At 44.5% G+C, this 134,809-nt stretch overlaps 18 protein-coding genes, 1 long non-coding RNA gene, 1 other non-coding gene and 1 pseudogene across 35 annotated transcripts; 8 read left to right on the top strand and 13 right to left on the bottom strand.

Annotated features, from left to right (window-relative positions):
* Positions 1-3,610: 3,610 nt before the first annotated feature.
* LOC117843727 (uncharacterized) lies at positions 3,611-11,103 on the bottom strand. 5 transcript variants are annotated; one of them, XM_034724409.2, is made up of 9 exons: positions 10,924-11,101; positions 9,859-10,001; positions 9,671-9,728; positions 9,423-9,538; positions 7,782-8,664; positions 7,378-7,697; positions 4,411-4,451; positions 4,142-4,331; positions 3,611-3,925 (listed from the first exon to the last, which is right to left on the bottom strand). In XM_034724409.2, the coding sequence occupies exons 2-9, from the start codon at positions 9,991-9,993 to the stop codon at positions 3,923-3,925; spliced, it is 1,746 nt and encodes a 581-aa protein (XP_034580300.1). In that variant the 5' UTR covers positions 9,994-10,001; positions 10,924-11,101; the 3' UTR covers positions 3,611-3,922. The 5 variants fall into 5 exon arrangements, 4 of the variants coding, with proteins under 4 accessions (XP_034580300.1, XP_034580301.1, XP_034580298.1 ...); XM_034724410.2 differs by having other exon boundaries at positions 7,782-8,661; positions 10,924-11,100; XM_034724407.2 differs by having other exon boundaries at positions 7,378-8,664; positions 10,924-11,102.
* An 8,464-nt stretch (positions 11,104-19,567) lies between these two features.
* On the top strand, positions 19,568-20,435 carry LOC117845299 (uncharacterized). Its single transcript, XM_034726289.2, has one exon. The coding sequence runs from the start codon at positions 19,693-19,695 to the stop codon at positions 20,179-20,181; it is 489 nt and encodes a 162-aa protein (XP_034582180.1). The 5' UTR covers positions 19,568-19,692; the 3' UTR covers positions 20,182-20,435.
* Positions 20,436-22,335: 1,900 nt separating this feature from the next.
* Positions 22,336-27,338, bottom strand: LOC117845298 (uncharacterized). Its single transcript, XM_034726288.2, has 12 exons — positions 27,012-27,338; positions 26,012-26,510; positions 25,288-25,438; positions 25,037-25,144; positions 24,523-24,932; positions 24,368-24,438; positions 24,235-24,307; positions 24,058-24,131; positions 23,876-23,945; positions 23,309-23,472; positions 23,160-23,232; positions 22,336-22,729 (listed from the first exon to the last, which is right to left on the bottom strand). Exons 1-12 carry the CDS (start codon positions 27,162-27,164, stop codon positions 22,584-22,586), a joined length of 1,992 nt encoding a protein of 663 aa, XP_034582179.1. The 5' UTR covers positions 27,165-27,338; the 3' UTR covers positions 22,336-22,583.
* Positions 27,339-31,088: 3,750 nt separating this feature from the next.
* Positions 31,089-34,253, bottom strand: LOC117845435 (protein farnesyltransferase/geranylgeranyltransferase type-1 subunit alpha). The gene is made up of 6 exons (XM_034726482.2): positions 33,986-34,253; positions 33,655-33,899; positions 32,893-33,002; positions 32,582-32,702; positions 32,327-32,422; positions 31,089-31,834 (listed from the first exon to the last, which is right to left on the bottom strand). Exons 2-6 carry the CDS (start codon positions 33,874-33,876, stop codon positions 31,400-31,402), a joined length of 984 nt encoding a protein of 327 aa, XP_034582373.1. The 5' UTR covers positions 33,877-33,899; positions 33,986-34,253; the 3' UTR covers positions 31,089-31,399.
* Positions 34,254-34,627: 374 nt separating this feature from the next.
* On the bottom strand, positions 34,628-38,467 carry LOC117845434 (uncharacterized). Of its 2 annotated transcripts, none has more exons than XM_034726481.2 (8): positions 38,066-38,467; positions 37,550-37,697; positions 37,335-37,397; positions 37,025-37,091; positions 36,840-36,940; positions 36,233-36,277; positions 35,560-36,030; positions 34,628-35,090 (listed from the first exon to the last, which is right to left on the bottom strand). In XM_034726481.2, exons 2-8 carry the CDS (start codon positions 37,685-37,687, stop codon positions 34,920-34,922), a joined length of 1,056 nt encoding a protein of 351 aa, XP_034582372.1. In that variant the 5' UTR covers positions 37,688-37,697; positions 38,066-38,467; the 3' UTR covers positions 34,628-34,919. The 2 variants fall into 2 exon arrangements, with proteins under 2 accessions (XP_034582372.1, XP_034582371.1); XM_034726480.2 differs by having other exon boundaries at positions 37,550-37,702; positions 38,066-38,462.
* A 43-nt stretch (positions 38,468-38,510) lies between these two features.
* On the top strand, positions 38,511-41,687 carry LOC117845436 (calcium-dependent protein kinase 22). The gene is made up of 8 exons (XM_034726483.2): positions 38,511-39,273; positions 39,364-39,487; positions 39,564-39,707; positions 39,842-39,994; positions 40,176-40,291; positions 40,381-40,548; positions 40,801-41,031; positions 41,312-41,687. Exons 1-8 carry the CDS (start codon positions 38,680-38,682, stop codon positions 41,441-41,443), a joined length of 1,662 nt encoding a protein of 553 aa, XP_034582374.1. The 5' UTR covers positions 38,511-38,679; the 3' UTR covers positions 41,444-41,687.
* On the bottom strand, positions 40,030-45,835 carry LOC117845432 (uncharacterized). 2 transcript variants are annotated; one of them, XM_034726477.2, is made up of 10 exons: positions 45,287-45,770; positions 45,029-45,181; positions 44,386-44,600; positions 44,224-44,294; positions 43,904-44,063; positions 43,229-43,421; positions 42,913-43,068; positions 42,711-42,799; positions 42,190-42,283; positions 40,030-40,510 (listed from the first exon to the last, which is right to left on the bottom strand). In XM_034726477.2, exons 1-10 carry the CDS (start codon positions 45,753-45,755, stop codon positions 40,506-40,508), a joined length of 1,605 nt encoding a protein of 534 aa, XP_034582368.1. In that variant the 5' UTR covers positions 45,756-45,770; the 3' UTR covers positions 40,030-40,505. The 2 variants fall into 2 exon arrangements, 1 of the variants encoding a protein (XP_034582368.1); XR_004638066.2 differs by lacking the exons at positions 40,030-40,510; positions 42,190-42,283 and having other exon boundaries at positions 42,913-43,081; positions 45,287-45,835.
* Positions 45,836-45,857: 22 nt separating this feature from the next.
* On the bottom strand, positions 45,858-48,588 carry LOC117845433 (U11/U12 small nuclear ribonucleoprotein 35 kDa protein). Its single transcript, XM_034726479.2, has 8 exons — positions 48,328-48,588; positions 48,139-48,236; positions 47,952-48,003; positions 47,641-47,711; positions 47,460-47,550; positions 47,154-47,229; positions 46,941-47,028; positions 45,858-46,442 (listed from the first exon to the last, which is right to left on the bottom strand). The coding sequence occupies exons 1-8, from the start codon at positions 48,464-48,466 to the stop codon at positions 45,942-45,944; spliced, it is 1,116 nt and encodes a 371-aa protein (XP_034582370.1). The 5' UTR covers positions 48,467-48,588; the 3' UTR covers positions 45,858-45,941.
* A 2,039-nt stretch (positions 48,589-50,627) lies between these two features.
* Positions 50,628-55,024, top strand: LOC140221927 (receptor-like protein EIX2; annotated as a pseudogene).
* Positions 55,025-55,692: 668 nt separating this feature from the next.
* LOC117845865 (PTI1-like tyrosine-protein kinase 3) lies at positions 55,693-59,558 on the bottom strand. Its single transcript, XM_034726945.2, has 8 exons — positions 59,380-59,558; positions 58,406-58,523; positions 57,992-58,227; positions 57,750-57,876; positions 57,303-57,576; positions 57,081-57,213; positions 56,402-56,488; positions 55,693-56,274 (listed from the first exon to the last, which is right to left on the bottom strand). The coding sequence occupies exons 2-8, from the start codon at positions 58,491-58,493 to the stop codon at positions 56,122-56,124; spliced, it is 1,098 nt and encodes a 365-aa protein (XP_034582836.1). The 5' UTR covers positions 58,494-58,523; positions 59,380-59,558; the 3' UTR covers positions 55,693-56,121.
* A 5,683-nt stretch (positions 59,559-65,241) lies between these two features.
* On the bottom strand, positions 65,242-73,950 carry LOC117844212 (uncharacterized). Its single transcript, XR_004637877.2, has 2 exons — positions 73,464-73,950; positions 65,242-73,387 (listed from the first exon to the last, which is right to left on the bottom strand). It is a non-coding gene; the product is annotated as an uncharacterized lncRNA (long non-coding RNA).
* Positions 66,291-72,486, top strand: LOC117844211 (protein FLOWERING LOCUS T). Of its 6 annotated transcripts, none has more exons than XR_011897378.1 (5): positions 66,291-66,841; positions 67,791-67,852; positions 69,243-69,283; positions 71,572-71,711; positions 72,272-72,486. XR_011897378.1 is itself a non-coding variant. In XM_034724966.2 (5 exons), exons 1-5 carry the CDS (start codon positions 66,644-66,646, stop codon positions 72,288-72,290), a joined length of 537 nt encoding a protein of 178 aa, XP_034580857.1. In that variant the 5' UTR covers positions 66,313-66,643; the 3' UTR covers positions 72,291-72,486. The 6 variants fall into 6 exon arrangements, 5 of the variants coding, with proteins under 5 accessions (XP_072147591.1, XP_034580857.1, XP_072147589.1 ...); XM_034724966.2 differs by having other exon boundaries at positions 66,313-66,841; positions 71,495-71,711; XM_072291490.1 differs by lacking the exon at positions 72,272-72,486 and having other exon boundaries at positions 70,062-71,632.
* A 1,796-nt stretch (positions 73,951-75,746) lies between the features above and the next one.
* Positions 75,747-79,580, top strand: LOC117844210 (uncharacterized). The gene is made up of 11 exons (XM_034724965.2): positions 75,747-75,979; positions 76,398-76,492; positions 77,072-77,129; positions 77,241-77,435; positions 77,684-77,760; positions 78,030-78,112; positions 78,554-78,605; positions 78,719-78,787; positions 78,873-78,959; positions 79,050-79,114; positions 79,227-79,580. The coding sequence occupies exons 1-11, from the start codon at positions 75,862-75,864 to the stop codon at positions 79,381-79,383; spliced, it is 1,056 nt and encodes a 351-aa protein (XP_034580856.1). The 5' UTR covers positions 75,747-75,861; the 3' UTR covers positions 79,384-79,580.
* A 730-nt stretch (positions 79,581-80,310) lies between these two features.
* On the bottom strand, positions 80,311-84,421 carry LOC117844208 (phospholipase A(1) LCAT3). Of its 2 annotated transcripts, none has more exons than XM_034724964.2 (11): positions 84,049-84,421; positions 83,820-83,911; positions 82,883-83,010; positions 82,690-82,759; positions 82,498-82,549; positions 82,307-82,407; positions 82,062-82,238; positions 81,699-81,856; positions 81,234-81,288; positions 81,085-81,138; positions 80,311-80,761 (listed from the first exon to the last, which is right to left on the bottom strand). In XM_034724964.2, the coding sequence occupies exons 1-11, from the start codon at positions 84,317-84,319 to the stop codon at positions 80,597-80,599; spliced, it is 1,323 nt and encodes a 440-aa protein (XP_034580855.1). In that variant the 5' UTR covers positions 84,320-84,421; the 3' UTR covers positions 80,311-80,596. The 2 variants fall into 2 exon arrangements, with proteins under 2 accessions (XP_034580855.1, XP_034580854.1); XM_034724963.2 differs by having other exon boundaries at positions 82,624-82,759; positions 84,049-84,415.
* A 3,093-nt stretch (positions 84,422-87,514) lies between these two features.
* On the bottom strand, positions 87,515-90,959 carry LOC117842927 (ankyrin repeat domain-containing protein 2A). 2 transcript variants are annotated; one of them, XM_034723452.2, is made up of 8 exons: positions 90,800-90,958; positions 89,950-90,047; positions 89,604-89,813; positions 89,372-89,520; positions 89,121-89,292; positions 88,523-88,615; positions 87,943-88,082; positions 87,515-87,856 (listed from the first exon to the last, which is right to left on the bottom strand). In XM_034723452.2, the coding sequence occupies exons 1-8, from the start codon at positions 90,807-90,809 to the stop codon at positions 87,757-87,759; spliced, it is 972 nt and encodes a 323-aa protein (XP_034579343.1). In that variant the 5' UTR covers positions 90,810-90,958; the 3' UTR covers positions 87,515-87,756. The 2 variants fall into 2 exon arrangements, with proteins under 2 accessions (XP_034579343.1, XP_034579345.1); XM_034723454.2 differs by lacking the exons at positions 87,515-87,856; positions 87,943-88,082 and adding an exon at positions 88,184-88,371 and having other exon boundaries at positions 90,800-90,959.
* A 473-nt stretch (positions 90,960-91,432) lies between these two features.
* LOC117842928 (UPF0664 stress-induced protein C29B12.11c) lies at positions 91,433-94,870 on the bottom strand. Its single transcript, XM_034723455.2, has 5 exons — positions 94,509-94,870; positions 93,360-93,471; positions 92,194-92,265; positions 91,896-92,116; positions 91,433-91,807 (listed from the first exon to the last, which is right to left on the bottom strand). Exons 1-5 carry the CDS (start codon positions 94,616-94,618, stop codon positions 91,705-91,707), a joined length of 618 nt encoding a protein of 205 aa, XP_034579346.1. The 5' UTR covers positions 94,619-94,870; the 3' UTR covers positions 91,433-91,704.
* A 933-nt stretch (positions 94,871-95,803) lies between these two features.
* On the bottom strand, positions 95,804-99,354 carry LOC117842929 (DNA repair RAD52-like protein 2, chloroplastic). Its single transcript, XM_034723456.2, has 4 exons — positions 98,747-99,354; positions 97,175-97,212; positions 96,585-96,676; positions 95,804-96,372 (listed from the first exon to the last, which is right to left on the bottom strand). Exons 1-4 carry the CDS (start codon positions 99,043-99,045, stop codon positions 96,208-96,210), a joined length of 594 nt encoding a protein of 197 aa, XP_034579347.1. The 5' UTR covers positions 99,046-99,354; the 3' UTR covers positions 95,804-96,207.
* A 1,399-nt stretch (positions 99,355-100,753) lies between these two features.
* LOC117846212 (hsp70 nucleotide exchange factor FES1) lies at positions 100,754-104,930 on the bottom strand. Its single transcript, XM_034727338.2, has 8 exons — positions 104,538-104,930; positions 104,235-104,326; positions 103,467-103,617; positions 102,923-103,050; positions 102,173-102,331; positions 101,919-102,101; positions 101,185-101,385; positions 100,754-101,106 (listed from the first exon to the last, which is right to left on the bottom strand). The coding sequence occupies exons 1-8, from the start codon at positions 104,824-104,826 to the stop codon at positions 101,086-101,088; spliced, it is 1,224 nt and encodes a 407-aa protein (XP_034583229.1). The 5' UTR covers positions 104,827-104,930; the 3' UTR covers positions 100,754-101,085.
* A 462-nt stretch (positions 104,931-105,392) lies between these two features.
* LOC117846211 (probable inactive beta-glucosidase 33) lies at positions 105,393-109,990 on the top strand. 3 transcript variants are annotated; one of them, XR_004638252.2, is made up of 13 exons: positions 105,393-105,830; positions 106,667-106,730; positions 106,847-106,905; positions 106,990-107,065; positions 107,165-107,236; positions 107,417-107,504; positions 107,671-107,926; positions 108,285-108,404; positions 108,530-108,738; positions 108,846-108,868; positions 109,001-109,094; positions 109,197-109,299; positions 109,417-109,453. XR_004638252.2 is itself a non-coding variant. In XM_034727337.2 (13 exons), the coding sequence occupies exons 1-13, from the start codon at positions 105,408-105,410 to the stop codon at positions 109,634-109,636; spliced, it is 1,794 nt and encodes a 597-aa protein (XP_034583228.1). In that variant the 5' UTR covers positions 105,393-105,407; the 3' UTR covers positions 109,637-109,990. The 3 variants fall into 3 exon arrangements, 2 of the variants coding, with proteins under 2 accessions (XP_034583228.1, XP_034583227.1); XM_034727337.2 differs by having other exon boundaries at positions 108,294-108,400; positions 109,417-109,990; XM_034727336.2 differs by having other exon boundaries at positions 108,285-108,400; positions 109,417-109,990.
* A 545-nt stretch (positions 109,991-110,535) lies between these two features.
* Positions 110,536-110,674, top strand: LOC117846713 (small nucleolar RNA Z247). Its single transcript, XR_004638441.1, has one exon. It is a non-coding gene; the product is annotated as a small nucleolar RNA Z247 (small nucleolar RNA).
* A 3,315-nt stretch (positions 110,675-113,989) lies between these two features.
* Positions 113,990-120,962, top strand: LOC117845572 (beta-glucosidase 31). Its single transcript, XM_034726638.2, has 12 exons — positions 113,990-114,208; positions 118,111-118,174; positions 118,268-118,326; positions 118,432-118,507; positions 118,673-118,744; positions 118,837-118,924; positions 119,053-119,311; positions 119,422-119,537; positions 119,619-119,839; positions 119,922-120,062; positions 120,158-120,260; positions 120,396-120,962. Exons 1-12 carry the CDS (start codon positions 114,071-114,073, stop codon positions 120,610-120,612), a joined length of 1,554 nt encoding a protein of 517 aa, XP_034582529.1. The 5' UTR covers positions 113,990-114,070; the 3' UTR covers positions 120,613-120,962.
* Positions 120,963-134,809: the final 13,847 nt, after the last annotated feature.

Below are 134,809 nucleotides of genomic sequence, written 5' to 3'. Positions count from 1 at the left end.
CTTACTTTCTCTGTGGTCTGTACAATATTGCATCCTTTTTCCTAATTCTGTTCATCTTCGTTGTCATGGTTCATTCAATGCCTCAAGGTTGTTGGATGCAATCATGTTCTGTACTGAAATTTTCCATGAAACCTTTTTGGAGCTTTATGGACTGTCATAGTATGATGTGATAGAATTGTGGTGATTGTTTGAAATTCCAATTGTCAGATAGACCGGTTGTATCAACATCGAATGCACTTTTCTTGTTTTGGATAGTTCTATGGCCACTCTGGGTGTTCAAGATCACTTGTTACAATATGCATTTGAGTCAGCCAGCCAGTCAGATAACATGTGGTATTAATTATTGGTGCAAGTTTAGATCAATTCGTACTTTGTAGGCTCATTTCTACAGCGATGAATAATGCATGCATGCTTTCTTCAAATCTTTTGTATTTGCATCGTAACCGAAGCAATGCTGCAATCTGTTCTCTTGTAGTCTATGAGTTGCTTGGTGATAACTGATGAACCTTTGATTATAGTGTAGAAAGTAAGCTAAAAAAAATATATGAATGATACCAGTACCCTGATTTCTGGAACATTCTTGGCATTGCAGTGTTCATTGGTTGCTGGACGCTTGACTTCTGGATTTCATTCAGCAACATTTATAGTGTCGATGGGAGCTATTCTTCAAGTAATTGTCCTATTCTAGTTACTTCTTTTCTACAAGTATGATATATGTAAATTATACCTCAGTTGTGCATGTGACTCTACTTCAGGTATGGCAATTATACTCTATTCTTCCAGCCATTGTCCTATTCTGACTTTTCTTTTTTTCTACACAATATGCATTTGAGTGATATAGTTTACTTGGTCAACTACACACACACACACACACACACACACACACACACACACACACACACACACACACACACACACACACACACACACATATATATATATATATATATATATATATATATATATATATATATATATATATAAGAACAGGATGACGAGCTATTCCTAGTTATGGTCCCTGCGCTTCAGCAGTGTCTATATGAGGAGAAAAGGCCAGAGCACACCTCAACTATGCTTGCTGAAAAGGTCAGACAGATCTTGGAAGGCCACGAGAATTGGTGCAAAGTGGATTTCAGGATGGAGCTTGGGTTATTTAGAGTTAAAGAAAATTATTTTAGAGTGGAGTACTTGTTACGTGACACACGTGATGTTAGAGTTGAGGAGCAGCTGGGAATGTTTATGTTAATGCTCTCTTATAATGCAAGCACCAATAGGCTAAAAAAGGAATTCCAACATAGTGGTGAGACAATTCATAGGAAAATAATAGAGTTCTTCGATATAATTCGAGCACTGACTCATAGATTCTTGAAGCTCCCAAATATGAGCTATACACATGTGAAGATTGCATCAGACCCTCGATTTATGCCTTTCTTCCAAAACTGCATTGTGGCCATTGATGGCACTCATGTCCCGATCACCATTGCACAAGAAAGAGCCGCTCCCTACAACAATAGAAAAGGAACCTTGTCACGTGATGTGTGCATGTGACTTTGATTTAAATTTCCTTTATATAACAGCTTGGAATTATTGTACGAAGGTAATGCTTTCATCTTGCTCCTATTTACATTAATGGTCACAACTTCTATTTGAAAAGCTAGTTCTTCCTGTTTACATTAATGGCAACAACTTACATCAATTGAGCCTCCACATCAAAGAACTGATCTACGAGTTGACCCATACCCCAAAGAACTGAGACAAGAGTGGAATGTACACCACAAAGGACCACCTTAGAGCAAAGCACACATAGCAGAGCACCCAATCATAACTCAGAGAAGAGCAGGTGCCTTCTCTTGGTAGAAATCTATTCAGCTCTGGTCTTGATGGTGTAGAAAGCACTAAAGTTCAGTCTGCTCCAACCAGTCGTAATTTAGAGGACCAAGATGTTACTGGTGGGAAGAAATGCAAGCAAAGTCAGATTGCAGCAAAACTTGGAGACTTCATTGACTTTAGAAAAGACCAGATGGAAAAAACTCTAGAAAAGTTAGAAGATAAGAAGATACGTGAAGAAGAGTACTCGATGGAGAAATGCAATGATATGGTGGACGCCGTGGAAGAGCTATCGAATGAACAGAAAGGCGATGAGCTATCGAATGAACAGAAAGGCGATGCAATCGAGCTTTTCTAAAGTGAAACGAACAGAAAAATACTAGTGAGCACCAAAAACCCAAGAGTCCGGCTGATTTGGTTGAAGAGCAAGATTGCTCGGGTATGTTCACTTTCTCAATTTTGTACCCTTACTCAGTTGTCATAATTGATCTTAATTTCTGCAATGTGTTATCTGTGTTTGTCGGTTGAATCCTCTATTTCTATATATAAAACGGAAAATTATGTCCATGGTGTCACTGATGTTACATGTTTTTATACTGCAGCTTTCTTCCTCTAGTGCTGCTACAAATGAAAACTAAGAAGCCCCTTGTGTCCACCTCCAATGGTGATATAAGGTATGTTATGTTTGAAGCATTTTTGTTTCAATTATCATTTCAGTATTTCAGTAGGATGTGAAGATATATGAATATTATCCAATCTTTTCATTGACCACCAATGTTGCATTAATTCGCACCACTTGAGAAACTCTAATTGGGTTGAATCTTTATCTCCATTTTCCGGTGTTGTATTATATGTATCTAGTCTCAAAATAATTGTCAATGTCACTATTGCCTTTCGGAAGTAATAGATATATTAGATATATTGTATTTCACTGCAGTTTGCTGCTGGTGGTTCTTTCTATTACCAAGTAAAAAATTGTATCCTAAGCCTAATGATGCTTCCATTGCAGATTGAGCAGGAGTTGTAATTTGGGATGTGGTATGCGAACTTGTAGCTCCAAGTGAGCAGGAGTCCTAATTTGGGAGCTGTGCAGAGTACTTGTGAGCAAGAGTCTGGATTTGGAAGCTGACATGTTAACTTGTAGTTTGGGAGTCTGGATTTGAGAGCTGACATGTTAACTTGTAGTTTGCACTAGTTTGGGAGTGCAAAGTACGGTTATAAATTAAACCTGTCTTATTTTCTAGGATATGATACGTTCTACCATATGTGCTGGTCTAAATTTCTGGAAAACATCAGGCACCTTTCTTTTGTCACAATGAGCTGAAACATGTTACTACAAGCGAAAAGAGATGCATCACAATGAGCTGAAACATGTTACTACAAGAGAAAAGAGATGTTACCTTAGTACAATGAGCTGAAATATGTTACTACAAGAGAAAAGAGATGTTGTTACCTTAGTACCTTAGAACTACTACTGCATGCCATGTATTCTGGGTTAGCACTTTTTTTTTAAAAAAAAGAAGCGTGCAAGAAGACACAGGCAGCCGGAGGCGCACACACAGCTGGACAGGGCAAAAACCCTCCTGCTAGGCTGCCCCCTCGCGTCAGGACCCCAAAGAGCAGCGGGGTAGAGGGGGAAGCACTGCCCTGCGGTGGAGAGGATTCCAAAATCCAATAATATCCCCGTGGGATCATTTCTTCCCAGGATTAATTAACCCTGTGCTGCCAAATGAAGCCTTAGTTACACACGACATCATCCAACTAGCTGCAGACGAAACAGCAGTGAGTCGCAATGTGGCAGGTCCAGAATTTCTGTAAAAGTATGCATTGTTTGTACACTGATATATGAAAGCTCGACAGTACACCAACTGTAACATATGCTGAAAAACAGAAGGGAAATCAAATGTCTGGCAGCAGTGCTAACCTCCCAAAACCAATCTACTCAGTTGCTAGGACGAAAGAATTAACCAGAATAGACAAGTTTAGAATCTAACATGTTAACAACTGTATTCTATCCCTCCAGCCTCACGGAATCTGACTAAACTGGTAGTGAAGCTACTCTCACAATGGGTCTCATCTGTATCATTTAGAGCGGTTACTGCATGTCAAGAAAACAAAATGTTAGTGTAAACTCCTGAAAATGTTAATTTATTTACAAAGAGATAAGACCATGCAGCAAACATAGGCCAAAATATAATTGCATGGTTCAGAACACATTTTTACATGCCTAATCAATCGACCTTCCTTTCAAAGAATATGAATTGTTCGGGTTCATACTTTACAGTGATTATAGTCAATGAAAATGTACACAAACCTTAGGAATAAGCCTTGCTGACCGTCTTGGTAGTGTAGAAGGCTTCTTTTTAGCAGAAGCACTTCGTAAGCTAAGTTGTATATTTCTGGGAGGTTCACTATAGACTGCCGGTGTCATACTCTCTAACTCCTCAAGCACCTCAGCACCACACACTCTATTTTTGTCAGTAGAACCATGACTTTGTGCTGACCTACAGAAGAAAGGAGGTCTTTTAATATGTAACTAGTTGCTGAAAACAGAAGTACTAAAATTGCTTATAGAGAACATACTCTGCACCATACTTTGAAGTCAGGGAATTAATAGCATTATCCTGCAGGAGGATGGAAGTTGGTTAATAACAAATTGCTCCAGGGACACAAGTTCTATATGTCAATATATGCACAATCAACCAAAACACCATAAAGCACAACGAAGCATTCTGATAATTAAGCACCTTGCATTACGCACAGAGAGCATCATAACATCATATAAAGAACAGGGAGTCACATAGATGGAATGCTATTTCATAACATACGGAGTTTTTTTTTTAAAAAAACATAGTCAGCACAAGACAGTGTAATAAAAAAAATGCGGCACTGGAGTTCACAAAATTTACTTTCTTAATTTGTTCCTGGTTTTCGGAATGTATAATGTGCAGTAAGTTTTTCCAGTCAGAGTACACGAAGGCATTGGTAATTAATACCAAAAATGCCAGCTAAGGAGGTCAGCGGAATATCAATTACCAAATAAGAAGCTTTGCAGTTGCAGAGCTAAAAGTGGAACATGTAGACTTTGCCATGGACCAAAAATACATATTTATCAGCTTTCCTTCTCTTCCCCTTTTACTACAAAGTGCAAACCAGTAAAATTAGTCAGTCATGCATTTACTATTTTCGTGAGACCCTCGCGTCAATGTCTACAGATAGTAGGCAAAAGCGTCTTAAGAATTAGTTGAATATAGGAAAGCAAGCATAAAGTAACTTATTTGTTTCTAAAAGGTATAGGGAAAAGGTGACTTAGATAAACCAGAGAAACTGACCACTTCAAGGAGTGCTTGAATGACTATAGGCCTTCTAACAAGTGAAACCAAAGCCAAATAACAAAGATTACTGCTTAAAAGAAGGCTCACTGAAGGTCAATGTCATATAAGGAAATTTAATCATGGAGCTCCACTCTTTCACATAATTCAAGTCCATCCATTTGATTTTCGAGTTCATATTTTATTTAGAAATTTTGCATCCAAACCTATAATTCCAAAATAAGTCCACTCACTTTGAGTAATAATATGCATAAAAATATATTGTTTCAAATAGAAAGAGTTACATATTATGAAAGTATTTTTCATCATGAATATAGTAGCATATCCTACTTTCTGATTAAGCAGACATGCGAGGCGTTGGAAGAGAGTGGATGTCCAAAGTCCATGGTCAGGAAGCACAGGACCTATCTACACACTACACCTTTTTTAGGGAAATACACTTTTAGAAGCTAAGATACTAAGAAGACTGGTTCTTGTGCAGAACTTGGAGGTAGTCTTAATGCATAAAGGTATTAAGGAACCAAATCATCATGGGGGATCATGGCGCTTGGGTGACATCAACATTCGCTGGTTCAAGAGCAAGTCTGCAAACTCCATCTTATTTATTCACACCTTCAGGATGTTACAAAATTGCGGACTGGTTGAAATATGTTTTAGCAGGTCATGACTCCTATAATGTGCCTATGAGGTGGTGCTTTTGCATCCCACTCATCTAATGAAGAAGCTGGCAACATTGTTGTCACAGTTAACTTCCATGATGTGATTAAGTCTATCAGCATCTCATCATAAATAGTGGCTCAATTTCAAGTCATAGATCACAACTATCAGATAAGCACAGGGAACTCAGGAATGAGTTTGGAACTGCTTGAGCTCTTCTGGCCCAGAGAAAATAGTGCGTGCAAAATGCAAAGCTTACGGGTATAATGATAAAAGCTCAACTACGATGCACAGAAAAAAATAAACGCTTGCCTGGCCATATAAGCCTGTCTCTGTACCAGAAAAATGAAAAGATGGCATAAGAAACAGAGACAGAGAATCCAAGATGACAGAGAAGGGACCATGCAAGACTGACATAAAAAATGTCACTAATTAAGGAGTCCATGTTATTTAGTACTTTATAACTCACTTTTTTTGGGAAATTGGAACTTTGAGCTTATCAAGATCGTGCCTCCTGTAATGTTACACTATTGTTTTATTAATTAGACCATCCAGATGCTGTGGACTTGGGTTGCATCTGCCCAACCAACCCAGTACTGCCTGGCCACACAGTCAGGAGGTTGCGCGCACTGTAGGAGCAGCGGCAGCACTTCCTTTATCCTTTCACGCCGTGTCCACAGGTCGATTTGGAAATTAGAAAGAGCTCTAGTTTGCTCTGGAAAGATCCTTTCTATAACTATAAGGTTCCATCTACAGGTTTGCTAAGTGATGCCCTCTCACCAACTTCAACCACAACTACCGCAATCCTCCACCAATAAACCACTCCCCTGACACCTATAATCTTCAGTCTGATGTAATCCTTCACCACACAATCGCATAGTTCGGTCATGTCTGAGAGGATCCAGCACGAAGGATGGCATTTGATTCAAGCATAATAAGCAATGGCATAGGGCTATTTGTCCAAAACAGCTTTCAACAATACAAACAGGAGCTTGAACTGAAATCACTAGGTAGAACCATGAAGTTTGCACCAACCATATATACTGTGAAAATATGACGGCTGAACCTTAACTAGTAAAAAGCAATATAAAAAATTGCCAACTTGACCACTTGCTGAGCACCAGTGGAAAGGACTGAAGGAATAGAGAGTATAGGATGAACTGAAAAGGCAAGCATGGTATACATCCAAGACCATGTGAAGATCGAAAACACAGAAAGCAAGCGCACATGATACGTGCATAAAGAACTGATAAGCAGAATAGAGGACCTAGAAGCCATAAATATATGCAACATACATAGCAGGTTCCGAGGCATCATTTGCTGCTACAAATAAAAAAGTTTTTCAAATATTGATCTTATCTAGGGCAGAAGACTGATTGTAACATCATGTCATAAAGCTGAAGACATACGATCATGCTCCAAAAAACCATGGGAAAAGGCAAAAAAGTGGCTAGTTAAGAAACACACAGCATAGCATTTTTAGCATTTTCAATATGAAATACCTTAGGAAGTATCAACGCATATCAAATTATTTAGCTAATATCAAGTACAACAAAATTACCGAGGCAGCAGATGATGATGTTGGATGTGCTTGGTCAAAACTTCCAGCAACACAATGATCTGCAGAGCTAGCATGTGACTGGGCATCTGTAACTGGCAGTTTTGCTACTGTCTGACCGGCTAGTTGACAGGAAATGGACAAACTGTCACCACAACCTATATCTTCTTCCACTGCCACTGCCTCCACTGGTCCATTTTCCATTAGGGTTTCATGGACGTCATCATTGTGAGAAAGCTGAACCCTTGCAGGAACATCTGCAGTTTGTTTTCCCGACGATTTTGGACAGGAGTCTTCATTGGAGACACTTCTAACCACACCCCCTGATGAAAAGGTAGATAAATTGTCGGTATCAGCAACTGAAACATTTTGATTGCAACAAATTTTGCCAAAAACTTTGGTTTTACCAGGTATCATCGTGACTTTATTGCCAGTTGGTTGCATGGAAGCATCATCCAAGGGTACAGTGATTCTTTCAGGCTGCATAAAGACATTAGCAGATTCTGGAGGAAGCACCTCATTATCCAAAGCACTGGGCTCAGATGTCACATTGTTCCGAACATCAGCTGTTAAACATGAAGAAGAAACCACTGGAGCACCTTCCTGATACCCAGAAAGTTCAACTGGAGCACCAGCTAATGTAGATGTGGATGACACTGAGTTCACAGTAATTGTGTCAGCTGGATAGGGAACTGAACGAGAGTTCTCACCAACATCTGAAGCACGTGACGAATTAGTGGAAGGAATGATATTCACAGCTCCCTTGCTCTGGATGTCAACAATGATATTCCCTGACGGTGAGACAGTGCTATGATCATCCTTAGTTGCCAAGCTGCTAATAAAGCTGGAGAAATTCCCATGTTCAGGAGGTGCAATGCACATTTCTGCCATGAAGGTCTTGGCCCAACTTGCTGGAGTGGAGTTCAGATCAACAACAAGATCAATGCCCTCGTCTGACATTACAGAAAATTGAACAGCAGGAGCATTTGCTGACATCTTATCAGATGGCCCACAACCTTTAACTGCGGTATCTTCTGTATGGCTGAAAGGAGTGGAAGCCTCAGGATATTTTTCGACAATAGGGGGACAAATTTGATCGATGATGTTATCAGGTGAACGATGATGTTTGCTAACAAGTCCTGGATTTGCTGACTTAGATGCAATACCCACATCCCTTTGAGATTGCAAATTATGATCAGTACCCCGTTCAGAAGATGAATGACCATGACAATCTGGCCTTCCATGGTTGATAGAAACTGGAGAAATACTTGTACCAGTGTCAATCCCCTGCTACAGTATAGAGAAAAAGAATTAGAACAAAATCCATTTACACAATACACATGCAAATGTGCAAAGTATATCATAGATACATGGTGAACAGACTTACATTTCAAGTGAAATTACCAATAAAATTGCTAGTTCAAAACTCAAATGCAATCCTATACCAACAATAAAGCAGCACAAAATAGAGTCCAAATAGAGAATCTGAACATAAATTCCAATCCAGGAACAGATCTCTTTCTCCCAATATCAATGTTACATCTCTTCACAAACATAAAAAGCACTATAGAAGAAGTGCCACTTTTGTATTTAGGATGGTCAGTTATTAAAAGTGCAGGTTTAACAGGAAGAGCGTAAACCAATCCTAAATAGTTCTGGGCAATTTGCATTTTCCTTTCCTTCTTTTTTTTGGGTTTGGAGGAGGGGTTTGTGTTAGTTATACTTTTATGCTTCTCTAAACTCTTAAAGTTATCGAAAAAAATCCTAAGTCAAAGTGGCATAATAATCTGATTATTGGACAACTTGTGTGAAAAAGAAGAAATTGATAATGCAAAAGAATAGCTGCAGGGGTCAAGCAAAAGATATGGAACATGGATGAACCCATTCATTATACAACAGCAACAAAGCCTTTTGGAGTAGGCAAGAGCTGAAACCCAACACGAGCCACCACCAAAAGGGGAAAATAAAGAGAAAAGTCATCCGATATTCAGAATTTTTATGGTTCAGGTATGTGGAAAACAATTATTACAGTTATAACAGCTTCTTACCCCTTTAGTTGTTTCATCGACTGGTGTTTGAGATCCTTTTTGATGCTTCACCTGCGCAGGTGGTCTACCATCATCTCTGCCATTGTATGGGCCTCTTTTGTTGCTAACATGGTCGCCTGCAGTTTATTAAGCTGTCAATTATTCATACAGCATCATCTTTCAGAGAGAAAAAACTGGCACAATAAAACATTGTGCAAACGTAAGCAATCCGCCATCTAAGTTTAACATAAAGAAGTTTCTGTACATACACGTGGCTGTTTCTTTCACAGTTGCTAATGGGATAGTCAAAGCAGCAGGAGGAGATGCCTGTATAGAAGAAAACAATTACTTCCTTTCAAACTTTGAATTTAAATGAACAATTGAGCTCATACATTGTGGCAAACTCTGATGTAAAACTAATAAATTTCAAACATAACATATTAACATATACGCTTACCTCAAGCAGCGATGCAAGCAAGCTTGCTAACTGAGTGTGGGTCTTCTTAGCAGGAAGGTTATACCTTTTGCACAAACATTGGAGCTCCTGGTAACTGAGACTCAGAAGATGATTTTTGCTCTCCTCATACCCCATTGGATTGGCTATTGACACGAAAAAGACACTACATCATGAGCCCACTTCATTTTTCATCCATACAAATCACGAACTTATTTATTACAACAGGAAGGTGGAGGGGCTACAGGGTTTGTTAGTATTTGTGAGGAACCAGGCATCAGGCAAAGACCAACAGTTGTGTAACCAGAAACAAATGCTAGGGTCTCTGTCCTACTGAAACACAACAATCACAGACAAGACAAACTAAAGTTCAGCATTCTACTCATACAAAACACAGTACACCAGCAGATGGCACCCAAAAAAAAAAACAAGCAGCTTCCTGATGTGCTCATTGTAGTACCGACCCCTAAGGATAGAAACCAAGACTTAATCAACTACAAAACACAGCACACCACAACATTACAAGCAACATCCTGATTTGCTCATCACACTACCCACACTGATAGAATAGAAGACAACTGGGCATAACATACGAAACACTACCGCATCAAATTCCACGACCAGGGCTAATCGTCCTAATTATAAGTGATCCCACATGCCGCATGGTTCAATGGCAAACAAGCAAGCTTGACTCATGCTAACATCATGAAATCGGCCAAGGTTTACAAATTCCAAAACGGATCAGAAAAAAGCAGCAGAAAACCAGATCTAAGCCAGAGGAGAAACCCCTAGAGGCCACGCAAGTATCCACCAGAAGTCCAGAGCCGGCGGAACCAACCAGGCAGCCAACGGCACCACGCACAAGTGGAAGCAGCGCGAGCGCGGGCCCGCTTACCGCGGCGCCGTCCTGCCCTCCCGCCCGCTGACGAGAGCTGCGAAGGGGAGCCGACGCCGGGAGAGCCCAGCGGAGACAGCGAGCGGCGGGCTCATCGCGGCGGCGGCGGCAAATCCATACGAGAGAAAACGCGAGAAAGCGACGAGAGGAGGGGCGGGTACGGGGATACTCACGGCGGAGGCGGCCGGCGAGCGGCGGGCGGCGCGGGAGGAGGGAGGTCCTGGGCAGGGTTTGGAATTCGGTCGGTGGATTGGAGAATGGAGGCGGCCAGGGTCAGGCGGCTGTGGGGATCGGGACAGGGACAGACAGCGTTCCCACGCGGCTGCCACCCGACCTGGCCGCCTGCCTGCTGCCTGGAGGAGGGAGCAGGAGCGTTGGGTTTCCTCTCCGTGGTGGGCGCGGGCGCGCGGGTGGGCCTGGGCCCGTGAGTCTGCGGGCCGTTTGGGTGGGCCACACTTGGGCTTTGGACTCGAACGAGCAAGCCCGATCACGCCATCGACTCAGGCCAGTCTGGCAATTTTACTGACTTGGAAAATATCATTATGATAAAAGAGAAATGGAAACGTTTCATCACATAAAAGAGAAATTTCATCCCTATGACACCCAACAGGCAATGACACTCTGCACTGAAACTGATCTCATCACCATCGATTGTGTCGGTGTCAGGAAGCCTTCACACGTTTGAGTTTGAATTCCAATAGTGATTTCTCCCCTGGCTTTGGAATTTGGATGGACTATATAAATAGGTGGTAACGTTGACTATGGATGTTCCCGATAAATCAACATTACCTTGGTTCGGTAAAATAATACTTTTACCACTTTGGCTACAACAATTTAGGAGGGACACCTATTAGTGATTGCTAGCTAGTGGGCCGATACTTTTTTAGCATTTCTTGCGCGACATGATTTTTGTATTGTAATGATATGCGTAATCTTTTTAGGATTAATGATGTGTGCAATTGATTAAAAAAGAGGAGCGCGGAACTTTTTAATCATGCCAGTATGCCCCCTGGAGCGTGAAACTTTTGGTACACGCCGTCCTGGGGAGAAAGAAAATGTTGTTTGAAGAATCTTGACATGATATTTGATGGCTTTTGTAACTGCTTGATACACCACATCATCCATATAGATATAGTTATCTTGAACATATGCCAGGTAGAATCTATGATAAGCATTGTACAAGTGGTAAAAAAAAATAACATGCGGGTATATTTAATTAATGAAAGAGTCGTACTGTCATGGATATGTTATGCTTGAAGAGACTAGAGATGATACCTTTTGTATCGTGGGATGGTGGAACATTTTGTCACTTTTGGTGTTGAAGTTTAATGACTACTATGAATCTCTTTACATAGGAAACTTGGGTTCTCTTGATGACAAAGCAAAAGTTTTAACTTTATTGTCCTTAAAACAGACTATAATTTGATTAGAATTGTCCTGAAAAGCGTGTTTTCTGAATTGTCATTGATTTCTAACAAAATTAATGATTTCAGAGAGATTACCATTGTATCTAAGAGTACACATCACTATTTTTTGGTAAATTAGTACCAATCTCAGCACTAAGGGAACGGGGATCCAAGAAGATCCTTACAAGCGGGGCCCGCCCACAGTAAGGGGCTCCCTCCATATAAGGCCCAGACAAGAAGACGGGCCTAGAAACTTAAGGGTAAAAAAACAAGGAAAATATCCCCCGGGAAGACCTCCCGGGGAGGCCCCTGTGAGAGTTCGTGTGGTGGAACCGCCCAACTTAGACTGGTTTAAATGCGCCTAATTGCTGCCGACGCAACAATTATCCGAAACGCACTTAAAACAGTATAAGTCCGGTCGTCCGTCGAGTGTCCCTAGGACTCCTCGAAAGATCCACGTTATATTTCATAGCCATACATCAGGATAGTATCCGCGATGGGATAACATCAACAAATATTACATTTTTTGTACATACATAAAAAGTTGCGAATTATTACAGAACTTAGATTGAAACAAACTTAACAGTGCAGTGTTAGATGGAGTTCTAAGACTTAAAACGGTTCAGGAAGAGATGAGCATTTAAAACTTCTTCTTAATGGTATTGTGAGACTCATAACAATACCCTAGGGCTTTGGGGCTTCCTCCTCAGTAGACTCCTGCGGAGCTTCTGAAAGATAACCATAAGGGATAACCCTGAGTACGGGGTACTCAGCAAGTCTTACCCGACTAACCAATATAATAGCTTTCTTTGGGTGTATATGATAGCTTTTGGTGTACTTGGCTGATACAACTTTTGCTGAAAAGCTTACTACAAGTGATACCTTAGTTTTATCTTTTATTTGGGTTAAGTTATTACCTAACCATTCTAAATGATGAGCAGAAAGTAAAAGCAACAATAGATATTAAGTCATACATCAAACATTATCAGAAAGGTATATTATTCATGAATTTATACTACGATGCTCAACAGTGATCAAGTGCATTCATAACCGAGAATTGCGGCGATTCGGATCCATTTACATCCTGCTGGAGAGTACCCTGATCACCAGCTTCATACGACTGTCCAGGTCGTACATAACAACCTCTCGATTAGCAAAATCAATGATTGGGAATACGACTACCCGGACCCAGGGACGCACCCCCACATGGGACCCCACGTCTGGCCCGATCACCATGTGAGTTTCAAGCTACGCCCCTGCCAATCTCCAGCACGTCAAGCGCGGGTACGAAGTATTCCTGATCAGAGAGTTCGCTAACCTACTGGGCTTTACTGGTCCCATATCCAGTAAGTGATCAGAAGCTTATCACTTGATCAAAGGTTAAGATAACGAATCGGGCCTTAACCAAATTAATCTAGCAGACAGAACTACAATTCTAGCTTCTGTCCGCTTCCCAATTTCCAAGTTATCTCCTCATAAAAAGCATGTATGACTCAATAGTTTTCCTTAAGGTTGGTAAACCAAGCATGTAAGCGGGTAAGCAATTCTAGACTTGGGTTATCTACTAAATGGTTGAACAAGTGGCAAAGATGTCCTTAAAGCAAGGCATGATCATACACAAGAATAGGTTTCAAGCAACTCCTAAACTTAGTGCATACAAATAGCAAATAACCAATAATTGGACACATGCGATAATGACTCCAAAATAGATAGGTATAAATGCACCGGGGCTTGCCTTGTTCGCTTAAAAAGTTATTATTGTCCGACGGGTTGGCCTCGTAGGGGACCAATTCAAAGACTTCTTCGAGTTCCGAGTATCCTTCTGAAAATTCCAAATAATCTGCTTCTGGTGCTTCGGGATCTATAGCACAACACATGCAGGGGTTAGGAATGCAAAAAAAAATTTGAATAAAAGACTATACAACTTTCTTTCATGATAAAGTTGCAAGCCAACAAGGACTATACAATTTATCATGATAAAATTGCAAGTCAACACACAAAAACCCAAAAAGATTAGCCCTCAGTTTTATTTTCATACTTAACCCTACTTAAGGCTTTTTCTTTTATTTTTAGAAAAAAGTTATAATTAATTTCTAACTTGAAAACCTAATTTCCTATGAGTTAAGAATAATTTGTGATTAAGAAAATGTTATTCCATATTTTATACATTTTATAAATATTAAGTATTTATTTAATTACCTTAAAAAGGAAGGCATTAAATAAATACCCAAATTTTTATTATTTTTCTAGGGTTTAAAAATTTTAATGCATAAAGGAAAATAAAACAAACCTAACACAATTGGTTTCACTAATTTTGGACATTCCTAGAAATTTCTGTGATTTAAATGGTGAAAACGGATTTAAACTAATTATTCTATAAAGGAAATCTAATTTTTCCCGAAAAACACCCGGAAAAACTTTTCTTACGCGGCTCCAACCTACCCTCTCTCGCGCGCGCTGGGCCCCACGGCGCGGACCCACTCTTCCCTGTTCCACGTACCCGCCGGCCTCTTTCTCTTCCTAACGGGCCCTTTGGGCCGCTTTCTTTTTCCTTTCCCTTCTCCGGTCCGACACCGGTCCACGGCCCTCTTTCTTTTTCTCTTTTCTTTCGCGAGCGCGGCCTGCTCCCCACTGGGCCTCCGGCCCTTTTCCTTTCTTCGGTTAACCGCGCGCGCGTTCCTGGCTTCAAGGCCGCGGCCCACTGGCCTCCGCGCCCCGCCGACCGACCCCTTTCTCCCTCTCTTCCTCACTGACGCGCGGGCCCAAGGCTCCAGCACCTTCTTCTTCCTCCCGCCAAAATGTGCGCGCGACAGGGGGCGGCGCGACTCGCCGGCCGGTGCCCCACCGGCGGCGAAGCTAGGTCAGGACAACACCTCTACACCTTCACGCACCCGTGCGCGGCAATAGCTCCTCGGGAGATGGCCGGAGCCATTCCCTCCACGGCGGCGGGCGGCGACACCTTCGGCCGGTCGCGACTACTCACGACGACGGCACAAACTACTCGAACAACTACTCTTACACCATCCTGGCATCCGAGGGACTTGCCTACGACTACTTAAGAAAGAAGAGAACCGGCGCAAGGTGGTGCTCACCGTGAGCGGGAGGCGCGGCTACGGCGGACAGAAGCGGCGGCGGTTCAAGGCGTGCCGGCGAAGAAGCTAGGCAACAAGCTGCTAGGGTTGCTGGTGGGATGTGGGCGGAGGTGTGGACGGAGGGAATCGACGGGAGGTGCGGTGTGGCGGTGGAATTTTACTCGGCGGCGGTGTTTGACAGAGAAGGCAGCGGCGGTAAGAAAAAGACGGCGGTGAAACGGCGGCGCGGGAGCGGTGAATATACAAACGACTTACCGAGCGCATGGGCGACACCGTGGCCTACTCGTAGGCTTGCGTGGTGAGGAGGTGGCCTAGCCGTCGCGCTGGCGAGCGACCGAGAGCGGCGGCGGCGACACGTCGAGTTCGCTCTGTCACAGCTCCCCTTTCTTCTCTCCGACGCCCGTGACTTCAGATCCAAATTGCGGTTGATTTCCAATCCAACGGTCCCCAAGTGTTTTAACCGAAGTTGGAGATAAACTTGAACCCTTCACTTTTTATTTTGGTTCTGACCCGAGATAAGCATCAAACCTAGCTGAATTTTGAATTGTTTCTCGTGTTTGTCTGAATTTTACTGAATCCGATATTCAGTTCGTCAGTTAACTGACAGTGACATCGATCTCACTTGGTGAATCAATTTAGTGATCCAATTCCTTTTCTTCCAGTCCAACTTCTCTCCATTTGTGTTCTACAACATCCCAAGTTTCCATTTTGCTCAAGAACGACTACTCCTTTGGATCTACATTGCTCTGAAATCAACTCCAAAGTAGACCAGATGCTGCTATTTTCAGACTTAGCCATTTTCAGTGTGACAGTCATCTGTGACAATGTGCTGACTTTGAGCTCAATTTCGAAATTGTTCCCTTCCATGTTCCTGGCCAACAACACCCAATTCTAGGAGTCCAAAGTCCATACTTTGATATGGTGTAGTTGTTCTGATTCACTTATTTGAAAAATTCATCAGAAATCAATTTTAAAAACAGACTCTGCTGCTGTTTTTCTGAACTTCTATTTTCGAACGGTGAACAGTAAGTGCATTTTCATTTTCTTTCTTCAATTCCTTTGAGATATTTTGGACCAGTTCTGCTCCAATTTCTTGATCCTTAAGTTCTAGTCACTCTTACACTTGTATTCCATATTTTTGCCGAATTTTTCTGAATTTCAAATTCAAAATTCAAATTTTGGCCAAATTTGACCCGAATTTGATTTTCGGCCAATTTCTTTTTCTTTTCTTCTCAAATTGCTTTAATTCTTCAAAGTCACTTGGATGACTAAAATGACAGCTATTACAGTTCGCTTTGAGGTAAAGCGAACGGTGGCGTGTCCAGGCGTGGATGGGCACAATAGTTGAGGTAAGTAGGCCACCGGTCGCCCCATCCCCGTATAACACCATCGTCACAGTTGATGAGACACGCTTGAGCACCTTGGAGATTGGCGACCTCACCCGTCCCGTCCGACAGGCAACGGCCGCTGCCCTCGTGTCAGGAGCGCTCGCCTGGCTCCTGGCCGAGAAGGACAAGCGCTGCCAGGTTACACTACTAGAAATATGAGCATTCATCCTCAACCTTAGTATCGGTTGCATTTTGACCTGGTATAGTACCGGGTCATAACATTACCTGGTACTAAAAGTGACCCCTTAGTACCGGGTGGTGTTATGACTCGGTACTAAAAGTCTCTTCATGGGTTACTTCAACTTCAAAAGGAAAGCATATCTACCTCCATCACATGTGATGTTTAGGTGAGATGGTAAGGAAGCCTCACGCGAAGCTTGAGGTCGTGAGTTCGAATCCCATGGACCGCGCACGCCCATATTATGCGTGAAAATCCACGGAGCGCGATGCGCGTGTGCGGGCACCTCCCGGCTGTTCGTCAGATTTTTTTTTCTTTACTTTTTTATGCAAAAAACACATTAGTACCGGTTGAACCGGTACTAAAGGGGGTTAAGTACCAGTACAAATGGTCGTTTCCCGATAATGATAAAATGGTAAAAGGAGGAGATTGACATGCAGAGTCAAGCGTCGTAAAGCCATGCGCATTACGGCGAGGGGCGTCAGGGCAAGCGGTCGGTGTGTTAGGAGCACTGTAGCAAGGAGGACGGTCATTGGGCCGCTGCATTCACACACAAAAGGTGGAGGGAAAGATTGGGGCGCAAGGTTTTCCTCGATCAATCCAGCCATGGGCCTAGCCTATAAAAGGTTGAGCCTTGAACTATTAAAGACAAGCAAGATAACACACAGATGTAGGGTATTACACTTATGAGCGGCCTGAACATGTCTAAAAATTTATCATGACCATCTACTAACTCCCCTCACTACCTCTCAAAACCCTGTGTACGAACTAACCTCTAGACTGGATCTCGACGGACCACCGTCGCAAACCATAGCGAAAACTTTGTTAATCTCAAATTCTTACGGTTTAATCACTTTAAAAGTGGATTTAGACTGTGTACCTACGTTCATACTTCGTATAGGTGAGACCATGAGGCTAAGGCCCTGTTTGTTTGGACTTTCAGCCACTAGAAGCTGAAAGTCCAAACAAACAGCCAGCTTTCGAGCCTAGCTTTTTGTGGGCCAGAAGCTGTGGAAAGCCACGTTACAACGGAAAGCTGGAAAGGAGCAAAAAATGAGCTTCTCACGAGCTTTCAGCCGTAATTACTCGCCTGCCATCGGTAAAGGGCCCGAAACGGTACGCTTCTTTTTTTCTTTCCCCGTCCGCCTCCTCCTCCCCAAACCCTATCCTCGGACCGCGCTGTCCTCCCCATCCCGCGGCGCTGTCCGCATCCCGCGCCGCCCTCCCCATCCCATCACACCGCGCTCCCCATCCCCATCCCCACGCGTCTGTCGCGCCACCCTCCCTCTGGCCCTCGCCCCTGCACGCGCCGCCCGCTTCCTCCGCCCCTGCACGCGCCGCCCATCCTCCGCCCGTGCTCGCGCCGCCCATCCTCCGCCCGTGCTCGCGCCGCCCTTCGCCCCTGCTCGCGCCGTCATTCCTCCGCCCCTCATCGGTCGGTCCCTGTTCGCCCCTCACGCCCGGACCCTGCTCGCCCAGCTCCTGCTCATGGACGTCACCCGGCTCCTGGTCGTGGACGTCGCCCGATCTGCAGCAAGGTGAGCACCACATCCCCTAGAATCATGGTAGCCTAGAATCATGGTTTAGGAGATTTGAATCATGGATTAGGATTTGGAATCGCCAATCCGTTAAATGATATCTTTGTATGCAATCATGAACAAAAACTCTCTGTCTAGATGGAGAACAAAGGAAAGGGTAAGGGAAAGAGCAACGAAATATGCTGATACAAGGGTTTTTAATGAAGCATTGCAGAAATATGCTGATAAATTTCCTTTATCCGCCAGAAGGTACAAAAATATGGCACCTATAATTTTTTTTATTAAATGGACCATATATTATTACTAACATCTTGGAAATATATGTAGGAAAGTACTACCTTGTTGACTCGGGTTATCCTAACCGGAAGGGTTTTCTTTCACCATACAAAGGAGAGAATTATCATTTACCAGAGTTTCGACAAGGTCCAGAGCCAAGAGGTAAAAAAGACTTGTTCGATCACTTACATTCATCGCAAGTGTTCAATCGCTTACATTCATCGCTACGGAATGTGATTGGTATTCTCAAAATAAAGTGGAGCATATTAAAAAAATATCGAGCTATCCAATGAAAAAGCAAACAAGGATTATAATTGCATGTATGGCCCTACGCAACTTTATTAGAGAAAGTGCTTTGCCTGATGAACTTTTTGACATGTGTGATCAAAATGAAGACTTTATTCCAAGTGTTGGTCAAGCAACATCATCTCAACCGCAAGCACATGGACATGAAAAGAGCGATATGAATGCTTTTCGTAATAGTATTGCCGATACTTTGATGGCCATGAGAGAATAGTGTAATGTCGCTTGAACATGTTTGTGACTTATAAATACATGGATAATGACCCATTAAATTTATTATAATTATATTGCCAACAAAGTCTATGAATAATTGTGCATGAAACAAATAGAATTAGTACGTACACATAGGGGTAATAGAGATATTGTACATCTCTTCTAGCCACTATCATCGTCGAAGAAGTTGGGTTGCCAAACGGATCCCAGCTTTCAGAAAGCCAGCGTTCCGGGATGGAAAGCTAGAAGCCAGCTTTCGAAAAGCAGCTGAAATCAAACAGTGCCTAACTGTGCTTCGGAAAAAAGAAGCCGCACAACTATCAAATATTCAAATAATGAAGGACGACGGACGCCGACAGCTGGGCCCAACTAAATTTTATCCTCAAAGCTCTTACGGCCCACTGGTCAGTGACCCAGCACCCCTCCCTCGGACCTCAGGCCTCAGTCCCCCTCCGGCTCTGCCTCCACCCCTCTTCCGAGTCCCAGGTCCCCATCGACCTCCTTCCTCTTCCCAGATCTCCCATCCGAACCCTACCCAAGCAGCGGCCATGGCGATCGCGGCGCGCGCCCTGCGCCGCCTCCCTCTCCACCTCTCCCCTTCGCTCTCTCGCTCCTTCTGTGCCGTCTCCCCGGCCGCCGCATCGGCCACCCCGGCCCCCGCCGCCGCATCCGCCAAGGTCGCCGACCGCATCGTGCGCGTCCTCGCCATCGACCCCGACGGCGCGCGCCGCGAGGTCGTCGGCCTCTCCGGGCAGACCCTCCTCCGCGCGCTCGCAAACTCGGGGCTCATCGAGCCGGCCTCCCACCGCCTCGAGGATATCGACGCGTGCTCCGCCGAGTGCGAGGTCCACATCGCGCAGGAGTGGCTCGAGAAGCTGCCGCCGCCGTCCTACGAGGAGCGGTACGTGCTCACCCGCGCGTCCAGGAACCGAGAGCTCAACAAGCACGCGCGCCTGGGCTGCCAGGTCGTCCTCGCGCCCGAGCTGCAGGGGATGGTCGTCGCCGTCCCCGAGCCCAAGCCGTGGGACATCCCGTAATGACGTGCCTTGACGATAGGCAAGGCAGAAAGGTGCGGCTTTTGACGCTGTGAGCCTTCCTTCATTCCCCAGGCTCTGTGCAGCTGTGCCATCCCTTTTATGTTACGGATTTGATGAAGAATAATGATTTGATGAGCAAAACTTGGTGCTGTTGGTTAACTTTTGTTCCTTTGAATGTGGAATATAAGGATGATGTAATGTGGGATCCCCTTGCAATTACCTCAGTTTAATGTTTCATGGTTTGAAGTTTTGCACATTGTGATGTATATGGTTGATGTTGCATCTTGGCCTTTGCATTTCCATTTGATAATCACTGTTTATACCAGTGCAACTACACTTGATTTTAAGGTGAGGAGATAGCCAATCTTCACAAGGAAATGTTGAACAATAGTAGAATTCCAGAATTATTCTCTCAGAGCTATTGATATACCTGCAAAATACTGTATGAACTAGAGCAAGTTCATAGTTCCAAAGCTGTAAAATCTTTTGGTGTCATGTCTTTGGTGCTAGTTCATCTGTGATCTGAACTCTATTGGTAGTTGATTAAATGCATTGGAAATTTTTGTCAACCGAAACTGAAATGTGATGCAATAACCATAAGTTAATTGAAATTTCAAAATGATTAATCTACAGTACCCAGCAGATTGGTCAGATTTAACAGGATTGCACAGGCATTATGTTTAACATATTGTGTAATTTGCTAATTGGATGTGCTTAAATTAATAGACCACAAACTAAAAACTATAATGTTTGTTTGCTTGTGAGCGATTAAGAATTGCAAATAATAGATCCAAAACTCTTTTTGATAGCTGTGAACAGTTGGTGAAAGAACTTGCTTCTGGCAATTGACCATGGTTTTTTAGATGTTCAAGGTTGGGCTGTTGTTTACTGCTATATTCAGGATTACACTTTAGTCTCATCTACTTCACTCCAATGGCATGTTATCATGCATTTTCTGTTAGGGAGGTCAGATTTACAGGATCATACTTTTACATCTTTTTTTGCCTTTGTTTGTTTCGACAGCCTGCCTTCTTGTGATTGTCGCAGGCATAACTAAAACATCAATCCTCCGTTTGTACTTAGAGTTCAGAGCTTCAGATGCTGTAATTTGTGGTGCCCTGATGCTGCTCAGACTGCAGAACCTGAAATGGGTGGCGCTGAGTGTATTTTGCTTGCTATTTTAATTGAAATCAGTCAGGTAGCCATGTTCCTTCAGTGTCGAAAAAACGATAAGCTTCAGAGGCTGGAATTTGTGGTGCCCTGATATTGTTCGGACTGCAAAACTTGAAATGGTTTATGCTGACTGTATTTTGCTTGCTATTTTAATTGAAATCAATCTGGTAGCTATGCTCGTTCAGTTTCGAGAAACGATAAGCTTCAGAGGCTGGAATTTGTGATGTCCTGATGTTGTTCGGACTACAGAACTTGAAACGGTTAGTGCTGAGTGTATTTTTCTTGCTATTTTAATTGGAATCAGTCAGGTGTCGGAGAACCAGCTATCGCTTTTCGTAGAGCTCGGTATCCATCCGAAACAAGGTCATTGAGTACCTGGAGGTTGGAGATGGCAAATAAAATCACAGGTTACGAGTGTATGGTTTCCTAAAGAGCAACGCACCAGCGCCATTCTATGCTGTGTTAATTTCATGCTTTTTGAGTCAGTTCAGGCTATCTCTTTAACCTGTGGCCACTTAGGTAAATGGAGAGGTATCTCTTTGCGCACATGGACAGGGGTTGGCAGTCTAAAATCATTTTGGATGGAGTAGCAGATTTGATTGAACGTGTACCACCTAAAACAATTGCAACGGTCATCGAGTCATTCGATGCTCGAGGCTATTTCTAACGTTCTCAGTTCACCCGAATACGACATTCCTCTCACAATTTGAGACTCCCGGGAATAGCTGGTGACAACCAGTCAACCACAGCCCACACACAGCTTATAGACCAAGGGACCTTTCCTGGCACTGATGCCTATCAAGGCTACCATTCGCATCAGAGGATGAACAGGAGGCAGCCAAAAAGAACCATGACCGGGCCAACTGCCAAGGTAACAAGTGAAACCAGGAGCGTCCAGCAAAACAACACAGCTGACATGATTGCAGACCGAACCACGCCTACTAGTTTGTGAGCAAACACCATCTACCAACCAGAACAAAGTTAAGTTCACAAACATTTTTCATTTACTTAAATCGAATAATCCATCCTGCAGCTAGAAATTTAAAACACAGTGCCAGACACCAGTAACCTCTGGATGTTACAACAGCAAAACTACATAACAAGACGACATTTCTCATTGGATGTTTCAGTTCTGAGCTGTGGTGGCTGTTCTTTCCAGCCTGAAACCCGGTAATGCTGCAGCATCAGGGGGTGCTGTGACCTGTGAAGACCTGCTGGTCTTCTGACTTCTAGCTTTCCATTGCCTTCTGCTGAAGCTGGTACAGCATGTTGGACGCCGCAGAGTCCCGTGCCTCATGGGGGGTGACCTTGTTGTCACCATCGGCACTCAAATTGAAATCTGGGCCCGTAAGGTAGACACTGGCCTGGTACATATCTGTGAAGATAGGAATATAAACTGTTAACAATGCTCCAACAGCATGTAGGAACTAAGAGCTGTGAGAAAGATTGCCCCAGTTGGAGCAAAATAATTTCCGGTTATAGTTACAAGAGGACATCCGACTAATTCAAACTATGATTAGGATGTCTAGGTTCTAAGCTCATGCATTTAGGATGGTATAAAGTCATAAAGACAACTTGGGTAAGCACTGATCAAAGACTGACTCTAAACTAAAGGTAACAAACAGAACTAATCTCGGTTCGTACATGATAATGCAGTATGTGTGCCAGCTTTACTATGCAATAAGAGCAGACTCCACAGCCTAAATCTGATTGTTACATTCTGAGTTCTGACGCCTATATGGTCCAAGGACTTCATACTAAGCCATGAAGGAACTTGAAAAAGACAGTGATTATCATTCACTTACCACCTGTAACTGAAGGAAGTACTTTGTATCTTGGAAGAATCCAGTTGCTGTCACGGCATATATCATCCAGTTCCTGCAAGGCCTCCTTTCAGACAGGATCGGAGAAGTGGTCATATAACAATTTATTCCATCAGATGGAAGTTTCTTGCCTGGCATTTGCTGCGTAGAAGGATGGCTTCTTTCAGTTTCTTCCTCTTTATGTTCATGGTTTGGCATCCTTCTCCAGAGCAAGTTGGATTGGCAGCTTCCATCATGTTCCAGCTATTCTCATATTTCTTTAGGATTGATGCCACTTTAGGTGTCATCTCCCCTTCTGCACATGGTTTGAAAATGACAAGTATGTGCTTGATAGAATTTGGAGGTAAAAAGATTGAAGTTGATAAGCAATAATCACACCCTAGCAACATACATTGATAGATACATAGGTCTACAATTATTCCAGATGAATGTAAATTAAGCTGCTAGTTGTCCTTGGGAGGCTAAACAGTGTTGATGCATTTCTATGCTGCAGCCTTGTTTTGATGGGATGGTGATGCCCAGCTCCATCCATTGGGCCAAAGGCCCCACATAGACAGGTTTGAAATACCACCAATCAGAGCCTAAAAGTAGTGGTACATTTTAGTTGCCTTGTGGAAGGACAAGTTGTTTACGGACCATGTGATTTTACACTGTTACTGTCCATTTTAGCCAGATTTAGTTGTGAAGAGGTAGAATACCTGTCAAGATTGTTTGAATTTCCATTTCATACTGAGCACTTCGATCTCCAAGCATGCAAAGCTCACGGAGCTGAAACATAGATAGATTAAGACGAATACACATCAGCTTATCAAGGAAAAGAAGAATTATAATCAACAAGCACCGTTGTAACTTCTGAAATGAAATACAATATGTAACATACAGTATCATCCCGCATCTTCCGAAGTAACTGCAGTGTCGCATACTTTTGAACATTCATGCTACCTGTGATGCCACCTTGGTTGCAGTTTGAAGTATACAGATTAAGATTTGGGAGCACCAATATGGAAGTAATCAATAATAGGAAAAACTAGTTTCCGTCGGATAGGATTGTCCTTACCAGACTTTTCTGAGACTTTCTCCTTTTGGCTCTCCAAAGCATGATTCTTAGTTACAGGATCAACATCTAGCGCCTGAAAATGATAATTAGTCTTAAGCTCATTTAGTCAAACTGCAATTTAGCTCATCTTTACCGGAAAGATATCTTGGGGCATGTTTCTACTCTTAGAGTGCTCCTCTGTTCTGTCCTTGTCCATCTGGACTCCTGAAATTGAGTGATTTTATCACTATGAGGAGAAACAACAACGGATCAGTAAAAATCAAAGTACTGTAAGACTGAAAGACTTACTCGCTTGTAAGTCTACAGACCCTCCATTTGTTGATTTTGTGGGTTTTGCACTCACGAATTTTAAATTTTCCACATCTGGAGCAGCAAGTGAATCAGTTTCTTTTGTGGGGCTCTCACCATCCCCATGCTCCGTGTAGGTAGCAAGTGTAGACCTGAAGGTTTCAGGTTTTCTTTTGCTGTTCGTGTTGCTGTTTTTTTTATTTTTGCTGTTGCCACTATCACCAACTGCTTTTACTACCTGTTTATTTTTCTTTGGAGTTGAAATGTTTGTGGCTATTTTCTTCATTTTAGACCTGCTATTGGCTTCTTGTTCCTTCAAACTTTCATCTATTTCAGAGTGGGATGAAGGGTTTCTATTTTGAAATAATCGTTCCTTTGGCACACTCAGTGAACAATCCAAAGGCCATTCCCTGCAACATGTCAAGAGTAATCTTTAGCCATTAATCGAAACAGCTGTAGCACGACACAATATAATATTACCGCTTCCACACATAATTAGCTGAAATATGTATACCTGTTCCGGACGTTTAACAGAACCTCCTTATATGGCAGTAAATGATAACACTCAACAACATATGTCGTTGCAAGATACGGATCACGTCTAAATATAGGACCACTCATCCTGTCGAAGGAAAGAAGAGAGAGCAACACAAAAACATTAAGAAGTTATTATCATTGAAAAATAGCATATTAACAATGTTAATGAACAAAAAACGTGAGTTATGGAGGGCACCAAATCTAACTCGAGATATGATATATATTAACCTGTCGACCAGAACTTCTAAAGGCCTTTCCTTAAGCTTGCTATTGACATTTTGCTCATACTGCAGAACGAACAACATCGTAGCTGTCCCCTTTTTACTCAGTGAGTACACACGATGTTCTTCGAGAAAACGCAAGCTTGTGCGCTTGATACCTGTTAAGACATTAGTGCGTAAGACATACCTATTAAGACATAATTGCGTAAGACATACCTATTAAAGACATGAGTGATAGGTGCACAAACATAAAATTTGCTGAGTCCATAAAATCAAGCACATGATTCCACTTCCTACGCCACTTGTGTATGTATCAAGCACACAAATAGGAACATGTGTATCAAGCACACAGATAGGAACAATTTCAACACGAACGTTCGTTGCCAACTTGCCATCAGCTCACAATCTATCTTACTCCAATGTGCCAGACAAGCATGATCATATTAAATAATGTTTCAATAGCAAACAGCTTCTATAAAACCAAACCAAATGAGAGGACCAAGCCACACCAGCTAGTATAATTCTGCAAAGTGACCATATTTGTAAAGCTGTGCTTGTTGGTGAACCACAATTCTACGGATTAAGGCATGGACCTGTAGCCACAAGGCTGCATCTAATTGCTCTACGAGAAAATAACGAACTAAAGGTGCATCCAAGCATACATGCAACACATTGTAAGTTCAAGAAAGTAACTCTTGTATAATAAACTGTAAAGGGGAATAGTAACAGACCTGTTTTGAGCTCCACCTCTGAATATGCAATCTGCTGGAGCACGTATGGCTCTGAAGGAAGTGCTACGGATTTATTAGTTGACTCCTGCACAGACAAGTCACTGCTACGCGAGCCACCTAATGCAGACTTGATATCTTTCTCCAAGAGCGAAAAGACGCCCTTGGTTTCAGATCCATGCTCGAGCAAGCACATCTTCTTTGCCCGATCGAGAAGCAGAACAGCGACCTTGGAGATTGGCCACATAGTCATCTCGGGGGAGTCCTTCGTGGCGTCGAGTGCCTCGGCAATGTCGCAGGCGTCGACGACTGCCTTGTCGGTGACCGAGAGCCCGGCCCCCGCGCCGTTGCCGCGCTGGTCGTGGACCTGGTTCAGGTACACGAGCAGAGCGTCCCCGGCGGTGAGGGAGGCGGTCATGCAGAACCGCTCGGGGTCGGCGAATTCGAGCTGCGGGAACTGCTTCCGGTGGTAATAGTTGTACAAGAGAACCGTCGCGTGCATCTGCGCAACCACAAAAAAACACATCGTCGTGAGGTAAGTTGTAGCTAAGCGACTGCCAAAAAAAAAAAGTGTGTGGATGTTGCTTCGAAAATAAAAAGTGGGTGATCAACACAAAGCGGTACAACAGGTCAGCACGTAGAAGCTGTGAATTCCGAAAGTCCCAAGCACGCAGCACCCGCGCCAGCCACATCCACCCAAAATGAATCGCACGGAGAGGAGCCGCAAGCTCCATGGCTGCCTAGTGAGGTAAGTTGAAATTAAAGGAATGTGATCAACAACGAAGCGGAACAACGGATCAGTGTGTTACCCGCGAGTTCCGAGTGCCCCAAGCACGCGGCACCCCAAACCCACCCCGAAACGGAAACGAATCTCACGGGGAGAAACCGCAATCCATGCTCTGTTCCCCAACCCCTCCCCTCCCGCAAAACCCCACTGCCAACCGCGTCACTACCCACAAACGGCAACAATGGCACAAACCGCTACAAACAAAATTCTCCTCACCTGACGCGCCACGGTCTCCTGATTCTCCGGCTTCAGGGCCTCCTCCCGCCGGAGCAGAGCTGGCAGCACGAGGTGCTCCACCAGCAGCTTCACCGCGTCCTCCAGCTCCACCACCTCCTCCCCGCCGCCGGCACCGCCGCCTTCTACCTCCATCGCGGAACCCGAGACGTGCGCCGCGCCGCCGCTTCTAGGGTTTTGCGCCGCGGGTTGGGATTTCGTTGGGAGGGGGTGGCCGCCGTTCCGACGAGACGGGACTGGAATGGCAGGAAAATGGAAGGCGAGGCGCGATCGCCCAGGTGCCGGGGGAGGAAATGCAGAGAGGGTGGGTGGGCCGTGGGCGGAGAGCCGGGCGGGGGCGAGATCCGCCGTCCGATGCGGAGCCTGGTGGATCGGGGCCGTACGACCTGGCATCACGAGGAGCTGGCCGCGGGGAAAGGCTGGCTGTTTTTTTTTTGGGGGGGCTTTGATGAGCATGAGCTTGCATCGGTTACTACTCGCGTCGCGGTGCTGACTGGATTTGACTGGAGCAGACTTCTCACAGGTTGGAACGGCACGGGATCAAGCAGTCTTTTCACCAATTTCGCGTGATTTTTTTGTGCGTTTTTTTTTACTTTGGACCTCGAGGTCTCGCGACCAAGATGCTAATTAGGCGTGGCCACATGGGTGAGTTATCCTGATACGATAGTGCTAGTAGTTAATTAGTTGGTGATCATGGATGAAATTTATGTATTATAAACTTGACACTAACATATTTTTCCTTCCCGATAATCCGATCCATTTGTTCTCTGTGCTAATATCATCATTCCCCATCCCGATGATCCGATCCCTTTATTCTTATTGTCCTTCCCCCACAACCGACCAATCATTTTGTCCTCCATCCCCTAGCACTAACATCATCCATCCTTCTTCCGATAATCCGATCCCTTTGTCCTCCGTATCCATAGCACTAACATCACCCTCCTCACGTGATGCCAATTCCTTAGTCCTCGTGTTAGTAACACTAACATCATCCTTCCCCCTCCTGATGACTTGATCCTTTTGTCCTCTACGTCAATAACACTAATATCATCCTTTTGCTCCCGATGACCGGCCCGATCCTTTTGTCCTTCGTGTCCGTAACAACACTAATATCATCCTTTTGCTCCCGATGACCGGCCCGATCCTTTTGTCCTTCGTGTCCGTAACACTGACATACTTCCCCTCCCGATGATCCAATAACATTGTCCTTCGTGTCCACAACACTACAGGAAGTTATATTGAATTTAAGTGTTTCTTCTCCTGTCTACTCCTGTTTTCCCACTTTCCCTCCTCTTTCTCTAAATCTAAGATGCTTGAGGGCTCCGACGAGAAAGAACCACCTTCTCTAATGATAGGCTCCTCCGGTGAGCTATTCCAGTTAGGAGATCGGGGTTGGAGGTTTGGGGTTAGGAACTGGCTAGCTTCTCACCATTGTCGGGCTAGAGGGAGGTGTGAGGAAGAAGGCCGGATTGATGGTGGAGGTGGTTGGTGAGCGCGCACTGCTGGGTGGGGGTGGTGGAGGACAACTGGTAGGAAGGGTTGGGACGGGGCATCAAATCGGCATCCCGACTAAAACTAGGTTTAGTATGGTGGTGGGAGGAAGAGGCAGACTCGGTGACGGGGAGCCGCTAGGGACGAAGCATGAGGGCAGGGCAAGGGTGTCACATAGATGGGATGCGAAGCAATCTATGAAGCAATCTATGCAACGATCTACAATTTTGTGTGAATTTTTTTTGCAATGTTTTTCTCTTTCTTAGGAATGTGAAGTTTTGCCACAAGATGTTTATTTAGACATGGGTGGCTTAACTTGGCAATTGTGTTCCTATGCCAATTCCTCCATCAATTAGTTGGTGGCCATTGACAAAATTTACTTTTTATAGACTTAACACAATCACTATCCCTCACCCTCCCGATGACCCAATTCCTTTGTCGTTTGTGTCAGTAACACTAGCATTATCCTTCCCATCCTGATGATCCAATCCCTTTGTCCCTCCGTGCCCGTAACACTAAGGAGAAGTTATATTGAATTCAAGTGTTTCTTCACCTCCCTATGATCGGTTCCTTCCTTTTATCTAAATCTGAGTTGTTTAGGGGTTTCGATGAGAAACAACCATCTTCTCCGATGATAGGCTCATCCTGCAAGCTATTTCAGTTAGGAGATTTGAATTGGAGGGTGGGGTTTGGGTTCTAGTTTGCTTCTCTCCATTGCTGGGTTTAGTGGGAAGGCCATTGAAGAAGGATAGACCAACGGTGGAGGCGGTTGGTGAGTAGGCACCACCGACCGGGGTGGTGGAGGACAACGTGGGAATGATCGGGATGGGGGTGCCAAATTGACATCCTAGGATTTCTACAAAATGACTATTTCGAGGCCTAAGAAGGGTACATGATTTCTACGCAGTGCTTTTTCCTCCTCCCACTCGACCGCGCTATCTATGTCTCCACTGCATGACTGTACTCATGCAGATGACATGCCTTTGCCGGCTATCCCCTCTCCACCAGCAGCCGATAACGCTAATGCCGCCTCACCGTGCTGTCTAAGTCATCAACTCGTTGCGACGACACCCCTACCCTCCGCTAATCACAATGACAGCCCTGCCCAGACCTAGCCCGTTCGCTCGAGGCCACCATCGATGTTGAACAGTGCTTTGCCACCTCACCGCTCGCCCGTCAACATCCGACCACTACCAGGCTTCTCTTATATCAGGAATTCAATGTCCGAGGGAGAGAGCAACCTTAGAGAGAGGAATCTAAACCCTCGAACCCCTCTGGTTCAAATGATGGTGGCCTCCATCGTCATTGGCGGCGACACCGATGGTGGCCGCGACTTGCTTCCCTTTCTCCTTTATTTTTTCTTTTCTTGCAAAACTAGTTGCAACCACTAGTGACATAATATAAATTATATAAATTATGTTTCATCTGATTTGCGGCTCTTTTAGACTATTCGAGTTTTTTTCCTCCAAATCTCTTCAAACTAGTACAATATATATTATTATTTTTAAAATATACCCCCTCAAACTAAATAGTAAATGATTCCACATGCAAGTAAATAAGAAATTATAATATTAGGATTGGCCAATTGGAGAAGAAAGAAACAGGAAGAAAGGTAGCTGGCTGCTGCCGCCAATTGGAGAAGAAAGGAGGAAGAGCTGCTCGTGGAGGAGATTGATGCCTAGGGACTACTCTACGGTGACTTGCTGGATGCCTAGATTGGAGAGGGAGAACCTGTTGTTGTTGGTTGGATTTGGAGCGGAAACGAGAGATGGATGGGATTAGATCTAATGTTAACTCTATATTTTTTTTAGTTAGAGTTGGTGAAGCCGGACGTGTTTGGCAAAGTTGGTGGAGTGGAGTACTGCCAAACACCTCCTTAGTCAGATGCTGTTGGATCCCATGAATGGCAAGCGGGTCCATGGTAACAGTAGCTAACGGAGATGTTCTCTCATGCATCCTTGTCTCTCCAACCAAATAAACCAATAAAACTGTTCTATCTCCCCGACCAAATACAGAGCTGGAACCATCTCATCCATAAAATTAAAAATGAATTAATTCCATCCTACTTCGTCCTCCAACCAAACGCTACCCAAGAGCCTAATATGACAATATGTATCTTCTAGCTTATGTTACAATGGATTAGGACATACACAATTCTTTATAAGAAAACTTGTGACAAATAACAGACACTCATTTTTCTATCTCATGGCTGGTTCAATTCTTTTGCTAAGCTGGTTGCATTTCTAGCGGATCTTGCAAACTCATTTTTGTTTCTCCAATTGCTCGTTCAATTCCTTTAATCAGCTGGTTGCGTTTCTAGTGGATCTTCATCAGGTGTTGTTTTCAGTCTATGTATTTTCCTACAATTTAGTAATTGGATGTTACATATACGGTGATGGTCTGATTGTGTGCCTTTGGCCACTATGCCCGTTGACTTCTACATTAAATCCAGTAAGTCCAAACAGCATCCGACCGCCAGGATCAAAGCAGTGGAAAATTAGCTGTTAACAGACGATATTACCAGAGCAATTTCCTTCCTAGTCAAACAAAAACGAAGCAAAAGACTCGAAAGGTAAAACATGCTCACGTAGGCTCTCATGCCAACCAATGTATTCAAGCTTACATATACGAAATAAAATTTGTTGCAAAAAGTGTTATTTGGAACAATAACATTAACAAATTCTGCCAAGCAAAATCCAGTTTACAAGTGTTGCTGTCCGACCACAGTGAAGGTAGCCACACACTCTGTCCTCTTTGGTTGGCTTTGCATCATGCAGATCCGGTGAACCATTTTAACCCAAGGCACCTAAATTATGTCTAGCTGTCTACCTCACAGAGTCCGGCCCAATGAGGATATCAAGGGGTGAGCCCATGTAATGTCAGGAGATCTGAGAAGAAAGGGTGGTCTTGTACCAAGACCAATAATTTACCCGGAGGGGATCACATTTCTGCAGGATACAGCAAACAGTGGTTGCAAGATCAGCATCTGCCACTTCAGGATCAGAGTTCCTTATTGGTTCAAGAGTGGCTTTAAGTTCATCTGAAGGCTGCAAACCCGAGCGAAGAAGATCAAGCAGCAAGCTCAAAGCAAATACACAACTCCAATCGTTCTTCAAGACCTTGAGACAAACATCAGAGATGCGCTCGTCACATACTAGCAAGTTATTCTCGCCCTTGTATAGACCCTTGAGGTATCTCCAAGGGCTTTCATTCTGAGGGTTTGCTACAATAGCTTCAATTGTGTAATCTACTTCTGAATCACGCATCGCTTTAAGGCCACCAAGAAGTGGTGATCTTGTTATTACAAGATATCTCTGTTGCAAAACAAAATCAACATACTTCAGTGCAAGCTAAATAGGTGATCCCAATTAATCAGAAGAAAAAAAAGGCACTGGGAGGCAGGACAAGCAGACATGACACAATGTAACAGGCAATAGAAAGTCAAGAATAGTCACACAATAAATTTGTATGCGACAGCAGTATGCTGTTATCCACTTTGTCCAGCTTTGACCACTAATTACATGAAGCTACCTCTGCTGGCCATATGAACATGGTACCCAACACTCTAGTTTTATAATAGTTTTTTTACAATGAAAAGGTTTACATAGGTCAGCATGCAAAATTTTACAATGCCATACATTTATAAACAGAGGAAGTAAATCAGAAAAAAGTGTACAGTTCTGCAGACTCATAGGATGAAATCGACATGAAATGATCTATGAAGCTCAAATGATAAGATAACCTAAGGGTGAAATTGCACCCGAAACTAGACAAAAGTTTAAGAGACAAATAGCACAGAGCATGACCTGATTCCAAGCTGAATTATTGAAGACATCTTCCTCAAGTAGCTGGTTGCAGTACTGCAGTTCACTCTCCCATCCACCCAATGCTTGAAGAACCCACTGCAACAGTTGTAATAAAGCAATATTGTTAGTAGAACAAAGCTTGTACTGGTACTCTTTTTTTAGTAATCTTGTACCGGTACTCATAGCTTAGCTTAGTGCAGTACCCAAGTGTGGAATACTTATTATATAGTAAAATGGGATGTGCATTGTGCATACCTGCCTATGAGACCAAGCATGGTAATTTTTGGCATCAATAGCAAGTATTTTCATTGTGAATTCATGCTCTTTATTTGCAACACCAGGCCCTAATTTCTCAGCAAGCCATCTCTTATGATGCCTGAAAATTATAATTGGACCCTGCAGGGTTAATCATGATTTCCATAGCAATGAAAGATGAATAAAATTTATAATTACGGAAGTCGAGAAATTGGCAATTGTTTACACAACATCCACACCCACAAAACAGGATATTAGTTTCCATGAAATACTAAATGTGCTATAAGATTTTTTTTAATAATGGAACTCACCAGATTTGGTAGTTTTTTGGATTACATAAGGCAATTTTTTCGACAAAATTCATCTCTTCCAGTAAATCAGAATCCAATGCTTCCAGAATAAGGCGCCTGAAATGCCAGACCTATCAAGTAAACAATTAAGTCTGTAAGTCAAAAAGGTAACTACCAAAAGGGTTGATTGATATCAAAATGGAATACATGACAATACTTAAAAAGCAGGGTTTGTACTAGCAATAGAACAAACAACAATTCTGTGATAGTAAACAACACCATTGCTGTTCAAGAATAACATGGCATACTGCATTAAGAAACATAACACAGGGAGAAAAGTATGGCCAGGAAGCATGCTATGGCCTTCTACAGATACCATAGACGATGAAAAAGCATGCTGCATGAATGATAGATGGTGTCAATATCAGAGTACAGACTATCTAAAGCTGCAAACAGGTACCTATTTGTCCACTTTACATGGAAATTCCAACTCTCTAAAACTGGCTCTACCACACTGCTTGTTTCTACCTTCTGTAGCATTGTTGCATGCTCATAACTGGACCATAATAGTAATGGTTCAGAAATTTTATCCATTGTAGCCAGTGAAGCTCATGACCACAGTACTACATGGTTTCAAGTCAAAACTATAACTAAATGGCTCAACCTCTATACTAGAAAATTATTCTTTCCCTTAAAAAATTCTCACCTAACCATAGAAACTTTAATTTTCAATAACCTCATGAAAATAAAGTAGAGAAAAAGAGAGAAGAGCGCAATTCTCACAGTATAGTTGCCGGGGTTGAGCTCGATGGCCTCGGCAGTGAGGCGGAGGGCGCGGGGACTGCGCTCGCCAGCGAAGTACAGGGCGCGGAAGTAGTCCATGACCTCGCGGAAGTCGTCGCGATAGGCGATGGGGACCACGGGGCTGGGCCCATCGTCCTGCGGCACTGGCACCACGTCGGCCAGCTCCGGCCAACTGCTGGGGCCGGACTTAGCGTGCTCCATCGGCACTGGGGAAGAAGACGAACCTGCTCGAGCAAGGGAGGATGGATTAGAAACGCACCACGAAGGACGCGAATCAATCCAGGAATCGGAAAAGGTTAGGGCTACGTACCAACAGAAGAGATCGATCCCAATTCGGCAATTTCCCGGATGGATCTCCGCTTCACGCCAATCCGAGACTGGTCGGTAGCGGGGTCGAGGAGGACGCCGCCGCCGCCGTTGGTCGCTGATGAAGCCGACTGGTTGCCACCAGCCTCTAGGCTACCCGATGCAGGGGAAGGCGAGCAGGCCAGCTTCAGTTCAGAGGAGAGGCGGCCGGGATGGAAGGGGGCGCCCGCTATGCTCTGCTCCTGGAAGCGCTGGGTTCAGGTGGGAGCGGGACCCATAGGTCAGTGAAACAGAACACGACGTCCTCCTCAAACTTTCGACTTTCGAGTCTTTGATCACCTGCGACCTTTAAAATATTTTGTTTTATTGGGAAACATAGAAATCGTGCACAGATCTTTCTTCAAAATGCTTTGGGTAATATCATATTCGTTGAATTTTATAAATTTATATTCCAATAAAAACAGTAACCACAATTATACTGAAGAATTGTAATTCTTTAAAAAAAAGTACATTGAAGACTATGTTACTGTTCAAAACAAGTAATTTCTTATTAGAGAAATTAACAGCAAACGGGGAGTGAAGAAAACAGTCTTTTTCTGCTGTACTCCATATACTTCTGCTGTACTCCATATATCAGATCTGACAGTTTAAATCGCAATGGAATATCTTTTTTTTAAGTAAACCGCAATGGAATATCATCCATACCATTTGAGTCAGCTATCACGCATCTGACTGTTCAAGCGCCGTACACTCAGCAGAATTAACAGCACGCTCTAGAAGGAAAATGAAAAGGAAGGGGAACGAGATCCAGAAAAATCGCCAGAAACTGATCTGGAACAGCTAATATTTACAAAACTGGAGTTTCATGATCCTCTGCGATTTGAGCAGGCACATTGAACTTTTCTCTCTTCTGAGACAAGCCGCATTGACCATTTGAGCTATTTGAAGAAGAATTTCCAGATCTCCCTCTCAGGGGGCTCAGAGACAAGGTGCACGCCGAATATGCCTTCTTCATCCACCAATGCTCGCAGCTGCCGCACCGCACTGCTTGAACCGATGTAGTTCTTCCTGGCAGCAAGATAAAGCACTCCATATGGTGGCCGCAGGCACTGCAGAACACCAACAGTAGGATGCGGCATGTAAGTAAAGGTGATATTTTCAGGGCAGATGGCAAATCTGCATAATGCATCCAGTATCCATGAGAAGTACAAGATGCAAGGTATCCCAGCACAGCTGACTCAAGTCTAAAATCTAGCATGATAACACCTTAACAACATAGCCTCCTAGTGTTTAGAACGAAAACACAGAGAAACCTGAGCAGCAAGAGGAACATCTCATTTGTATGTGCTACTGATCTTGAAGCCTATCATTTGTGAATTTTTTATGCTAATTGATAAAAATTCTTATTGCAACATGCAACCACAGTCTATACTAAAAATCAAGGCCAAGTCACTAGACGCACACTTTTTTTCAGGCAATATTATATTCCACTTCCTGCCTGGCTGATATGATGTCACATGGTAAGAATTTCCCAAAAAAAATTGCATGGACAACAATAGTAGGAATTCCTGAGCTAACCTTTTTTATGAGCAAATAGAGGTTTTGAAGAGAACTTGCAGAGTAAGGGATCTCATTGACTAACACTATGTCATATCCACCATCTCCTGTGCTGGTCTCATTTCCCCTCTCCCAGGCACGACTGCTCGATAGTTTTCTTGATCTTCTTGATGAAGTTTCATGGCAAATATTGTTTCCATCCTGACTGTTGTACCCATCCAAAAGGTCATCTTCACAGAACCCTAGCCCTATACCTGAGGATGCATCCACATCATCTTCCTGAATTATTGACAGAACTGTGTGCAGCTCCTCCCACTCCCCAGCATAGAAATGAATATCTTGAGGTAGTTGTTGCCGTGATGGAGTAAGGGGGCTTCCTTGATGGTGATTCTGCTTGTCTTGAGCCTGTTCAAGGTTAGCAAGCACATTCGGTATTGTTTTGCACCTTACTACTTCTGCACTAGGATCCTGAAAATGAACTGTTGTAGCTCCCTAAGAATGTTTAAAAGGAAGATATTAGTTACTATACCATGATAGATTGCTAAATAAATAGATATTAATAGTACATTCGCCAAACACGGAATGATGGAAGTGGAACACTACAGGCAATTTGTTGATGGAATGATAGCTCTGAAATAGAAACTGACATCATGTTAATAGAAAGTAAGAAAAAGAACTACGGATAAATGTGTACCTTCAGGCAAGCAAATATGCCAGGAAGCCCGTATCCACAACCAAGCTGCATAAGGAAAAAGAACTCTTGGAAGATGTTTAAGGCAATACCACATCCTTGGAAGAAACATGTGTGCATTGCTGAGGCACAACTCATTCTAAACCGCATTTCATGTCAGCGAGAAGCTTATTTTACATGTACAACTATAGTCCTATGCCCATGAGATTAGATAGCAATGATGGTGTCTATGGAAGATAAAAGAAGGAAAAAACCATCAGTCAAATGGATACTAATAAATGCTGATGACACCATTCATCCTTTGTTGGACAAATTCACATCAGCTCCATTTTTTTGTTTTACTTTACTGGATTGCAGCATTTGAACTGCTGCATAAATAAATCAATTTTAGCCAGAAGTATGATATTTTAACAAATGCATGAGTTTTTTTATAGGTAACTTCACCAAATATGAACTGTTGTTGCATGTGAACATCTATTTAAGCAAGGAAAATTTTGTATAAAAAAAACAAATAAACATGAAATGCTATTGAAGAAAACCATAGATTTATTTTAAGGCCTACAGAATCTGATGTGAAGAATGAATATATGAAGCAGCTACATAGTTGTACCTCTAAAACTTGTTTGCTTCTGAATGTCAATAGGCCATCACGGATCTCATCTTTAAGTACATTTACTAGATCAATTGAACTCTCCCAGCATTTTAAAGGTCCTACAGTAGAGAATAATTATTTGCAGCTGTTAGCTGTATCATGTAGCAAGTAAAGTCATAGAACTAGTGAGGGTACTACATTACCTTCACCTTTTGATGTTACAATATCAGATTTAGATAGTCCAATAATATCAACTACACTGATCTTTCCCTGAAACCAGTTAAACACAAGATCAACCCAAACTAGTGAAGCAGGGAAGAATAAGACATGGAGCAGTTTTAGCATACAGAGTGGAAAAAAATATATCGTTTCAGTAATTAGCCTGTGAGCAGCTCCCATACAGGCAATGAACATAGATAACTTCAATCACACTCCTTCCCCCGATAAACTATAAACTGGAATTTATTTAAGAAACTAGTAGGAATATGCAAGCAACCAGGGAAAAGCAAGCACCTTGAATATATTCATGCCGTGCAATTCAATATTTTCGCCTGCATACTTGTATGGATGCACATTCTACAGACCAATGTAATGAAAGTCAGATTAGTCAGCGCACGATAGATAACAAATGATCCTTATTTCTGTTGGGATAGCTCTCAACGTGCAGGAAGGAAAAGCAAAAGGCAGTGTAGTTTGCCATGAGCAAACAAGAGGCGAAAAGGTTGCACCTTTGATGGGACGATCTCAACTGCTAGGGAAGGTAGGTGCGGCTCCCTCTCTGGCACAATGTTGACGCAGTGGGCTGCAGTCCTGTCGTGAGATAGTAAGCCAGCCAGGCACTGCGAGAGCAGCGATGGTGACCGCATTGTGTTGTTTCTGATCTGATTGAAACAGGCGGTCAGAAATCAGGGTGGAACAAATTGCAACAGCATCAAGTTGAAATAGTTTCCCATTTCTGTGCCATTCTACATTTGCACTCAGGATTTATAAATGATAGTATCATGTTTTCCCATCACCATCTAAGATTAAGATAATAATCTACAAATCTTAGCAGCTGCATCCAACATCAGCACAGCAGTCCCCAATAGAGGGGTGAAATTAGAAATGTATTATTTTTCCCGCAGCACCAAGAGAGAATATTCAAAATCCATATCATCGAGTGACAAAAAAGAAATCTAAAAGACAGCAAAGTTCTCAACGCAGAAGAAACCAAAAAATAGACCGACGAGGAAGCCTTTACTCACTTGGAACTGTTGGAGCAAGATCTGACCTCCAGAGACCGCAGGAAGACAGCGAGGGATCACAAAATTGAACACGGAAGCCTGAAGCCTTGTTCTTTGAGATTACCAAGTGGGAAGAGGAAGAGAGGCGACGAGCAACTAATCAAAAGAAGGATGGGGCAAGAAAAAAGTTGGAGCGTTGGGGACGAACGACGACGAGAGTGAGAAGTGTGAGCTGCTGCCGAGTGCGGAACCGGAATGCAAATGCAACTATGCCATGCCGATTTGACACCGGACTGGGGCGAGCTGAAAGAAGGGCCATCGATTTGAGAGAAAACTACTAGAGTGCCACCGCTTGTTTGAACAAGGCCTGAAAATGAGATGAGCTTGGCGGCCGGGTTAGAGGGCGACAACAGGCCGCGGGTATCCGGCCCGGCTCATCTCGGCCCACTGCAGCCGTGAGCGGACGTGGGGTGGCGACGCCGAGGCCGACGGGCAGCCAGACAACCCGCGAGCGCATCCCCCGAGCGCGCGCGCAAGCGCCGCGCCGGAATTAGGCCGGGGAGGAGAGGGTAAGTGAAGGTCTGGAGGCACCAGGGCGCGAGCGGAGATAGCGAGCACCCGGCGTCCGGAGCGCCATGGGTGGTTGCTACTCCGCCATCGCGGCCACCAAGCTGAAGATGCTCCGCTGCGGAGGCCGTGGCGCCGCCGCCGTCATCCCTGTCACCAGCCGCGACATCGGCCCGTGCTGCTCCCCGGACCACGACGGCAACGTCGTCACCGCCAAGAAGAGGAAGAAGAAGGGCAGGAAGGGCAAGAAGCGCGCCTCCATCCTGGGCGACGCCGGCGCCGTGGACCCGGACTTCGCGCGGCGGTACCGGCTGGGCGCGGAGCTGGGGCGCGGCGAGTTCGGCGTCACGCGGCGGTGCGAGGACGTCGCCACGGGGGAGGCCCTGGCGTGCAAGACGCTCCGGCGGAAGCGCCTGCTGCTGCGCCGCGCCGGGCCCGACGCGGACGACGTGCGGCGCGAGGTGGAGATCACGCGCCGCATGTCGGAGCTGGGCGCGGGGCGGGTGGCGCGCCTCCGCGAGGCGTGCGAGGACGACGACGGCGTGCACCTCGTCATGGAGCTCTGCGAGGGCGGTGAGCTCTTCGACCGCATCTTCGAGCGGGAGCACTACTCCGAGCGCGCCGCCGCAAAGCTCGCCCGCACCATCGTCGAGGTCGTGCAGGTACGGTAAATCTCCCGTCGATGATCCGCCGCAGATGCCCGGCAACCAGCATCACCTAACGCCATTCCTGCCTCATCAATCACGATATAGCTGTGCCACGAGAACGGCGTGATGCACAGGGACCTGAAGCCGGAGAACTTCCTGTTCGTGAACAAGTCGGAGGACTCGCCTCTCAAGGCCATCGACTTCGGCCTCTCCGTGTACTTCAAGCCTGGTACTAACGCCTGCCACATCGCAAGCTCGCTCATGACGCCATGCATCATGTTCAGCTGAGATCAATGACCGTGCAGGGGATCGGTTCACCGAAGTGGTTGGCAGCGGGTGTTACATGGCTCCAGAGGTTCTCAAGAGAAACTATGGGCCAGAGATAGATGTGTGGAGCGCTGGCGTCATCCTGCACATCCTTCTCTGCGGATTCCCTCCGTTCTGGGGAGGTGACTGCAGCTTCACCATCTTCACACTTCATTCAGCATTGCTGCAGCCTGCATCCGTGGACATTGCCGCATTGCGGTTCTTCCTCTGTCACCAACTCATCATGGCTGATGTGATGTTTCTTTCACAACTGAAGATTCCGACGAGAAAATTGCGCAGTCAATACTCAGGGGAGGAATTAACTTACAGAGGGATCCATGGCCCAAGGTCTCCCAGAATGCAAAGGACCTTGTCAAGAAGATGCTTGACCCGGATCCTCGCACGCGGTTGACGGCAAAGCAAGTCCTTGGTAAGTGACCTTCAGCTCAGTTTTAAGTTTAAAACTTGAATGGAAAGGGCAGACGGCATTCCATTCATGGAAAGACATACTAAGAGTTTGGTAACTTCTGGTTCATTATTGGCATTATTCAAAAGGCGGCCTAACAATGCTGCATACTGAACTATGATCACGTTTCCCTCCTAAAAAACAGAGCACCCTTGGCTAAAAAATGCCGATAAGGCTTCAAATGTGTCACTCGGGGAGGTTGTTCGAGCCAAGCTGAAGCAGTTCTCGTCCATGAATAAGTTCAAGAAGAAGGCACTTGGAGTAAGTTGCATATAACTTGCTGTTCGTACCCTTATTTCCTAGAAGTACGGCACACTTCAACGCGAAGCATTTGCCAATGATTAATGAAGGTCGTCGCCATGAATTTACCGGTGGAAGAGATTGACAAATACACTCAGATGTTCAATACGATGGACAAGGACAATGATGGTAATTTGTCACTTGAGGAGCTGAAGGAGGGCTTCCGGATAAACGGTCATCCTGTTCCAGAGGAAGAGATAAAAATGCTGTTAGAAGCGGTGAGTGCTAGCATCACCATTTGTATTCGTATACAATGTAGGATTAGGATGACTGGAGTACTAGCAACTGAATCATAATGAATCAAGTGGAAACGGTATAAATTCTATCATGTATCATTATTGCGACCAATCATTCCCCCCTGGCCACAAACCTAAAAGTGTGATTTGCATATGAAATTAATACTTGTACTATAAAGGCGCACAAATCAACTAGGGCTCCAATGATCTAACACAACTTTCTTCCTTTTGCAGGGTGATATACATGGGAATGGAACATTAGAATGTGAAGAATTTGTAACAGTTTTACTTCACATTAAAAAGATGAATAATGATGAGTATCTACCTAAAGCTTTCAAGTTCTTCGACAAAGATGGGAATGGTTTCATTGAAATGGAGGAGTTGATGGAGGCTCTAGGTGATGGTGAACTAAAGCCTAATGGGCAAGTGGTTAACGATATTATTCGTGAAGTTGACAAAGATAAGGTCAGTAAAATAATTAATCAAAACTTTAGTTACTTCAATATTTGTTTTGTGGGCTTAATCACTTCAATATTGACCGCACCATAATTGCAAAAAATAGGGAAAAGAAGTGGCTCACCAGTTACAAAATAGCTTTCAGTAGCTATTTGAGTACTGGAATTATTTATTTCAGTAGCTATATTCAACAGGATGGTCACTGACTTCCATCTACATATTTCTCATCCTATATTGCACATCACATGCTTATTTATGATAGTTGACATTTTATAAATATATTCAACAGGATGGTCGTATCAGCTATCCAGAGTTCGAATCGATGATGAAAGGTGGATCAGACTGGAGGAATGGCTCTAGGCGGTATTCAAGAGCAAATTTTGATAGCCTCAGTCATAAGCTGTGCAAAGATATTTTATGACAAGACAGTAGGTTCCAAACAGCACTTATTGACTGACAGTACCACGCCCTCAACTAAAGAGCAAGTATCAGAAGACAATGCAAAAGCAGGAATACTGGGTTAAAGGAGACCCCAATATCCCAGTTGCATGCTTGACAAACTTCATCAAGCAGCAAACCCTCTGGCATTTGTCCTTTGTTCTGGAAGCAGATTGTACAATTCCTAGATACATATCCATGACCTAGATATAGACAGATGCAAGGAATCCCCAGCATCCATGCAATCCACTAACCAAATTTTGACATTTTACTACCATATCAAAATTAAAAAAAAAAACTGTCCAATTGAATGTCTAGAATCAAAAACAGAAACCCCAACTTAAACAGATCAAAGAGCTTCAAGTTGCCAAGAGGAAGAACGGTAGTTTTGCTTAATCAATATTTGTACCAAAAAAATTGGAGTACACAGTAACACAGCACCATGAACTGTGATGAATTAATCTGAAACAAATTAGAGTAAATGGCACGACTTGAAAGCTAAGTATAAATTTTCTTATGTGCAATTCAATAGTTCTGTATTGAAAAAACATACATTGTGTGACTAAACAACTACATAAGATAAAGAAAGTCGTCTCGAAAATTAGCTGTCAAGGCATAAAAAAAAGTCCTAGTTTTGAACCATATTGGAGACAACAGAAGTGTGCATCGCAAAAACATGATTATATTTTATAAAAATATAATTCGCCCAAAATATTTACCAAAATTTACCTGAAAATCTGTGCTTGATGGCGAAAGGTGAGTAGTCCACTTTTCCAGGATTCCCAAGAATCATATCACTGACCATTTCAGCAGTGCCTAGTGCCTAAAGGAAAATTAGCAGAAGGAAATTAACTCTTCTATCTTCTTACAAGGGAAACAACAATAAAAAGGTAGAAAGCAGAACGCCAACACCCCTGTTGACATGCAACAGATTCATCTATCTCAGATGGAAATTAGGAATATGCCATCCCTCATGTATTCAACCACCATGGATCAGCTCTAAAAGGTAACAGTACACGATTGGTCTAACACGACATAAAACTATTCTGTACAATGATATGGACATGCTGGTATATGGGGGGTTCGTATCTTTCTTCGATATGAAGGAAAGATCAATCGCTATCTAAATGATAGAACCACTGCACGGTACCTTTCATATTTGAACCACTCAACTAAATAGAAAAACTATTCTAACACAAAAACAAAAACTTTTTTCCCGCAAAAAATTGATATAGTGATCAGTGAATCACCAGAGTAAGCCCGTTTCCTTCATGTCCTGTCGCAATCAAAACATTTGGCAGATCAGGGATAAAGCCAATAACTGGCTTTCCATCAGGCACTGAAATAGATAAGGCGTTTGTTTCTGTTAGTAGCAGATAAAGGGCACGCAGCTAATACCAATTGCAATGAAGAATTCAGACAGGTTTTCTTATTCTTATTAACAAATCTTACTGTATGGGCGATGCCCGATTCTGATTTGCGTATTCTGATCAATATCTAGAGGAACATTCTTCATTGCAGGAAAGAACTCTCCTGCACGTTCCCATATACACTTAACAACGGACTTATCAACCTCCCGCGAAAAACCTTTGAACTCCCGGCTGCTTCCTGTAACATACAGCTGCAATATGTTCAACCATTTTCTGTATGTCCCTTAAAATGGAATTCTTGTTTCTGGAACACAAAAGAGAATTAAAAAAATAGAAGTGTTTGCTCCTAAGAACAAACTGGAAGTTGGAGCAAAGGGAGAATGTGCTTCGTAAATTACCTAGAACCAAATTGCCCTTTGTATCTAAGGTTGCAGTCATTGATATAGATAAAGCACCGTGCTCATCTTCACTGGATTCTGAAGCCATATGTGTGCTACTTGACTTAGCAACCTGATGGTCAACATATCCTACCTCCATTAGGGCATGATTTAGCTTAACCTTGTCGAATTTCTCCACCACAAGCAGATGACCCTGAAATGGAAACATGTGAACACAAAAATTGCAGAAATGCTACACATAGCAAGGGCTAACATATGCGAATTGAGAAATATATTAGACCACAAATGTCAAACTGTGGCCAGCAGATGAATCTGAAATAGTTCAATTGTTAGCTAGCATGGGCATGGCATTTTCACAGGCTCCTTTTGACTGTCAATCGCTTGCCTTAGTTCAAGCAAAAAAGTTAAGTAACTATTGTTTACAACGCAGGTATGATTGTTTCAAAGTCAAATTGAATGAAATTAGCAGTACTTCGAGGTCAAAACAAATAATCAAGAACCCAAATCCAATGCAGTATTACTGGCTGTGCTGCATCTCAGGTAAACATTAAAACAAGTCTGACGAGAAAACATAAAGTCCAAGTCCTCCATACTACTTTCCATATTATGATGACCGATAGTACATGGCTGGAAAAATTTCAGATCAAATATCAATCCAAAAAGGTTCAGATATACCTTTCGTGGCTTCACAGGAATATCCAATGTCAAAGCTGGTTCTAGGAAACTATGCAATAAAGATCGAGTCCAGGCACCAGAAGCAATTACAATAGCTTTTCTGCCATACAATATGTTGCTGGAAGTTTGGACAGCTTCAACTGCTCCAGTAACCTCCGATCTGCATAGAATAAAAATCAGTTGTCATTTATCAGTGATGCAGAACTTTGGCATAGAAAACAGAAAAGCATCTGAGTTCCTAACAGATAGATAGCTAGTCTAATAGCTGGAAGTATTCTTCTATTAATGAATGAAGGTTGTCTGAAAAGAAGCCCGAATACCTTATTAATGACATGGCAGGATCATTATAGAGCTCCATATACCTTCCTTCTGAGGAATATGAGTTATTGGTCTTACATAAGTAAAAATTAACCAAGAAATATCAGTGAGACACTGTTGATAGCACATGTTTCAGAACAAAATCAGAATTCTGAAGAAAAAACCTTTTCAATCAAAGAGACAGCCTGGAACGCATCAATCTGACAGTCTTGAGGCAAGAACAGAGCACCACCATCTTTCCCAACACTGAGTGCCGGTTCTAACGAATGTAGTGTAGATGCAGACAAGAATTCCGCATGTATGCCAGCCTGAGACAGAGCATTGGTCCTTTCCTGCAATGTGGCCAGCTCTTCCGAAGTTCTGCCAACTAGCAAGCTTCCTTAACAAAATTGATAGAAGCATTTTACTTTATGTTCGAAATTGTGACTGAGACTGAGAAATGGAACAAAATAATACAGCACAGGGAATGTAACATCCACGAATCCACGATAGGACATCTAATCAAAGGATATCAGTCAATTCAAGTACTGTATGGATGATCTTAGAAACCAGACCGTCAGCAAATCAAGTTTAGAATGGTACAGAGTAGCAGGAGTGGTATCAAATCCACTAGACAGTAAGAGATGGTAATAATCTTTCACTAGCAGTACCATTCATAACAAAGCATAGTAATATACTGATATCATAGAGATTCTACTCCTTAGATCTGTTTGCTAGTGTTTAGATACATTGGCAATTTATGCAGAGACCAATCAATCACCATCATAGGAAGACGAAAACAGCAAAACAGCAGCAGCATGATTCTACCTGTCCTCATCCAACCCAGCCTCTCCCGCGCACCGCCGCCGCCCTGGCCGTCAACCTCGGCCGCGAGCTCCTCCCACAGCTGCTTGCTCCGCATCGCCAGCTCCCACATGTCACTGCCGGGCTTCCGGTGCGACATCCATATGTATCCCTGCCCTGCGCACGACGAAGACGAACCACACCCAAAGCCCCAAACCCAAGAGTATCACATCAAAGTCCACGAATACTGACTTGCCAACTTGCGCGCGAAGGGAAGCGTACCTGCGCCAGTGGCGCCTGAGCAGGGGACGGCGGCGTCGGCGACAGCGACGGAGAACGGGGTGTGGAGGAGCAGGTGGCGCGCGATCGCGAGCCCCACAATCCCGGCGCCCACGACCACTACGTCGTGGTGGGAGGCGTCGGCGGCCGTAGCACCGGGGGGCTGGACCTGGGATTTGGGCCGGAGCGCGCGGAGCCGGCGCTCGCGACCGCGCCATGGGCCGAAGACGCAGAGGCGCTGGGGGTGGCGCGAGGAAGGCGAAGCGGAGGAGGAGAAGCGCGTGGGGCTAGGGTTCCGAGCGGAAGTGAACGCGATGGCGGCATCCATTGGAAGCGGAGGCGGGCTGGTGGACGGCGAATCTGCAAATTTCTCGTCTGTAGGGTGGACGGAGGAGGTAGTGACTGACGAGTCAACGGCCTCTCGCAGTTTACAAGCAGACGCTCCTACGAGGCGTTTGCTCCGGGCACACATAGCCGTATGACCCAATCTTGCACTGGGCCGTGGGCCATTGCTCGTTCGGCCCGTCTACTCGTGCTCATATCTTCTCGCTTCTCTAAGGCAAAGACAGCAACCTTACAAGATCAAGGAGTACATAGACAACTATGAGATCAAATTTTACATCATGAAACATTGATATAGTCTAATGCAACTGGAGATTTAGTGGCTGCCATCTCGGCTGTCGCTTCTCTTGGAGTGATGCCGGTCACCATGGCGCCTGCGGTCTCTGTGCTCAGAGTGTCTGCTCTCGTATGCATCCTCCGTGTGATGCCGGTGGTGATGCATATACCGATCTGGGCTGCGACCCGATTCGGTTGAAGTTCTCTCTCTTTTGCAGCTACCATCCTCATCTGATGGAGATACTTCACCCGGTTCTCGGCTTCGTCTCCGCTTACGATGACCATCGTCATGTCCGGTGGGCTTCCTCTGACTGCTGTAGCTGCTGTCCTCCCTAGCAACAGATGACCTTGCACTCCTTCGGCTTTGTGATTCTTCTCGCACGTTGTGGCCGCTTTTCCTCCTGCGAGGGGTTTCATCATCGTCGGTAGAGCTTCTTTGCCTTCTGTAGGCACTATCACTGGCCCTGTCCTTGGATCTTCTCCTAGGAGGTGAATCTTCCATGTCAGTATTGCTGCTCTTCCACCTGGGTGGTGGTGGAACCTGTGGTTGTAGGGGGTGAGCAACGTTATTTCATTTATCCCAGTAAGCAAGATGAAATAGCCAATCCCTTCCCCCACAAGCATGATGGGACAGCAGATCAACACAAGTGCCATGGCTAGGCGCTACTTCTCCAATCTGCCATTGCTTATGTGGTTCAGTAATGGAAACAGTGAGCGCATAATGCAGAGTTGCAGACCAATACATAGAAATAAAAATAAGTCTTTTTCCTGCATGATCTATCTTTCCAGGCAATAGTTAATTTGTTCCTCCTGACCAAATATTTTAAGTTTCTAACTGTCCGCTATTCTCAATGGCAAATGGTTTGAAATTTATAATAATACTTGTGTCGATTTGACAATTGGTTTTCACTTTAAAGCAAGGACAGGTGTTGTAGTGAAATATGAGAAAGTTTTAGTATAGTCCTTCATAGCAATAGTGAGTCCTTTTCCCTTCAACACTACGGTGTAAAACTGATGAAATAAGAACAGGGTGAGCTACCTGATAACGTGTCATATACCGCCCTTCAGGTGGTGGTGGGATCCCAAGCTTCTTCAGTTTGTCATAAGACTCATAAGGAATAGGTTGCCTATTTTAGACAAAACGATATGTCAAAAAGTTCTAACTCTGCAGCACATTGTCATAAACTATAATGAACTGTGTCTGTGTAGGCAAAAATACTGGATATAAGACATGGGCATCTTGTGATCATACAAGGGAGCACGAAATGGCCTCTCTCGGCCTCCAAACCGAAGCTGTCCAGATTCTTTCCTTCCTCCAAGCCCCCCTCCTGCAAAAATGACATTTGAAGTAACATAAAGATAATGCAAACAATTGAGCAACCAACATCTAAACAGAATTTGATATGGGTGTAAATAGGTGCGCCTTAGGGTATCCGCCGACCCTATTTAATTTAATTATTATTAGGTTTTCAAAATGTGATAGCGCTAATAATTGAACTAAGGAGGATCAGTGGAAACCCACCAATTTGCACCCCTAGTACTTGAACAGGATACATACCTAGTCTCCTTGGTATCCACCCAGGCATGAGCTGTTGCCTGTAGTAATCTACAATCACTTCACTGCCGTCAATAATGGAATGGTGTGCATCCTTAAGGACAAAGGCAGTGATGAATACTTTTCTTTTAGACATAACGAATACTCACAAAAATACAGAACTCTAAGCATAAATAGCAGATACCTGATAGGCACGACGCATCTCTCTGTCAGTTTCATACTCAACAAATGCATAACCACGAGAAGCACCAGTAACTGCAAACAAAGTAGTCTGCTCAAAGTGAGGTACCAAAATCAGAGAGTAATGTGTTGCCCCCAATTATGCTATTTGCAACCACTAATACCTGCACTGAAGCTTATGAAGAAGTTGTAGAATGCTTCATTATGCTCTTAGAGCCACAATTCGCGGCCGCAATTGGACAATAGCAACCAAGCTATGCGCACTACAACACTAGTACCATGCTGTAGAAAACAAGGAAGCAAGCTTTCACTCACCAATGTCACGCACCAGCCGCATGCTCTTCACCTTCCCATACCTGCTCATCGCCTGCACAAACAGCAAGGGGGAGAATCCACCGCCCCAACCATATGAATCACATCAGATAACGACAACCCAGCACACAAGCACAAGAGACAGGACCATTCCATTTGCAACACGCGAGGGAGGCAGAGGGGAACGCACCTCCCGAAGCGTGTCGTCGTCGGTCTGGCGTGAGAGGCGGCCGACGAAGACCGTGCAGTAGGGGTCGCCGGTGGCCTTGGGGTCGCCGAACGGGTCGTCTGGAACGAAACGGGTGGGGAAACCCAGGTAAGAGAGAGGAAACGCAAGTGGGGGCGGGCGGAGGGGAGGATAGGGGAGACGCGCACGCACAGAGGCCGGCCTGTGAGCAGATGAGGGCGCGGAGGACGGCGTTGTCGTGGGGCGCGACGTCCGTGCCGTCGATGCTGCCGGCCTGGATCGGGTGGTACTTGTCCGCGTAGAACACGTCCCTCGCGTTCCCGCCGCTCATCTCGCCACAGGCGAGCGCCGGCGCCCTCCCGCCGCTTCAGTCGCCGCCGGCGGAGAGAGCTGGGACCGGGGACGGAGAGGAGGAAAGGAGGGTTGGCTCGGTTCGGCCCGTGCGTGTGACATGGGTCGTAGAAGATAGAGTTGGGCCTGGCCCAAAATCGTGCAGTTTTTGAGACTCGGGCTGCTTCTCGTCGCGTACTGTGTCAGATGTACAAAGCTCTGTTGCTCAAAAAAGGGGAAAAAGGATCTATACAAAGTTCTGAATCCTGTACGAGCTAAAAAGCTACAATAAGGCACTTCAAGGAAACATCGTAAAGCCAGACAAAAACAGTAAACTGTCAGCTATTCAAAATTTTCCGACATCAACTTTTCCCCAGTCCTGAGCTTCTGCTTGAATTGCCTCTGCGGCTCTGCATCAGCCACAATAGCTTCTACTGCACCGACTCTAGTGAAGTCTACTAGTCTAGAGCATTGTTGAATTTCTCCGTATATAGAAACCAATAAAAGCTAACATAAATTAAAGTGGCATTTCCAATATTTTATACAGTCAAAATACACATTGGACACAACTAAATTAATAATACTTCCTCCATTCCAAAATGTAGATCATTTTAGTTTTTCTAGAATATAGATTTCAATATGTACCTAGATAAATATATATTTAGATGTATCTAGAAAAAGTCAAAACAACATACAATTTAAAAAAATATTAGATAACAATAATGCATGAAATAGCTATCATAGGTTAACATAATGTGTGATGGCAAAATAGAATAGGATGGTGGGAAGACAATTCAAGGGTTAGGATTTTGTTGACGTCGGATTTTGACACGTGTTAACATCGGCATCAAAGAAGAGGAAAGCGGTTGATGCGGCAGGCAAGAAGCTACAGTTGGTAAATCGGCCGATAGAGCTACAGTATTTCGGCCGATTGGCTGAAGGAGTCAATGAGGACTGGTCGATTGGGAACTGGAACGGCTTAGCCGATGTGGGCCTAAAATGGGCCAGGGTGGTGGTTAGGCAAAGATGAAGATTGGCCCGTGGGATGATAATAACCAACTCCGATGCGGGTTGTGTTCATGTGTAAATATTTGTTATCTTTAAATTAGAGATAAATCCTAGTCGGTTAGGAAATCAGTTGTAATAGGGTATAAATAGGTACCTCGTAAGGCTTGTAAAACAACACATCAATCAACAATACAAATCTACTTTTTCTTCACACCTTACTTTCAAGTCGGCGATTTTGCCAAATCCTTTTCTTTTCACGAGTTCGTACGAGTTGACAGGACTGCATCAACACGACCTCCGGCCAAATTGTAAGTTCCGCTTATCGAGTAATATCTAAGCTTTAACTTCGGGCGCATCTCTGTTGTTTCATTTGGATTTATTCACCAGTTATCCAGCTTGAGATACAAACTGTCGGCTTTCTATCAAAATTCTTTGTTTATTATCATATAGCCGATTAGATCTATTCCAAGTGTTGCTTTCGTAGCATTGTTTAGCTTTCTTTAGTAGTTTCTTCACAATTGCTACGTGATCATCGACTGTTCTATAGCCGATCATCTCCACAATAATTCGGCCGATTCGCTGATACATTTTTCAAAACAGATCGAAACCTTAGCCGATCGAAATCCTAAAATTTAACGCTTTTCTTTCCTTGTCAATCAATAGGTCAGATTGGCTGGCACGTCGCGCGAACCGCATCAGGACGATAACCCGAACAGGAGCTAAACAGATTCTTCCGGATCGTGTGTCCGACGCCGAGAGTTATCAGCCGATTTTTAGAGTCAAAAGATTTCTTGCTGTTTTTGCTTGAAAATCAGAATTCCTCGCATTCACTTTAAAAGTAGGTGGGCATCATGGTCCAAACCCAGGTGAGAGTGACGCTCAGTGCCACCCTCTGCCAATCGATCGACCAGCTAGCGGCGGACCAAGAAATTTTCTAGAGCACAGGCAAACACATATCAACTGATGATAAAAAATTTGCACAAACATATCAACTACTAGGATTAGCAAAGTTGAGAGCATTGACAGTAGCTAAGATCTCCGTTGCACAAACATATCAACTAGTAGCATTTACTACACGTGTGAATGTGCGTACATTAAGAAAGGAGATAGCACCGAATCCCCCCGACGCTCGCCGAGGAAGACGGCCGGCGTCCATGTGCCTCCGTTGGAAAGGATCTCCGTTGGAAGGAGACAGCATCGAGTTTCTTGGTTCCATGTCGAGTCTCAGGTATCTCAACCTTTCATACACCTGGCTTCATGGAAGGATACCCCCACAAGTCGGGAATCTCACCAAACTCAACAACCTTGATCTCAAATGCTAGTACTTTTACAACCCTAGATACAACTATCCCTTCTCAGTTGATCTTGCATGGCTGTCACAACTATCCTCATTGAAGCACCTCGACATGAGCTTTGTAAACCTTAAAACTGCAGTGGATTGGGTTCATGAAATTAATAGGCTTCCAAATTTAAAGGAACTGCACATAAGATACAGTGGACTCACAAATACAGTTCCTACTCTTCGTCAGTTTCATCTCACGACACTTAATGTGCTCGACATCTCACGAAACATTTTTAACAGTCCAATTGCCTCCAATTGGTTTTGGAACGCATCTAGCCTCATTTATCTTGATATCACATTTTGTCAGTTCTATGGCGCAATTCCGGACGAGATAGGGAAAACGACATCACTTGAACAAGTTTCTTTCCAACAAAATAATCTCATGTCAACCATGATACCATCAAGTTTTAAAAACTTGTGCAACCTGAAGGTACTGGTTCTAGAGAATAGCAAAACTGCAGCGGATATCAGAGAACTAATGGAAAGGTTACCAAACTGTATGTAGCTGGAACAAGCTGCAACAGTTAGATTTATCTTTTAATTAATAATATTAGTGGGGAGCTTCCAAATCGGCCAGGACCACTGACCAACCTGACCCACTTCATTTTGTCAGCCAATAACCTCACAGGGAAAATACCATCGTGGATATGGGAACTCAGAAAATTGATTGTTTTGGATCTTAGTCAAAACAAAATAAATGGTACAGTCAAAGATGATCACTTAAATAGCCTTACAGATTTGAAGTACTTGGGGTTTGCTTATACACTTCTTCAAATGAAAATCAGGCCGAACTGGATTCCTCCATTCAAACTGGTGGCACTTCTCTTACAGTCTTTGCCGCTTGGCCCAGCACTCCCATCATGGCTCAAATCACAAAAAGGCATTAAGTTCCTCCATATGTCAAATGCAAGCATAACTGAAATCCCAGATTGGTTTTGGGTTGTATTTTCAAGAGCAAAATTCTTGGATTTGGCAGATAATCAGATATCTGGTACTCTACCAGCAACTTTAGAATTTATGGCAGCAAACAACATGGTATTGTCGAATAATAAGACTTAACGGTATGGTTCCAAAATTTCCAAGGAATATAACCTACATGGAAATTTCAAAAAACTCGTTGTCAGGAAAACTACCATCAGATTTTGGAGCACCATGGTTAACGGACCTTATTCTCTATAACAATTCAATGTTCGGCAGCATTCCACCTTCACTTTGCTCATTAAAATATTTGCAGGTATTGGACCTATCTATAAACATGCTGACTGGAGAAGTCCCTAACTGCCAAGAGGACATAAATTTTTATTAAGGTAGACTTAAGTAGCAACAATCTGTCAGGAGAGTTCCCTTCAGTTTTCAAAAGTTGCCCGTACTTAATATTTGTTGATCTTTCCCACAACCAATTCTCTGGGAACTTACCAGTTTGGATAGGGGAGAAGATGGCATTCTTAGCATTGTTGAGCCTGCGGTCAAATATGTTTAACGGCCCCATTCCCAGTGAGATTGCAACGAGTAAAGAGTTACAATCTTTAGACCTTGCCTGCAACAACTTATCTGGAAGCATACCTGACTCATTAGTAAACTTGAGCGCAATGGCCCGTACTTCTGGATACAGTGAACTACTTTGGAGAAACAGCTTAAGTGGTACTAGAACAGTGCGCGGCGTTGCCGCGCAAAATATGCCCCTGGCTAGATAAATTTAGCTTTACAGAAGCACCGGATGAGTGAAGCATATCGATGATAGATTTGGACAATGAACATTCATAGCCCAAGTTTGCAGTTCTCAAAAGTCTAGTTATGCTCATTCCACAAGCGATCAACCCGAGACAACTTCTTGTACCATATATTCAAGACGGTGGCAAGCATCAAATTACAAATAAACTACTGCTAGATGCCTAAATTTCATCTCATTGTAAATCATTCTATGCTCTATCCCTACAGTTCGTCACTGGATGCCCATACGTTCAGTTCACAAATGTAAGGTTTACCACGAGCTATCTGCAGTAGAAATGATTCCAATATTCCTATAGAATGACGACAGAATGTGATTTGGCAATTGCCAGGTATGAGATCATAGCACTGTTTGAGGGGGCGATATGCTTCTAGATTTAACCGTTTGAGCTTTTCTTATGGGAAAATAACAGGGGATAGTTAAGGCATCTTATTTGTGAAACTATATCAAGTGAATACGATTGTAATCAAATTACTAAAGAAGACGGATACATTTAATTTTGGACGGAAGGAATCTATGTATCATTTAGTATCTTGCTTGATTGAACGTGGAAAAATTATATATATTTCTTTTATATAGGAAGTAACGTAGACAAATTTGACATGATGAAATTAAGTCTTGTCTTAGCTTGATGAGCAGCACACGTGATGTTAACTTGTTACTGTGAGAATATCTATGTATCATCCATTTCAAACATTAGTTTTAATTTCCCTGAACCTTTTAAGCATTAGCATGTCCACACGGATCAACTATGTATGGATTGCTCATGGTTGGAAGGAGAACATTACTGTGCGGTAATCTGCCTCCTCATTTGCAGTATTGAGATTAGGGGAGGCTATGTGTGAATTTGCAGCATGTCCATCACAGATCAACTATGTGTGAGTTTACAGCATCAGGGAGACACTGCTTATTTATTAGAATAGATGAGTTGCTAAGAAAAAAATTGATTGCTTCGAGGCCAAAATTCTGCTTGACATTTAAGAAGCAAGGAACGGCACTATCAGTCTATCACACTGATCACTACGCGAGCAGAGCAGATGGCTTGATTCATATGACCGGCACATTAGAGATAAATCATTAAAATAACTGAGGTAATATTGAAACAATCAAGCTACACTAACTGATGTTCCAGGATATGACATCACGGGTCGGCATTTTGTCGAACACCATCATGGCGAGGGCGGATTGGAGGAGGTACCAGCACGCAATAGGAGGCATTATACAACTGCTGGGCCTGGTTCCCTGGGAGGCGGTGAGTGACTGTGAGTGCATTACTCCTTGCCGCAGCTAGCGTTCCTCGATTGGTAACTCGGCCATGTAAACTCGGCGATGGTGCGGCGTTCTTCACTGCGTCGTCCAGGTAGGTGCAATCACGACGAGCCCCACGAAGGGGATGCAGGCGAAGAAGCTCGGCGGGGGGTGTCCATCAGGGCCAGATGATGGAGCTGGCGAGGGCAGATGGCATCCCGGGAGAGGTAACATTCGGTGGCAGGAGTGGTAGCGGCGGCGGTGCTGGTGCTGGGAGAGAGCTGCGGCACTGGAGCCGGAGGGAGAGCAGCTGCGTCGCATGTTGGACGGAGGAGAGGCGAGGAGCTCGCGCAGGACTGGGTTAGAGTTTGGCTAAGGAAGAATCCAGATGAGCCTGGATCCCGTGCTCCAGCCGTGAGGCAGTTAATGTCCTGGAATTTGATCCAACGTTGGCTCCAATCTGACGGCTCTCAAAGCAAAGATGACGTGGCGTGATGGATTTTCTGTACGGTTTCAGTCAAGAAAAGATGGGATTTAATTTGTATAACTCAATATATGATCCATTTGGTTCCAGAGAACAAGCATTGGTTTCTACCCAAGGGCAACAGCTTGAATTTTCTAATCTACTCATCATCTATACAGTGATTCTCGATTTGTCATCTAACAATAATTTAACTGGAGTGATCGATCCCTCAAGACATTGGCACTCTTATCGCTCTAAAATCTTTAAACTTGTCTTGAACCGATTATGTGGGGAAATCCCTAAGGATATTGGTCATCTGAAACAGCTTGAATCTCTTGATCTCTCACACAACGAGCTGTCAGGTGAAATCCCGTCCAGTATGTCATCTCTTACCTCCTTAAGCCACATGAACCTCTCATACAACAATATATCTGGAAAGATTCCAACAGGAAACCAGTTCAACACTTTTGACACATCAGTCTACGTTGGAAACATTGGTCTATGCGGCCCTCCAATAACTGGGAGCTGTCCTGGAAATTCGTCAGGCCAAGACACACATGGAAATCATCGTGATTTGGAGGATATATCCCTTTACCTTGCCATGGTTATTGGGTTCGTCCTTAACCTTGGGATGGTCTTCTGTGTGATGCTGTTCAAGAGGAGTTGGAGGATTGCCTATTTTATGTTTGTGGACGAGCTGCATGGCAAGATCTATGCGACTGTGGTAGTTAGATGTGCCATCTTGAAGAGGAAATTTGGTAACAACTAATATCGTTACGTATTTATATATATTATCATGTGTTCACTACAGAACTGGTGTATTATTGAGTGTCTATCTGTGTAATGAGTGGTGGCTATCAGCTAATGTAGCAGGATGTGTATGTCCACCATGAACTCCCTTTTTTTTTCGCTATTTTTCTTGTATTAGTATGTCATTTCAAAGAAAGTCCTGTTTATTTATCGAATGAACTAGGCCCTGAGTTTGCATTACGGTTACCTCCTTGAAGAACCCCAAAACCAGCTGTTTCGGTCGACGTGGCGACATCGTCAGAAATCCGACATGGCACGGATCCACGTCACAGACTGAGGCCACGGTGCCGCAGCTGCAGCCACCCATCCTGGCTCGATCGAGTAAGCTAAACACAAAAACTACGGTCAACCAGTCGATAGCTAACCAGGTACTGAAACCCTAGTCTTCAAACTATGAAGAGCACATCTACGTTGATTGATAAACTATGACCAGCACATCTTTCAGAGTAGTACGTCTTTAATGCTTCCCTCACTAGGTCGGGCAAACATAGTTCCAGTGGACAACAGAATGCACAATCTAGCTCTCCTGTCACTCGTGTGCATAATCTCAAGCGTAGGCATGCACGCCAGAAGCCTCAGCAATCAAGACTGATTGTAAAAAGGAGGGGATCAGCTCAAAATCAGACAAAACGCAAACAAAAAGGAATCAAGCCATGAAAAGTTAGAACCTTCCCAATTTACAGTATAGACTCAGAACACGGTAATTAGGTGATCACGACCGCTGGCCAACCAAGCACAACCTCGCCCGGCCAACGAAGGCAGCAAATCACTCAGCTCAGCACACGGTAATGACAAGGAAAAGCCTCTTGTTTGTAGCAGCCTATGTAAAGGATAAGCTATGCATTAGTCCAAATCACTCAGCTCAGCACACGGTAATGACAAGGAAAAGCCTCTTGTTTGTAGCAGCCTATGTAAAGGATAAGCTATGCATCAGTCCACGATGCCGTTACTTGTGTGACACTAATCACTCCGCCTGCACAGAACAGTACTGAAAAACAGCGCACGCACCGAAGGGGAAATGGTTATCTCTTTACATTCTTGTCGGGACTGAGAAAGTCAGGCATCTGAAGGTGCTGTTGCATCAGGAGCTACGGCCGGTGGTGGATGCGGCTTATGTTGAAGAAGGGGAGAGAGTGCCTTGACTACGATGCTCATGCTGGGTCTAAACTCAGATTCGTATTGCACACAGAGTGCTGCCACCGCCGCAAGCTGCAACAGACAGAAGAGAACCGTTGTAGAGTAAAAGATCGGTTCAAGATGTTGCTTACTGCTTGTACTTGCAGTAACCACCACATGGAAGCATGGACACAGAAGGTATAGAAGGAAAGAGGCAGACCTTGGCAACTCCCTTTGGAGGATACTCTCCCTTTAATCTTGGATCAACACATTGTTTCACTGTATCCTCAGTCAATCTAGGTGTTGCCTGAAAAAAATGACAAAATATACAGTAAAGTAGTCATTAATCTGGACAATGCTTAGCTGACAATGAAATAGAATGTGAATTTTGTATTCGAAGTTTCAAAATGCTATGAGCATGCAAAGATATTGCTATGCACTGTACCAAACTGTTCCTACGAATCTACCAAGTTAATGATTTGATTATAGCAAAAAGGAAACTTCAATTAACAAAGAAATAACTAGCTATACTAGATTTGGTGGTTATATTGATGTAGCAAGAAATAAGACAGGCAGCTACTAGCTTATTGTTCTACTACAATCATAGACCTTAGTACAGGGCAAGACAGATCAAAATAAACATTGTTGTGGTTGTTTCCAGTTAGGAAGAACAACACTGGTTTCTGAGAGACATGTGCAAGTATCATCTGAGATTTTGAAATATCTTTTGACACATTTAGCCAATCAGAGCCAACCTCTTAATTCATTTGTTAACCCACATTTCCCTTGTTTTGTTTAGAGCACTTATCAAAAGAACAGTTGTACCCTGTACCACTAAGCTGTAGTTTGCAACCAATTCTTAAGTTGAATAGTAGGCTTGTTAGGAACTAAATGCTTACCCATGTAACCAGACTCTGCTGACCTCTAGGCATTGTATGATCTACCGGTTTCCTTCCTGTTAGAAGCTCTAAAAGAACAACTCCAAAGCTATATACATCACTTTTCTGAGTTAGCTGACCAGTCATGGCATACCTGCATTGTTAACAAAGATAAATTTAGTAGATTACAAATATTAATTGAGAAGCCCAAACGATGGTCAAGAATTTGAGTTGAATAATTACTCAGGAGCATGGTAACCGAAGGTTCCAAGGACACGGGTAGAATGCAAACGAGCAGCCATATCTGGAGACTGATTTGAAAGATTGAAATCTGCAATTTTCGCTTTGTAGTCCTCAAACAGAAGAACATTGCTGGACCGTATGTCCCGGTGGACTATCGAAGGCCGAACCTTTTCATGAAGATACTCTAGCCCTTTAGCAGCATCTATAGCAATCTTAACCCGCTGCATCCAGTCAAGTGCTGGGCCAGGCTGTGCACCTGGAACACCCTTTCTTCCTTTTGTATGACAAAAAGAAAAGGAGAAAACAAAACAGTGAGCATTGCTGCATATGAATTGTTTGGAGCATGATGTGCTATGAAAGAAAGAGACGAAATTAAAACCTTGAGATAACTATAAGAGTAATATTGTGGGTCCATATGCATTTACTGTGACATAGTGAAATTCATACCATGCAGAATATCATGTAGAGAACCCATTGTAGCAAATTCATAGGCCACTAAACGCTGATTTCCTTCCACACAATATCCAAGCATTTCCACAAAATTAGCATGTTTTAGCTTTGAGGCAATGGATACCTACATAAAAGAAGAGGAGACAGTATATGGTCAATAATAAAAGCTTAATATGGATAGAACAAACAGTACATAATATAATAACCGGTAAGACATGCGCATAACTATAGAATCGTACCTGTGTCAAAAACTCATTATCAAGTTCAGGGTCTGTTGAAGCATCAAGCTTTTTAACAGCAACATGTTTTCCGCTGTCCAGAATAGCATAATACACTCTTCCATACGATCCCTCCCCGATCAAAGCCTTTGATCCAAAATTGTCTGTCTTTTCTTTCAGTTCTTCAAATGATAATTCAGGGACTTCAATGGGAGGTGGTGCTTTGTTAGGATCACTATTGGCAACAAAACCATTTCCTGATGGCCATATAATGACAAATAAATTTAGTCCCCAGCAACCGAAGCACAACAGGCAAAAGGAACAGCAATTAAGCAATAAGAGATACATAACACGTCCCTGTTTTTAACATCTTTTAGCATTGAAGAAAATAAATATAGCTTCTTATCAATGTCTTCATTAGTAAGAAGGCAGTACCTTCTTTCTCATCTGGACTGATGGGAAGTTCATTTTCATGTTCGCGATATGACGCGTGAAACTGCGTGCAGCAAAACCACCGGCGCATAACGACCTCTCCTTTCTCCTTGCCTCTTGCCTTCAGTGGAAACAACAGAGAACAAGTTAGCCACAGTACACTGTTTCAACTAGGAGTACCACTTCACTTAAATTACATGGGAACATTTACAAGAAAAAACAGTGTGCCAAGGCTTATAAGGCAACTTTTACTTCCTCTGACTGGACAAAAGAGCTGTAAGTTGGCATCCAGTTTACCGAACACTCCTGATTTAACTGAACATTCCTGATTTAAATGAACGACTATTGATGTGTTCAATCATTAGTATCCTTATCCATGATGATCAACACAACCATAATGAATTGCAAAATTATATTTCCATATCCCGATCAGTAAGCAGATTCATGTACAAGTAAGCACAACTAGAGATACCCAGGTACAACCACATGTACTGTAGGGCGAAATTCGTAAGCCAGAATGCTAATATCATAATTCCCAATCTCCATCGTTGGCAAATGACAGAAGCAGCATGGAAACACAAATCGCCACACACACACAACACAGCTCTCGCACCAAACTTTACCACCGAACCCCCGCGCGCGCCATCCCACAGCGCGGCCCCGCGCGGCCGCCCGCCCCTAACTCAAGCCGCGCGAACCTAGCAACGCGCGCAAGCCGAATCAGGTCGGAATTGAGCCATCCAGACCCTCGAGGCAACGCATCGGACATCTTCCACCGCGCCCGCCGGCCACCACCCCACGCGGAGACCAGTACGGGGACGGCGCGAAGGCGCACCGAAACCTACGGGCGCCACAGCCAGCCGGAGTAGACCGTCGCCCCACCGGCACAGCCACCGCCCCCGCGGAACAACCCCTCCCCGCGAGACGATGGTAGCAAGCGAGCGAGAGAGAGAGGGAGGGAGGGTAGAGGGGCTCACCTGAGACGAGTCGACGGCGGGCGGGGCGGCGGTAAGCGGGGCCCGGCGACGACGAAGACGAGGTGGAGGTGGAGACGCGGGAGCGGAGCGGAGAGGTGGGGGGCGGTGGCGGATGAGCTGGCGAAATGATCTCGTGCGGGGTGGTGGGGTTTGGTTGTGGCGCTAAGCGCCCTGGCCTGGCCTGGATTGCTTCGGTGGCGTGGGGAGGAGACGGAGGACGGAGGTGGGTGGGGCTCCCTCCGGTCTTCCGTTCCGTGCGAGGCCAGGCAGAGCCGCAGAAGCCCAAGACCGAGGCGCCAAGCCACGCGACCCGCCGCGGCCGCGCGCGACAGCGTGGACGCGTGCCGTGCCGTGCCGTGAGCCGCCCGCGTTTACCAGACTCCGCCACACCCGCCACAGGTTGTGGCGTGGCGAGCGCACCACGCCTTTGGCCTTTTCTGGCCTTTTTTTTATTCCGCCACTCCTTCGCCTCGGCTGTTTTTTTTAGAGTGCCTCGCTGCTGCTGCTGCTTGGCTTGCGCAGCGCAGGCTCAGCACCCGCCCCCGCTGCCGTTTCTTGCTGCGGGGGCTACAGGCCTACAGCTTCAGCGACTTCTTCTCGGAGCCTTTGGCCTTTGCCTTTCCATTTTGCTGTCCCTGCCTGGCGTGTCGTTCGGCTGGCAGCAGAAATAAGCTGGCGTGACGGAAAGAAGATACGGAAGACAAGCACAGGATTTGGGTGGTAATGGTAATGGGTGCTGGCCGAGGACTTAGGCAAATATGTACTCACATCTGTTCTCAAATATATAGAACAAACTAATTAGCTTGTTCTAAAGTGTCAAACATAAACAAGGCATAGTCCTCAAACAAAGATTAGCATATGATCCAGCCAGGCCCGTACATCACCCATGGCAAGTGGGCCGACTGCACCAGACCTCCAATTTTGGGGGCCCCATGTGTCAACCTCCCTCTAGTAGTCTGGTGCCTGGTGGCCTCTGTAACTCTGTTCCTGCCTGCATCTGCAATTCTGCATGCGACCAGCGGACCAGGCCTGCATGCAACTTTTTGATTTTTTGACCTGGAGAATCTGTTGCGTCATTGGCTCATTGCGTGTTGCCGGACCAGGAGTCCATAACCATCCGATAGATCGATACTCCGATTAGCAGGCCTGGCCTGCAGGCTGCCGTCTGCCGATTAGGATTCTAAATCTAATCGCCAGATCGCGTGAGCGCCGCCAGCCGCCGCAATCTTGCCGAGTCGCCGTCTCGCCGAGCTGCGTGCGAACTGCGATTCTGCGAAGCTACCGCCGCAATCAACCCTGCATGCAGGCAGCGACTCCACCTCTGGGGCTCTGACGGCAGGTCTGACTTCTTCACAACAGAAGCTACCGCATGAAGGCGTGATCACGTGATTCGCTGAGAAGGTGCAGGTAATACTGTGCCTATTTTGAAGAATACTAGAAGAATGATACTTTTTAATGGAAGCTAAGAACTTATCAGTAAGTAAGATTCGTCATTTAATCGTTTTGTATGAATACTTATGATATTACATGAGGAAGTCTACGTGCATTTTAGCTATTTGCATTTTATAAATATAGGCCCCACTTTATATTTTGCACCAGGGTCAAAAAAACGTAGGTACGGGCCTGGATCCAGCCATCGGGTGGAGGAACAAGAAATGAAAAGAGCTTCAAATTATCGCTGAAACTTGTATGTATAATTTGGGGTGCAGTTTCGCAAGTTCTTCTGAACAAGAACAGCAATCTACTGTATTTCTTTTGTAGTGGAAACATGTGTCCAGCGACTTGACTAGAGTACTAGACCATGCCCAACCAGGACATGAAGAAAAGAAAACCTAGAAATCCCTACTTCGCCTGATCGCCTTTAACGCTGTCGTGACAATTCAGTCCAACAGGCCCAACATGTAACTGGATTTCATGGCACCAAATGAGTGAGGTGCTTGTGTGGGTTGGGCCGAATCCACCCGGTCAGCTCCGAATGGAAGGAAATCGTGCAAGGTTGCGTCTGTCACCTTTTTTCACTTCGGCGTCGCATCAACGTATGGATTCATTATTCTTGTCTTTGCACGGACACGTTGTCCAAATTCATCTTGCTGTGGAGTGTAGACGTTCATCACACACCTCGTCTTCATTCACTTCGCTGCAAGGAAGTCATAAAACGTTCGCTTGTCATCGATGAATCCCATTTGAGGTTTGTGTCACAAGTTCCAGGCCACGAGCCACCAATACAAACAAACCCATGACATGAAGGCCATATAAGCAATCTGGCTCATCAGCCACTTGACTGGTCTCGCATATGTATGGCAAGAATTGATATGAGGAATTGAAGATGCCAATCATCCAACTCAATGCGGAAAGTCAATCTTGTAAACTCATAGTTGCAAGTAATTGGTACAGCAAGCATAGGACAGGACTCCAGCATTTGCTATCAGCACCTGAAACAAGAACCAAAAGAGTGTGCTATAAGCTCTACATATCATCTTTTAGATGCAGATTTTCAAAATGATAAGATTGCTCCATCGCTAGAATAAATTCAGCTCTCACCTAAAAGTCATCTGACTCTAGACTGTTTCCATCTAGCTGACGAACAGTCTAGAGCAGAGGTAGCACCAACAACAGCCATGTCCAGAGTTCATCCACAGAAGCTGGGTGTAGGCTGTTTGCAGTGCGGGGAAATTCCCTTGTGCCTTTTTCCCCTAGAACTTTCAAAATCCAAAGCTGATCCTCTACCTTTTACACTACCTTTATTCCAAGAAGATTGTTAGAAGTTGAGTGTGTGTAGCGGTTGGAGGATAGGGAAGATGGAACGACCGAGGCTCGCAGCGCACGTGGAAAAACCAGACGCGGGAGGTGGATGTCACGGGTGGGGGAAAACCGGACTCACGCAGGGCGCTGCGGGCGGAATGTCGGATGCTAGGGGTGGCTTGGGTACGGAATAAGCAGGTACTGAGTAGCGAAGGCCTATATATATACAATTTTGTGTGTACACTCGCATGTCTTCAAGCAATTTTGCTGAAGTACATGTGAAATGTAATACTTCCTCTATTCCAAATTATAAATCATTCCAACTTTCTTGGAGAGTCAAACCATTTTATGTTTGACCAAAATTATAGAAAAGATCACAAAGATTTATGGCACGGAATAGATATACTATGAAAATATATTTAATGAAGAAACTAATATTACTTATTTGGTATCGAATGTTAGTACTTTAGTAACATTTAGCAATTTCACACTTGCGTCGCCCCCGCGCTGGCGGCTTGGGCGGCCAAACCTGAGCCGCCGCCCCCTCCTCCCCACTTGCTTCCCGTGCGGCTCTCCATGACGGTGACGGTGCGGCCTTCTTCCCGCGCCTTGGGTGATTCGTGGCGGAGGTGGACATCCCGACCACCTAAGGTGCTCGCCGGCGCATGCCTCGGTCAGATCCGATGGCTGCTGGGGCGAGCGGGCGCGGAGGTGATGGCGGCCGCAGTGCGGCGGGCCAAGGCGGCGGTGCTCTAGTGCTGCGAGGGACCTGGCGGCCACGACGGTTCGAGGCGCGGCGTCGGCGATTAGAGACGATCCGAGGCCTCCGCTGCTGGCGGATCCGTCACCTACGGCGGCAGCTAGGACTTCTCCCAGCGTTCGCGTGGCGGCGGCCAGACGCGGAGGGTGACTGCTGGCGTGAGGCGTGTGGCCACGCGCGGCGGAGGCCCGAGGAGAGGCAAGGAGGTCGAGCGCGGCCAGGCACAGTGGCAGCCGGCACGAGGCGACGACCGGCGACGAGGCCACGTGGCGGGGGGCCATCGCGTGTCAACGAGGCAGAGCGGCGGCGGGCCAGCACTTCACGGAGTTAGTGCACGACGCGAGGAGGCACATGGAGGCTGTCGACACGGACCGTGAAGGCGCGCTGGCAAGCTGCTGGGCGTGAGGGTGTGCGGCGGAGGTACAGCTGGGAGGAGGCAGTGTGAGGGAGCGAGATGGCAGAGCGGCGGCACAAGGAGGCACGACGGTGAGCCATCCCTAGATGGCCTTCCGTGGCTGCATTCCTCGGTTTGCCGCATTGTGAGCGTGCAGATAGGGATGGGATTCTGCGGGTGAAAGCCTCTGCCGGCGATCCTGCTGATGGTGATGGCGACGGCATCCTAGGCCGTCGTTCTCCCCGTTGGGGGCGTCATCGTGGAGCCCATCTCTGTTGCACGGGGTTCTCTGGGTAAAAACCCTGTCCAGATTCTGGATGAGCGATGGCGGCGTCATTGGCGTTGTCACCTCCTTAGAGGCATCATCTCTAGAGAACCACCTCAGCCTGTGGTATTGCTGGTGACGCCGTTGATCATGGGAGGCTGCAGCCGGTGGTGGCGGTTCCGCCACGACGGGATGGCGGTGCCGCAAGGCAACTTAGTGCAGGATGGCAAGCTTGATAGGGGTTGCCAAACCCACATGGAGGCGATCACAGTTATGGTGGCGGCCAGGGGGTGTCGCATGGGTGTCGATTTGGCTGCTTGCAATGGACCGCGGCGGCTGGCGTTGCTTGGCGGCTGTCATTACGGTGTGGGACTGCGTTGGAGGATGACACTTGCAGCAACGACATCGTAGGATGACTAGGCTTGCAGCGGACTGCGGTGGGTTGCTCAACCTTGCTAGGATGCTTCGGTGCGGTACATCATCGGAAGACAGTGCAAACGACTTCCTTGGCATGCTGGTATGGTGGCGGAGGCTATATACACGGGTGAAGCAACGAGACGAAGTCGATCTGCGGTGGTGGTTTGGCTATTTGATGGAGACCTTGGGAAGCGGGCAACATTGCTCATCATTCTGATGGCAACATAAGAAACATATCTGCGACTTGGAGTACTGTGGCGGACATGGCGAGGTCCCCGCGCGCGGTGATTCTTGAGGCAACAAGTGGAGTCCAATGGCGGGAGTGGCGAGACTCCCGCACGTTTGTGTTTTTCGTGGTGGCGACTGCGAGGCAGCCTGCGAGAGGTCTGATTCTGGTGGTATCACTCTGTCGGGTGGAGTGTGGTATTGCAGCGACACCACGGTGTTGGGTCCTGCATGGTGGTGGCCTTCTCGGTGCGGTGCGATCTATTTCTCTCAGTTCCCTGTCGACGCGGGACCAGACCTGGAGGTTTCGGCGATTACCTAAGCGTGAGAATGTTGGTAGGTGCTGCAGTAAGGCTTCGGGCTCCGCCACCATTTGTTGAGTGGAGTGGTACGGCCGCGTTGATGTCTCAATCCAACTGGCTGATGTGTTGTTGAGTTGATTTGAGTGTGTTGGCGTCCTGCATGGCGGTAGCCTTCTCGGTGCGATGCGATCTGTTTCTCTTGGTTCCCTATCGACGCGGGGTCAGACCTGGAGGTTTCGGCTATTACCTAAGCATGAGAATGTTGGTAGGTGCTGCAGTAAGGCTTCGGGCTCCGCCACCATTTGTCGAGTGGAGTGGTGCGATCATGTTGATGTCCCAATCCAACCGGTTGATGTGTTGTTGAGTTGATTTGAGTGCGTTGGCGTGGTGCGGCATGTGTTGATGACCCAATCCAACCTATCAGTGTTTGTGTTATTTTCTTTTCCATCTGTTGTTTCGTCCAATCTGAGCTTCATATTCTTTTTAATATAATCAGCAGCTCTCTTGCCTGGTTCGTTAAAAAAATATTAATACTTTATTGTATAAATTTGGATAAACTTAATATGCTTTGACCCTGAATGACTTATAATTTAGAATTTGGAACGGTGGGAGTAGTTATCTACTAGTCAAAAGTCAACTGATTTGCACTGTATGCAGCTACGACTTTTGGAACGAAATGAGTACCCTAATGCATGTAACTGATATTCATTACATTTGTTGCATACAGTCCAGTATATAGTCTCATATGCTGTTCAGAAAAGGTCAAAGAAGCCTGGGACAGTACGGAGTACTTATTATGAGTCTTACGAAAACGTGGGGGATAAGGTACAGGATGTAGCGAATATTGTTCTTCACCTATTATTCCCTGCTGAAAAAAGAAGCAGCAAATTTGCATGCATTGTTTATGGCAGTTACAGACGTTGAAGCGTATGTGGAGAGCCAACGCAGAATGTGGTGTTCTGGCTGTAACAACTTGGATGCAAGTTCCATACTGCCATGACTCTATACTTGGAAATTCTAAATGCCCATTCGTGCCATCAAAAGTGTAATTTTTCTTCTTGAAAGGAGATTTTAAATGCCGTGAGGAATCTGGAATAAGCTATGGACTTGATGATATCAAAACATTGATGCGCCGACTCAGGCCAGGAGATGTCTCCGGTTCCTCTTTGATCCGAAATCACGTGTACATATGCATACAGCTGTATTCTGTGGACACGGGGCGAAGCAGCAACAAGTGAATATGACAATTGTACGAAAATGGAAAGAGACATTAAAATATGTTAATAGAAACCTAAGACTGAAAAAGAATAGGAATGCCATGTAGAAATAAACCACCAATGATCTGTAGCTTCTGAACATGCATGCTGTGGTAAAATCTGCAACTGCAATTTGCCATACCCAGATCATTCTAAGGGGAAACTTCAATAGGTGAGTGGTGAAAGTTTTAGATGCACACATGTATATGGCCTATTGTAGATAAGAAAATGAATTAGGGTCCTGTAGAGCACGTCCAGGGAATTAGTTTTCAATCAAGGGTGAAGAGTGAAGTAGATACTCCAATAGCCGTCAAAGGAAAAGCAAACAACAAGAAGCAAGAAGATTGCTAATGACCTGCCTCTACCTCCCCGGGTTTCGTACTGCTGCATTGTGATGTTGATCCAAAGAATCTTTCTCCAGCTATGTGCTCACCACTCGGAGAAGTATCGTCGAACATGAAATGACTCATCGTGAGCCTTTGGCCAAGCCCTGGCTAGGCGCCATGCAGGGGAGGCTAACTCTTGGAGCTTTAAACATACCTCCAGATCTTTGGAGAATATATGCATGAAAAACTGATCATAGATATCATTCACAAAGAGCGTACAGCTTCAACTACAACTAGGCCATCTGGATGTTCATGCAGCAAAGAAGCAACTATAAGTGAAAATAATAATACATATGAAAAGTAAGATTCCCTCTTCTTATAGTGCTCAATGGAATGTTGTGAACATAAAGCGGATGCTTCACAACTAATATAAATTTACGAAGGACTGCTCTGTTCTTCCCACAGGAAAAACATCATTTGATAGCCCCTCCGGCCTCCACCACACCGTAGTTTCCACCTAGTTGTAGATCAACAAAGCTCTCTTCTATAGCCGTCAGCTCATTTATAATACTAAACTATGTCGCGAGGCAGGGATCCTTTGGCATTGAGCCAGGTAATTGGTGATGTGTTGGATCCTTTTGTAAAGTCAGCAACAATGAGGATTAATTATGGTGACAAGGAGATCACAAATGGCACTGGACTACGAGCATCAGCAGTGCTCAATGCACCACATGTTGAGATTGAAGGCCATGACCAAACAAAGCTCTACACACTTGTAAGTGACCATGATAGATTGTAGGATCATGATATTTAGTGTTTCGGCACTGCATTAGGTAAGGTGAACATGACTTCAGTTCCAAGAAATGGTTCAACTAAAAAAGATTATTCTCATGTGAGAAGAGGTAATACCGAATGTAACTAGAGGAGTTCTTAGAGTGATCCACACACATCAAACACTAATTTGTTATTTATATGTTTTTTTCTCTTTCAAAAAAACTATAAAACACAGATGCTGTCCTACTTAAATAAGCTATACAACTTGCAGAAATATTGGTTTATGTAGGTACGTATGACTTTCAACGATGTATATCTAGGAATTACTGATTAAGTTGCACTGAATGTTGAGAATCACATCGGATGGTTTTTGTTGGTTATACAAAGAACACATAGAATCATTTTGCTGAAGATCAAGTTCATGTATCCTATATGCTACTTTAGAATATGCTTCTGCACCCTACCTTGTTTGTCCTCTCTGGTACAAGGATATTGGATAGGATAAGGCCTTACAAGTACATCTGTTGTGTGACACTCAAGTTGCTGCACATGAGCATACTCTAAACAACTGAATAAACATGAGCGCAATTTAAATAACTGTACTGTCCATGGAATGTCCCACAAATTTAAGCCTAGCCTTAGTGGTAAAACAAAAAGAAAGAAACTAAGAAAAGTCACACACAAGATAAATTACTCCCACACCCCTACCATACTATCTTGCTCAGAGACACATTGTACATGCACGATACATTGTGCACATGCACAAGCGTCAACATAGCTAGAGGTGCTTAAGAACTTAGGTTTTATCACAACTTATGGCTCCTTTTGGTAAAAATAAATAAATAAACACACCATCCAGTAAGGTCACCAATAGTACTCTTTTTTCTCATTTGTGATGTACCTATACCAATCAATATACAAATGCTAAAGTCAAAGTTACATCTTCTAAGGTTATGGTGGATCCTGATGCACCAAGTCCAAGCAAACCAGAGTACAGGGAATATCTGCAATGGTGAGCTTATTATATTTATTATTCATGTACAGTGTTCAATTGCATCTTTTCTAGGCTCTGGATAACGCCACCTTTCGCAAAAAAAAAACAAATGGATACTACTTGCCACATTTTTTATGTTTGTAGTTCAAGAACCCCTTACCTAGATAACCTGCAGGATTGGATGCAGCCCTCTCAAAAAAAGGAGGGGGGTGTTTCTTTTCCATCCATCAACATCTGAAGAAATCTTGTTGTGTATGCTATTGGGTAAGAAAGCACAGTTTGTACAATAGCGTTTTTTTCCTATCACTGTAGTTCGCTCAACCTAAGTCTCTTTGTTCAGACTGTCAGCTTATTATCAACAATTAGTAGTTTTCAGCTAAATTGATATCTGTACCTTGGAAATAAAATAATTAATATCACGGCTTATATTTCATCATTATAATACTTCCTAAATTCGTCAAGAAGGTATTTTGCAAACTATGCATCGACAAGGTACTCTGAAAAGAAAAGCACTACAGAAAAAACTGTCAATTAATTACTTTATGGATAAATTAAAGAGAGAACAGTCATGGACCTCACATTCTAACCTGACTACTTTAAGATCATCATTCTCAATTGTTACAAGCAATTATCAAACATAGAAAGGTAAATTGTCATAGTATTTTATGAAGTAAGGCATTAGTTATACAACATTGACATGAGAATATTGCATATGCATGCATGCAAAAGGTATACAGTTATAGTGATAGTCAGAACTATGGGGGAAAAGACTTATTTTGCTTAACTAGAGTTCAAAGAACACATCAAAAGAGCCAAGTGGTATTGCTACCACTTGTACTACGGTGATACACTGAGACTCACATATATTGCTAGCACAATATTTAGCATGCTCAACTGGCAATTATAAATGTTTAATTTACAGGAGACTATAAGCTTGAGAATTGTGGCTAGGATTATATAGAAAAATTACGAACTATGAGATTTGTGTGTAGGAGTATCTAGAGGTTAACCAAACTAGCAGAAGATATCAACTTATAGACTTCAATATGATGGTCCCATGTAACATAAGGATAGCCATTTGTTATTTTGTTAATTGATCAAATTCGATTTTGCTATTTGCTACTAAGAATCAACCACCAGAACAAATTAAAGAATCATAGAATAGATCACATTTATTAGTGTGACCTGTGAATTTGCACCACACCTGTCATTGATACAAACACTCGAGTTTACCTCTTACATGAACATTAATCTTTTCATTCATGTATGATTTTCATAGTTATGTGCTTAATTTTGTCGTAAAAATGTTAATTAATTAATTATCTGCAATGCACATTAGTGATTTTGATGCAGATTAAAGATCTAAAGGTGGGCCCTTGTTTATTTTATAATTGTCTGTTTTCTACAGGTTGGTGACAGATATACCAGAGGCAAGAGACGTACGTTTTGGTGGGTAACGCATTATCTAACCTCTTCTTGCCGAATTAGCATTTAAGACACAAATGTTCAAACTTTCTTTTTGAGGACTAGATCTTGAACATTATAGTTGCAGTAACACAAACACCAAATAAATTAAGATTCACTTTGTATCATAACCAAATATACATAACCCGCATCATCTTCCACTTAATGTAAACGTTTCACCAGCACCTTGCTCTTGGCAATGTAACAAAATCATGTGGTCAGTTAAATCTATGTCAAATTGCAAAACATTTGATGATAGAAAAGGGAATAACTACAGAAGAATTGTTGCAATGTAACATGCTTGGGTTTCACCAAATAACCGATATGTACTTAGTAGTACCAATGTCAAATTTTGAAGAAAGATGTGTGCATGGATTGTAGTAAATTCAAGAATTTTGTACTGAACTAAGAACAACTCAATAATTGTCTAAATCGTCCCCTCACCAATTGCAAGTGGTGTGATGTAACATACCAGAATCTGACATCTGGATCAAGTACTATCTGTGCCAAATGCATGCTAGGTGAATTTATAGTAGGTTAAATAAAACACTTATCTTTTCATCAGACGTCCTGATTTGGTTCAATCTCCTTGATTGCCATAATGGCTGCCATTCAGCTCTTTTGATTGCATTTTCATAACTCTCTTACCTTTTAAATTTAGCGTCATTCAGCAATCGATAATACATATGAATCAAATGCAAAGAACCTTAGAGGAGGGGGAGGGGCACCACTCTAATATGAGACTGCACCTATGTTGATGCAGGTTAAGCAGTTGGACGGTTATCTGCCCAACAGCGCCTGAAGTTGGGTATCTGATATCATGTTAAGTTCTGTGGGCCCCACTTGATCACTTTAGTCAGTGTGGAGAGACTTCTACAGGAAATCAATTAGATGGATATTGTTACCTGCTTCACTGCTTGGCAACATACAATGCTCGACCGATGGTTTCTGTGTGGGCCCACAGAAATACAGGATACAGCTATATATTAACTCTTTTAGACATCCAACAGAACTTTAAATATTAGAACTTCCATTTCCAGACAAAAATAAAATTCTGGAAAGAGCTTAGTGTTTAGATTAAATACGAGACTATAAGATTGCCAAATTGCTTCCTGGTTTAGGGTCCCATTCAAGAAGCTGCCAATTAATCCCACAAGTATTATATATTAGCATGGGGATAAAAAACATACTAATGGTTATCAGTTATTGCAAAACACTAGTGGTATGACTTTTTTGAGAATTGCATCTGGGACTTCTTCAAAGTCAAGCAGCATTCCGGAGTCATAAACATATCTTTGGTAATGTATGCACAACCTAGCAGCCTAATCCTCTGATAGGCTTACCAAGTTCTGTTTTTCTTAGGCCAGCAGATAGACAAAAATCTTTGCTAATCATTCAAGACTGCAAGAAAATTTAAGGTAGTAAACAGAATTTAAGTAAATTTGAAAAGAATTACAAAATTAGCATATCATACTCATAATAGACCTCATGCATTTTGCGAATTATGATCCACACTTGATGATACCTAAGCACTCAGAATGATTTATCTCTCTTTTTGTGTATGGTTAATAATGGGAGCATACCACCTGTAGATAATAAATTTATGTGCAGCTTTGATATTTACTTTGGATGATACAACGGTCTACGCTATAGGTAGCAATAACTCCAGCACCACAAGCTATTTGTGTGTGTAGGTATGGTGGTGGTATTTCAGTACTAGGACATATCTAGTGCAACCAACCCTTGCTACCAAACAGGTAGCACCTAAACCGGTTCATGAAAACTACATTAAAAAGCATGGATAGATAGAGCATGTAAGCATCTATAATCATGCAAAATTTGAAGATAAACAAAAACTTGTGCTAGGAGAAAGAAAAAAAGAGAAATCAGCAACTCAATAGTTGTGGATGTAACTGTTCATAGCTGATCAGCAACCCGCAACTATTCAAGTGCTGATTTCTCTTTTTCGTTTCTCCTTGCACAAGTTTTGGTTCAGCCTCAAGTTTTGCATGAAGATAGATGCTTACGTGTTCTATCCATCCATATTTTTGATGAACTTTTGTGCAGCGGTTTAGACGCTACCATGTTTGGAAGCACCGTAACCTGCAGTAGCACTTGATATGTTCTCGCATAGCCTTCACCTTAAAAATTGTAATCACAACAAATCTTTCTAATAAGGAATACACGCTTTTTCAGGCAATGAAATAGTTCCCTATGAAAGCCCAAGGCCACCTGCTGGGATTCACCGAATTGTTTTTGTGCTATTCAAACAGCAAGCACGACAGACAGTTTATGCACCAGGATGGCGGCAAAATTTCAACATTAGAGACTTCTCAGCAATTTACAATCTCGGAGCACCAGTTGCTGCATTATACTTCAACTGCCAAAAGGAGAGTGGTGTTGGTGGCAGAAGGTAGGACAGAAACTTTCTATTTAGAATAAAACAACTATAGATGTTAAATAGACACTAAAGCACACAAAATCTGAAAGGGCTCTCTCTCTCTCTCTAGGTAGAAACCAGCACAATAGTTGTCTTATAAGTCATTAACATGATAACATCTAATCCAACACAAGACAAAGTCTACAAAGGTTGAAGTATCAAAATTTAGATGAGGAATACTCTAAACCTAAAAAAAATATTTTACTTCCCATAACATACTGAACAGATTTAGAGCTTAATTTCCTTGGTTAGAACATATGCTTTTTAGGAGAGGAGTGTGCTTTCCTAATATTCTGCAGGCCATAATCAAGCTATGTATCTTAAGTTGTGTCTTTAGCATTAATAGGGTTCATTGCTTACAAAAAGAAAAGGCTCTAATAACCCATTTAATGATGAACAATTATGCTTGGCAAGTGATACGGCCCGACCTCTCCCTCTGTTTACTGATATGAGAAATCAGGCATGCTATTCTAGGAGAATAGTTCCTTTAGAAATTACCAGTTCTTAACAATATTCTATGGGTGGTTTAACAGGTTCCTGGGATCAAGCTGAAGTACAGATACAGAGAAACATCAACAAGGCAGCACTATTCACAATTCAGAAACTAATATCCACATAAAACAGTTCAAAACATTTGAGATGTCAGTTTACAATTAAGCACTAGACTTATATCATATGAAACAAACTAGCATTTGAAGGTCATCTTCTGATGTCACCCGCTTCAATAAAAGATACTATGTTCATATTAGCACTTATGAGAAAAGGTGTTCAGTTGCAAAAATCACTGGTGTTCCAAAGTTCAAGTATCACAAAAAAAATTCAAGTATAAATCTGCTTGCTGGGTTCTCCAAGCACAATGAAGGAGGCCATGGACGTGACCATCCTACCCATTAGTGTTCCAAAATTCAAGTATCAACCTGCTTGGTCCTCCTTTTACCCCTGCAGACCCATGGTCTGCAGTTCTGAAGGCGTTATAAACTGAAATTCTTGTGGACGATTTTCTTTTTGTCAAGAGACAAGAGAACAAGGATTTCATATCCCTCATGATGGCATATAGAGATATACTGATAAGACCATGGGGACCTTAAAGTAAGAGTAGAAAACGGAAAGAACTACATGACCCTGACTTAAAAACAGAGTTACGGAACAAAAGCAAATCAATCTAAGATCAAACAAGGAAACTAAACACTGAAAAACATTATATACCAGTAATAGATAGCTTGTAAAAATTGCAGCTACATCCACACATAGGTAAACACAATACATCAAGAATGACAAACAGTAACATTGCTCACAGAATCTTTAGAATAAGTACTGAACTCACGGCAATCATAGTATCATACCAAGAGCCAATCTGATCCAACGAACCAAAGCATCGAGAAGCCACACACACAGCATAGTTCACTTCGATGTTCTAACTATGCGTGCTCAAATAGCACGACACCTAGCAGATTGGCCCAGGTCTCTGTACCTGCTGACGGCCTCACCACCCAGCGTCCATTCCAACGACGATACGCCATGCAACGCGTCTAGGAAACTATACTGCCAAGTTTCGCAACCAAGTAAGCTTTGAGCGGTGCGTCCCCCCGCCTCAACCGCCGGTGGCGAGCGAGCTCGACGTTCGACACCGCCGCAGCGATACCGAATCGCTAGCACCAAACCCGTCAGGGAATCCCGAGAAAAAAGCGAGGGAATCACACAGGAATAGGGACATTACCGACTTACCGTTGAGTGGAAGGGGATCACGGCTCGACGATTCGACCCCGGCCGGGGCGAGCGGATGCCGTTCCGGCTGCTCCTGGGGAAGGCGGGCGGCTTAGGAGAGGCGGAGGGAGAAGGCGCTTGCGTTGGTTTCTGTAGTACCGCGCTTGTCCTGCGCGGAGCCTGGGGCGCTGGGTTTCAGGGACGGGACAGTTGGGGACGGTGGCCTACCCGCCCACGGCGTCCACGCGGACGAGGTGGGAGGTGGGCAGGTGGCTCGGCACGGGCGGGGGAGGAGGTGGGACGACGCGACACGCGAGAATGAGAATGCGAATAACGGAGTTTGGGCTGGGCTTAGCCTCCGGATGCATTTGGGCCGGCTGGCCCCACTAGTAACACGGGCCCTCTTATTGGATGTTCACATACCAAGGAGGCCTGTTTGGACTGCTCAAACCTATAAATCCGTTATCCGTGTCCCGGTTTTGTTTTCAACACGATGACGCGATGTGAAAAAAACTCCACCCGCCAATTCATATCTCTGGTCAAATGGAAGATACTCTAATTTCAAATTGATGAAAAGTACAATTTGGTTTCCGTATGAGGATTAACTTGAGTATATGTCCACATCTCACAGTCAATGCCAGAGCTCTTAAAAAATTTTGAGAAACGAGAATAAAGTTGGTCAACTTTTTACACTGTGCGACGTCGGCGGAGGGTGCCTGTCACGCATTTCTATCAAGAGGTGCAAACGTTACCACACATGAATCTGTAACAAAACATCCATCACTTGTTTTTTTTCTATTTCGTTGACTAGCAAGAACAAAAGCCCCGTACAATGATGCTGCATTAATTAAACATTTAAACAAGAGCAAATGTAATTCGAAGGTCAGATGTTCATTTCTTCCTGCGCAAAAGAAATAGCATTCCATCAAATAAATACACTACAGTTGCAGGATATATCGCTCTCCGATCCTTACTTCCTTAGCTAACCACCGCCTCGAATGAACAATAACAATATAATGAAAACAAAGATATATAGCTGCATCAGCTGAAGAGAGCAATATATACGTGACTCCATGGATGACAAACGTAAACAGCTGTATACGGTCGTATTCGGCTATTCGCTAATGCATTACTGATATGGTATTAGTGTTTAGATACGAGCTCGAGTGGCGATGGTGCCTAAGACTAAGGAAAAATTTACTCCCTCCATCCTAAATTACTCTTCATTTTAGTTTTTAAATACATATCTTTTGCTACGTATATAGACATAATATATATCTAGGTACATAGTAAAAGCTACGTATATAAGAAAACTCAAAATGAATAGTAATTTAGGATGGAGGAAGTATTAGTGAACTACTGAAGATGCTCTAACGTGCGCCTTTCGCCTTACTTTCTCTAGCGCGTGCATCCCATGCCTAACTCTCTCATCATATTGGAACTACCGACTTACTCTATCTCTTACACCACTAATATTTTTAAAATAACTTCCACCACTAATACCACCCCACCTTCCTCCGCCACCTTCCACCTTGTTGCACACAAGCTTGGTGCATCCCCCTCTCTATTAGGGTTTGAAATTTAATAGGTGCGAAAAAAAAGAAGAAGAGTCCTAAGATGTCGGCTCAACGTCTCCGATTTGAGATTTTGGACATAGCTGCCCATTCGGTAAAAAAAAAAGAGTTATTATATAAAGGATAGATTAATGAAGAGATAAAATGACCTTAATTTTCCTTATTTACAACAATGCTAATTGAATGCCACATGCTAATTGAATGCCACATGCGTATACATATAATAAATAGAGTAATTATGTACATTATGCAGTACAACCGTAAAATGAAAGTGGCTAAGGCCCGTTTCACTGGCACTAATATCAAGGCTGGAAACTAAGTAATTGTACATGTTGAGTGTTATGGGGATGAAGCTCCTCTCACATATGATGAAATTCTCCATTCTCTCTTCTCATAAAGATCTTTGCAAAGTTAGCAAAATTGCTGATGTGGCATGAAATTTAATGCTCATGAAATTTTCACTGAGACTGGCCTAATTATGATTTGTTTTTAGGACAAATTTGAATTCCAGAATGAATTTAAATTTCATTTCTAAAACTGATTCATTAAAAAAAACTAATTCCCCTAGCAATCCAAAGATCGGGTCAGAACCCTGCAAAAAGCGCTTGAGGTACATCGCCCAAAAAAGATACCGGTCTACACCACATCCGCCGGCATAGCGGCACAAGCGGCGCCGGGGCCTACAAGCAGCGACGCTGACCAGCTGGTACATATAAAACAGATGTAAATAATTGCACACGCCGTCGCTGGTTTGTTCGCGTTCGCAATCTCGCACACTTCGGACGGCGACGTTGGCGTCTAGCAAGGGGGCCAACAGCAGAGACCAGAGAGGAGAGAAGCAAGCAATGGCGCCGCCGCCGAGGTGGCTGCGGCGGGAGGTGTTCGTGGGGCTCGCGCTAGGCCAATTCGTCTCCCTGCTCATCACCTCCACGGGTTTTTCCTCCTCCGAGCTCGCCCGCCGAGGTACGTCGCGCCGCCGCCGTCTGTGCTGTTCCCGTACGGCGGCGATGACGCCTCTGTCTAACTTGCCTCCTTCCTAGGGTAGGAGTTCTTGGCGGGAGCGCAGCACTCCAAAAATACTGGATTGTGCTATCGCTCTGAACAGAAAAGACTATCTTTTTAGTTAACTGTGGCACTGTGCCTTCAATTGTGCCGTGATTTACTTGACAAGTTCTTCATGCTTTGCTTGGCTAAGAAGCCGGCATTTGGATCCTATAGCTTCAACTGCCAATGCAAGTTTGTCTCATTTCTTTGTGTGTTGTGAAAATGAAACGTTGCAGTCTTACAGAGAGATACCATGTTCAGGTGAAAGTTGAATTGGGACAATTGGAAATTATGAAGACAAGATTGAATGTCTGAATCACGAGGTTTTTTTTTTCAGGTGTCAATGCACCTACGTCACAGTCACTGCTGAATTACATCCTCCTTGCACTTGTTTATGGTGGGACACTGATATACAGAAGGCAACATTTGATGGTATGTCTGGATGCCGCTTTTCACAAATTTGGTTAAAGTGTTCATATAGGGAAATAGCAACTCATAAAAGAATTGTTCTTCTAACAAGGCTACTCACGAATTGTTCTTCAGCTCTTATGCTCTAGAGAAATTCATGTGGCACAGTGGAAAATAACAGACTGAAGTAATGAATATTTTACAGTCTCAAAAGTTGTGATCACCAGTTGTGATGCTATTTTTAGGTTTCAGGACGGCAGAATAATCTTTTTAGTAATATTTTTTGGATAAAATGTTGAGATGCTATTCTGGGGTTTGAGGTGCCCAACCTTTAAATTATTCCCTTGGACCAGTACTTTGTGTTTTACTGTTTCTCTTCTTGTATGATTGATGCATGTACGTTGCATGTTTAAGGCATCTTGCCCTGCTAACCTGGACTAATGACCAGCCTCTGTATGTTAGCAAGGATATTTATCCGTTTTCTGATTCTGTTCTTTACAAGTTGCTGAGACTGTTTGTCGCCACGTTGTTTATGTGGTGATGCGGTAATGTGAATTTTCTACCAAAGGAAAGCCTGAAATGTTTTGTGTGCTGTTTCTGCAGATTAAATGGTACTACTACTTGCTGTTTGGCATCATAGATGTGGAGGCCAACTACATCGGTATGCACTTACCATTAGTGAATGTAAAGAAGGCAATCATTTTCGAAGTTTAGTTCCATTTTCTTTTCTTGTGTATATGCTAAATTGAATTGCTTTCCTTCCCCCCCACAGTTGTGAAGGCTTATCAGTACACATCCTTGACGAGTGTGATGCTCCTGGATTGCTGGTCAATTCCATGTGTCATTGTGCTCACTTGGATCTTCTTGAAGACAAAGTACGGGTTGAGGAAGTTCGTTGGCGTTGGAGTTTGTGTGGCTGGCCTTGTACTGGTAGTGTTTTCTGATGTGCATGCCTCCGATCGAGCGAGTAAGGACATGCTTTATTATTGCTAAATGTAGACGTTCTCTCAAAGTTACACTTCGATGTATCCGTAGCTCAGCTAGAGATTTTCTACTCAATATCTGCATTTAAGTTTGGTTCTCCAGTGCTCTGTTTTTGTGATCTTAGAGCTCATACCTGATCCTAGAATTCTAGGACATGGAAAATGGATAAAAGCTGCTGCATTTATCACAACACAGAAGAGTAATGTGTAATTCATATGGAGTGTCTTGCAGAAGGACCCAACCCCTTGAAAGGTGATTTGCTTGTCATTGGAGGGTCCATGCTTTATGCCGTCAGTAATGTTACTGAGGTAAGAGGCAACTGCACTTACCTCTGCTCGATGAACACTACCATTCTCCTCTAGCATATTAATCGTTTGGACTTGATATTGTTAGGATATGCATGATTTGATCATTTCTAGTAGTATTATTTTTCCATGGTTACGAGACTAATATGTTTATTAATCGACCTATGATAATTATTGCTGCATTTTTTTCGTTAAACATCTCATTGTCTTGGACATAAAGTAGAAATATATATATCTGGAAACTTCAAAGATTTCTGTTTACAAAATTCCAGGAGTATTTTGTCAAGAAAAGCAGCAGAGTTGAGGTGATGGCCATGCTTGGTGTTTTCGGAGCAATTATAAGTGGTATACAGATGTATCCTTTGGCTTCTCAAAAAAAACAAAACCTTGACTTCATGCAGTAATTTCTTCACAGTAGTTTCTTCTGTGGCACTTCTATTACAAGCAAAAGAAAACATAAGATTCTGATAGCGACTGGCAGATTTAATTGCATGACCCCTTGCCTACCAGATCTTTAGTGGTTCTTTTTTTTTGATATACAAACCACTTACTGATAACTGGTTCAGCATGAAATGAAGGCTCAACCAGTGGTATATGATGATCAATTGGACCAACGGTGAGAGTCTCTTTTAAATGCAGCCCATAATTTGGAAGATTTCACGGTTGTGGTAGATCAAAATAAGGAACTTGGAAACCTGAATTCTTTTTATCATAGACCAAACTAATTTAATTTCAACTTTACACGTCAGAGGCAAGAAATATACTCCCATATTTCATTTCCTTGACAATGGTACAGAAGCATACTTGAAAGACACGAGCTCAGATCAACCCACTGGAATGCTGGTGCGGTGAGTCTCCTTCCCTCCTGCACTCCAAGAAATTATTTATGGCCGAGCATGTTCCATTAATTCACGATGTTGGCCATGATTCATTTTTTGACTCTGTACTTTTATCTTTTCAGATTCTTCCCTTCATAGGATTTGCACTGGCAATGTTCTTGTTCTACTCAGCAGTACCAATTATACTCAAGGTAGAAACCACTGTCCTCTTGCAGACAAATTCATGATTGTCCTGAAGAAATTTACAGAACATATTGGGGTGTTTGATTTTTACAGATATGTGGTGCAACCATGCTAAATCTCTCACTACTGACCTCAGATATGTGGGCTGTTTTAATCCGTATCTTTGCTTATCATGAGAAGGTATGAATATATGGGTTCCCTTCTCCATTAGTTCATCACAATGGCCATCCATAAATTGATCTGGTGGGAGCAAACTCTTCTCATCTGCAGGTTGACTGGATGTACTTCGTTGCTTTTGCCGGCACAGCTGCGGGCCTTGTCATCTACTCATACAAGTATTGTGCCTTTTCTGCTTTTCAGTTTTCTGTTGTCTCTGACCATGGATAGGGACATAGCTATGATACTATACTGGTGTGACTACTCACCGCTTAAAACTGCTGCAAGCAGGAGCTCAAAGCAGACGGCTGAAGAAACTGCACAGGTCACAGGGGCCAGGGACGAAGAGGCTGCAACGGGGAATGGGACAGCACAAGTTCCTGGTGTTGGAGATGATGGACCAGCCTCCAACAAGGAGTTTTCATCAGCTGCTACTGCCTCAAGGTAGTAGGCAACTGCCTACAAAACTACTTGTAATGGAACATGGACACGGTTGTGAAATGTAATATCTTTTGCTATCCGATGTGAGGGGGAAAAAAAGGAAGGGTTGATAGCTAGGACAAGTACATTGCAATATTGCATAGCAGGCTTCCTTGTTGATTCTATAATTTTTCTATAAGCACGAAATGGAAATGTATTTGCTAATGCTGAAGGAGCTGAATATTGTTTCTATCTGGAGCTACCGTGCATGGTGTCCGGAATCTGGACGATCAAGGAGCTCAAATTGGTTGGAATGCTTCTGAGGCAAGAAGTAGCTCGGGACACACATGGCGCACCAGCTTAAGGGGAAGGCCATCCTTCATAGGATCATTACGGCTGTTAATTAATCTGAATGTGTCGACGGGAAAGCTTGGAGCTGTCGCCTCTTTGCCCTATGGTTTCAGTTAAACAGCCTCCGGATGGCTACGCCTGCAGCGTCGAATCGGGGCGGCAAGAGCTTCCAAGCAACCCATGGCAACGGCCAATACGTCTGATGCCTCCGACAGACGGAACACGACGCGCATCTCCAGGTTCTTCTCCCACATCACTTGGCGTGACACGAGGAGGAATTTCCTCCCACAAGATGTGGAGACAGCAAGCTGAGGCTTGGTCACGTTTTATTTGGTTCTTGGCGGGGATGCGGCACATTTTGTGCTCGGCTGGACGATCCTGGACATGGTCAATGGTCCTCGGAAGGCAGCCCAGCTCCGGTGGCGGAATGGCAAATCAACGACCCAGACGCCAAAGATCAGGCGCTGCTATAATCTTTGAATATGCGAGCCGTTACGAAATGCAGTGTTCTGGTGCCGTAAAATTACAGATGACAGTGGTAACAAGATGTATCCGACTGTCATGTATAAACCAGTACGCTCAACCCAACTCCTCAACTCCAGAATGCTTTCGAAACCATGCTCGATTTCATTATTGCTTCACCTTCACTACGCTCCAGCGTTGGAGGCCGCAATGAATACGCGTGCCAGACTTGAAAAGATACAAGCCCGGCAACGATACATCGTGTACAGGGGGCACCCCCCTTGTTCCCAGCAGAGATTTAAATTGTGCAGACATATAGACATATACATACAATCCCCAGAATTCGTGTTCCATCGTCTCTTCAAGGGAAATGGCCAAAATAACAGTCCCCTGAAGAGGTTGGCGATGGTATCGACAAGGAGACCTGGCTAGGAGCTCAGGTCCACCACTTTGGGTTTCGACACGCGACGCCGCTGTGCCTTCTCGCTCGCGCCGAGCCATTTCTTGAGAAGCTCAAATACGTTCTCATCGGACAGCAGGCCACGGTGGTCGGCCTTGATGCCGACTCTTTCTTTTGCCGCGAATCCATCTGCCTGTCGACAACCATACATGGCAAGCGTGAGAAGCTGCTTCTGTGATTGATCACTGATGAAGTTGAGGAAGACTGCAAGAGGTATGCTATCCTAATGTCCTCTTCCAAATGAACTAAAAGGCACTTAAAAGAATACAAAACTACTACTGCTGGGGTGTGTATACTGCTCATGTGCAACCTTGGTGTAAACCTGAAACTGCTACTGTTTCACTTTTGACATTTTGGTCTGGCATTTGTATAGGTTCATGTAGTACTAGGCATCCTTAGCAAAACAAGGATGCAGTGCTTAGCATAACGCGTGGTGTCGGATGCTTATCAACTTACCATTGCTGATTCAGCAGGAACTGTGCCATCTCCATCCACATACGTGTATGCTGGCTGAAAAGAGAACATCCAGGTGTCATGTTGCTGTGAGAAGCCACCGAAAATATACAACTAGAGACTGATGAGGGTCAAGTAAGAGGGTACAGTACCACTGTGTGACACACTTCTGACAGATCTCCAATCGGGGAACTCTTGGAGCCATAGCTGCACGAAAATAGAAATAATGTATTTAGTGCCAGAGGAATGAAATTGTGTGTATCAGCTATCAGACTCGACACTAGAGTATTTTCTCCTAAAATAATTGTGAAGTATCCTCACCAATAAAAGGTAATATGGATATAAGTTGACAGCTCCAGCTTTGGAGCTAGAATGCCCATATCTCTTTGCACAAAAGATTGATAAGAAACTACCTCATTTTTTTATTATATTCAATATTTATAGAGTACCATCCCAATTCATGTCAGCTGCTAAAGTTTCTCTATCTTAACTTCATACATTGTAACCTACAAGCCTATAGGTAGTCCAAAATAAGATTGATGGATTTCAGAATAAAAAATCTAGAGCAGTAAGAAAAAACAATGTGATAATAGTATCAGCTGCCATCATAAACTTACCATACATCATATGGAGTGTCATAAGATGTCCCATATATGTTGTAAAAACTCACAGTATCTGGTAGTTCAGCATTGTCAAGAATTCGGCGCGTCTCAGTGGCCCATTTGAAGATCGACAAATTAAATGGTAGAGCTACTTTCTTCCCATTATACATGAGCTACAGGTACAAAAAAAAGGGAATGAAGTACCAGTGGATTAAAGAATTACCCATACTAGGAGAGCTGCATAGGTCATGCACATGAATTTAAAGCCTATCTTGTAAGTGCATGATTCTTAGCTTTGGTAGCAAAGTCACTTTAGATTTATATATGTATTAACAATTGTGTCAGAAACAACACTACCCAAAAAAGTTAAAAATCTACCTCATTGTTCCTTAAAGCTTCTTCAAACAAGGATACACAACCAGTTGCTTCATATTGAACTAGCTCCACCGTTCCATCCTTTTCAGGGTTCTTACGCCAAACCTGAATAATTGGTTTTTTCTTCCAATTGAAGTCCAGATTTGGCAACATTTCATAGATTGATGGGCATTCAACAAGCTGCATATAATTGGAACAGACTTAGAAGGGGGAAAAGATTGTTTGAAACAGTATGGTCAAGAAATTACCAGTTGGTGCATTGCCCATCTAGAAACAAAAAAGAAGCTCTCAAAACCATAAACAAACTGCAGTCCAGTAAGTAGAGAATCATTGATGCATCCTGGGGCACCTGCAGAGATAAAATTACTAATATAAAAAGCATATTCTGTAAAAGGACATCAATAATTAATACAGTTGACTGAAAGCTCAAATAAATTACCTTGAAATGGACAAGCAATGCAAATCCATTTGTTTACATACTTTGTGAATACCTACAAAATGGGGCAAATTGAGAAACGAATTTTTATGCCATAAGCAAAATGACATGGCAAACATAAAAACTCACATCATGATTTATAGACATGAAGCAGCACACTAGCAATCCACCCATAGAATGTGATATTATATTAACCTTTTTCCCTCCAGAGGTCTTATAAGCAGTTTCAAGTTTTGTTCTCAGACCAGCCATCACTTTGTCTATCCTGCCAGATAAAACCACTGTTACAGCATCTTGTGCTTGCACAGCGATGAAGTGTTGATCCATTCATTTATTGACCGACTCAACAACCAGCACCATAGGGATAAGCCCACAAGTAGGAAAGTACCTGTTGCTTTGACGAAAATCATAACCATATCCAAATAGTGTGGTCCCTTTCTTGTACCCACAGTTAATGAGCATATCGATCATATCGTGGAAGTGATACACCATAGTCAGATGGACAAGTTCTACAAACTGAAGCATAAAAAAAAGGAAAACCCATATCAGAGGCATTTAAGCTCTTCAGGGGGCAGATCACAGTACATCAATACAGAAATAAAGTCCAAGATTCTGTGATTCTGACCATCAATTCTAACAGAGAAGTACAGATACAATCAATCATTTTAGTCAGTAGTCACAACAAAGATCAATTATAACAGCTGTCTCAATTTCATCAGTTGCTTAAATGCGCTTATTTGTACTTCAGGTGCAAGGCATGACTAGCATTGTCTCACTACTCAAGTTGCTGCTACCAGTACTCCACATAAGCACCCTTATGCTGCTGCATGGGTTAGGCATTCCCAATTTCCAGGGTGCGTGTTTCTCGGAAGTTTGGTACCACTGTAGGCACTAAAAGCATGATTGAATGCACCACAAATTCCAAACGAGAAAATAATTCTAAGTTTTAGAGATTACTACCCGAAATCCAATATTGTTATCTTTATCTGTCCACAGTCCAAATTCAGTCTACAGTGGACATCTAGCAATTGTCTGTCCCTGTCTTTCCAAGAGGAAGAAAAGATGAAAAAGGGTTTTGGCATCGATAACAATGATCACTAGTTCCTCTATGTGGCCATTTCCTCCTGTCCACTTCCTATTCACACCAATCACCAATGACTGAGTGCGAAACGACTCACTCCAAATATCCCAATCCACTGGTTTCGGAAAAGAATATACCATGCTTAGACACCAAGAAAAGACCGCTTTTAAAAAATATCCCGGCTAAACTAATCACGTTTTGAGCGCCTTGCCGCCTTCCATTGAAGCAACAAACGGGAGCTCACCCAGGAAGGATCAAGAATGTCGATGGCATACAGCCCGTGGTCGTCCTCCGGCACGACAATCTCCACGTCCTTGTCCAACGCCTCCACGTACCCTGCGCAGGAACAGGCAACCAGAAGCACGCTTGAGACAACCACTCCCCGACTCAATTCAGGCGTTTCATCGAACACCTGAAGGGGCACCCCATGTAGTAGCAACGAAGTAGTAGCACAGCTCGAGCAGGCAACCAACCGGTGCGGGCGTTGTAGAGCGACCAGAGGTACTTCTTGAAGTCGAGGTTGGCGAAGAGGATGCGCACCCACACCCTGAGGTCGAACTTGGGGTCGGACCGCCGGCGCGCGTGCAGCACCGACCCGCCCATCCCGGACACCAGCAGCACGGGCTCCCGGCCCCCGCCTTCCACCGCCGCTCTCCCCCGACGGGACCGCCCGCGGCGCCGGCGTTGGCCCCGGAGTCGGCGGCGGAGCACGCGGAGGCGGAGCCGGAGCTCCGCGCCGAGCATGGTGGCAGTGGCAGCGCGCGCGCGGCGAGGCGGGCATGCGGGGCGAGCGCGAGGTGGAGTGCGGGCGCAGTATTAATCGGCGCATGGGGGGCGGTGTCGCGGTGACGGGTGAGCTGAGGGGCGGAGGCTTCTCGAGCGAGCGAGCGAGCTGCCTGGAGTCCTGGACCAGGGCTCGGTTCCGAGAGCGCGCTGAGCCGCTGACGGTCCGGTAACTTGTCCGGGCCCAGCGTCAGTGTCGTTGGACCATGAGACGATAGACCACGAGGAGCGCGTGCGGATCAGCGAGGAATATTCTGTTTCCCTGTAATAACACCGGCACTTTCCAAAAAAGAGAAGACATGCAGATGCTGCCGTGGGTGGGGCCATTGACCTGTCACCTGCGGTGAGCTCTCTTTCGTCTTCCAGGCCGCTGCTGACTCGGCGCCGGCGGTCCTTGTACGAGCGCTACTAGCTAGTAGCAGCGATTTACACGGTGACGCGATCATGCGACAACGACACTCCCCTCCGTCTACAAGGCAGCCTTGGCTTTTGTTCTCTCATTCATGGTCGAAGCTCCCAGTCCCAGCTGCTAAATTCGGCCACGTGCCGACGTGTTGCTTTTTTTCCTTTTCTTCCCCCCTTGTTGTTACTTGCCGTTCTCTTGTTGCTTGGCCATCTGGATCGAGTTTCAATTCAAGGCCAATCTCAACGTGGATGAGATCGAGAAGGAGCAACGGCGATGTTCCTTCCATCTCCTAGCTGCTGTTCGCCCGTTCCTCATTTGCTGTTATCTGCTTGTCTGCCTTTCCTACGGCGCAACAGGCAGCAGCCAGAATGAGCGTAGAACTCCACCCATGCATCAGCAAGGGTTGGTCCCTTTGCAGTACGGCAGAGAAATCACTTCTACAGGCAGCGGTAATTAAAGGTGTGTTTGGTTGGTTGTATCATTTGATTCATGTATGAAATGATTTAAAATAATAATGATCATTTTGTTTGGTTAGGTGAATTGGACCAACTCATCCAGGATGAGGCCATCCCACTTAATACATTATTCTACTAATTAGAGTGAACCATATGGTACAAGTAAATTGGTTGAATCATCCCATCCAGGATCATCCATGCATGCATCATGTGGTGCATGCAACCAAACCCACCTAATAAGGCGTTTTTTCGATACCTCTATGAGTTAAGTACTTTGAGTAGTGGACCGGACCACTCCAATCAGCTAGTTACCATCGCAGTAGAGTTGCAAGCGGAGGGAGCAGGATACCGTCTCTAGTCAGGCTAACGATTTTTTTTTTCATTTTTCTTTCCCTTCAAGCGATTGTGCTTGTAGATAATGTGATGTATGGGAACGATTTCTCTCACGTAAAGTCAGAGATGTAGTCATCGAATAACGTGAGGTCACACTACTCGCTCGCTCGCAAAGTACATGCTCGATCGTTGGGCATCAGATGAGCTACATCCCTAACTCATGGCCACTTCCATGGACGATTGCTTGTCGCAGCCACTTCCACCGGGTCTGCCGTAGGCGACCGTGTTCTTGCCGAGCACGGCGACGTTGTAGCACTTGGGTGTGGTGACCGCATACTTGTCGGGCATGCCCTTTATGTTAGTCCCGTTGATGGCGACCTCCAGGTCACCAGGGCGCCGTCTAGGAGCAATTCAGAACCCGAGACTGGGTGGGCTTAGACCTGAGCATTTTAAACCCGGCTCGGCCTGACCCGAGCCTGATGGGTTTTGGCCCGCCCACGCTAGCTGCCAGGTCGGGCGTGGTCGGCGAAATCTAAGAAAAAAAATCGGGCTGGTCCAAGCCCACCCAAATAATTAATTTTATTTACTTTTTAATAAAAAACGGGCGGCTCGAGCCCGGCCCGAAAACTTGGCCAACAATGTTCATGGGCTATTCGTGGGCACAAATTTTTGGCCCGAAATGAACTGGGCTAGCCCGGCTCGAGCCCAACTGACCCGCAAAATGCTCAGATCTAGGTGGGCTACAACTTGAGTCCAGCCCTTATAGTTCCCCCTGCACAACCATGTAAAGACCATAAATTCAACCAAACTTTACTCAACAAAAGAAAGTCCCAACACAGCATACACTACTTCAGCTCGGGTCATGGCTGAGTTCTAGGTCCGACCCTGGCGGCGCCGTCATTGTCTGGCATGTGGGCGTTACACATCATCGTGTTGGTGGCCACACCGTCGAGCCTTGTGTCCCGCATCACGCCGCCCAGTTGGTTCACAAATCTCTCAAGGAAGAAGGTCGGGAACAAGAAGTGCAAGAAGTACCCTATGGTCGTGTTGTTCACGGACACCTACCACTATTGCTGACCCGAAGGCTGCATATGTGTATATATAATAAGATCGATCTGAGCTAAGAATAATTAATGCAGAAATGTAATCACCATGTAATATAGTACAGAGACGAATCTAGTGTGGGGGTTTTGAGGGACTCCATGCAACCCATGAGCTAAAAAAAAGAGCTCCTATATTTCGGGGGAGGGAGAGGAAGGGGAAGATGAGCATCATATGCTGTTTATGTTGACCGCAATGTAGGGTACACCACCTTAGACTATGTAGGAGCCATCATTGATGGAGCCACCGTTGATGAAGCTCATACCAAGAAAGATATCATTACTTATCTGAATGGTGAACATGGCGAACCCTGCATGCACGTCCCACGATTTTCACACGATTACATGAACATGTAGGGATTTGTAGATCGCAGGAGTTTGATTAGCGCCCTGCAGCTTCATCTCAGACGCCACATGCCGGTTGTCCTACACGACAGCGGCCGACACGATCTTGCCCCCCCCCCCCCCCCCCCCCACCCCCCCCCCGCCCCCCTGGAAAATTCAAATCGTGGTTAAAAATTGAAAATTTTACTCTATTGCTCGTAAATTGAATTCTACTAAAAAAATGAATCGTGTTAAAATTGAAAAAATAAACTCTGTTGTTCCCCGATAACGTAAAATTTGAATTTCTAGCTGCTGCTGAAAGGCGCGGGGCACACGCTTCTCCTGAGACCAAAACAAGCAATTAGGAAGCTGTGCGGCGCGCGCAGGCCACGTCGAGCAGGCGGATGAAGCAGGGGCGATCCGTTGCCAGGCCTGCTGAAAACTGTTGCCTGAGGGGCTCTCTCACCATTTCAAGCACGGACATCAATCCGGGGGGCCATACGACGACAGCCGGCCCCTTTTTCACAAAAAAGCACCGGGAAAAAATGCCTTCAAATTGACCTTGCAATCAATTCCTGTAACACTTGTGTGACATCTCCATATGGATGAACACGAACAAAGCACAGGCACTCCTTAGACATGGACTAGTTGAAACGCGGCATAACCATGAAAAGAACACCAAAATTCACAAGTTACAGACACGACCACACTGAACCGAAATAAATGAACCAATGTAAATCCAATAGCTTGACAGCTTGATGCGCTTTAGCCCAGGGGTTCTTATAGGAAGGCGTCCTTCTCCAGCAACTTCAGAACCTCATCCTGATTGTTGAGCCTGGCGACCTCGATGGGGGTCTTCCCATCCAGATTCTGGACCGTGCTGCGACCGTTTTGACAAGTTAAGCACAAGTCGAGGGGTTGGAGTTGCTTAGGTTAAGAATTAAGAAAACAGCTGTTTAAACTTACACAGCAGCGCCATGCTTTAACAGAAGATCCACACATTCCTTCCGGCCATACCCAGCAGCGTAATGCAGCGGAGTGTTTTTGTTCTTATCCAGGGCGTCAACTGCAGCACCAGCCTCCAGAAGGATTTCCGCACACTTCAACTAATATACGGAACATCATTCAATTAATTTCCACTAATCAAGATATCTAAAAGATGGAAATAAGCAAAAAGAAATGCAGCACTACAGCAGGCTCCAGTCTGTTAATCACATCACTAGTGGCCCTAAAGCACAAGACTGTGTATCTAAATTATACAGTAGTCAGCAGAGAAGTGCCACAAAGCATCTACATATCCAGGAAATTCCTTGCAACAAAACAAAGCATTTGCAAAAATGAAAAAAAATTACATAATACAAATAAAACAATATGGTAGCACAAGGAAAACCTTTCCTGCGAAAAAACGTGAACAAAACCATGTTGATCAACTCATGGGATTTTCAAACTACTTGTGATAAATTACAAAAAAAAGGAAGTCCAGTTGTATAACGGTATATGTTGCATAATTTATTTCAGTTTAAGAAAGCTAAACAGATTCACTTACCTCGCCGTAGCCACATGCAAAATGCAAGGCCCTTCTTCCCTCTGCATCCTCTTCATCTTTGTCCGCTCCACCATCCAAAGCTTTCTTCAGACCCTATTGTTTCATCAAAATTGTACAGACACTTAATAGGTTCCTCAGGCACAAATAAAAGGTAAATTCACATAAAGTGAAAAGCTAAGGGAAAATGCGCATTTAGAAAAAGAAAACATAAATGGGGAGATCTGCATGAAACAGTAGAATCCCTCTAAAAATTCTACAGAATTCCTCCATTCCAAATAGGGCCAAGCAGAGGGAACCCAATGAAAAGTTTAGTCATAATTTAACCATATAGTTTCCTAATGTGAAACAGGAACAAATCTTATCTAATAATAAAAACATTTGCCGGATTCACACTAATTGAAGGAATGAAGCCTAGTTTGCAAGCTGACTTCATCCCTGTAGTTTTGATGGTCCACGTTTGAAGCAGGTGGCTTGAGGTCTATAAGTGCAAGAAACCAGATATAGCATAAAACTGTCCAGTGAAAACAGGCCCCAACAACAATGTTGATGCAACTCTTGTAGAATTCAGATTCTACAGCCGTCTGTTTAAGTCCATTACCTCTTCATCGCCAACACTGGCAGTGTGATGAACAATGGACTCATCGTCGTACCCGCCTTCTTCCTCAGTTTCTTCAGGTCCAGAGAGTACAGTGGAAGCACTAGAATCTCCTGGAAGGTTAACTCCCATTGCCTGGCCAATCTTTTGAAGAACCTCAGGGTCATTCCAGTACCTAAATTTAGTAAACAGAACTGTCTTAGCAATTTTGAAGACATTATCTGATCTCACAATGCAACAGTAACAATACCCACTTCACCATAGCAGATGGACCACCATTCTCTATCTCATCAAGAATTGGCTTCAAGGATGGATCTTCCTTGATACGAGCCATTCGCTCTTCAAGCTGCTCCTTATGAGCTGGACTACTCAAGTTCTCAAGCATACTGGACATGGCAGGATCCTATCACACAAGGAGAGAACATGAGGGAACTTATGATATGGAGATAAACCTGGCAATAAATGGGGAAATCACTGCTTGATTACCTGCATAAGAGCATTCCCAAGACGCTCTGCCATTGACACAAACTGAGGATTTTGCATAACCTGTTGCATTGTTTCCATGTACTGTTGAGGATCCAACGCAGGGATACCCTGTTCTCCGGCACCCTGAGCACTTTTCTGAAGCTGTTCAGCCATCTGGTTGAACATAGGGTCGCTTGCAATTTGCTCTGCCATCTCTCTTATTGATGGATCCTGCACATGACAAGCATAATAACAAATACAGTAAAACTAACTGAATGTATGAATGAGAATGTGTCTCAGCAGGGAGAAAAATTATAGTACAAGCATCTTAATTAAAACATATTAAGGTAATAGGGAGAGAGCTTACATTGAGCAAGCTGCTCATAGAAGAAAAATCAAAAGGGTTGGGGAGGCCTGCACCAGCCGCTGCAGATGGCTTCTCTGGTTTCGTATTTTTGCTCTCATCTGAAAGATAATTGGGTTGACCAATAAGGAGAACATCAGATAACACAGAATTATCCATTAGAGACAATAAACACACAATCATTACATCTTCTATCCTAGTCACAGTGGCAAAGTCACATAGCTCAAGAAGCCCAACCTGTAGCAAATAATTTAATGTACACGCATCACTAGCTCCCTAGAACAAGAAACCAAGGTGCATCGAGTAACAGCAGAACTAGGCCTGTATTGAGCACCAGGATATAAGCGACACCATGGAGCTCCCTTGTCACTAAGCACTACTGATAAGTTTATGTCTATACACCATCTAACAAATCACTCATTATCCATAGAGCAATCAGTGAAGAACAGAACAACTGTAATGTAAGAACCGGTTCAAGGCCTACGAAATTTGCAGCACGACAAATCCCGAATCCGCCACCAAATCTCAACTGCCATCACTCCCACCGATTCAGGCATTCAGCACACAAACTTCAATTTCCCAACCCAGCAGCGTCATCCCCTACAATTCCGCCCCAGCCGCACCGATCCAAACCTATCCATACGAACCGCGCACCCCAAACAAAGCAAAAAACTAACAAACGCGAACACCCGGTACGGATCTAGTGGCAGGAAGCGATCCAAGGAACCACACACGGATCGCCAAACAAACAACGCGGACACAAAAGCACAGAAACTGAAAATCACGGGCATATCCCGGGTGGGCGGCGGGGAGGGAAGCCGGACGAGGGGTGTGCCCCGAGGCAAATAGTTACCGGAAGCCATGGCGGAATCGGCCGGAGCGGCGCGAGGGCGATGCTTGTGAGGCGAAGGACTCGGAGAGGAAACCCTGGTGAGCTGGGCGACAAGACGATGACTGATTAGCACAATTTTTTTTTATTTCCTTTTAGACGTCGATGTAATTGTTTATGCCAGGGAAATTGCCAGCTTTGGTGCTGCGGCAGATCGGACCCGGTCGTTCACCGAAGGACGGGTCAGATGGATCAACGAGCGTACGGGTTGGGCAAGGTCGCACAGGCCTGTCCCATCCAGTAACGGATCGCGCAGGATAATCGTGATGTGGGACCAGCCCGCTTTGGCGAAAGACCTCGCGGGCTGCGTCACAGCCGCACACAGACAACGATGCCTGCAGGAGTACAGCGTGAGTCCACAACAGCAATAGCGAGGCGTTGGCGAAGAATTCCAGCACTATCAGGTGATGAGTTCGCATATTGCCAGTAATAATCACAAATGTGTCCGGTTTGTTTGATCATGCAGCGACCAGAACCACGACACTAATGAGCCTTGCGCTTCATTTACAAGAGTTGATCAAACCGTGATCTCAACTTCAGGAAATACCAACATTACGATTCCAACTAGCCCCGGATAAAGATATTTGCACAGAAACATTAGACACCGGCAATATTTGTTGCTTCTGCAATATGCGAGGTAACGTTCGTCCAATATCCTCCAGTAATAATATTTCAAACAGGCCACTGCTTTATGTACACCACTTATTGAGACGACTCACAACATTATGTACGATATAAAGTCACAAGAAACGGCACACCCGAACGGAAAGTCAGTTGGAACGCTGGACCTGGATAGGTGAAATGCTCAAATGCACACAATAGTTAATGGAATTGAGCATCAGGGTTTAGGCAAATCCAGCCAAATGCTACTAGGCGTTGTCAGCTGGGCCGTGGTAGTTTCTCCTCCTCAGCTGGGACTCTGGGGCAGGTTGCTGAAGGAAAATCTTGGTAGGATCATTCGGGTCAACATACCTGAACATATCCAGCAACAATGAGTTCCCAGAGGATACAACGGTAACCAAGTGCGGAACAGAAAAGATTGCTAGATTCGAGCACTTACGCACGACGCATCATTTCATCAACAGGAGTCTGCGCAGCTTGCAGTGGGTCCACACGTGGTGCCATGTTGGCAGCAGACTGGGCTTCAAACTGGTTGTAGCGCCGCACAGATGCAATCAGGTTCAGGAAGAGAGGAACAAAAGTACCACAGCCGCCTTCCTTGAATAAGATCTTGAAGGTGTGAGTTGAGTACAGGGCCCTGTTCTGGTTCTCCGGAACAACCTGCATTGCAACATTCGATGTTAGCAACCAAGTATCAGAAGTGAAGTATTTTATGCCAAGCATTCTATGACACTCACTGGTTCCACGAATCCAGATATGTTGTTGCAGTGAAATATGGGCTGATTGAACTTCTCACCGTGCACAAACAACTGCAGAGAGTGAAGCAAGAAAGAGCATTCATATTGATATTGTGAATAAAGCAACACTTACAGAATCCCAAACCCTGAATCAGGTAAAAGCACATTAAAAAGAGGGGGCAAAAGGAACCATAATGGCACTTGAGCACTAACAAAATCAGTTAACCATGATACATGGGACAACGCCAACAATCAACACAATAACCCACAGGTTCAACGAAAACCAGGTTGTAAGGAACAAAGAGACAAAAGAAGACTTTATTAACTTTAGTAAAAAAAAAAGTGCCATACAGGCTGCAATTTTCATTAAAAAAGCATATGCTAAAATACCATGTTGCACAGCTAGATAAAAAGTTTCTCATCCAATAAAATCCACCAAGCATTTGAGGAACATCATATTACTGGAGCACCACCTTGATGAATGATTGATGGATCTTAGTGGATGATATTAGTTCATGTGCAACAACACATGATATTAGCACCCTTTTTAAAAAAAATGGCAATTAAAGCTAAAAACTGCTTTGGACTGAACTTAATAGAGTCCCATCTTTCAGCTCATTTCATTTCTTTGTTTGGATTGGCTAGCAAGATCCTATATTCACCTAGATTCTATTAAGCTTCTGCACGGTAATCATCCGTCTGACAGATTTTTGCTGCCCTCTGGGCAAATTATGGGGCAGTGGGAGAGAATATTCCCTGTACTAACATCGTAAAGTACCTCCACAATTATCAAACATATGTTGTTCAGAATACATGCAGTGAAACTTATAAAACTTTAGCCAATGGAGGCATTGGGATACAGATAAGATCATTGCCATATGCCCGGGAGAGGGGGGTAAGACTAGCCTACATGTTATTCCTATACTTATCCCCACTTTACTTAATACAAAGAAACCCAGAACGCGGTGCTGTTTGTCACACAAAAAAATGGCACTGGGAGATTTGAAGTGGAAATTATGTCTCCAGAACTACATGTAAACAAAGAAAAGGAATAGAACTTGTATTCTGATTATACCTCCCTCTATGGCTTTGTGCCTTTGCCCTTACATTTTGTCCAAACTATGTAACAGATACGAAGAATCAACTTTCAGCATGGCAGTACTTACCAGGGGCATATCAAAAGCAAAGAAGTTACCAACAGGCTTGTTGGGAACAAACACCATCCTTATATTAGACAGGTAAATTGTGCCTTTTGTTTTCACTTGACCGCCAGGAGCTCTGATTGATAACACAAGAGAAGCAATAGTAAGAAAACATTGCAATATCTGTTTGCCCAGACCAGTAATTAAGAAGCGAACGGGCCTGGGGACCGGTTGGTCACCAGAAGCCCAAGTAGCACCGGCATCAATAGGAGGTCCCAGGTTCGAACCCCTCCGGAAGCAGATTTCGAGGGGATTTTCCAGGATTTTTCCTGGACTGTTGCAGCATCAACATGTGCTGGGAACTGGTGTCCGAGACCATCTCTTCAAGGCAGGCATGTGAGTGAGTGTAGGATGTAGGCCTTAGCTTGCGCATAGGGGTGTGTGGCGTGTGTGTGGAGTGTGTCTACAACTTGTACTCTCGTAAGCGAGGCTATCTCAAAAAAAAGACCAGTAATTAAGAAAATAAGCTTCCAAAACAAGCATAAGTTTAGGCCTTATCCAAAGAATAAATCTACCAATCAGGTATAGTGGTCATTGGGCAATGAGGTGGCAAACGATGCTCAATATTACAAGTGGCGAGACAATTTCTATTTTATTAGAGATGTTTGAATTCTGGACCTCTGTTGGACTACTGCCTCAGGTTGTACTGCCTATCAAAGATTAACTTAAATACCAACCATACAAGATTAGGCACAGTTTTCCCTTTCTCATCCAACTGTTCTTCCCACCTGGCGCTCTAAATTCTCTAAATAACGAAATACAACAAATCATGCAGATCATACTTCAAATTTGCATTGTAGTACTATGAAAACCCTGCAAAACATATGGATGGAATATTACCAAGCAAGCAGCAACCAAACAGATTCGTTGCCAGACAAAGGGGCGGCGACCGCACCAATGGCCATCCCAGGCAGGACCTGAAGGCGAAACACACCAGCCGAATGCTAAATTCCGGCCGGCCACTTCGCAACACCCTGTATTTTGGGCCAACTCCACGTCCCCTTCAGTTCCCACCCGAAAAACCTAACCTAACACGGTAATCCCTAAATCCCCACCCGGAGACCCAGAATCCCCCGCCACATCGCGATATCAGCAGGCGTGGGGGTTACTTACGATGGGATCTTGTCGACGTGAAACTCGACGCCGTCGCGGGCGAGGACGAACATCTCGCCGTAGAACGGCACCGGCATCCCGTTCCCGAACAGCTGCGGGTTCTCCGCCATCTTCTCTCCCTCCTCTCCTCCCCTCCCCTCTCGCCGCTTCGATTCCTCCTCCCTCTGCCGCGCCGCTCGATTGATCGCCGAGCGACGACGAAGACTCCGACCCGCGAATCAGTGGTGACTGAGATCGGGAATTCGGGAAGGAACGCGTCGATGCTTCGCGTATCTAGCAGTAGGGTCGGTTGCGTCGCGCTGTTTCGCTTCTCCGGTTTTGGATTGCTTCGTTGGATGGATCCTGTCAGCCTGGACGCGTGCGCGATGGGCTGGCCTGGTTTTTAGAGCCGCGCGTGCGCGTGGGTTTTGTTGTGTGTGTGTGTGGTGGACTGTGGAGGGTTCGGGTTCTCTCTCGTTCGTAAGGGGGCCAGACTCCAGAGTGTTCCAGTCCTAAATGGGCCCAAGCCCAACCATGGGCTTTTCTGACTTGTTTAGATGCGCTCTTTTTTCTCTATAAAACAAATACAGCACTACTTCCTTTTTAAACACGGAAATATAATTCATTTAAATTTGTTTAATTAAGAAATTTCAAGAGTGGACTAGAAATATTTTAAATTCATTTACATATGACATAATTTATTTTATATAGTGCTGGTTAAGGAATCATGTAGGAGACGGGTTGGTGTTCTAATGAACTTATATTTCCGATCGGGGGTAATTAATAGTAATGATGACCTCTAGTGGGCTCATTTAGACAGAGATGATCATCAAGGTTCAGTTATGCATATATGAGGATTAAAGAATGATTTCGGTGCTCTTTCTTGCTCTCAAATTGCCTTTGTTGCCTAAACTCTAGTCTCACCACGATTTAAAAAGATATAAGAGCTATGCAGTCATTTGTAGAAGAATAGAATTCGAACAATGTGCCTCCTATAAGAGGCTTAAACCACATAAAAATAAGCAGAAAATGCTCCCATAAGTACACAACAACAAAGAGCTCCTGCCCTTGGCCTCAAAAGAAAAAAAGAAAAAAAGAAAGAAAGTTAGTAAATTCTAGAAACAAAGATGAGTTTCTGGACATGTCCAAGATGTAACTTTCATCGTTCAAATGTACTGTAATTCAGTAAATACTAATGAAGTATAGCAGATATCATAGTTACGAAACTACTTTCTGATTCAAGTGTTCAGACTTCTTACGCAAAAGCGATATCAGTGCCCGGTGATCAAATGAATGACGTATCATTTACACAAGTCTGCAACAACATCATCGATAGCTAAATAAACACTCATGGTCTCATGTACACAAAGAGAAGCAAATAGAATCTTACAAATACACCTATGCTGCATGAGATGGAGGACAGGAAGAATACAACAATAAAGTAACAACAGAATTTCCATAATGGTTTCCTATCTGGACAGGTTCTTGCAGGATGGCATCCAACCATCGACTCGATCAACAACAAAGGTAGGAACAGGAACAGGTTACAGGCTTCTTTGTATCTACATTCACATTCAGGTGGAAGCACGCATTGTCGCTTGTGGTATGAATATGATACTACACAAAGAACAAAAATTTCTCTGGATGCGAAGTTCTCCAGGGCATATCCTAAGCACGTTGCGACTTGTGAGCAGCTCCGGAATCCGGTGCGAAAGGAGCCTCAATGGAAGTGGTCCTCGTGATGGGTGTCATCCTGGTGGTACAGGTACAGGCCAAAACCGAACCGTGCACAGGCTTTGCAGAATGCTGCTTCCTCTGCGGCTGCAACGGCGTCTTCCCTGCGGCCCTCATGGACCTGCGCTGTGCCCGTAGCATCTCTGTATGCCTAAACCAACAGAGATATAAGTATACTAGTAGATAAAGATGGTTGTTTCAATGTATGCTAGTTGGCCTAAAAAGAAATAAAAAAGATGACACAGTTGATATGAACTGTATAGCTCCAAGAAAGAGCCACTTTTAATTCGCATCAGTACAACAGAACCACAATGAAGGATGATTTGTGCAGTACTTCCATACAGAAAAGGTGAGAAAGGATACCTCTCCATCAGTTCCTTTCAGTATCACTCGATAGACCACGGTTACAGTTCCATTCGCAGAATAAATAACATCACGAACTTCTCCGCACCAACCTGAAAATAGGAATCATCAGTGATTTCTGCATCCAGATCGGTGCTTTTTGTAAAAAACTACCATATAGTTATACAGGTGCAGATTGCAGATAATTTTTTTTACTTAAATATCTCCTGTCATAACAGCACAGATATTGAATACAAATGCTAACAAACATTTCAGCACCTTCCTTCTAGAGTAGTTCAGACAAAAAAAAGAAGGGTAAAGCATTTCACTATAAATGTCTACAAATGTCAGCGAAGTGAGGCAAGTTCTATAAAACAGGTGTGGAATGGTATAAACTGGCTATTTGCACTTGTGATAGCTGAAAATGAAATTTATGAGCACATTAACAAGAAACATGCGTCCAAAATACAAGCTTGATGGAGTTATGTTGTATGATTAACCCATATGAAAGCACCAGAAAACAACTGCAAACTCAATTTAGCATCCAGGAGAAAAAGGAAATCATAATTGTGTTCATTGAAAAATAAATCATAATACAGAAGAGAACTCACCTGGTGCATAAAAACTAAGCATTCTGTTTGCATGATACCTGCACAACCAAGATGCACGCAATATCAGTATCCTCGAGTTTAGCACATTTTCGCCTAGAAGTTTACATCAAATACTATTTAAGAGACAATCATCACCATATATTTATCTGTCAGACCCTTAAAAGTAAAACGCTTCTTGTATGTAGAGAGGTAAGTCCTGCTTATCTTAGTACTTAGTACAATTAGTATCATGTGAATGATTGGTGTTGTGTGTTAATTTATTTTTGAATAGTCCATTGTCATCTTAACCAAGGATGAATAACCTTGCTTATCAAGAGAATAGAAGCAGTGTTGATAACCAAAGTAATTGTACATCCAGCAAATGCACAATCATGATTCATGACAGAAGAAACACTATGATGTGACCTTGTGGACGGCCAACATGGAGAATGGGAATCTACATAGTAACAACATATTATCCCTGCATTATGAAAATGGAAGTAAATCATGCTTCATTTATTTTGTTGGCTCAGGATATCTCAGATGGCTTAGACATGGTCGCTCAAGACTGAGATGAAGAGATAGAACTGCATGGCGTATACCTACACTAGTGGCACTCTGTTGACTTCAATCACAAATTACTATTTCACCAACTAGGATAGTTTACATCAAGCTGAATATCTATTTTTGGCATAATTATTAGGCATATATTGTTATATGGTACTGCATTAAAAGTTATCCAATGAAAACAAGAAAAAAAAATAAAACGTTTAAGATGGCAAGTCAACTCCAATAACACAAGCCAAAAAATTAGTTAACTTATCATGTATGCACAAAGTTAGATCCCATGAAGATATGGTTTTTTAAGATTAAACTCAAAAGTTACTGCTTCATTTGAGGTAAGTTGGTTTCAAAAGGTTGATGTGACAGGGCAGGACATATATGCCAACTTGGAACCATATAGCTCGATCCATTTTGCACATTAGGTCATAACTAACTCCCTTTTAAATTAAACAGAACAGGCGCCCCACCTTGTCTGAAATTCAGAACTCAATCAACATACGAAACAATTGACCATTGACTTTGTACATGTTTTCTTAAAAAATATTATCGGAAGAACAGGTTACTCAGGTAACTTGTGATAAACTATTCGAATGGATGTGTTGAACCGATCAACAACACAGCAATCAACACCATCAACCTGATCAAATGTGCCCTTAGAAGGAAGTAGAAACAAAGAACAGCCCTTGTAATTGATAAGGAGGCTAACCAATCGAATTAATGCCACAGTTGGAAACCCGTGACATATCACCGTGCCCATTCAATACAAAGCTGTTCCATCCCATCAATTGTGTTGCCTCAGCGGCATTTTCGCATCCCACCAATTCAATCTACAGGCTAAACAACTAAAAATTCGCAGAGAGGCTTTGCGTATCCAATCGGTAAGGTTGATATGCCTAAATCCTCCCAGAGAGCAACGGATCGCGCATTCTCCTCTAAAACGGACAGCTAATGAGCAGGGTACGCGGAGAACAACCAGCAGACGGGGGCGGGGGCTGCCCCGCGGAGCAGCAGGAGAACGACGGCACTCACCAGTGGACGGTGTTGGTGTCGGGGTCGATGATCTTGTCGGGGACTCGCTTGTTGAGGTCCCGCAGGATCTCCACGAGCGGGCGCGTCATCCCGGTGGCCTTGTCGAGCGGCACCACGTAGTTTGTGGTGGGCACCACCCCCTTCCCCAGCCCGCCCTCCATCTTCGCCACCACGGACGCGCCCCGCCACCGCCCCTGCCGCAGCCGGGGCCGCGCGGCGCACAACCCCACCGCCGTGCACCCGCCCCTCGCGGGGACGACGGACGCCGCCGCCGCGAACGGGAGCGCGGTCGCCTCCATGCGTGCGCTCGGCCCGGTTTGACTTGGGGATGCGTTTGGTTCCGGGGTGGTGGGTGCGGGGACGCGGGGCCGGACGGGGAGGAGGTCGGAGCCGTAGAAAAGGACCCGGCTGGGAAGGAGGCCAGCCAGCCACCTACTCCCCGTACCGCTCGCTCCGTCCGGCGCGGGGCGCGTGAGCTCGCCGCGCGGGACCCGAGTTTTGGGGGCTTTCGCTCGCGGTGCGGAACGGACGGCCCGGTGGTGGTGGTGGGTGGGTGTGCCGGGCTGCCGGCTTGCGGCGTGGGCGTGGGCGCGGGCGCGACGCGAGGCTGCGGTGTGAAGCGGCGTGGCGTGGCGTGGCGTCGCGCGGCGCGCGCGGGGATAGGCCCTGGGTTGGTGAGGAGGGGCTGCGATCTTGGCGGTGTGAAGCGGCGTGTGTTTTATCGGTGTGATCTACGGCGGTCACGGTCGCCGGTCATGGTCCACGAGCTGCCGAGTGCCGAGAAAGGTGGCGGCTCGCGGATGATTGGTGCCGGGAAGCGATAAGGCCGTGGCCGTCTGATCTGTCCACTTGATGGTTGTTTGGTGTTGGCTGGTTAGTTTGACCCGAGAGCCGCTTGTGCAAGATGTTTGGATCCGTTGACTAATTTTTATTGGGATTACATCAAAATATTTGATACCAATTAAAAAGATTAAATATGAACTAATTATAAAACTAATTGCATAAATAAGAATTAATTCGCGAGGTGAATCTATTAAGCCTAATTAATTCACACATGTGCTAATCATGAACTAATTGGGCTTAATAGATTCGTTTCGCGAATTAGCCCAATACAATTAGTTTTATCATAGATTATATTTGATACTTTCAATTAATGTGCAAACATCTGATATGTCAGGGATTAAAGTTTAATCCGGATATCCAAATACCTAAACACCTCAAGTTGGTGGTGCCTTGTTTACTCGATGACAAACGGGTGCGCGGGAGATGTAGGTAGGCCACTTGCTAACCTGCTCATGGGGGTCTCGTGCCCCACGATCGAGCAACCACGAGATTGTTAGGACTCGAGCCCGTAGCTAGCCACATGACACGGTCTAAACCCTGTTTGATGGAGGATAAGCTGGAGTGGCGATATCCTTTTGATGAATCCGTGCGACGGCTTCACGCCACACGTACGCCTAGTCGCCTGCGATGGTGAAGCTCTTCTTTTGGGCTGGCGCACACGCACGCAGGATTCCCTCCACTGCCATAGCACGCGGCCACGCGCTGACGCGCACGCTGGACACGGCAACTGCAGAACTGCTCGTTCTGCTTCTGCCCCAGCGACGTAAGGACATCGACCACCTCTTGCTCACGGGCCACGGCTCTCTCCTTCCGATTTCCGAAGCTAGATTACTACAGAATCAGAAATTCAGAATCAATCCTCCGCATCCTCTTAGGACATTTACGCAGACCTCAATTTAGTTTCCTCGCAAGTTATAGGTGTGTTTGGTTGCTTATATCATTTGATTCATGTATGAAATGGTTCAAAATAATAATGATCCTTTTATTTAGCTGGGTGAATTGTGTCAACCCATCCAAGACGAAGTCATCCCACCTAATACATTATTCTACTAATTATTCTACTAATTAGAACTAATTAGAGTGGACTTACAAGCAAATTAGTTAAACCTCACCATCCAGAACCATCCATATATGAGTGATGCATGCAACCAAATACACCCTATGTGATCAACATCAGATTCAATTGCTCTCGAAAGGAAGCTGCAGCCGAAACGGCACAAGGAAAAATGGCTTCGTTGCAGTGCCCGTATTACAGAACGTTGTGAGAATTAGTCATAAGCATGTGTCTAACCTATTACCTATCACGGCATCATATACTACTACACACCTTGCCACATTGCTTCCTGACATCCTCCCGTCGCTTCCGACTGATGATTCTGAGTATTGCTAGAAAAAGAAACCCAAACCAGCCATCTAACTGTAACATCCCACAAAAAAAAATGATGGATTACACTGCATCCAAAAGGGCAAATCTTTCTGGTGGTCATCCAAAAATATCAGGTCGCGCTCGCTTTACCCTGATCATAAGCAAAATAATGCAAGTTAGCTTAGTGAATTGCTAGACCCCAGTTTAAGGTACAAGGTCAACCACGTACCTGCTTGAGCTTCTGTTGGAAGAGAGCCTCAACTTCTCTTCGAAGGGCATCAACTTCCCCAGCGAACTCCTTTTGATCTTCAGGTGTCAAGTCCTCCAACTGCACCCCTAGTCTGAGCAGTACACCCCCGAGGTCATAGAACTCAAAGTCATCCGCATCAGTTGAGGAAAGTTTCAGTAGACTCTTAATGGCCAACAAAACCTGCACAGGAAGGATCAGTCAATTTACTAGGTAGGTGCCGCGAGCTAGTTTTTCTGGATGGTGTAAATCTCATGTAAAGTGCAGTAGCCACTCCCATCTCTGAACAACCAAACACGTTGCAAGTCGTGACCAAGACCTTTCAAATCAGAACTTTAGATATGCATGACTGCTTGAGCCAAAAATTAATGGAGGAGGATGGCATGACAAACTAAGAAAATAAGTTGTGTGCATAAGCTGGTAAAAAAGGTACTAGTGTAGTAACTAGTAACATATGCATCTATGGCAATAACTCAAAAATTACATATCCATATACTCAATGACAAGATTATTTTTTTGCATCACCAAAAATGCATATCCAAGCATGTACTGCCACGATTCCTTTCTTCTAAAAAATGAAAAACGTTTTTAGGGAAAATGACAACATCATTATGCAAAAATAAAAATTGTCATGAAAAATGCTGACTATACTGCTAAATAGTGGTAACAACAAGTATGTTGAGGATACTAGGAACTGGAGGCGAATCCAATCTTACCTTTTCATGGAGATCTAGGTCAAACCTTGACAACATATCAATTATTGACTTCAGGAAAAGGCGGTCACTTAAGAAAGGAAGTTGTGGGTTTCCAGAATTTAGCTGAAAGTCAGCCAGATCTGTCACTAAAAACACTGCCTTCTTCTGTAGCCTAACATCAATACTGTTGCTCACCAATATGTGCTGCAAAACAGGCAAAGTTGTCAGATGTGAGCCAATTGTGCCCATATTTTGAAGTAAGAAAATGTCATTACCTGCAACATTGCACTCCCATTTTCTGAACGGAATGCCTCTTGACCATTTACATTGTTTCTGATCAAAGCAGATATAGCATATAATGCTTTTGCAGCTTCTTCTGAAGATGTAGAATAGCCCATCTTCACTAACCTTGCCAAAGCTCCATAACCGAGGATCTAGCCAAGGGAGAAGGGGTCAGCATTAGGCTATTAGCACAGCTAAACGTATCATCGGGGCATATTGCATAACTAGAGTAGAAAGCAATGATCAATTCAAAAGTACTTGAACTGTGCTCAAAGCAGAAACACGTGGGAAAGAATTGTTAATAACAAATCCACTTATCACATTACAGAAAAAAATTAAAATGGGAAAGCATTCACATTCATAATCATGAAATGCTATGCTACAGAGGGTACCACTTTCAAGCACATGTAATTAAGTTATGAGGATATATTACAGTAACACTGGTTTTTGCCAAATTTTGCCTAAGTGTGGCAAGCAAATTGCTTGCTACACCTTAGGCAAGCTTTGGCAAAAGAACGTGCCTATGACAAGTGGGCAAAGTGTGGCAAGCCGCACTTGTTCGCCTAAGAAACTATGGCGTGGCAAAGTTTGGCAACCAACCATCAGAATCTGCAATGCTAAACAAGAAAAAAAATGTACTTGCAAAACTTGCACAGGATAGTGAATAATGATGCACATTCCCTGACTACAAAAGGCACACAGAGGGATCAGAATGCTCATTCTTGCATGATGAATGCCATTACCTGGTTTTGTACATGCGCATTATTCTGACTGGCTGTACCAAGGACCCAAGCAGAGGTGGTCCGTATTTCTTCATTTGCATTATTAAGCTCTTGAATCACAGGAAGGAGGCCCCCAAGTTTGTCAAGATCTGAGCATATGAAAGAACAACAGAGTTTCAAAAAATCTTAGAAAATATTACACTAACAAATATCAAATAGCACAAAAGAGTTCACATGCTGCCATGCGCAATTTCTTTTCTGGAAGACATATTTGCAAGTTATAGTTGCATGGTTATACAGGTTTATGCTGACGGGTTTTCAGAAATGCAAGTGAGCACTTCAAAGAATGCTTTTGTATTTTTGCAAAGTTGTGATCTGTACATACACGTCAAGCATGGTGGATTTTAGGAATAAAACCAATACAGTGGCTACATTATGTCAGCGTCCTAGACTCTAAGGTGATAAGTTAAATGTCTCAGTTTTCTGTCGATATAAGCAGATATTTTGGTTGATATACAGAGCAATAAGTAGCATAAAGATGAGCTGAAAAGAAGATCAGATTTACCATTAGCATTGTCAATGGGCTCAACAAGAACTAAAAGTTCCTGCAACGCGCGTTGGCGATCCTCCAGAGAAATGGAAGAATTTTTTAAGTCAGCAATTGCAATTTTCATTAAGTCAGCATCGGATGGCATCTTTAACTTCTCCATCAACTCCTGCAACAAATATATAAAAAGTTCAGTGTACAACCATGTTTTAAGCTTTGCTTTTACATCTTAGTAGAGAAGAACCAGCTAACTCACTACTGACAGAACACATACGACAATAGATTGCATGCCCACCTTGTCTGGCAACAATAAGAACTAGAAACAGAATCTTTTATCCTCTATTTGGCTAATAATAGTTACAACAAATGTGTGGAGTAAAATTCAGACATTGTGAAGCCTACAACTAACAAGAACATGCTAATAGCTTGGGGCCACTCCAGGAAAAGGGATGTCAGAAGAATCAGCTAATACAACAGATCAGTAAGAGATCAAGTTTGTTCACTAATGTGTTGGTAGCCCAAATGACAGCAAATGCAAAGCATGTCCCCAGCTCCAACAACGAAAGTACTAATTCACCTGCTAGAGGTATGTGCTGTACAGTACAGCAGAGCGCTCCAGATAAACACTAGTAATCTAGAAGCAGACATGCCGAACTCTTATATATGTATATTGCCCAAGTGATACAAATGACTAGCAAAACAAATAAGATGAAGCAATAACACACCACAAAGCTGATAATATTATCAGAACTCAGAATACTGAAGCAGTGGAGCAGCATTTCTCACCTTGATCTCCTGGCGCCGCTTAAGCAGCTCATCTGCAGACAACTTCTGCACATCAGCCGCCTCCTCTTTCAGCTTCTCCGGATCAGAATTTCCTGCCCCACCAAGACCAGATAGAATTCAGCAAAGTACATAGATGTCTTTTATAGGCTCAAACCCAACCAAACAAATGCAGCATCAACTCAACGCAAAGTACCACAGAACGATTTGCTCCACTAACGGGACCTTTTCGTGTCCAATTTAAAATTTCCAAAGCAAATCGAAAGATTGTACAGCAGAATTTAGCGGGGTATGGGCTTCCCGTACCGATCGCCCACTGCAGCATGCTGTCGAGGGAGCCGAAGCCACCCGCGAACTCGTCCTCCTCCACCGACCCGCCTCCAGCAGTATCCCCCTCCGCAACCAGCTCCCCCTTGTCCTTCCCGGTCGCCCACTGCCTCCCGGCCCCCAGGGCCGACTTGATCTCCCCATCTCCCTCCGCCACCGCCACCGCCGCCGGCAAGAGCAGCGGGAGGAGAACGGAAACGGAGAGGGAAACCGCAAGGAGGAGGTGGGGGGTGGGTCGCTTCGACGAGTGTGCCCTTGCCTTCGCCATGGCTCGAGAGAGAGATAGAGAGAGAGAGAGAGATCGATGCTTCGAGAGGAGCAGAACAGCGGAGTGGGGAGGGAAAAGGAATTGGCTATCGAATTTTCGAAATCTTGGGGGGTGGTTCCTGAATTTATAGTTTCGGGAACTTATTTTTCGGTTACATGTATGGACTTTTTAGTATTTTGGTTGCGATCCGTTTTCCATTTTGAGGAGTACCTATCTGTAAATTTAAAGATTAACACGGATAACTTTGGAGAGGTTATGGCATGTGGGCCCGGAGATCCGGTGTTCGGGCGCCTCCCATTGGTCGGGTGACATCACTGCCGGAGATCTAGGCCGTTCGTTCGTAGTACTAGATGAAGCATTACTGTGACGCCGCCTGACAAATCGTTAAGGCCAGCCCAATTCTAAACGCTGGCCCGCACCGGAACCGGCCCACTTGTGAGTCCCCAAGTGTCGAGTCCGACCGAACACGAAACAAATACAGTAGGCCCATACGCTCCATCCCCCCATATGTGCAGCCCAAATTTAAACGCTGGGCCGCACAGAATCAAGGCCCAACGTGCCATCCTCCGCCGACGTTGGCCATGACGACAACGACCTCGGCGCCGCTTTGTTCGCTTGCTGAGCCACCCGGTTCCTCCCTGGTAACTCTCAGCTCGCGTGGTCAGCACCAGCGAAACGACAGGACGATCCGGAGTGTTAGCAGCGGCCGAATGATCCATGGAAGCACGTCAGTCACTAGCTTAAAGTCCTCACCCACCCGCGCCCACCAGTCACCAGTCATCGCCACCGCGCGGCAGGAGGAGCAGCAGCCAGTCGTCGGCAGAGGCATGGCGCCGCTCAGCAGCTCCGGCGTGCTCCGGCGACTCCGAGCGCAAGCCACGCCGCGGCTGCTCACCGTCTTGCTCGCCGTTGTCGTCGGCGTCGCGCCAAGGAGCGCCTCCGCGATCACCAGGCGTGACTTCCCGGAGGGGTTCGTCTTCGGCGCTGGGTCCTCGGCTTTCCAGGTACCCGTACTGCCGAGCGCCGTGTATCCATACTCCGATTCTGCGTGCGTGAAATCGAGGACTCGAAGAAGGATTTCACTACGTATACAATTCGTGGATGTTCGCGATGCTGTTCTTCTGAATTTGGTCATTTTGTGATGCTTTTCTTCATAGGTTTCTGGAGGAAATATATAATATCCAGTGGGAAGTTTTTATAATTTCTGAAAAAAAGATCAGACATGTAGACGAGGTAATGATATGTAAAGCATATAAAATTTCAAAGACGCAACTTAACGATATGAAATCGACAACCTACGGAGAGAAAATATTTTTAAAAAATACACAGCACTTTCTGTCCTTTTCTTTACTTTTGTCGAACAAAGTTAGTCTGTGAGAATTTCGCAAAAAAAAAAAAATAGTTAGTCTGTGAGAAGGGAGTTCCCATCCGGTTTCTTTTTAATATAAACCAGTCGTTATAACTAGCATTTTTTTTTATGCTAGCACATGGTTGGAAGGGGCCATGTACTGATTTTAATTCAGAGTTTACTGATTTTTTTATGTGATTCGACTACAACTGTCATAAAATTTGACACTAGTTGGCTACCAAAAGAAAACATTACCAAAGATTTCTAGATATGTCAGCGAAAGAATATTGTCACTGGTACAATTACGAATCAAATGAAATTTGGTCACATTTGCCTGACCCACGGTATGGCGACATTTGGCTCTACTAACCAAACAGCCCCTAGCGAGTGCTTATCACTTTCATGTAGAATGGGTCAACTAGTCCTATATAAAAAAGAAACTTTCACTTTCCTGGAATTTTGTGCTGAAGAGCTAAAATTTGAACATATTAGGTGGAAGGAGCTGCTGCAGAGGATGGAAGGGCACCCAGCATTTGGGACACCTTCACCCATGAAGGTACAGACGATTTCTTCAGATAACAAACAGTACACTTTGAATAATTGCAAGGTTTGTGTTGAGCTTCAAATCATGCTCACGGATTGAATGTTTTGAAATTTGTCTGTGAATGATAGGTTACTCGTACGATGGATCCACCGCTGATGTTTCGGCAGATCAGTATCACCACTACAAGGTTTTGTATTGTGCGTGTACAGTAAAAACTCAGACATATTGCAATCTTTAAGAAAGCGAATTTTCGATTCTGATTCGATGCCAGGAAGACGTAAAGCTTATGCATGCGATGGGTTTAGACGCGTACAGATTCTCGATTGCTTGGCCCAGGCTTATTCCCGGTAGGTACAAATAGAGCAGCAATATTTTTCCTTTTTTTTTCTTCCAAAAAATGCAGCACAAAATATATTCCGGAAAATTTCTGATGCCACATTGTGTAGATGGAAGAGGAGAGATCAACGCAAAAGGCTTGGAATACTACAACAATCTCGTAGACGAACTGATACTGCACGGTATAGGCTTGCTCTTAAAAAGTTGTGGCAATGCAAACACTCCTCCTGTCGTAGAACTGAACTACTGACCCCAACGTTGACTTGCTGTTCTGACCCTTCTTTTTTCTTTTCTGTAAAAAGAAAGATTTGCTTTTCTGTCAGTTCTGATTAATCCTGCTCCATTTCCTGTCATGTTCGTAGGGATTCAGCCTCATGCCACCATCTACCATTTTGATCTTCCTCAGGTACTTCAGGATGAATACGGTGGACTCCTCAGCCCCAGATTCATGTAAGTACCGAGAAGCCTGATTTGACACAATGTGGAAAAAACAGTGCACATTTTTTGCGCGTTCTCGGGAAAAAGGGGCCAATGTTCAGGCTTCCTGAAACAAACCTGGCCATCACCAGGTTCAGATCATGCTTGAGCTGAAAGTTGCTTCTAACATGTGTTGCAGAGAAGATTACACTGCATTTGCAGAAGTCTGCTTCAAGCACTTCGGGGACAGGGTGAAGCACTGGGTCACCCTCAACGAGCCCAACATAGAGCCCATCGGCAGCTACGACCAAGGCTCCCAGCCGCCACGCCGCTGCTCCTATCCGTTCGGCAAGAACTGCACCGGCGGCGACTCGTCGACGGAGCCGTACATCGCCGCGCACCACCTCCTGCTCGCTCACGCCTCTGCAGTGTCCTTATACAGGAACAAGTACCAGGTAGGTATCTCTCTTCAGGCACGCTTTATTTCATTGTCTGAACTGTCAGTCCGTCGGCTTCTATCTTCAGCTTCTTCTTCAGTCTCACTGCGCTCCCGCTGTGACTGCAGGGAATGTTAGAGTATATTTGGTAGTTGGATATACTTATCGTAGACTTCCATATATATCCGGGGGAGTCTTGCCCCCCAAATCTTATACTCAATATATACCAACCAAGGTCTCAATGCAATACAATCTATTTATTATACATAATCTATTCTCCTACATGAACTCCGACACATGCCAAGAATGGCTGGATAAAACGAGTGATATGATACTGATACCTGAACATTGAACATTTGAACTGATTGTTATACAGCCCATTCAGGGAGGCCAGATAGGGATCACTCTCCTGGGCTGGTGGCACGAGCCTGCCACCAACACGTCAGAGGACGCAGCTGCTGCGTCGAGGATGAACGACTTCCACATCGGATGGTCGGTACTACTTCTACCACTGAACTGCTGTTACCTATTCCTGTCAGCATTACAGTTACAGGTTTACAGCAATTTGTTACACGGTTACGGCATTACAGCAGAAATCACCAGCATGTGAAAGTGAAACAGGTTCATGCATCCGTTGGTGTACGGGGACTACCCGCCGGTGATGCGGAGCAGGGTGGGCGACCGGCTGCCGCGTCTTTCCGCGGAGGAGTCGGCGAGAGCGCGCGGGTCCTTCGACTTCGTCGGCTTCAACCACTACCTCATCCTACGGGTCCGATCGTCCGCGGAGGAGGAGGAATTGAAGGACTACTACGTCGATGCGGGCGTTCAGAGTAACGAGTCCTGAACCACACTGTCCAGTTGATGCACACATGTAGATGTAGTAGTCTCAGTATCCGTGTTGGTTCTGAGTCTGACGATTTGTGCTCTCCTCATGCAGATCCACTCCTGGCCATCACGGAGGTACGGAGTAGTAGTGTAGTAGTACATCTCAAGGAGTGGCGTAACGAAAATTTCGAGCAGATGTAGCACAGTGTTTGTAACAGATTTCTTCATGTGGCAACGACACCGACACTGACGCTGACATGTGCATAGGGCCGCGTCGAGTCTCCTCCATGGGCGCTGGGGAAGCTGCTGGAGCACCTGAAGGTGAACTACGGCAACCCTCCCGTCGTCATCCATGAAAATGGTAGGTGCTGGAACACGCACATTGAAAAGAAATTGTTCTGAAGATAGGTTACGCTACACTGTCTGTGACCGGACGAGCTGTTGGTGTTGTTGCACGGTTCAGGACTAGGAGACTCCCCCGAATCGCGAGGCCCGATCGAGTACGACGACGAGTACAGGTCCGAGTTCCTGCAGAACTACCTGGAGGTGCTCTACCAGTCCATACGGTACGTGCACCTCGTTCCCCATCCTTCATTTCGTTGCGAATTCAGACGCGTCCTTGTTCTTTGCCTAATTTGCTGAGAGACTGCTCATCAATCGTGGCGGAGCATTAATTTCTGCAGGAACGGGTCGGACGCGCGGGGTTACTTCGTGTGGTCGTTCCTGGACGTGTTCGAGTTCATCTTCGCCTACAGGCTGCGCTTCGGCCTGTGCGGCGTCGACATGCGCGCCGCGGCGCGGACGCGGTACGCGCGGAGCTCCGCGCGCTGGTACGCCGGCTTCCTCCGCGGCGGCGAGCTCCGGCCGCCGGCTCGCTCCGACAGGGCGTACTACGTCGCGTGACGAGTTAAATGATTTAGAGATCGAGGGGTCCATTCGACTGTTCGAGAATAAGAAGAGATCGTGTAGGCATGTACCATGTCCATGTCTGATGTCCGAAGTGTTAAGCAAAACGTGTTGGTGCACGACTACTCAGGTGTAGCGCACGACAATCCTGGTTGAGGTATGATGCAAGGTAAGGATAAGGTTCCAAGACATAAGAGTCCTAGAGTATTGTAACGTCCTTGTAACAGATCAGGAGATAGATAGAGATAGGATGGTTTAACCGTATGCTTGAAAGACGAGCTGCTCCATGTAATTGTGACAGTCTCCGGCACTATATAAATACAAAACCATGAGATGTGAGTTTGCTAACCACGTTTACCAAATTGTCTTAGTAATCAGAGCCATCTTTATCTAAGAACCGTCGACTGTCATGGCGATATCCTCTTCCTCGACGACAGCATTAGCGCCACTTGGCCCCCCAAGTCACCGAGAAGCTTACCAGAGATAATTACATCTTGTGGAAGGCGCAAGTTCTCCTACCTATCAGGTAGGCACAGGTGATCGGAATTCTAGAGGGATCCGTCAAAGTCCCATCTGAGTTTCTGGAGATCGTCTGGGAAGACAAGTCCAAGTAAATTATTAGCAACCCAGCGTACTCCTCATGGCTGGTGCAAGACCAGCAGATCCTTGCCTTCCTGTTCAATTCAGTCACAAAAGATGTGCTTGGATAGGTAGCAACTCTCTGTTCATCTGCAGAAGTTTGGGCAGCACTGGAGAATATATTCTCCGCCCAATTCAGAGCAAGAGTAAGGCATCTACGGATGCAGTTGTCAACTCTCAATAACGGAAGTATGATGATTTCAGTTTACTTCAACAAGATGAAAGCGATCGCCGATGAGCTTGCCGGTGCTGGAAGAAAAGTCGAAGACGACGAGATGATATCCTTCATCCTTACTGGCTTGAATAGTGAGTATAATCCCATTGTTACTTCTATCATGGGCCATACTGATCCAATTCCCTTGAGCGAGTTGTATGCTCAGGTGATGGTGTATGAAACAAGGATGGAGATGCTGCGTGATAATTCTGGTGGTCAGCACACCTTGTCTGCAAATGTTGCATCGCGAGGCCGTGGGGGTAATGACAACCCACGTGACTGAGAGAATTTTGGCTGTGGCCGTGGAGCAGGTCGAGGTGGCAGAAATTATGGTGGTGATGATAGCCGTCAAGCATTCAGGAGTGGCGGTCAGGGCCAGGGAAACAGCAAGCCAAAGTGCCAAATATGTGACTGGCCAAATCATACAGCAAAGGAGTGTTGGTACAGGTATGATGATGATAATCAAGCAAACAACAATAAGACGTCCAACTCTGGCCCTGCTGCAGCCTATGGGATTGATACAAATTGGTATGCTGATAGTGGAGCCTCAGATCACATTACCTCAAATCTGGAGAAATTAACTGTGCAAGAAAAATACGGTGGTCGAGATCAAGTATACTCGGCAAGCGGCCAAGGTATGAGGATTAATAATATTAGTCATTCTATTTTGCAAACCCCTTTCCGTGATATTTTCTTAAGAAATATTCTTCATGTTCCAAACTCACATAAAACCTTGCTTCCGTTCATCGCCTTGCTCTTGACAACAATGTTCTTTTTGAATTTCATCCCAACTTTTTCCTTATCAAGGATCGGGCAACGAGGAAAATTCTTCATCGGGGAAGATGTGAAGGGGGTCTCTATCCTTTGGTGCCGTACAAGTCAAGTGGCGTCCCAAATAAAGAAGTCCTAGCCGTGAGCAGACCGACGACATAACGGTGGCATAGTCGTTTAGGACATCCTACTTTCCCTATAGTTTCTTGTGTTCTTAGAGATCATAATCTACCTTTTGTTAACAATAATACTATCGAGTCAGTGTGTGATTCCTATCAAAGAGCTAAAAGTCATCAGTTACCTTATTCTATGTCTGAGAATTCAGCTCCTGCTCTACTTGCTTTGATCCACTCTGATGTGTGGGGGCGCCCCCACATCTGTTGGGAGGTTTACCTACTATGTCAATTTTATTGATGATTTCAGTCTCTACACCTGGATTTATCTTCTTAAAAACAAATCAGATGTGTTCGATGTATTTCTAGATTTTCAAAAACTAGTTGAGAGACAATTTGATAAGAAAATTCTTTCTATGCAAACAGACTGGAGAGGTGAATATGAAAAGCTGAATTCCTTCTTTCAAAAGACTGGGATAACTCATCGTGTTTCCTGTCCTCATGCACATCAACAGAATGGAGCCGCTGAAAGAAAACATCGTCATATAGTAGAAGTTGGACATTTAAAATGCGTTCTTACATGGTGTTCTTGAAGAAGAGGTGTATATGAGATAGCCGACAGATTTTGAGGATACAAAGTGTCCTGATTTTGTGTGCAGACTGGACAAGACGTCATATGGCTTGAAACAAGCTCCTCGAGCCTGGTATGCTCGGCGCATTTCAAAATCGTGTGATCTTGGGTTTAAGGCTTCAAAATCAGATACTTCGCTATTTATCTACTCAAAATGAGGTGTCACAATCTCATGCTTATATATGTGGATGATATCATTGTAACCAACTCGCGCCTGAGGCTGTGACAGTGTTACTAAAGGATTTGAAAGAGGAGTTTGCCCTCAAAGATCTCGGAAGTCTAAACTGTTTTCTTGGTATAGAAGTTCAGCCGATGCAAGGAGGTATTCAATTGTGTCAAGAAAAATATGCAAGAGATATTTTGACGAGAGTTGGTATGTTAAATTGCAAAGAATCACCAACTCTTTTGTCCTCAGCTGAAAGGATGTCAAGAGAAGATGGAGAACTTCTGTCGCCTGGTGACTCAACTCGATACCGAAGCATAGTAGGAGCATTGCAATATTTAACTCTGACTCGACCAGATATAGCATTTGCTGTAAACATAGTTTGTCAATTCCTGCATGCGCCAACAACAACTCGTTGGAGTGCAGCAAAGAGGATTTTAAGATATGTTAAAGGGACGATCAGAATGGTGTTGAGTATTAAAGCTTCAGACTCTGTTACGATCAGTGCATTCTCTGATGTAGACTGGGCAGGATGCGTTGATGATCGTCGGTCGATAGGAGGGTTTGCTGTCTTCTTTGGACCAAACGTGATTTCCTGGAGTGCCAGGAAATAGCCTACGGTGTCAAGATCTAGTACAGAAGCTGAGTACAAATCTCTTGCCAATGCTACTGCTGAATTAATTTGGGTAGAGACGTCGCTAAGAGAATTGGGAGTAAAATTTCAAATTCCTCGTTTATGGTGTGATAAACCTTGGAGCAACATATCTTTTAGCAAATCCAGTGTTTCATGCAAGAGTTAAGCACATTGAGATTGCTTTTCACTTTGTGCGAGAAAGGATTACAAAGAAACAGTTGGAGATTTGGTTTATACCCTCAGGAGATCAACTACTAGATGGTTTTACAAAAGCGCTAGCTACATAGAAATTTGAGATGCTGAGACACAATCTTAACATGGTTAAGAAACCGGATTAAGATTGAGAGGGACTGTTAAGCAAAACATGTTGGTGCAGGACTACTTAGGTGTAGCGCACGGCAATCCTGGTTGAGGTATGACGCAAGGCAAGGATAAGGTGCACGGATCTATTTAGTTCCAAGAGATAAGAGTCCTAGAGTATTGTAACATCCTTGTAACAGATTATGAGATAGATAGAGATAGGATGGTTTAACCGTATGCTTGAAAGACAAGCTGTGATCTATCTCCATGTAATTGTGACAATATCCGGTACTATATAAACACGGAACCGTGGGATGTGAGTTTGCTAACCACGTTTACAAATTGTCTTACACTTTTACACGAAGCTCCAAATCGCTGGCTAGTCATCAGTGAAGTCACGGTTTATGTCGCCGACCACTTAATTCATATCCTCGTTGAAAAACCAGGGGAGCTAGACAGTATGCACACATTCTCGTGGGCGTAGCAGAGCAGAGGGTGGAAAATCTGCGCGCCTCCTTCTAGATGCAGGCTGAATGTCCCGATCAGAAAACGATGGATCCGGATCGGACATGGTTGTCGATTTGAGTTGAGCTTCTCTGCCGCGTAGGCCGTGTCACAGTCAGCCACAGCGCAATGTAACACCACCGCGTCCACTCTAGCCGGCTGCCTGGCTGCTAGCCACACACGCCCGCGCACCCGCACCTAGCCCAAGCGGAGCCCTGTGCTCGCGTCGCAACTCAGAAGCTCCCCCCCGTGGCGCCCGGCGCCTCGGACGTCAGAGACGACGTCCGCAGGGGGACGAGGGGAACTGGCCAATTTTCCACCGAGGACGGCCGGCCCGGCCCACGCAGCGTATAAAAAAGCCTCTCCGCCCGCGCTGCCGGACGGCCGGCCACAGATAAGCTACAGAGTAGAGAGACGAGACCCGTAAGTGGAGGCCGGCGGCGCGCGCTTGGACTGAACGCGATGGGGAAGGCGGTCGGCTGCGGTGTCGTCCTCCTCCTCCTGGCCGCCGTGCTTGTGCAGGCGGCGCTCGCGGAGGCGGTCACCCGGGCCGACTTCCCGCCGGGGTTCGTCTTCGGCGTCGGCTCCTCGGCCTACCAGGTACGCTGCGTCGCGCACACGCTCCCCATCGCCTCTCATGACCGATCGTGCACTCTGTTGATCCGGCTTCCATGGCGGATGTGTGCTGGTGTTTACTACTAGTCCAGGGCAGGGAGAGATTTTATTTTGGGTTTGCATGCTCTAGCAATTTTGATGTCAAAGCTTGCCAAGCTAGTGCCTTGCGCAGATGGTCAATTTGTTACTCCCTCCTCCATTCCAAATTGTACGTTTTGACTTTTCTAAATTTGTAAATATTATTATGCATCTAGATATACATAGATGCATAATAATATCTATAAATAAAAAAAGCTAAAATGATCTACAATTAGAAACGGTGGGAGTAATATTCTAGCTAGTGCGGTTGTCCTAATTAATCTGAACAAAAATCAACGCCGATAACGATTGAATTATTGTAGTTTGGGCATGCGCAGTGCGCACATTTGACTATCGCTTTTTCTTAGCATGCATACACGACACCAGTGAAATGACGTAGTTTGGGGTAAGCACGTACGTAGGTTCGACGCCAGTATCCTCACAGTAACGTATCGAAATAAATCTGTACATTAGTACTGTCATGCTACGCAGAGAACTCACCTTCTATGCGCCTCCTTTTGTTCACGCTATGTAGAGAACTCACCTTCCATGCGCCTCCTTTTGTTCACGCTATGTAGAGAACTCACCTTCCATGCGCCTCCTTTTGTTCCGATTTAAAGTTAGTTCGGGATAAAAGTTTCACCAACCGGAGCTAATGCTCGATCACTGGCTGGAAGCTCACCGACCGAGATCTTTTATCCCGGTTGCAAATGCTAGTGGAAAAAAAAAGCCCTGAGAGGCCTTTTATCCCGGTTTGAAACACCAACCGGGATAAAAGATCCCCTTTTATCCCGATTGATGTTACCAACCGAGATAAAAGGGTCGATGACCTTTTATTCCGGTTTGTAATACCAACCGGGATAAAAGGGAGTCTTTCCTTTTGTTCCGATTTAAAGTTAGTTCGGGATAAAAGGTTCACCAACCGGAGCTAATGCTCAGTCACTGGCGGGGAGCTCACCAACCGAGACCTTTTATCTCGGTTGCAAATGCTAGTGGAAAAAAAAAAGGCTCTGAGAGGCCTTTTATCCCAGTTTGAAACACCAACCGGGATAAAAGACCCCCCTTTTATCCCGGTTGATGTTACCAACCGAGATAAAAGGGTCGAGGACCTTTTATTCCGATTTGTAATACCAACCGGGATAAAAGTGGATCTTTGAGATGGTGTTTCAAATTGGGATAAAAGGGTCCCCCACGGGGTGGCTGAAAGAGGACTAAATCTCTCGAACCCTTTTATCCCGGTTTGTAATACCAACCGGTATTAAAGGGGGGTCTTTTATCCCGGTTGGTGTTTTCAACCGGGATAAAAGGATCCCTCACGAGTTAATACAAAAGGATTGCATCCCCCTATATAGTCAGATGTGCTGTAGGTGGGAAGCTACCCGCGAGGCTAGAGGTCGTGGATTCGAATCTCACACACCGCGCACGCGCGTATTTCACGTGAAAAAATTGCATGACTTGTGACTTGCGACGTGTGGGGGCCTCCAGGGATACCCTAGGATTTTCTTTTGCAGCGCCTGGCTTGGCGACCCTTTTTATCTTGGGTCTTTAGTCCTGGTTGAGTAACTCGGGATAAAAAAACCCCTTTTATCTTGATTGGTTTATCCCGGATGGATTTTTAGAAAATTTGCTCCCTATCAACCGGATTGAAGGCGAGTTTTCTACCAGCATCCAGTCTTAAAATATTTCGTGCACGAGTATTTCGAGTGCACGGGCAAACTTGCCCCAACCAAAAGAGAAAAAATTGCCAAGCTGCAAAATTTTCCTTTCATGTTCAAATTTTCAAAAAAAAAAGATGGTGTGGTTTTACCATTTCTCCAATTCACTACCGATACGAGCTCCCCGTGTGCGACCTCGAGCTGATTAGTTACCTGGACTAGGTGCTGGGCCTGGCTTGCTACGTGCAAAAAGCGTCGTGGAGCCTGGACGAGCACATGGGCAGCATGTCAGGGAGAGAAAGCGGTGCATGCAACCAATCAATTTCTCTTGTTGGCCTGGCTGCGTTGAAACGCAAACCAATCAGCCCGCTAGCGCACCTCGGGAGCCTGGCCAACGGGGGCCTGCATAACCTGTGCGAGTCAGGCTGCGACCGGAAGGAAACCAATCAAGTGGGTCTGACCGTTTCAGTTTATTCAACCGGCTTATCAGCCACCAAATAGTATTTTTCTCTTATAACAAATCAGCTGTTTCAGCTTTTCAGCCGACTTATAAGCTGAAGCGAACAGGCGAACAGACCCTTATATTTTTCTGCTGCATGCTCTCCCTCGGTCTAGACCACACACACATCTCTTTCCGACTTCCCCTTTCTCCCTACTACTATTACATCATCCTGTCACTGTCTTCTTTGGACTGCCTCCATGCCAAGTAAAAACTCTCGGTGCTTCCGTCCGAAGTGAGAGAACCTTTCCGAAGTCACGCAAAGTAACCGGGAAAAGAAAACGTCGTGGACATGAAGATCGATAATAATCCTGGAGACCTTTCGTCCCTGCCTTTTTTCTTGATTTCCACTCCTGCACCAGGGGCTTCAATTATTCGTGTTCTTTTTTTTTAAGATAGTTCAATTCGTGTTCTGAACCAGCACGCCACCCGAGCACGCAAACAAAGATGATTAAAGGGGTGTTTGGATCCTCATGTTAAACTTTAGTTCCTGTCACATCGAATGTTTAGATGTTTAAATAATAATTAGGAGTATTAAACATAGATTATTTACAAAATCATTGCACAGATGGAGACTAAACGGCGAGACGAATCTATTAAACCTAATTAGTCCATGATTTGACAATGTGTTGCTACAGTAACCATTTGCTAATGATGGATTAATTACACTTAATTGATTTGTCTCACTGTTTAGCCTGTATATGTGTAATTAGTTTTATAATTAATTCATATTTAGTCTTTCTAATTAGCTTTCGAATATTCGATATGATATGGACTAAACTGCAAGATACAGCACCCCCTGAACTATATACTTTGCTCCTTCGTTTTTATCGACCAAAGCAGCCGGCAGCTGAAGTCCCTTCACTCCATCTCTTAGTCCCATCCTTATAATAACTATGCCGATTGCAACGCTTGCATCTTGTGCAACAAGAAGAGCCCATGCTCCTTCTAGAAGCGTAGATTTTTGCTGAACTCTGACCGGGACATGTGTCTGTCTGCTCTCCGTTGGTAGAATCAGTACTCCACCTGTCATCTAGCAGGTCACCACTCACCACCACCACATGCAGCCGTGCTTCCACAGGAAACAAGGCACTGGCCACAGCTGTTGGTGGTTGCTGCTCTTGGAGTTTACCCAGAAGGACATGTTTGTCCATGAATTTCAACAAGCGATATGTCATTTTGGCACAGTTTTCTTTTCTTTTTCTTTTTGCTCCCCCATACTCAGCTAGATGCCACTGGATTGCTGGTTAGTCTTGTGGCTACTATCTCTGCCTGGCAGTTTTTGTTGAACTGTCTTGATCTGTGCAATTTGCGATGAAGTCATGCCACTTGAAAGACTTCGGCGTAGATGGACTGGAGTTCTGATGCTGGAAGAGTCGCATTGGGTTACGGGGTTCTCACTTCTCACCAGTCACTATTTTGGCTTAAGTAAGGAGTTTGAAATTGATCTTGTTTTTAGTAATATGGTATTGTTCTGACGGAAAACTATCAATTGTATAACAGTAGAGTACAGGGAAGTGTCCAGGGTTGGAAGAGTAGTGCGTTGAGTACAGCAAAAATCGATTGTCAACTCATACAAAATGTCTAAAAGCCTATTTTTATTTCACCTAAAAAACTAGTGAATGTTTACTGAGCTGGTCACCTCATTTGTTTAGGTTGAAGGTGCAGTTGCAGAGGATGGAAGGAAGCCTAGCATATGGGACACATTCACACATGGAGGTTAGTTTGATCTTTTGGTGGTCAGTTATTCTGAATCTATTATGTACACTTCGGCTTCTTAATGCTAACAAGAGGTTTGCTAAATTTTCCCAGGCTATTCTGTTGACAATGCGACAGGTGACGTAACTGCAGATCAGTATCACAAGTACAAGGTAAGTTGTCAAGCAACGTAACAGTGCTGCTAAAATGATATATATTCTTTTCATATAGAAAAGCGTTAGACTAACAGAGATGGATATTTTACGTTTTGATGACAGGAAGATGTAAAGATTTTGCATGAGATGGGTGTCGATGCATACAGGATGTCAATTGCCTGGCCTCGACTTATTCCTGGTAGGGCCTTACATTCAGTATCGAAGCCACTGAACCGCTTGAATACTAGAAAGTGTGGTTCGGGAAATTTGGCATGTGTTTCTTTTATGTGCTCCACTTTTTCTTTTTTGAAAATTCTGGCCTGACTGCTTTGGTTGCTAAATTTTTCAATTGTTACTCTATTAGATGGTCGTGGAGCTATCAATCCAAAGGGACTGGAGTACTACAACAATCTAATAGATGAACTCCTTAGTTACGGTATTTACCTTCGAGTCTTTTACCAATCTGATCTATTACTAAATTATCCAATTCTGGCAATATATATGATGCAATATTCTCTGTGTATGTAGGAATACAGCCTCATGTAACGATCTATCATTTTGATTTTCCTCAGGCTCTTCAAGATGAGTACAACGGACTGCTTAGTCCTAGATTCATGTACTTTTCTTATTGCCTCCTAACTCTTAACCTTACTTTTATTTCAAAAAAAAACTCTTAACCTTACTGCCACGACATCCATGAGAGGTGAAGTGACATTGGCCTTTGGGTTATGTGCCTTGATGCAGAGAGGACTTCACAGCGTATGCAGATGTGTGCTTCAAGAACTTCGGCGACAGAGTGAAGTACTGGAGCACTGTCAACGAGCCTAACATCGAACCAATTGGTGGATACGACCAAGGAATGCTACCGCCACGGCGATGCTCATTCCCCTTTGGCTTATTCGCTTGTGAGGAAGGCAACTCCACCACGGAGCCATACGTAGTAGCACACCACCTTCTGCTTGCACATGCCTCAGCAGTGTCCCTATATAGAGAGAAGTACCAGGTTTGAGCTGTTGCCATATCCTTTCAGAGCCGAACTGCCATTGTTTCAGGACAAAGCATTTTTGCAGACATGATATTTTGTTTTGTTTTGTTTTGTTCCTCTCTGATCAGGCTGAGCAAGGAGGACGGATTGGTCTTACTTTGCTTGGTTGGTGGTATGAGCCCGCCACGGAAACTCCTGATGATGTAGCAGCAGCTGCAAGGATGAATGACTTCCACATTGGATGGTTAGATCCACTCTGGATCTCAAGTCTCATGCAAACAACTATATCGTGTAACTGCATGTAAAATATGTGCTCATCATATAGGTTCATGCATCCTATGGTGTATGGAGACTACCCTCCTGTGATGAGGAAGAATGTTGGAGCCAGGCTACCGTCCTTCACCGATGAAGAGAGGAAAAGAGTGAAAGGATCTTTTGATTTTGTCGGATTTAACCACTACGTTGCCGTCTACGTGAAAGCTGATCTTAGCCGACTGGATCAGAAATTGAGAGATTATATGTGTGATGCAGCAGTGGCATACGACAGTAAGAATCTTAGGACCTTGATTTTCTCATGCATCAGAATACAATGGAGAATGCATTAACCTAGCTAGTTCAATTTTTGCAGTGCCATTCCTCAAGTCAAATAACCAGTTTCCGTTCGGGTTGACGAACGATTTTATGAAATCGACCCCCTGGGCTCTGAAGAAAATGCTGAATCATCTCCAAGTGAAATACAAGAACCCTGCTGTGATGATCCACGAAAATGGTAATTTGGGACACGATGATACCCTGAAATACTGTGCTAAGAAATGGGCAACGTTTCACTATACTCATATTTCACATTCATCTCGGTCACACCAGGAGCTGCTGGACAACCTGATCCATCCGGAGCAAACACCTATGACGATGAGTTCAGGACTCAGTTCTTGCAGGATTACATCGAAGCCACACTTCATTCCATCAGGTACCGATACATCAATATCACTCAACTCTGCAAGTGACGGTCATGAAACCTTCTGAAACTGATACGACAGAGCATGAAACTATCTGAAATCGATGCCATATTTGCTCTGAAATCTTATCACTCTCTTGCACACAGGAACGGATCAAATGTGCAGGGTTACTTCGTGTGGTCATTCCTGGACGTGTTCGAGTACCTATTCGGCTACCGCGTCCGGTTCGGTGTCTATGGTGTCGAATTCAACTCGCCGGCAAGGACAAGATATCAGAGGCATTCGGCGAAGTGGTACTCCAGCTTCCTCCATGGAGGCGAGCTCAGGCCGGTGGCTCTGCCTAACGGAGCTTACTCCCAGTGATCAGCACACTCCAGCTTGACAGGATCGGAGTTCATATTGATGAGCACCCTCTAGGCTCTTGCCGTCCGTTCAAAAAAAAATGAGCACCCTCTAGGTGGAAAGAACTTAGCCCGTGTATGCACGGATAGTTGGGTGGCATAACAGTCCTTTCATAGTTTCATATGCTGGGTAAATGCATGCGGGACGAGTTGAATAAGATGATCTTTGAGTACGGTCTAGGTACATGTTTCTTTGGGTTTTAGGATGGCAGCAGGGTCTTGGTACATGTTTTCTTTGACTGATTTGCAGTTGTACACAAAAAAAGGAGGTAATTAAAGTGTTGGCATAAGAAACTACAAATTTCCTTGCTATTCCCTTCTCTGTCCTAAATTACTATTCATTTTAGCTTTTTTAGGTACATATGTTTTACTAGATGCATAGCAAAAGCTATGTATTTAGAAAATCAAAACAAATAGTAATTTGGGATGGAGGGAGTAGTTTGCATATGGACTTAAATTTATATGAAAGATACAGGGATTTGAAGTATCATCTATACGCTATACTCTTGCATTGCATATTTGCATACCTCGCTCGTTTCATACATATGATTGTCACGACAAGTATAAGGGCAGAGGCACAATCACATTTTGACCATGATTCATAAACACCAAACAATTGCGTTTTTCCAGTGGAATGCATAATGCATTATATACTATGCTATAAATAAAAGACAGCATGTATTCAAGATACTTCGGTCCAAAATCCTAAATTCAAAGCACAAGATATCCTCCAATTAATCCATGAAAAAAAAGGAAATCTACACTGTTTAAGATTTAAAGTTGCAGTATCTAGGCTAGATGATTTCCATGAAAAAAAAAGGAAATCTCACTTGTAGTTCACACAGCTGTCCATGCTCAATGATTTCCAGCTTAAGTTTCTTCCTCTCTTCATACAGGGCAGGTTGCTCTTCCTTCACCATCAGGGTATTGCAATCGGCCTTCCTGCTTAGAGCATCGGCTACTACGTTGGCTTTACCGGGGTGGTAGTAAATCTCCAACTCGTAATCCTTGATTAGCTCCAGCCATCTCCTTTGCCTCATGTTCAGCTTGGACTGTATGAAGAAGTACTTTAAGTTCTAGTGGTCAGCGTAGATCTCACACTTGTTGCTGATCAGGTAGTGCCTCCAAATCTTGAGAGCATGCACTACGGTTACTAATTCCAGATCGTGTGTCGGATAGTTCTCCTCATGCTTCTTTAACTGTCTAGACGCATAGGCCACGACCTTTCCTTCCTGCATCAACACACATCCTAACCCTTGCTTGGAAGCGTCGCAGTACACCACAAAGTCCTTCTTGATATCCAGTAAGGTTAGTACTGGGTTGGTGGTAAGTCTCGACTTAAGCTCCTGAAAGCTCTTCTCGCAAGCTTCAGACCACACAAACTTCACATTATTCTTCAGTAGCTCAGTCATGGGTTTGGCTTTCTTGGAAAAGTTCTCAATAAACCTCCGGTAGTATCCTGCCAATCCAAGGAAGCTCCTGATCTCTATCATGTTGCAAGGCTGCTCCCACTCTGTGACTACTTCAATCTTAGCGGGGTCAACGGCTACACCCTTTGTTGACAACACGTGCCCTAGGAAGGCAACTTCCTCCATCCATAACTCACACTTGCTGAACTTAGTGTAAAGTTGGTGTTGTCGTAACCTCTCTAGCACGATCCGAAGGTGCTCCTTGTGCTCTTCTGCTATCTTTGAGTAGATCAGAATATCGTCAATGAATACTACCACAAACTTGTCCAACTCCTCCATAAAGATCTTATTCATCTGGTTCATGAAATATACTGGTGCATTGGTCAAGCTGAAAGATACCACTGCGAACTCAAACAATCCATATCAGGTGGTCTTGGATATGCCACTTTCTCGAATCTTCATTTGGTGCTATCCTAACCTCAAGTCAATCTTGGAGAAGTACTTAGCTTTTCTAAGCCGGTCAAGCAAATCGTCAATCCGTGGCAACGGGTACTTATTCTTGATGGTCATGGAGTCGGTAATCCACACACATTCTCATTGACCTATCTTTCTTTCTCACAAATAGAATAAGCGAACCCCAAGGTGAAGCACTCGATAGGATAAATCCTTGCTCTAGCAACTTCTTCAATTGCTTCTTTAGTTCATCCAGTTCGTCGATCGAAATCTGGTACAGCCTCTGTGCTACCGGTCCTACGTCAGGTATCAGCTCAATCACAAACTTCACATCCCAATCTGAGGGTAGTTTTGTAAGCTCTTCTAGAAACACGTCTGGGAACTCACACACCACAGGTACCTCTCTGATAGTCTTGGGATTCATGTTGCATAGCATCGGGGCTGTCTTGGGATATAACGACTCAAACTATACTTGAACTCTGCTTGGATGTTCCAACCTGACAAATCGGGGGTTACACGAGACCAGTCCCTTATGCTTGGCCATCCAATCCATTCCCAAAATCACATCAATGCCTGAGGACTTTAGTACTGTCAGGTCTGCTAGGAACTGCTACTTTTCGATCATCAGCGGAATTGCCTTGCACTCTAGGGTGCTCCTTACTTCTCCGAAGTGAGAAATGGTTATAATAGGCCTTGGTCGAGGTGTAGTGGGGAGAGACTGTTCTTTCACAAACTTGGTTGAAACATAAGAAAACTTGGCACCACTATCGAACAAAACTTTAGGTTTGACTGAATCAACAAGGAACTCACCGAGGGAAACATTGTAACACCTCGGGTATTAATCTTAGGATTAGAGAACTTCATTAGTGCATAATGAGCATCATGTCATTGCATCAGTTTAAACTCCGATAAATTGACATCTATTGTTTAAATGCAACTATGTGAAGAAATTTCAGTTTTTGCAATATAACTTTGGCTCCTTTTATTTTATTTAAATACTTGATGGAAAATGACAAATTTACAAAATTTTTGCTTAATTTTTGGGTGAGCTGTGATAGTGATAAAAATTAAGTGAAGTCTTAATTTTGAACTATTTTCCTTTTCAAATTTTGTGCAAACCTATTGAGCTCTGCAGTGGTTTCAAGCTTCTATTTGTTCTTAATTTTATCTTTCCAATGGGTATTTTTGGGGGATTTTTGACCAGGTGCACCTTGCACTTTTGAAGGGGGAAGTTATTTTCAAAAATTGGCGTGGGCCCACTCGTCACCATTCATCTTCTCCCTCCTTCCATCCCTCTATTTTCCCTACCGCTACCCGCCACCACCCACCTCACCATCGACTCCTCCACTCCAACAAACAACCAAAACCGAGCTTTGGTGAGCTCCCGACCGTGATGCGCTCGCCGTTGAGTCAAACCATTCGAGTTGCCATGCTCAATCCCAAGCATGATGCCGGCCGTGCGCCTCCATTAGTCAAGGGCTAGGCCAGGGTTAGAGTCTTGAGGAGAAAAGAGGGGGAGAAGGTGTGCCAGGTCATGTGTAAGGCGAAGGGGTAGTCAATGGGGTGGGGAAGGTGCCACCGCGCCCGTGCTGGTGCGCCACCGCCACCGGTGTGCCGTCGCCGCCAGTCATGAGCTAGCTTGGGGAGTAAGACGGTGGGGGTGTTGGGTGTTAAGAAATTAGAAGTTCAGGGGGTTTTCCGTTAAGTGTTGGGTTTAAGTATGAAGGTGGAAAACTTCCAAGGACCTAAGTGCTAGATCTGGGGGTTTTAGTGTAAAAGGAAGGGCTGAGCTGAGGTTAAAGACTGTTTCCGAGGGCGTATCCACATAAGTAGTTGTTTTTTTAGTATTTAGTTTTTGTTTGAAGAGGTTGAAACTTTGGAAATCCATATAAAATCTTAGAAAGAAGATAAAAAAGCGAATAAAATTTTGTTGGATTCCCGATGCCCAAATTTACCTAGTAAAAATACTTATTCTTGTGAAATATGTGCTTTTATTGCTTATTAAAATGCATGTTGTTTAATCTCCTTATTTTAAAATAAATAATTCTTGTGCTCATAAAATCTTGATAAATTCAGAGTAATATAATCTAGTGTTTAGAACTATTATGGAAAGTTTGTAGCACTAAAATGATGATAGAACTCTAGTTGTAATCCCTTCTTAATATGTGCACTTTAACCATGTTTGATTTTTAATAAATTCTGTAGTAATCCAATCAAGCTAAACTTTTTGGAATAAATTTCTTGTGTTGGGAGAAAGCTCTTATAAATCATTCATGTCCATATACCAACAGAGGCTTCCTGAACATTTATCCATGTTGAGAGTTGGTTTGTTTATTAAAGATAATTGCTACTAGAATTACAGGCTAATAAATTTATTCTTTTATGCGCTTTATCAGCAGGACATTCATCTTTGAAAAGTTTGCTGGCAAAATCATTATGGTTACTTGCATGTGCCTTTTGTTTGGTCTCTAGTGAGTATTGCTATAATTGTAGCCCTAAGTATATTTCTTGTGTAGAGAGCAATATGCCGTTTGTTTGGTCTCTAGCGAGTATTGCTATAGTTGTAGCCCTAAGCATATTTCTTGTGTAGAGAGCAATGCATTTTTATGCTCTACTTGATCTCGTAATCTTGTATGATTGAGTTGCTGCACCCTCTAAACTCAACTTCTTGCAGGTGTCATCACCTTTCAATCAACTCATACATATAAATTTTCATGTAGATAACCCGCTAGTCGACGGTCTTTATGAATTGATCGCCGCGTTAGATAAAGAGCAGCTCGAAGACTCTCAAGTTGAAGCATCCGAAGACCTGAACCAGAGTTCAGAAGAGTCCAAGGCTAGTCTCGAGGGCAAGCACCGGAGCATGATCCCTAATTTCAAAACTATGCAATTATCTTAAATACATGTTTACTTTATGCATTAAGTTCCTATGAGTTGAATGGAACCTTAGTTGCATGATCCCTAGGACTCCCAAGTTCAAATACTAGTATGTGTAGGTCGATAGAAGTGCCATGCTTAATTAAGAACGATAGAAGTTGAGTGATTGCCTGTCGCTCGCGAGACATAGGACCTTTCGATACTTATGGCAAGTTACGTGAGAATGAATCACTAAACAAAGAAAAGTTTGAGACCAGGCGGAGATAGAAATGAATTGAAATTAGTGTTGTTGGTTGCGCTCAGTTTGTGTCGGTAAAACCTAGTACCTTATGGCGCGATCGTAGATTGAGCTCGTCCTGTTTCCTATTCGTGTGCTAGTCAGTAACTCACGGTTGGCCCGAGGAGGTACCGGTGGGGATTACCACTCAAGGGTCGTAGGAGTTCGCATCTGTCATCGCTCTTTAAGGGAACCATTTGCTATATGTGGCTCGACGGGGCATGCATGTGCCGTGTGTATAGGTCCAACTTGCAAGGTTAATAAATCGAATCGATTCGCCACCACTCTCGGTTAAGAGAACCTTGATCACTGCATCACATCGTAGTAAGGAGTGGAATGAAAGAAAATGTGAAATGATGTTGAGGTTGTTATCTAATTAATTGTTTTTTCCAAACTGAAAGGTTTTGAAAATGTTGCTCATTTAGAATGGTTAGCTCAACTTTAAATTGGATGCTAAAACTTGAAAGTAAGGATCCACTCTTACTTGCTTTCTGGCAAAACAAACCCCTCAGCCAAAGGCCTTGCATACTAGGAGTCGGCTAAGTATATACCATAGTTGGGTAAGTCTTGTTGAGTATTAGTATACTCAGCCTTGCTTTGTTGTTTATTTTCAGGTTTAGTGAAGAAATGATAGAGTTGGTTGCCGGTTAACTTTGGGATGGCCGTCCTTTACCTGAAGGGTGGTTGGTTGAGTGGTCTCCGACCTCGCCTTGAGGTGGTCTCGTGTTAGATGATATGTGGTGGGCTACTCATGTCGTCATGTATTGTTATTCGCGCTTTAACGTTTAGACTTCCATTGTGTTTTATTTAAGAACTTTGACTTGTAATATTTTATAAATTTCAAACTCGATTTATAAATTAATTAAGAACTCTATGTATGTAAAGTGAAATTCCATGTTGTATCTTCTGCGCTCACCTTCGTGTGAGACTTGTTGCATGTTGTTTCGATCGAGGTATTCAGTGGTTGAATCGGGCTTGACTCGACGGACTGTCGGATTACACCGTTTTAAGTGCGTGTGACCAGATTAACTATTAAGATGGTGGTTAGTGCACTTGAGCTAATTTAATTTGGGCGGTTCCGGCACAAACGTCTAGGGCTGTTGCAGCATCCTCGGCTGTCAAGTGGTTCAAGCGCCCTCGGGTAGGTGGCGGTGTGGTCCTTGCCGGGTTCCTCTGCTGGGGTCTCCTGGTGTGGGTGTGTTGGCTGGCGTCTAGTACTAGTTGGTGCGGTTCTGTCCTCCAGCCTAGGTCTTTTGTGGACACTCAAATAACTTGTGCCCGGGCTGACGGCACGTGTAGCAGACAATTGACTTTGCACACTCAAGAGCGGTAGGCTACTGGGGCCTTGGCTTCCAAGTACCAGAACTTCCACTTCCTCCACCGGTGTTCCTGTACTGCTACGACTGAGAAGGGTAGCTACGAGGCTTCTGCTGCTGAAACTGTGAGGTTCCTATCCTCGGCCTCTGAGATGGCCATGAGTGTCCAAACTGATCCTGATTCTTCCTCTTGTGCCCTCGCACCTCCTCGTACTCTAGTCTCGACTTTTCCACTCGGAGTGCCTTGCCCACTAGAGCATGCAGAGTAGGACAGTCGTGAGCAGACAAGTGCATCTCCATGCCCTGGTGAAGCCCTTTGCGGAACTAGTATATCTTCTTCATTTTTGTGTTGGAGTCATCCGGTGCATACCTCATAAGTTCCCGAAACTTGTTGGCGTACTCCTGGACTTTCATGTTGCCCATCTTCAAGTTTCGGAACTCGTCTGCCTTCCGATCCATGAGTGCCTCAGGAATGTGGTGGTCGTGAAACGCTTCAGTGAACTGGCAGCTCAAGCGGGTCTCCTCCATATAGCTGGTAGAGCGTAGACAGAGCCCTAGTCATCTCCTCGGTAGAAACCCTGGCTGGTGGGTGCATCACCTGAGTGTACAGTCTGGTCAGTGGTAGGTCAAAGCTCTCCACATGGGGCAGTCTCTTGTACTCGACTGTAACCCATGTACTCATCTCCTCCAGCTCCATCATCCTTCTGCGGTCTGAGCGCTCCCACCCAAGCTGAAGTCTCTCTACCAAGTCCCTATCACGGTAGCAACGTGACCCAAGGTGGACCAAGTTGTAGTAGTTCTTGTGTAGACGGTGGTGAAGCTGCTCAATGACTCCATTCTTGGCGACCAGTGTGGCATCCAAGGTATCAGTCATATCTTCCTTCTCCTTAAGCAAGGCGTTCTTCTCCTCTATCACCCTATCCCTAGCCTTCAGTGCTTCCTCTAGCACGTAAGCCCTAGGGATTAATGGGTATATGTTGTTAAGGTGGCTACTATTATAACTGACTTCCAGCACATTTACTTTCTGTCAAAAGTTACTTTCTTGCACAACAATGACCCTCTTGTCGGTGAGTGTGATCCGAACGCTGCGCTCAAGTAGTGGCTTACTTGAGCATAGCCCGTATAGCAATATACGGGGTATAAAGTGTCAGAGTTATGGATCCGGCAGTCCACTAGGGGGTTACCCAAGTGGTTCGGTCACGAAATCAAGAACTCAATGGTAATCACAAGAACATGAAGGAACACAAGGGGTTTTAGATAGGTTCAGGCCTCCAAAGAGTAATACCCTACGTTCTGTATGCGTGGATTGTATTGCTCGGTATGAGAGTTGATTGGTTTTCCTTGCCCCTAGGGTGTCCTTTGGCCACCTTATATAGGCCGATGACCAAGAGTTACAAGTTGGTTTGAACTTAAGTTACTTGGTAGTTACATGGAAGGTAACCTAAGTCGGATTACAATACGCGTCCCACGATATCCGGGTAGATTTGGACTGTCTAGTTGCCTTGACATGTATTCTAAGTAACTTCATGTTCTCAGCCCACACATCCAGGTCGGACGGGCCCACTTGTCAGGTCCGGCCAGTATCCTGGTCGGTGGGAACCCATGGGGTACCCATATTCCTCAAACCCCCGAGCGATGTGTAGGCGAACAGGAACTTGAAGTCATCGCAGCGAAGCTTGAAATTAGGGCGGCTGAAACTACAATGACGTCATGGTGACGGAGAGGCTGCACAGTGCTCAAAAAAGAAGAAAATTCGAGCGAACGCAGAGCCAACGCGCAGAGCAAAGACGAGTGCCGAGCTAATGGAAGCCGGTGTCCAGCTAGTTGAAGCGATGGTTATGGAGGGCGTTGCAAGACACACTCCATAGTAGTAGCCCCCGAGCATTGAAGCGATTAGAATAATCAGTCCAATGGTCAAAGAAGAAAAAAGTTGACTCTTGAAGTAGATCCCAGAAGCAAGTCAAAGTGCCTGAGCATAAGGATAGACGAAGCCACAGAGGCACGCCGACTAAAATTAGGTGCCTAGCTCCCAAGGACGAGGACTAGCGGAGCCACAGAGGCACGCCGACCTGAAGTAGGCGCTCAACCCCCGAGCGTGGGAGCTGGACGAGTCATGGAAGCTTGTCGTGTCGCCTCCCACCTCGAGCCAAAGAGGTCAGCCGAGCGACGGGAGGCACGCCAAGTCGTCGTCGGTGCCCAGCCCCCGAGCCTAGGAGCCAGACAAGTCGTTGAAGTACACCGAGTTGCCTCCTGCCCCGAGCTAGAGAGGTCGGCCAGGAGACGGGAGGCACACCGAGTCATCGGCAGCGCCCAGCCGCCGAACCTAGGAGCCGAACGAGTCGTCGAAGTACGCCGAGTCGCCGCCCGCCCCGAGCCAGAGAGGTTGGCAGGGCGACGGGAGGCACGCTGAGTCGGCGACGGCTCCCAACCCGTAAGCCTGGGAGCCGGATAAGTCATCAAAGTACGCTTACTTGCCTCCCACCCCAAGCTAGAGGGGTCGGCCTGGAGATGGGAGGCACGCCGAGTCGGCGGCGGCGCCCAACCCCCGAGCCTAGGAGTCGGACGAGTCATCAAAGTACGTCGAGTCGGGACCTGTAAAATAAATCATGCAGTGTATCAATCTATGTGATGAAATATGTGATGTAATGAACTTAATCGTATGCGGTTTGATAAAAGATGCTCCATCCCTTCCTTGGTGCATACAACAAGATGACGCGTAGCTGAGGCCTGTAGCTGCTAAGTGCCTAGCCTTGCCTAACCAGCATCCTATTGAGAGCGGATCTCAAGCTTGTAGGAGGGGTGAACCCAAGGTGTTCTAGGTTTCGTGATCTAGAACATCGACCACACGAGTTAGTCGTATAGCCTCAAGAGGGAGAGGAGGAGAAAGCGTGACCCGGAGGTCGGCGCCTTGGGGGAAGCCCTCGAGCTTTATAACAAGCGGGCTGTTGAATAAGTTGGACAGCCCCTTGAGATTTAGGAACAGCTCAAGAAAAAGAACAGTAAGGTAGTAGGTATGCAAAAAAGAACCTTGGAGGTTTTATTTATTCAATAAAAAAGGAAAAAAGAGAACATAGCTTTTAAATTCTGAAGGTAGAAGTGTCGTAGGTGCTTGATGTTCCATGGATTGGGGATGCCTGAGCCATCCGTGCGTGTAATCGGAACACAGATTAGCCACTGAAAATAATTATGAACATGTATAACATAAGAAAGGAAATCTGAAATAAGAAAAGGAAGGTGTTCTTCTCGTGTATGTTTTTTTTGGAGATTTGTGCTGTATAGACGTTCCAGTACAGGTGACGTCCTCCTCCATATAGAACTCATCGAGCAGACGTTAGATTACATGCTGCAACATCCATGTTGGAGTTGTCATCATGGTGGCCGAGCAACCGCTGTAGTTGCCGCGGCTTCATGTGAACTATTTGAGGAAATCCTTCATGCTCTCTAGAAAAACTACGCCGAGACGGGATGCCATCGAGGTCGCAAAAGGGATCTCGCAACCACCCCTACCTAGCGTGCCAACTGTCGATGTTATGGATCCGGCAGTCCACTAGGGGGTTACCCAGGTGGTTGATTTGAGGGTGAGGGCGGTTACGAAATCAAGAACTCGATGGTGATCACAAGAACACGAAGGAACACAGGGGTTTTAGACAGGTTCGTGCCTCCAAAGAGTAATAGCCTATATCCTGTATGCGTGGATTGTATTGCTCGGTATGAGAGTGATTGGGTTTCCTTGCCCCTAGGGCGTCCCTTGACCACCTTATATAGGCTGACGACCAAGAGTTACAAGTCGGTTTGAACTTAATATATTCGGTAGTTACATGGAAGGTAATCTAAGTCGGATTATAACACGTGTCCTACGATATCTGGGCAGATTTGGACTGTCTAGTTGCCTTGAGGTGTATTCCAAGTAACTTCATGTCCTCGGCCCGCACGTCCTAGTCGGGCGGGCCCACTTGTCAGGTCCGGCCAATATCCTGGTCAGTGGGGACCCATGGGGTACCCATATCCCTCATAAAGATCCACGGTATGGCAAGTGACACGTTCCACTGTCCCGTAAGGTGATTTATACGGGATGAATACATTACCACGGTAACGTATGAAGCGCTGCCCATTTAGCGTTAAACGTCTGAGTGCCATCACTATAGTGGATGGTAATGTATGTGTTGATATGTGGGAAACTGCATATGCGTTACCCGTGTGGCGTAGGACACGTGGGGACCGTTCGTGAGTGCTGGCACAAAGGGTGTAGAAATGGATATATTCTGTCATCTTCTGCAGGTATACTAACAACGATTGCGTAAATTAAGACGTGTACAATTCAACTAGATATTATAGGGAGAGATGTATTGAATGCCACCAAAATTGTCTTCGCTAAGTCCAAGCTATTGGCAATTCTTTGAATTTTGTGAGGATGTATAGGACGTGCATGCATCATGTTAAAAACAACAAAAATTGGTTGTGGGGTTGCATAACAACTTTATGCAACGCTCACAAAAAAAGCCTCTTGTCAATCAGCTAAGGATTTTCTAGCTGTCAACAACTTGTATCCATCTGCTGGTTGGAATTTTTCGGGCCACCAGATGATCCTTGCTCCAGAAGCGTTTTATACAAACATTGTTCCAAATTTAGTATGGGTTCTTCTGTAAAAATCTCATAAAATTTGGCCAAGTAGAACCCAGGTTATCCTCAAATTGGTAACCCGCTGTTTGCTGAAATTTCTGAGTTTACAGTAGACCCGAGGTTGAATTTTTCGACGCTCTTAAGTTCAGTTTTGGACTGGTGCCATAAAAGCAAAGTAGTAGATAAATTAGTAGAGAACATTCTGGTAAAGTTTCATGATTTTTGGACGAGTAAGTTTTGAGTGATGAATTTTTCCTCACTGCCAGTAATTTATTCATCTGTTCATACATTTTGATCAACTTGTGAGCTAAACTCCTTTGACCATTTGTTTTCAGATGGCTGGTTGGAGCAATTCCCATGTAGAAGTGGATGATCAGGGACGCATGCTCTCCACATGCCTTCACTTGGGGGGTTTCCCGGCAGTTATGTGGAAAACCATTCAGAAATGCGGTTACGAAACTCCTCGCTATGTGGGTACCAACCGCATGGAGAAGGGCATTGCTAAATGTGAGGTCACTGTCACCATCCCCAACACCACGCCACAAATTAGGGATGAACTGGTGGTGACTGAAAAGGGGGAGCACTTTGAGGACACTTGTGAACTAGCGGCGTGGAGAGCTTTGGAAAGGTTTTGCAACCAAAATCCGATCAAGCTCCATAACACCACTGCTGGTCTGTTTTCATGTATGAATGATTGCAATCCACTGATAGCCAGTTGTGTGGCTCGGCTTCATGATCCTGCTAATCCCAACTACGATGAAGGGCTTAAAGAGATGAGAGAGATTGCAGAGGCTGCTCTCAGGCTTGCTCAAACATGGGGAATAAGTATACCATGATGGCCCACAAATCGTAGGATCAATATGACCGAATTGAAGAACTAGAGGAGGAAGGGCAAGATAAGGATGCCTTGATCAAGCACATTGAGAATGAACTAATGGACGCTAATGATCAGCTCCATGCCCAGCAGAATCAAGTTCAAGGAGTGGCCATACCGGTCATTCCCGAGCCACCACCTGAGGAGCCTGAACAAGGGAACTCCGGCATGGAAAGTGCCCCCGGCGTGCAAGCAGCTGCTGGGGCAATGTCGGATGAGGAGAGCTTGGTGAATCAACCTGCTCCTAGCATTCGTTCTCCCTGCTGTGGTTGGATTAGTGAGACTTCTGACACCGAAGAAGAAGAGGAAGACCCGGAGGAGCTCATTCCAGCTACACCCTCCGAGTACCTCTAGCTACACCCTCCGAGTAGAAGGGCATGACTTGATCACCTTTTGTGTAATCATGCTTGTAATAAATAATCCCTAGTGAACCTTAGAACTTGCTCTACTACTACTGTTTGGTCCTGTAAATAACCCGTGGATGTATGGTTGTGATGAACTATGTTCCTTGCTACTGAATGTATGGTTAACTCCTGAACAATCTGCAGTCCCAATCTGGTTGAAATTTTTACCCTTGGTCAATGATTTTTCTGGATAAAGTGACGAATACCAAAGTTGTTGCAAATTTCCCAATCTAAGTGCTGTAAAAATTTAAGAGCAATTGGCCCAATGGATCTCTATTTATGCCTACTTTAGTGTGGATCCGAATTCTGAAATCTCCAGCAGGAGCAGCAGAGATGAAATGAATTATTCGATCTTCTTAACACTTGTAATGGCACTTGAGTTGACTAACAAAGATGTAGGAAGTTTACTTGAGTCTCTGCTGTCAAAATTTTGGTGAGATTGGATAAGCCAATTCAGGGGTATGAATTTTTTTGGGGATTGGTCATCCGGTGTCTTCCCAAGTCTGAAATCCCTGCATGTATCACTACGATAGTTGCTAACGTCCCGACTGATTCGATGGATCCAAGAAATGGGAATCATGCTCTGATCATGCACTAACCTTGCAATAATTCTTTCTTGAGTAATGAAATATTTTATCATAGCTCATTGGAATTCATCACAAAACTACGTGATTAATTAGGATGTGGCAATCTTGTTTTGTAGAATGGCAATCACTCGAGGGAATGGTTCTGCGAATGATGATCAACCACCCCCGCCACCTCCAAACTTGGCTAAGGTGATGGATGCTCAAACTGAATTGCTCCGGCAACTGGTCCAGGGGCAGCAAGTGTTCCTGCAGCAACAACAACATGGAGGTTGCCGTGAGCGACAGCCTCAGCAGGAGGAGGCTTCGTACCCGGAAATCTTTGGTATGCAGCTGCCTCTCTTCCACAAGGCGGAGGACCCGCTTGATGCTGATGCTTGGCTCCACACCATTGAGTTCAAGCTTGACCTTTTGCTCTTGCCATGCTTGGATGTGAACAAAGTTCGCTTTGCAGCTCAGCAGCTTAGAGGTTTCGCCAGGTTATGGTGGGACAATTACAATGTTATGCTTCTAGCAGAGCACCAAGTTGGCTGGGATGAATTCAAAGAAGCCTTCAGAGCTCATCATATTCCTGAAGGTCTCATGGAGAGAAAACTGAACAAATTTCTTGGTCTCACTCTAGGCACGCGCAATGTGCTCCAATATGCATAGGTTTTCAATAATCTTGCGCAGTATGCTGGGCAGCATGCGGACAGTGATGCTAAGAAGCAAGACCACTTCAGGAGGGGTCTCGATGTCGAGTTAAAGGATTGTTTTGTTCTGATCAAGGCTAACAGTTATAATGAGTTGGTGAACATGGCTATTACCCAGGAAGATAGCCTCAAGGCTCTTATGACTGACATGAAGAGGAAGGCACCCGCAGAACAGTCTAGTGTGCCCCCGCAGAAATTTCACCTAGTGCGGAATACTCCCCAGCAGACTTCTCAGCAGATGTCTGAACAGACTTCCTAGCGTGGTCAGTGGGTATTCAGAGCTCCACATCAGCAACATTAAATTGGTTACCGTGCTCCAGCTCCATAGCAGCAGCAACCCAACTGCCCCCACAACATTCCCTATTATAATTGTCGGAAGCCGGGTCACTTTGCTCGCAACTGCAAGGAGCCTCCCAAGCAACCTACCACCAGTGCACCTGCTCAAGGGCAAAATTCCAATAAGGGCAAAAGGAAAATGGTACGAGTCAAGGATGGACGTGTCAACTATACCACACTCACAGAGCTTCCGGAGGGTGCACCCGTCATGGCGGGTACATTTTCTATCAGAAATAAACCTGCAGTTATTTTATTTGATTCTGGTGCATCACATAGCTTAATCAGTACATCTTGTTCAGTTAGACATGGGTTTCCTT

Source organism: Setaria viridis, chromosome 2, assembly GCF_005286985.2.
Source record: "Setaria viridis chromosome 2, Setaria_viridis_v4.0, whole genome shotgun sequence".
Classification (NCBI taxonomy): Eukaryota; Viridiplantae; Streptophyta; class Magnoliopsida; order Poales; family Poaceae; genus Setaria; species Setaria viridis.
The sequence above is the reverse complement of the archived record's forward strand: the minus strand, read 5'-3'. Positions and strand labels throughout refer to the sequence as shown.

Excerpts from the sequence above, each read along its gene's own strand:
- LOC117845572 (XM_034726638.2), top strand. The coding sequence starts at position 114,071 with ATGGGGAAGGCGGTCGGCTGCGGTGTCGTCCTCCTCCTCCTGGCCGCC. Across the intron at positions 119,538-119,618 it reads AATGACTTCCACATTGGATG|GTTCATGCATCCTATGGTGT; the intron begins GTTAGATCCACT and ends CTCATCATATAG. Across the intron at positions 120,063-120,157 it reads TGTGATGATCCACGAAAATG|GAGCTGCTGGACAACCTGAT; the intron begins GTAATTTGGGAC and ends CGGTCACACCAG.
- LOC117844210 (XM_034724965.2), top strand. The coding sequence starts at position 75,862 with ATGGCGCCGCCGCCGAGGTGGCTGCGGCGGGAGGTGTTCGTGGGGCTC. Across the intron at positions 77,761-78,029 it reads CCGTCAGTAATGTTACTGAG|GAGTATTTTGTCAAGAAAAG; the intron begins GTAAGAGGCAAC and ends ACAAAATTCCAG. Across the intron at positions 78,788-78,872 it reads CAGTACCAATTATACTCAAG|ATATGTGGTGCAACCATGCT; the intron begins GTAGAAACCACT and ends TGATTTTTACAG.
- LOC117844211 (XM_034724966.2), top strand. The coding sequence starts at position 66,644 with ATGTCGCGAGGCAGGGATCCTTTGGCATTGAGCCAGGTAATTGGTGAT. Across the intron at positions 67,853-69,242 it reads TACAGGGAATATCTGCAATG|GTTGGTGACAGATATACCAG; the intron begins GTGAGCTTATTA and ends TGTTTTCTACAG. Across the intron at positions 69,284-71,494 it reads GGCAAGAGACGTACGTTTTG|GCAATGAAATAGTTCCCTAT; the intron begins GTGGGTAACGCA and ends ACGCTTTTTCAG.
- LOC117846212 (XM_034727338.2), bottom strand. The coding sequence starts at position 104,826 with ATGGCGAAGGCAAGGGCACACTCGTCGAAGCGACCCACCCCCCACCTC. Across the intron at positions 104,327-104,537 it reads CATGCTGCAGTGGGCGATCG|GAAATTCTGATCCGGAGAAG; the intron begins GTACGGGAAGCC and ends TTGGTGGGGCAG. Across the intron at positions 102,332-102,922 it reads ATGCGCATGTACAAAACCAG|ATCCTCGGTTATGGAGCTTT; the intron begins GTAATGGCATTC and ends TCCCTTGGCTAG.
- LOC117845434 (XM_034726481.2), bottom strand. The coding sequence starts at position 37,687 with ATGCGGTCACCATCGCTGCTCTCGCAGTGCCTGGCTGGCTTACTATCT. Across the intron at positions 37,092-37,334 it reads ACGGCATGAATATATTCAAG|GGAAAGATCAGTGTAGTTGA; the intron begins GTGCTTGCTTTT and ends AACTGGTTTCAG. Across the intron at positions 36,941-37,024 it reads TGTAACATCAAAAGGTGAAG|GACCTTTAAAATGCTGGGAG; the intron begins GTAATGTAGTAC and ends TCTCTACTGTAG.
- LOC117845435 (XM_034726482.2), bottom strand. The coding sequence starts at position 33,876 with ATGGAGCACGCTAAGTCCGGCCCCAGCAGTTGGCCGGAGCTGGCCGAC. Across the intron at positions 33,003-33,654 it reads TCAACCCCGGCAACTATACT|GTCTGGCATTTCAGGCGCCT; the intron begins GTGAGAATTGCG and ends TTTACTTGATAG. Across the intron at positions 32,423-32,581 it reads ATGCTTGGTCTCATAGGCAG|TGGGTTCTTCAAGCATTGGG; the intron begins GTATGCACAATG and ends CAACTGTTGCAG.
- LOC117845433 (XM_034726479.2), bottom strand. The coding sequence starts at position 48,466 with ATGAGCGGCGGGAACGCGAGGGACGTGTTCTACGCGGACAAGTACCAC. Across the intron at positions 47,230-47,459 it reads GTGGATACCAAGGAGACTAG|GAGGGGGGCTTGGAGGAAGG; the intron begins GTATGTATCCTG and ends TCATTTTTGCAG. Across the intron at positions 46,443-46,940 it reads GGTATATGACACGTTATCAG|GTTCCACCACCACCCAGGTG; the intron begins GTAGCTCACCCT and ends CTACAACCACAG.
- LOC117842929 (XM_034723456.2), bottom strand. The coding sequence starts at position 99,045 with ATGGAGGCGACCGCGCTCCCGTTCGCGGCGGCGGCGTCCGTCGTCCCC. Across the intron at positions 97,213-98,746 it reads GACACCAACACCGTCCACTG|GTATCATGCAAACAGAATGC; the intron begins GTGAGTGCCGTC and ends TTGGTTGTGCAG. Across the intron at positions 96,677-97,174 it reads GCTTAGTTTTTATGCACCAG|GTTGGTGCGGAGAAGTTCGT; the intron begins GTGAGTTCTCTT and ends TCCTATTTTCAG.
- LOC117845436 (XM_034726483.2), top strand. The coding sequence starts at position 38,680 with ATGGGTGGTTGCTACTCCGCCATCGCGGCCACCAAGCTGAAGATGCTC. Across the intron at positions 39,488-39,563 it reads CTCCGTGTACTTCAAGCCTG|GGGATCGGTTCACCGAAGTG; the intron begins GTACTAACGCCT and ends ATGACCGTGCAG. Across the intron at positions 39,708-39,841 it reads ATTCCCTCCGTTCTGGGGAG|ATTCCGACGAGAAAATTGCG; the intron begins GTGACTGCAGCT and ends TCACAACTGAAG.
- LOC117842928 (XM_034723455.2), bottom strand. The coding sequence starts at position 94,618 with ATGGCGGAGAACCCGCAGCTGTTCGGGAACGGGATGCCGGTGCCGTTC. Across the intron at positions 93,472-94,508 it reads CACGTCGACAAGATCCCATC|AGCTCCTGGCGGTCAAGTGA; the intron begins GTAAGTAACCCC and ends GTTATCAATCAG. Across the intron at positions 91,808-91,895 it reads GATGAAATGATGCGTCGTGC|GTATGTTGACCCGAATGATC; the intron begins GTAAGTGCTCGA and ends GGATATGTTCAG.
- LOC117842927 (XM_034723452.2), bottom strand. Across the intron at positions 88,083-88,522 it reads TTGCATGTGGCTACGGCGAG|TTGAAGTGTGCGGAAATCCT; the intron begins GTAAGTGAATCT and ends TCCGTATATTAG. Across the intron at positions 87,857-87,942 it reads TTAAAGCATGGCGCTGCTGT|CACGGTCCAGAATCTGGATG; the intron begins GTAAGTTTAAAC and ends AAACGGTCGCAG.
- LOC117843727 (XM_034724407.2), bottom strand. The coding sequence starts at position 9,993 with ATGGGGTATGAGGAGAGCAAAAATCATCTTCTGAGTCTCAGTTACCAG. Across the intron at positions 9,729-9,858 it reads TGCTTGCATCGCTGCTTGAG|GCATCTCCTCCTGCTGCTTT; the intron begins GTAAGCGTATAT and ends TCTTCTATACAG. Across the intron at positions 4,332-4,410 it reads ACTTCAAAGTATGGTGCAGA|GTCAGCACAAAGTCATGGTT; the intron begins GTATGTTCTCTA and ends TTTCTTCTGTAG.
- LOC117844208 (XM_034724963.2), bottom strand. The coding sequence starts at position 84,319 with ATGCTCGGCGCGGAGCTCCGGCTCCGCCTCCGCGTGCTCCGCCGCCGA. Across the intron at positions 82,408-82,497 it reads CATTGCTTGTCCATTTCAAG|GTGCCCCAGGATGCATCAAT; the intron begins GTAATTTATTTG and ends TTATCTCTGCAG. Across the intron at positions 81,139-81,233 it reads CAGAAGTGTGTCACACAGTG|CCAGCATACACGTATGTGGA; the intron begins GTACTGTACCCT and ends TTCTCTTTTCAG.
- LOC117845432 (XM_034726477.2), bottom strand. The coding sequence starts at position 45,755 with ATGTGTGCCCGGAGCAAACGCCTCGTAGGAGCGTCTGCTTGTAAACTG. Across the intron at positions 44,295-44,385 it reads CTGTCTCTTTGATTGAAAAG|ACCAATAACTCATATTCCTC; the intron begins GTTTTTTCTTCA and ends TACTTATGTAAG. Across the intron at positions 43,422-43,903 it reads TTCCTGTGAAGCCACGAAAG|GGTCATCTGCTTGTGGTGGA; the intron begins GTATATCTGAAC and ends TTTCCATTTCAG.
- LOC117845298 (XM_034726288.2), bottom strand. The coding sequence starts at position 27,164 with ATGGAGGTAGAAGGCGGCGGTGCCGGCGGCGGGGAGGAGGTGGTGGAG. Across the intron at positions 26,511-27,011 it reads AGGAGACCGTGGCGCGTCAG|ATGCACGCGACGGTTCTCTT; the intron begins GTGAGGAGAATT and ends GTGGTTGCGCAG. Across the intron at positions 25,439-26,011 it reads AGAGGTGGAGCTCAAAACAG|GTATCAAGCGCACAAGCTTG; the intron begins GTCTGTTACTAT and ends ATGTCTTAACAG.
- LOC117845299 (XM_034726289.2), top strand. The coding sequence starts at position 19,693 with ATGGCGATCGCGGCGCGCGCCCTGCGCCGCCTCCCTCTCCACCTCTCC.
- LOC117846211 (XM_034727336.2), top strand. The coding sequence starts at position 105,408 with ATGACGACAACGACCTCGGCGCCGCTTTGTTCGCTTGCTGAGCCACCC. Across the intron at positions 106,731-106,846 it reads GGACACCTTCACCCATGAAG|GTTACTCGTACGATGGATCC; the intron begins GTACAGACGATT and ends TGTGAATGATAG. Across the intron at positions 109,300-109,416 it reads GTGCTCTACCAGTCCATACG|GAACGGGTCGGACGCGCGGG; the intron begins GTACGTGCACCT and ends TAATTTCTGCAG.
- LOC117845865 (XM_034726945.2), bottom strand. The coding sequence starts at position 58,493 with ATGCGCCGGTGGTTTTGCTGCACGCAGTTTCACGCGTCATATCGCGAA. Across the intron at positions 58,228-58,405 it reads CAGTCCAGATGAGAAAGAAG|GAAATGGTTTTGTTGCCAAT; the intron begins GTACTGCCTTCT and ends TATGGCCATCAG. Across the intron at positions 57,214-57,302 it reads TTCGGTTACCATGCTCCTGA|GTATGCCATGACTGGTCAGC; the intron begins GTAATTATTCAA and ends TTAACAATGCAG.